General features: G+C 41.2%; 2 protein-coding genes and 1 long non-coding RNA gene across 5 annotated transcripts in view; 2 read left to right on the forward strand and 1 right to left on the reverse strand.

The window, feature by feature from the left end:
- Nucleotides 1-9549, forward strand: part of knl1 (kinetochore scaffold 1) — a 96080-nt gene extending 86531 nt beyond the window's left edge. For all 3 annotated transcript variants that reach the window (XM_048538389.2, XM_059649308.1, XM_059649309.1), the window contains 4 exons: nucleotides 1862-1971; nucleotides 3878-3996; nucleotides 4880-5002; nucleotides 8844-9549. In XM_048538389.2, coding sequence (XP_048394346.2) covers nucleotides 1862-1971; nucleotides 3878-3996; nucleotides 4880-5002; nucleotides 8844-9000 — 509 coding nt within the window. In that variant the 3' untranslated portion in view covers nucleotides 9001-9549. The remainder of the gene's footprint in view (nucleotides 1-1861; nucleotides 1972-3877; nucleotides 3997-4879; nucleotides 5003-8843) is intronic.
- A 33470-nt stretch (nucleotides 9550-43019) lies between these two features.
- On the forward strand, nucleotides 43020-119811 carry rad51 (RAD51 recombinase). The gene is made up of 10 exons (XM_048537759.2): nucleotides 43020-43576; nucleotides 54129-54231; nucleotides 64863-65000; nucleotides 74783-74900; nucleotides 104845-104936; nucleotides 105502-105596; nucleotides 108035-108148; nucleotides 113196-113325; nucleotides 114802-114923; nucleotides 118899-119811. Exons 2-10 carry the CDS (start codon nucleotides 54151-54153, stop codon nucleotides 119020-119022), a joined length of 1014 nt encoding a protein of 337 aa, XP_048393716.1. The 5' UTR covers nucleotides 43020-43576; nucleotides 54129-54150; the 3' UTR covers nucleotides 119023-119811.
- Nucleotides 52780-65300, reverse strand: LOC125455601 (uncharacterized). The gene is made up of 3 exons (XR_007248277.1): nucleotides 65234-65300; nucleotides 62563-62622; nucleotides 52780-52882 (listed from the first exon to the last, which is right to left on the reverse strand). It is a non-coding gene; the product is annotated as an uncharacterized LOC125455601 (long non-coding RNA).
- Nucleotides 119812-144179: the final 24368 nt, after the last annotated feature.

Genomic DNA, 144179 nt, shown 5'->3' on the forward strand with positions numbered 1-144179 from the left:
AAATTAAGAATGTGTCACCATTCAGGACAAAGCAAACATGTGATTGGCACCACATCCACAAACATTCATTCCTTCCACCACCAATGCTCATTAGCAACAGTGAACGTCATCTACAAGATCCACTACAGAAATTCACCAAACTTCTTAGGCAGCACCTTCTGAACACATGACCACTACCATCAATTAGGACAAGGGAAGTAAATACATGGGAACGTCACTATGTGCAAGTTCCCCTCCATGCCACTCACCATCCAGACATATAATTTTAACCCAAGTCCTTCAGGGTTGCTGAGATTCTGGACCTCCATCCCAAATGGCATTGTGGGTCTACCTACACACCATTACAGACTGCAGTGGTTCAAGAAGGCAGCTCCCCACCACCATCTCACTGGCACCTAGGATAATAAATGCTGGCCCAGCCAGAGTACCTGTGTCCTATGAGTGAATATTTTTTTAAAAATAGCTCGACTGAAATAGGATCTTTTGGTTCTAAAACCTAACTGAAGTGATTTATATCTTCTTATTGTTAATGCACAGGTGGATTTTGCAAATAAGAAAAGCACAGGTTGAGGGATGACCTGATAATGTCTTAACAATGATAAAGGATTGTTACAGTCAGTATGGAATGTGTTTCTAGTTGTGGGGAAAGACAAAAACTAAGAGCCATAAATATATGGTCATCACTAACTCAGAAGAAACGTTTACCAAAGAGTGGCTTAAGGTGAAACTGACTCATTTAGACAATATGTAGTTGAAAAGATTAGAACAACGGAGTTGAGAAGATGGAAAAGCACATGCGACAGAAACAAACAGTAGCTTATGCTGATGAAGACAGACCAAGAGGAACGTAAACATGATGTTGACTCATTGCTAGTTCAGGGATGTATGTTTGATAGAATTTAACCCTGAAAAGAGAAATGGTGCACTTGGAAGAAGTAACAATACATGTGAGTACTCAATGAATAGCAGGACACTAGGAAGCTCTGAGCAACTGAGAGATCTTGGGGCGCTTGTTCACCATTCCCCAAAGGCAGCAGAACAGATTAATAGAGTGGTTAAGAAGGCATGCGGGATATTTGCCTTTATCAATCTTGGCATGAATTTATAAGAGCAGGGAGGATATGTTTGAACTGTACTGTACAAAACTTTGGTTAGGTCAAAACTGGAGTACTGTATTCAGTTCTGAATTTATTTGTGCTGAGGAAATTCACCAGAATGTTGCCTAGGTTGCGGCATTTCAGCTATGAAGAGAAGCTTCATAGGCTTGGGATGTTTTCTTGAGCGCAGAGAAGGTTGAAGGGTGATCTGATTTGAGGGTGTGGATAGGAAGCAAATGTTCCCCTTAGTTGAAGGGTCACTATGAAGGAGGGCATAATTTTAAGGTGACAGACAGTTAGATTAGAGGAGATGTGAGGAATTTGTTTTTCACCCCAGAGGGTGGTGGAATGTGGAATGCTCTGCCTAGGAGGGCAATAGAGGTGGGAAAAATCACAGCCTTTAAAAACATTGTGGATGACCAGTTAAAGTGTCGTTATATTCAAAGCTATGGACCAAGCGCTGGCATGTGGTGTTAATAGATCGGTGTAGAATTGATGTTTTAAAAGGCCTGTTCTGCGCTGTGTGAGCCTGACTATGATTCTATGATTAAACGCTTAAATTCTGCTTTGTAATAGTAACTACTGTTATCTGTGGCTTTCTGAAAGGAAATAATTAAGTAAGTTAATTCTGTTCTCATTCCTATTGATCTCAGTGTTGAAGCTAAATACTATTTCCGGTCAAATTTCTTTGAAACTGTCCTTCTGTATAAACATGCTGAATTGCTATCAAAAAACACGCAATTGAGTTTTGTCCTATTTTTCAGAGCGTGAGGCTCCGTTGCATTCAAAACTTGTTCATGAATTAATTATGACGTACTGGAAAAGTCAAGGCAGTTGGCAAGATGTATACACCAATGAATTGCAGCTCCCCATGGTATGAATCTGGCTGGATCATTCCTTTCAATCTTGTAATCAACCCTACCTTCAGACTTTTGTCTTTATTTTTTCTCTTTCCACTATTCCACAATTTCATTTTCCCTGACTTTGTAATAGCCTGTTATAAAATACATTTATAAATTTATTATATTATGTTTTAACATAACGTTGTTTTTGTTGTGCGATACTAATTCTGTTTGTCTCCCCACTGTTTCTACCAGAGTTTTCTGTTTTTAATTTCAGGTTTAGAGCATTTGTATAGATTTTCTTTGATAGCTTATTAGCTGCTTTTGGTACTACCATTAATATTATGTTGTTTATTCAGCAGCAAGAAGCTGTGGAATTATGTTTATTAGTTGTACTTGCCAAAGGGTGGTTATTTAGCAGAAACTGCATCATAATGTGTCTCTAAGTCAAGTAAATAAGTACTTTTTCCTGAAATAGATGGGAAAAGAACATGTAGGAATACAACTTAGTGGATAGTACTTTTGGGAAGTTGACAGGCATGATAGAATAATTATTCTATGAATAAATATTGTCCAAATAAAATATGAGATTCTTCAACTTTAATTTCTCGGTTAATCAATGATCTTGTTTTGAACTGTAATTTACATATCAAGTCTTGCTTGTTATGTTTTTTTAATCAAGGGAGCTGGGAGAAGAAAAGCTCTGAATGAGGCATTGTGTTAAAAAACCTTAACCAGCAATACACAGTCACAATTAGGTGCTGAAGTAGATAAGTGTGGACCTGGAGGAGCACTGTAGGCCAGGCAGCGTCAGAGCAGCAAGAAAGTTGACGTTTTGGGTCAGGACCCTTCTTCAGAAATGGGTCTTTTCTGAAGGGTCCTGACTTGAAACGTCAACTTTCCTGCTCCTCTGATGCTGTCTGGTTTGCTGTGCTCCTCCAGCCCCTAATTGTGATTGCTCCACAATGTGTTATCTCTGATTCCAGCATCAGCAGTTCTTACTATTTCTGAAGGTGCTGAAGAAGACCATTTGGCCATGTACTTGTTCTATTACGTACTGCCCATTGAACATATCCCTAGAAATCATTTGTATATCAAGTATTCTTCATGTCCTCTTGCATGCCTCAATTGAACCTGTCCACCACATTTCAAGGCTGTGCATTCCATTCTCTAGCTGACTACGTGATTTTTTTCTTTTCTTATCACCCTGTTTCTTTTGTATATCACTTCAAATCTATATCCTCTCCTTGTTCCTTTCACAAGTGAGAACAGTTTCCTTCTCTCTACTCTGTCCAGCCCCTCATGATTTTTAAACTTCAATGAGGTCTCCACTTAACCACCTCTTCACCAAGGAAAACAGTCACAATCTCCCCAATCTATCTACAAGATTGAAATTTCTCATTCTTAGAACCATTCTTGTAAATAGTTTCTATACTTTATCCAAAATGTTCTCCTCCTTCCTATAATATGGTGCTCAGAACTATGCACAATACTCCAGCTGAAGTCTAAACAAGTCTCTTGCACAAGTTCAACACCCCCCCCCCCCCCCCGTCCCCACTCCCTGCTCTTGTATTCCGTGCTCCAGTTAATGATGCTGAGAACACTATATGCTTTAACTGCTCTTTCCACCTGTCCTGCCTTCGATGATCTATGTGCTTATATACTCAGGTCCCTCTATTCGTGCACCCCTTTGGAACTGTTCTCCCCTGTTTCATATTGTCTTTCAGTATTCTTTTGTGAGAGCTGTCTGAATCACAGTTTAATACTTTATACTGGGCAAAAATTAGAATCTGCAGAGTAACTGTTGGAATATTGGATCACAGTACATAGCTTCAGACTTTTTCCAGCCTATAAGGGATGTTGCACTCTGGTAGACTGAAAGGCTTCCATGCTCCTATCTGATTTGATAACATTTTGATTCTCTGTTTGCTTCTCTAGCTCTTGCTTGATGTTTCGTTAGTGGTGAGTCGATGTCGGTTGCTTGGTGATGAACTGGAATATTTGCTGAACTGGGGATCAAAATTTGACATTCTGAAGACAGAGATTCAAAACATGGAGTAAGTGCAGTGGTGTCATACAGCTTGTAATTATGCAGTCAGAAGTGGATGTGTGAGAGTTCAGATTTTGAAGCTTCACCCACCCTTTCTAAAGTGATCAGGCATTGCACTTACACCTGCCATTCAAGAATTTAATGTGATTACTTCGCACACGCAGTCTTTGACTTTCTTTGTAGAGCAGGGTCAGTATTCCCAAATTGTGTGGTGACTTGTGCACATAAGTTTCTAAATTGTCACCCTCCATGATTGACTATTTAGAGCAGAAACAATATCTCAGAGATAAGTAATTGCGAGGAGAAGTACTTGAAAACTTAATGGGTAATTGACAACAAAAACCTAGTATGTCCATTCTTGTGTGTCTTGTATACAGGTAAAGTTGCCAGAGGACTATAGGGCTACTCTCTCATTAGAGAGAGCCAACTGGTGCTAGTTTAACCTGAGGGTCACCACACCTAAGGTGAGGGAAGAGATTGAGAAAGCAGGGCCTTTTGGTCATCTCAGCCAGTGCGGGATTGAGCTTGCTGTGGTTTAACACTGAATCACAAAGCAGCTGTCCAATCAACCTGTATAACGCTACCTAACTTTGCTCCATGTCATTTTAACTGCTGAAACCTACATTTATATTTTTATTGCCTGTAGCCTCACCTATTCCAATGCATCTAATACTTCCTTATGTAGCTGTCAAACTCGTTTTTAATGCTGTGCAAAGCATCTTGGAATGTTCATTGCACTAGCGAAGTGATTATAAATGAAATTTATTATGAACTCTTGTTTTCAATTTGCTTCCTTAAATACACCCTGACATGTGAGGTTACAGTTAATATGTTGGTCACAATTCAATATAAAGACAAGTTGACTATGTATGATTTGCTTTTCTTTGCAGTGTCAAGTGTCTTTTCTCAAGTTATGATGCGCTGTCAAAATTTGAACTTACATTTCATATCAAGCCAGGTTATCCATGGCACCCAATGCAGTTCACATTTAACTCCTGGTTTGGAAATATCAGGTGGGTATGCATGCTCAGTAGAAATTTTTGATTTTGTACGCCTTGCTTTGAAAGAATGTCACCATTCAAACCTCTCAGGGTGGTAATGCAGTTCTCACAGGTTGCATATGCTTTCCCAGGTTTGGAGAAAAATCATCAGTGGTGTTGGTGCACAAAACTCAAAACGTTCTTCATTTATCTTTGTATGTTGTAACAGTTTTACAGGTACTGACGTCTAGACAACAAATACAGTGGCAATTTTGGTAAAGCAAGTCAAAAAGGTTCAATAGCATTTTTTCTCCTTCAGCAATACATTGACTAGTCCTAATGCAAATTTTGACTGCTTATTTAACCAGCACACAACATAACTTGGTTCTGTCCACGCTTTAATATTAATAGCTGTGCATTTTCATGCTGGGGTAAATTCCAACACCCTTACACATTCTTGAATGTATATGAATGGCTCTGAGGGAATGGATATACACTGATGGAGATCCAGTCACTGACTACAGACCAAGGACCAAATCTGGACTGGAGCTTAGCGGGATAAAATCACTGCATTGTCAGGGTTGCTGTTCATAGTCATTATCAAATAACAGACTTTGCATGAAGATAGAGAGCCATGTTACTTCATAAGAATGCTTAGAAATTGGAATCTTGACTAATTCATCTTGGGTACTTCTTAAACATTTTTACCGTAGCTCTGCTACATACTGCTGATGGAATTTGAATTCAGTTAATACATTAATCTGGGATTTCAAGATATTCTCGGTAATTCCGACCATAAGGCTATCAAGTGATTTGTCAAAAGAATCTCTCTGATTCCATAATGTTCTATAGAGAGGGAAAACTGCCATCATTTCCTGGTCTGGCCAATGGGTGACTCTAGAGGAGCACCAATGAGTTTTACTTTTAACTAACCTTGCAAGATGTTCAGTTCAAGAGCAATTAAAGATGGGCAACAGAATGCTCATATATTGTTAATGAAACTCACATCCACTGAAAGAATACGAAAACAATAGTTAAACAAAAAAAAATTAGTGTAGTATTTGATTAAAATAACAAAATTTTAAAGTTGCTGAGTAGCTAATACAAAAATTAGCCCAGAAGTATTTGAAAATTGAGTCCAATGAGAGGAAGGAACTTTAATTTATGGTGAAGGAAAACAAGTGGCAAAGTGTAATGGCAGTCAAAATAGGATTCTAAAAGAGATTGTGGATGCAAAGGTTGTGAACTTAAAGTTTCCTAGATGTGAGAATGATTGCATTAGATTGCAAGGTGACAAATCTAAAGTCATTTCTTGAGAAATAAACAGCAAATGGAACTACCTACCAGTTAACCTGACATCAGTCATCAGGTTAAGTAAAGAAGTTGTAACAGCGCACTTTTTTTAAGAAAAGAAAAATTACTTGAATGACAATGGCTTGGGAAATTGTTTGTTTGCCTAATCCATAGAATCCTCACTGGAAACAGGTCATTCAGCCCAACAAGTCCACACCAACCCTCTCAACAGCATCCCAACCCAGACTCATCCCCATGCCCTTATCCCTGTAATTCCCATGGCTAATCCACTTAACACACACATCCCTGGACACTGGCCATGCTAAATTTACTTGCAATCCATATACCCCACACATATTTGGAACATGGGAGAAAACCAGAGCACCCGGCAAAACCCACGTAGACATGGGGAGAATGTGCAAACTCCACACAGACAGTTGCCCGAGAATGGAATTGAACCCGAATCCCTGGTGCTGTGAGACTGATGCTAGTCACTGAGCCATTATGCCACACTAGTCATGAGAATGACAAAATCTGCAAAGGGATATGGACAGACTGTGGATGAGCAAAAACTTGAGAGATAAAATATCATGTGAGAAAAGATTATGCATTTTAGCAGGAAAAATAAGAGGAATTGAATGTTTAAATGGAGAAGAACCTAATATGTAGGAGCAGAAGAAGGCCATCTGGAGTGCGCTTTACAATTGGTCACATAGTGGCTCAGTAGTTAGCGCTGTTGCCTCTCAGTGCCAGGAACCAGGGTTCGATTCCAACCATAAATGACTCTGTGGAATTTGCACATTTTTCTCCCGCCTCTTCACCACCACCACCACCACCACCTGCATGGGCTTCTGCTGGGTGCTCTGGTTTCTTCCACAGTCCAAAAGTGTGCAGGTTGGGTGAATTGGCCATGCTAAAACGCCCTGCGGCGTCCAGGGATGTGTAGGCTAGGTGGGTTAGCCATGGTAAATATGGGTCATTGGAATAGTGTATGGAACTGGGTCTGGGAGACTGATGAATGGACTCTCTAGCTTCAGTAACGTTGATCTCACCTAGTGCATGCCCTGTGCAATGTAACCAGTGTATTTCTGTCTAAATCTTTTCGACCTGTACAACTTCGTTTACTAACAAAGTTTTTCACCGTACTACGGTACATGTGACAATAAATAATCAATTAATCATAGCTCAGTCATTGAGTTTGTTCAAGAGAAACTAATAAGTTTCTAGATATTATTGATTATAATGAGTTTGATGACATCACGGGAAAATGAAATTGAGGTAGTTGATCAGCCAAGAGAAAGAATGGCAGAGTAAGCTGAATGGCTTATTATGCTTCCAAATGATGATTCTGTTTCTCCGCCTTGAGTCTAGAACAAGGAAGCATAGTTTCAGTAGAAGTGGGGTTGCTTATTGAACAACTTTAGATCAGACAGTTTTACACAATAAGATTGTAGATGCTCAGTTGTTGAATATATTTGTCTGAGATTGCTTAGAATTTTGGGCAGTAAAAGAATCCAATTATACGGGAATTGGCAGGAAGGGCGAGGAGAACGGATGTTGAAGATCAGCCATTCACTGTTGAACAGCAAATCTGTGTAGTCTGTTTCATCTATTCCTTTCTTCCCATGTCTAAACTTTTAAATATATAATATTCCATTGGTTAATTAATTTTGTGATTTTTAATGAAAATATATCTTGCATTTATGTACTATTATCATGTGCCGAGGTGCATAACAGCTGACCGAGTACGTTTTGAAATATAGTCATTATTATGTTGTTGCAAAAGTATGCACAACAGTCTCCTATATGATAACGAAGTGCGGGGCTGGATGAACACAGCAGGCCATGCAGCATCTTAGGAGCACAAAGATTGATGTTTCGTACCTAGACCCTTCATCAGAAAAGGGGGATGGAGAGAGGATTCTGAAATAAATAGGGAGAGAGGGGGAGGCGGGCTGAAGATAGAGGAGAAGATAGGTGCAGAGGAGAGTATGGGTGGGGAGGTAGGGAGGGGATAGGTCAGTTCGGGGTGGAAGGACAGGTCAAGGGGGCAGGATGAGGTTAGTAGGTAGGAAATGGAGGTGCGGCTTGAGGGGATGGGTGAGACTTCCTCTCACCCATCCCCTCAAGCTGCACCTCCATTTCCTACCTACTAACCTCATCCTGCCCCCTTGACCTGTCCTTCCTCCCCGAACTGACCTATCCCCTCCCTACCTCCCCACCCATACTCTCCTCTGCACCTATCTTCTCCTCTATCTTCAGCCCACCTCCCCCTCTCTCCCTATTTATTTCAGAATCCTCTCTCCATCCCCCTTTTCTGATGAAGGGTCTAGGTACGAAACATCAATCTTTGTGCTCCTAAGATGCTGCATGGCCTGCTGTGTTCATCCAGCCCCACACTTTGTTATCTTGGATTCTCCAGCATCTGCAGTTCCCATCGTCTCCTATATGATGATGACCAGGTCAACAGTTTCAAGTGAATAAAGTAATTTTATTAATTAAGAACTCCATTTTGTTGATAAGTATTGACCGTAATAGTTCACTTACTTCATGCTGCTAATATTTTTGTTTTAAATTATAGTAGTGAACGTATCAATGAAGTCCTACTGGCAGTAAAACCAGGACCCAAGTACCTGACCAAGCTTGTGAAGAGTCTCTTCTTGACACTGCTCATCGAACCTGGAGCTAAGAAATTCCGGCTACAGCATTCATCTCCAATACTAGGAAAGAAAGTGTGATCATTTAACCATCTTTCCCAATCAAATCAGAAGAGACCACTATCAGTCCTGTATGTACAATGGAACTTATGATGAGTTTTGTACAGAAAGTGGTTTGAATGCAACTTAGGTTGAAGACCTGTAAGAAGCCTGTATAAATTTCAGTTTGGCAATCTGAAGTGGCCACGTGCTATATAATATCTGCCATTTTGCTCTGAAAAACTAAGGATGGCTTCACTGACCTGTAAGATAATTGCTTTTCTGGGTTAAGTGTTAATTATAGTGGGTATCTTTTTCTTGCTACACTGTATAAGTGACATTTTATAATTCTGTTAAACATACTGATATACAGTAGGTGGTGTCCTACATTTTCAGTACAGAGTACAAGGAGACTGAACTTGTAACACAACTACCAGAATAGGTGATAATTGCTCCATTTTGCAGAATTGATTCTTTCACCTGGACGAGTGTAAAATACGTACTATTGCTGTGCCATTAAGAGTGTGAAGTATTGGTGCCATAATTTCTGTATCTTTTATCGTAATTAAAAATTTGTATATCAGCTACTAATCCTGATACTTGTACTTTTAAATTCACCAGATAGCTCAATGTAACGTGATAGACATTGAGATAATTGACTAATTAGACTGTACGTTAGTGTTGCAGTGATGAATATTGCCAGCGCATGGTCAGAAATACCTTCTTCAAATATTATCATGTCATGTTTTATACCATTCTAAATCTGCAGAGTCTCTGTTTAATATCTCCACTGAAGTGACCATATATACAATGCTGTACTGAAGTATCTGCAGTTATTACTTTTGCATGTCCTTGGCCCAACTGAACCAAACTAACAATGGTATAATATTATGTGAAACTTTCAAGTTGAGGAAGAATAAAATGGTGACCAAATCAACTTTTCAGGAGAGAATTCGAATCATGTCATTGGTTCCATGTTATAAGATAACTTCTGGATCTGTTCTTTTCATATCTGCTTTTTACTTTGATAGTTTACATGTCTGTCTTTTCATTTGTAGCTTCTATTTCTGTTGTAGTTTGCTGCTCATTTTTGGCTTAACTGTCATTTATGACAAAGCTTTGCATGGGCAGATTGTGTGTGCTAAATGCAAACTTTTTTGATAATCCAAGTACCACTATTTTTGACAGAAGAAAAAACTGACTCACATGGCCTCCCTCTTCTCTATAATAAAAGCTTTGCAGATTGACCTTTTAGAATACTTCTAACTTCTAAGATGGATATGGAAAAAATTATTTTACTCTTCCTTCCCAATTTTTGTCAATACAAAACTAGGGATCATGATTCCTAATTAAATCAATAAATAACAACCTTTATTCAGAGATATGCACAAATCACTAATATGTGGGGTGTTTGGGGTGAAGACTGTATAACTCGGCATTTTAAAAAGGAGCTAGGTAGGTACCCAAGGGAAGAGAAACAGCATGCCGAAACTGAGTTGAAGCTTGCAGAGGTGAAACACCAGCACAGGCTTGTAGGGCCGAATAGTTCCTCTCTGTTGTACGTATAGAAATATGAATGATAACACTTGATGCTTTCTATCTTCCTGCATCTCTAATCCCTCGATACATAACTAGCTATTTGTTTGCAACTAAAAATTCAACTATTTACAAATCTCCACTTCAAAGCTGTTTCAGTCTAATCAGTATTTCTGCTGATGATCCCTGGGGTTCTGTCATGGTTGGTAATCTCAATCTCAATTTATTGCTTTTATTTTAGTTATTCTTTCTTTTTACGTATGTTGCTTTGTCAAGAGAAAGAAAGCTGGATCAGCACCATGGTAGTCATGCATTTTAGGAAGGGAAACTTGTATTCAGCGCTGTGACACACCTTGGGTTGCTCCACTGTGTTTCATATGCAATGAATTATGTTGGAAGTGAAATCTTGCTGTTAAGTAGCAGCCGAATGCAGCAACCAAGTTCTCTTTCTCGAACAGAAAGAGATAAAACATTCTGTGTAGTTTTCCCAATCTACTATACCCAATTTTCCCATCCACGCTTTTGTGGTTTCCTTTGTTTAGATTTAAGATCCTAGTCTCAGTTTGAATTGCATCATATTGTAGTCATTCTCCCCTAAAGGCAATAGGACTTTTTTTCTCATTGCTTAATATTACATCTGAAATAGCCTGTTCTTAAAAAATCATCCTGTGTGTATACATTCCATGAATTGTTCTCCATGGCATTTGAGCTAATTGGTTTACCCAGCCTATGTTTTCAGTTAAGATCCCCATGTTCAAAGTATTACCCTTGCTATAGATGGTGGTTATAAATGGTCTTTTTCAAGCTGCAGGCAATGACTAGTAGTCATCTGTGGAATTGAGCTGTTCATGGTTTATATAAATAAATGACTTGGATGGGGGGGCGAAAAAGTACAACATTTCCAACTTTGCTAATGACAAAATTAAGTGGGATTGTGTAGTGTGAGGAGGATTTGGAGGAGCTGGAGAAGTTTGGTTCACACTTCACTATGATAACAAACAGAGGTCATGGCCTAGTGGGCTTAGGGCTAGACTGTTAATCTGGAGACCCAGATAATGTTCTGCTGACCTGGGTTTGAATCCCACCTTGGCAGATGGTGGAATTTGAATTTAATAAATATCTGGAATTAAGAATCTAATGATGACCATGAATCCATTGTCAATTGTTGGGAGAAAACCATCTGGTTCACTAATGTCCTTTTAGGGAAAGAAACTGCCATCATTTCCTGTCTGGTCTACGTGTGACTCCAGACCCACAGCAATGTGGTTGGCAATTTAAAGATGGGTAATAAATGCTGCCTAGCCAGTGACGACCATATTCTATGAATGAGTTAAGGACAGTACAATTTAGATGGTCCTGTATTAGGAATTATCGACGTACAAAAAAATCAGGGTGTCCTTGTCCACCAATCAATGAAAATCAATGGGCAGGTGCAGCAAGCAATTAAGATGGCAAATGGTACATTTGCAAGCGGATTTGAGTTGAATAAGAGGCATGTATTATGGAGTTATGCAGGGCCTTGGTGTGACTGCAACTGGAGTATTGTGTGCAATTTCCCAATGTTCCTTTATTAGTTTTGGTCTCCCTGCCTAAAAGAGGGTATACTTACTGTAGAGTAAGTGTAGCAAAAGTTCTGTGTGCTAGCACGAGAGTTGGTAGGACTGCTGTATGAAGAGCGATAGGGCCCAAATTCACTGAAGTTAAGAAGGAGGAGATTGATTGAAATGTTTCAAACAAAAAACTAACTGGGCCAAACAGACTAGACTAGAAAGGATGTTTCCCCTGCATCCGAGAGTCACAGTTCACAGATACAGTGTTGGCCATTTCATAGAATCCCTACAATGGAGAGCAGGCCATTTGGCCCCTCATGTCCACACTGACTCTCCAAAGAGAGCATCCAACCCAGACCACCCCCTACCCTATCCCTGCATTTCCCACCCTAAACACTGGACAGTTTAGTATAGCCAATCTCCTAACCTGCACATCTTTGGACTGTGGGAGGAAACCCATGCAATATGGGAAGAATGTGCAACCTCCACACAGCCAATTGCTTGAAGCTGGAATTGAGCCCGTCCCTGGTACAACAAGGCAGCAGTGCTAACCCCTGTGCCACCCCAGGATAAGTGGGGAAGCATTTCCCTGAGGGGCTCATCCTCTGGAATTTGCTACCACAAGGTTGTGGGGCCAGGCAACTGAGTATATTCAAGAGAGATTTGATTTTTTTTATTTATTTTAAAGGGTACAGAAAGAAAGTGGGACCATGGTATGAGAAAGAAGATAACCATGATCACATTGAATGGTGCAGTAAGCTCAAAGAGCTGATTGGGCTACAACTGCTCCTATTTTCTATGTTTCTGTGCACCTGTAACTTCCTGATATTAACCTGAAATGTAAATGTATAATAGTGCACCAGCAAATAAGAGGGAGTAGTTTACAGGCCTTCTAACAGTAGTAATCCTGTCGGGCTGAGTATTAATCAGGAAATAATGAGGGCCTTTAACAATGGAATTGCAATGATCATGGGAGATTTTAATGTTCATATAGACTGGATGAATCAAATTGTTGAAGACAGGCTTGATAATAAGTAGAGTTTATTAGACTTTTTCTTGGAACAGCACATTCTAAAACTAATTAATATAGCGTACGTTAGACTAAGTCCTATAAGGAGTTAACTGTTGTTAGAGGAAAAAAGTGACTACACTTATGACTACAGATTCTGAGAAAGTAGCATGGAGAGAATTGATGTAAGGGAGTGCTCATACAACTGTAAATGTTATAATAAAAATTATTTTAAAAAATGAGCAGTCTGTAAGAATTATTGAAAGTACAATATCCCAAAACCCATAGAAATACCATAGCAAGCAGTGAACTCTACTGGGGCGTTTCTGGAAAGTAACAGGCTTTAACCTGACTGAGGCATGGTCGAAATGATACAAGATATTTGCTTGATTTAGTGCTGTAACAAGACTGCAGCAAAGCCAGACTACAAGCTGGTCTGTACACTTATAATGCAATGGGTCACTGTGCACATACTATTTCAGTTACCTTGGTGATCAATTATGGTAAAACCACATCATCTGTTCATGATGATTTGGAGGCACATTTCAATCTTAGCATGAACACCTTCATGGAATACACATTTTTAAAATTCACTTGTGGGACTTGGGCACCCCTGCTGGCCAGTATTTATTGCCTGCCTTGACTTGGCCTTGAGAAGATGATGGTGAGCTGTCTTTTTGAACTGCTGTGGTCCAGGTGCTGTAGTTTGATACACAATGCCTTTAGGGAGGGAATTCCAAGATTTTGACCCAGCGAAGTGAAGAAATGGTGATCTATTTCCAAGTCAGGATGGTGAGTGGCATGAAAGGGTACTTGCAGGTGGTGGTGTTCCCATATATCTGCTGCCCTTGTCCTTTCTAGCTGGAAATGGTTGTGGTTTTGGAAGGTGCTGTTAAGGATCTTTGGTGAATTTCTGCATTGCATCTTGTAGATATACTACTGAATATTGGTGGTCAAGGGAGTTATAGAACATAGAACAGTACAGCAGAGTACAGGCCCTTCGACCCACAATGTTGTGCCAAACTTTTACCCTAAACCTAAGGTCCATCTAACCTCCACCCCAACCTTATAATAATCATCCATATACCTATCTAATAGCCGATTATATGCCCCAATGAGGCTGACACCACTACCCTCTCTGGCAATGCAGCCCATGCCCCTACCACACTGAGTAAAGAACCCACCTCTGATGTCTCCCCTATATCTACCTCCACTCAGTTTAAAACTATGCCCCCTCATAACAGCTACCTCCACCCTAGGAAAAAGTTTCTGGCTGTCCACTCTATCTATACCTCTGTTCATTTTGTACACCTCGATCAGGTCACCTCTCATTCTTTGTCGTTCTAAAGAGAAAATCCCTAGCGTTCTCAACCTTTCGTCATAAGACCTTCCCTCCATTCCTCGCAAATCTCCTTTGCACTTTTTCCAAGGCCTCCACATCTTTCCTGTAATGAGGCGACCAGAACTGGATACAATACTCCAGATGTGGGCAAACCAGGCTTTTGTGTAGCTGGAACGTAACTTCACGGCTCTTGAACTCGATCCCTCTATTAATGAAAGCTAACACACCATACGCCTTCTTAACAACTCTATCCACCTGGGTGGCAGCTTTCAGGGAACTGTGGACATGAGCTCCAAGATCCTTCTGTTCTTCCACACTGTCAAGAATCTTTCCCTTAACCCTGTATTCTGCTTTCAAATTTGTCCTTCCAAAATGAATCACCTCACACTTTTCAGGGTTAAACTCCATCTGCCACTTCTCAGCCCAGCTCTGCATCCTGTCAATGTCCCTTTGTAACCTAGAACAGCCCTCTGCACTATCCACAACCCAATCCACCTTCATATTGTCCCCAAACTTACTAATCCACCCCTCAACTCCATCCAAATCATTTCCAAAAATCACAAATAGAAGAGGACCCAGAACAGATCCTTGTGGTACACCACTCTTAACTAAGCATCATGTTGAATATTTTCTGTCCACTTCCACCCTTTATCTTCTCAGGGTCAGCCAATTTTGAATCCAATCTGCCTCATTTCCCCCTGTCTTATACCTGCATGAGCCTACCATCCTTCTACGCCCTCATCCAGGTCATTTATAAAAATGACAAACAGCAGTGGACCCAACACCAATCCTTGCGGTACACCACTAGTAACTGGTCTCCAGGATGAACATTTCCCATCAACTACCACCCTCTGTCTTCTTTCAGCAAGCCAATTTCCGATCCAAACTGCTATGCCTCCCACAATTCCATTCCTCCGCATTTTGTACAATAGCCTACTGTGGGGAACCTTATCGAACACCTTGCTGAAATCCATAGACACCACATCAACCGGTTTACTCTCATCTACCTGTTTGGTCACCTTCTCAAAGAACTCAATAAGATTTGTGAGGTACGACCTTCTCTTCACAAAACCATGCTGACTATCCCTAATCAATTTATTCTTTTCTAGATGATTATAAATCCTATCCCTTATAACCTTTTCCAACACTTTACCAACAACTGAGGTAAGGCTCACTGGTCTATAATTACCAGGGTTGTCTCTACTCCCCTTCTGGAACAGGGGAACCATATTTGCTATCCTCCAGTCATCTGGCACTATTCCTGTAGACAATGACGAGTTAAAGATCAATGCCAAAGGCTCGGCAATCTCCTCCCTGGCTTCCCAGAGGATCCAAGGATAAATCCCATCTGGCCCAGGGGACTTATCTATCTTTACCCTCTGAAGGATTTCTAATACCTCTTCCTTGTGAACCTCAATCCCACCTCGTCTAGTAGCCTGTATCTCAGTATTCTCCTCAACGACATTGTCGTTTTCTAGAGTGAATACTGTTGAAAAATATTCAATAAGCGCTTCCCCTATCTCATCTGACTCCACACACAACTGACCACGACTATCCTTGATTGGCCCTAATCTTACTTTCTTCATTCTTTTATTCCTTAAATACCTATAGAAAGCCTTAGGGTTTACCCTGATCCTATCCGCCAACAACTTCTCATGTCTCCTCCTGGCTCTTCTGAGCTCTCTCTTTAGGTCTTTCCTGGCTACCTCGTAGCCCTCAAGTGCCCTAACTGAGCCTTCACATCTCATCCTAACGTAAGCCTTCTTCTTCCTCTTGACCAGAGATTCCACCTCCTTCGTAAACCACGGCTCCCGCACTCTACAGCTTCCTCCCTACCTGACAGGTACACACTTATCTAGGACATACAGGAGCTTTTCCTTGAATAAGCTCCACACTTCTAATGTGCCCATCCCCTGCAGTTTCCTTCCCCATCCTATGCTCCCTAAATCTTGCCTCATCTCCTCGTAATTGCCTTTCCCCCAGCTATAACTCTTGCCCAGTGTTATACACCTATCCCTTTCCATCACTAAAGTAAACATAGTAGAATTGTGATCACTATCACCAAAGTGCTCACCTACTTCCAAATCTAAACACATGGCCAGGCTCATTACCCAGTACCAAATCTAATGTGGCTTCGCCCCTTGTTGGCCTATCTACATACTGTGTCAGGAAGCCCTCCTGCACACACTGGGCAAAAACTGACCCATCTATAGTACTCGAACTATAGTTTTCCCAGCCAATATTTGGAAAGTTGAAGTCCCCCATGACAACTACCCTGTCTCTATCACTCCTATCGAGAATCATCTTTGCTATCCTTTCCTCTACATCTCTGGAACTATTTGGAGGCCTATTGAAAACTCCCAACAGGGTGACCTCTCCTTTCCTGTTTCTAACCTCAGCCCATACTACCTCAGTTGACGAGTCCCCAAACATCCTTCATGCAACTGTAATACTGTCCTTGACCAACAATGCCACATCTCCGCCCCTTTCACCATCTTCTCTGTTCTTACTGAAACATCTAAATCCCGGAACCTGCAACAACCATTCCTGTCCCTGCTCTATCCATGTCTCCGAAATGGCCACAACATCAAAGTCCCAGGTACTAACCCATGCTGCAAGTTCACCCACCTTATTCCAGACGATCCTGGCATTGAACTGGACACACTTCAAACGAGCTTCTTGCTTGCCGGTGCCATCTTGCTTCCCTGAAACTTGATTTCGGACCACCCTACTCTCAACCTTTTCTATAGTCAAAGTACAATTTTGGTGCCCATGCCCCTGCTGAATTAGTTTAAACCCACCCAAGTAGCCTTAGCAAATTCCGCTCCCCCCCCTCCAGGATATTGGCACACCTCTGGCTCAGGTGAAGACCATCTTGCTTGTAGAGGTCCCACCTACCCCAGAAAGAGTCCCAATTATCCAAGAATCCAAAACCCTCCCTCCTGCACCATCCCTGTAGCCACATGTTCAACTCCTCTCTCTCCCTATTCCTCGCCTCACTAGCACGTGGCATGGGCAACAAACCAGAGACAACAACTCTGTTCGCCCTGTTGTTTAAGCTCTTCATGTTGGATGTTAACCAAAATGTGAATGAGATCTAGTATTGGTGTGTAACTCCTTTGACCAATAGAGAGAGCCCATGAGCTGCTGCAAAAGTTGTGTTCACTGGGACTATAAAATACCATCACACTGCACTCAATTAGGAGGATGTGGCATGGAACGATCAGATGCATATTCACATGCCTGATTCCCTATTTACTATTCTACGCACTGCCTATAATGCACATAGTGAGATTCAATATCAGTCACAATGGCATCAATTCATCCATGACAATGAAGTAGATGATATTAGGACATTTCCAATGCTCCTGAAATATAGTTAGTTCTGTAAGTAATTGCTAGATCGTTGACCTCTTTTCCACAATGATGCCCAAGCAAATTTATCTGAGAAAATTTTCTTCCCTCATTACTTCAATACCAACTGGTGTTTTTTTGCGTGATTCCAGATTTTTTCACATTGTAATTTCCATGTTTCAGACTTGCAGCATGTATGGAACTTTGCTTATAGTTCTGCACATGGTTGATTCATCTTCAATACTGTCCAGTGCCCCTCCAGTTGATCATAAATATAATCGTTTGAATTGACTTGTGGAAGGCAACCGCTATCTTGGCACAACAGCACACAGACATAGAGTTTTCACAAGATGGAAAGACGCCATTTACCTGTCAACAAACATTCACTTATTCTAATCCCATTTTCCAGCAATTGGCCTATAGCCTTAATATGCTAAGATGTTTTCATATGTTTCCAGATGTGTGAAAAAATGTTTTCCTCAAATTCCCTCTAAATGTCTTGCTCCACATCTTAAAACTGCATCCTTTGGGTCTTGACCCCTTTAAAGGGAAAAGTTTCTCCTCACCTTCCTTGGCTATGTCCCTCAGAATTTTGTACATTCTAATTATGTCCCTCCTCAGCCTTTTCTGCTCCAAGGAAAAAAATACCGGTCTATCTAGATTCTCATCATGGCTGAATCACTCCAACCCAGTTAACATTCTGATTAATGTCTACTGCGCCCTATCGGATGCAATCACATCTTTCCTTTGGTGTGGTGACCATAACTGCATACAGTTCTCTGGCTGCAGCCTAACTAATGTTATGTAATGTCCCTGCTCCTGTGCTCAATGCCTTGACTAACAAAGACAGGCATCCACAGGCCTTCATAGCCACCCTATCTACCTTCTCAGCAGTTTTCAAAGCATCACATATCCATTATCTCTAACAGTCAGAGAGTAGTAAGGGTATGGAATGCTTTGCCTGCAACGGTAGTAGATTTGCCAACTTTAGGTACATTTAAGTTGTCATTGGACAAGCATATGGACGTACATGGAATAGTGTAGGTTAGATGGGCTTCAGATTGGTATGACAGATCGGCACAACATCGAGGGCCGAAGGGCCTGTACTGTGCTGTAATATTCTATGTTCTAACAGTCTTTAAATGATTTATAGTGGGAAAACACAATAATCGATGCCTGACTTTAATTCCGATGTTTGGAAGGGCTTGATGTTTGATTTTTGTTGACAGCACCCATGAAGTAGGTGAACTAGAAGAAAGCACTCAGTCCTACAGGTCTGGCTTTGAGATTTGCCATCAAGGCCAACTGGAGTTAAATTTTTGAAAATAAAAACTGTTTATCCTTTCTGTTTGAGTTGCAGTTTTGGCACCTGTACTTAGATTTCCGATAAATTGTGTTCAACAATTCTGTCTATCTTAAGATATAATTAGCAGATTTGGCCGCCTTCCACTGATCTTGGAACCTGTCTGCAGACATGTAATTTCAAACTGACACGAGGCAGATGCCTGATCTTCCTCAGCTACCAAAGCACTCCTAGTCTTCTGTAGCTGAATTAAGGCATGGATTTCAGCCAATGTCAGAGTTTCACTGCTTGAATAAGATGTGATGCCCTGCAACACCAGATGTGATCTGTTTGGCACAAACTCAGTTGAGCCTTTTGCATGGTAGATGTGAAGCCAGCCTGAAGTCTTAACTTCCTGTTTGATACCATACCAATTGGCCATATTCTTCAGTCAGACCTTGCACAAATTCAGAGGTCCATCCATTTCCTCCTTTTTTTTTGAAACTTTTAACCCAGTGTCCACTAGGCTGTACTCCTGAGATGCTGCTTGGCCTGCTGTGTTCATCCAGCCTCACATTTTATTATCTTGGGATTCTCCAGCATCTGCAGTTCCCATTATCTCTCCACTAGGCTGTAGGTCTATTTATTCATCAATTTGGCAAGAAGTACATTTTAATTGCTGGCACCAAAAGAGCCTTGTGCTGAAATTCAAAATGTGAATCTGGTGGCAGCAATGTGAATGACTTATTGCTTCTCCATTTTAACTATCCTCATTATACATGAAAATAAATCAATACCATTCACAGAGACAGGCAGCTCATTTATACAACAATATGGTATGGCACTCCTGCCATAGCAATGTAACACGCCAGTCCTGTGTGCAGATTTTGAGTCAATTTCAAATACAAAGCAAAAGTTAAATTTATCTCCTAGCCTGTTATTAAATAATGTGAATAATTTTCCATTCCTCCTCATTTTCTAACACCTGAGAATATATGATGGAGGTAATAATGAATTTAAGCAATAACATTGGTCACAGGCACACTGTCATGTTCAGTGGCAGAAACCTTTTGAACTGATTGAACCATAATGCGTTAGTATTGATGGATTGTTATTTTGATCTTTAATTTTATAGGATACAGTGGTGCAGTAGTTTTACTTCTGGGCTAAAATGCAGGGAATTTAGTTGGCAGTTGAGAATTCAAATTTTAAAAGTCTTCAAATAAACAGCTGACCTTGTCAGCAAAATAAATATATCAGTTACTTTTTTGGTTTGTGCCATGTTATTTTCCAGTCTACAATCAGGAATTTAGTTATGTGTAAAACCTACAATTTACAAAATAGAGACTGCAGTTTATGAGTGGTGTACCAGCCATAATACAGTTAAACATGTAATTACAATGAATAGTTTTGTGACTAAGTGAACTTAATTAAATAAATGTGCTAAATTGGGCAGCTCATCCTTGGAACATGATGTTGGTTGGAAAATCACTAAAAACTGCATGGGGATAGATGATACATAGAAACATATGAAAATAAAATACAAAAGACATGAAGGGAAATTTTAACTCCATGAATAGGTGGTTTGGGAGCAGGTGGGAGGTTAGAAGTTTGATTTCTCAATGTACTGACTTCTAGTTTTAATGAAGGTGGATTGGTGGGTATGTTAAAAACTGGGGTATCTTTAATTGGAATTCTTCTAGTGTTTCATGTCTAGCATAACACCAACTGTACCTGCTGTTGCAGTAGTTGTTTCTTTTCCTGAAATATAAACAATTTCCAACAAAAAAAATCATTTCAGAGAAGGTTCATGTGGATGCAGGTGTTTCTATTAAATACAAAAAACAAAAAGATGCTGATAAAGGCCATTGAGACTCTTACGTTTCCAGCGAGTTTTGTGAAGATTTGTAGCTCAGGTTGAGGTTCTGGATGTGAGTTTGCTCGCTAAGCTGGAAGGTTAGTTTTCAGACGTTTCGTCACTATTCTAGGTAACATCATCAGTGAGCCTCCGACAAAGCACTAGTGTTATGTCCCGCTTTCTCTTTATCTGTTTAGGTTTCCTTGGGTTGGTGATGTCATTTCCTGTTCTTTTTCTCAAAGGGTAGTAGATTGGCTCCAAATCAATGTGTTTGTTGATGGAGTTCCGGTTGGAACGCCATGCTTCTAGGAATTCTCGTGCGTGTCTCTGTTTGGCTTGTCCTAGGATGGATGTGTTGTCCCAATCAAAGTGGTGTCCTTCCTCATCTGTATGTAAGGATACGAGTGACAGTGGGTCATGTCGTTTTGTGGCTAGTTGATGTTCATGTATCCTGGTGGCTAGCTTTCTGCCTGTTTGTCCAATGTAGTGTTTGCCACAGATCTTGCAAGGTATTTTGTAGATGACGTTCGTTTTGCTTGTGTCTGTATAGGGTCTTTTAAGTTCATTAGCTGCTGTTTTAGTGTGTTGGTGGGTTTGTGGGCTATCCTGATGCCAAGAGGTCCGAGTAGTCTGGCAGTCATTTCGGAAATGTCTTTGATGTAGGGGACAGTGGTTATGGTTTCTGGGCCCGTTTTGTCTGTTTGTTTGGGTTTGTTGCTGAGAAATCAGCGGACTGTGTTCATTGGGTACCCGTACTTTTGGAATACGCTGTATAGGTGATTTTCTTCTGCTCTTCATAGTTCCTCTGTGCTGCAGTGTGTGGTGGCTCATTGGAATAATGTTGTAATGCAGCTTCGTTTGTGGGTGTTGGGATGGTTGCTCCTGTAGTTCAGTATTTGGTCTGTATGTGTTGTTTTCCTGTAGACGCTGGTTTGAAGTTCCCCATTGATTGTTCGCTCGACTGTGACATCTAGGAATGGCAGTTTGTTGTTGTTTTCCTCCTCTTTTGTGAATCTTATGCCAGTAAGGGTATTATTACGTTTCTTAAATGTGACATAAAAAAACTATCTGACACAATTATCTATTATCAATGCAGTGTTTAGGAAATTAAAAGTTTTGACCCAGAATGAAATGAAAATTAACCCTCAGATGAAGGAGGACAAGAGACAGTGGTTATCCTGACATCGCGAAGAGTTGTTCCAACTCCATTAGCTAGGAGGATTCAAGTTGGTGACAGACATAGTGTAAACAGCTTCTAGAAATTAAGAAGGTCAGCAAATGTTCAGAATTAGATGTCTGCTCCCTCTAGATGAAAATAAACCAGGAAAAAGGAAGCAGAGCCAGGGAACAGTTCCCTAACACTATGCCTGGAGAACAGGACACTGCCGTGACAACTTTAATGAGATCACAACACTCTGTGTCGATTCCCTGTTCATCCTCTGGTAACAGTGATGCATCCTCAGTTTTAATTGACTATGTAACATTTTTGTCAAACTAATTTACATATAAACTGTTGTTTCTTAACTAATTTAATAGGCTATCTAGAAAATTCCTTATGAATGGCTGGCGGTCTATATTAGGTAACTGGATCCCAAACCCCAAAATCTTAGGTTTGTATCAGGAATGGGATCCATGGAGTCTAGGTTTAATTGGCTTTAATTTTGAGAAACAACAGATTGGATTGTAGTTGAACACGTGCAATACTAAAGAAAAACCAAACACTACAGTGGTATTTGCATATCTTGGGTAAAGTCTGATGGAGCGTTTGACTGCGAAATCTGGGGTCCAGAATGTGACTTGAGATGATGAATCTATCATTGATAGATTAAGGACGCTCAGAAGGTTAAGTTACAACCATTCCTGTGCAAGTCAACGTGTAATGCAAGGTGTGTGCTTTAAAGCTGAATAAAAAGGTATAAGTTATCAAGGGACCAAGGTAAAAACTCACAAAGGGAAACTGTGACAGCTCCCACATTCAGTTACAACAAAAGCTTGAAGCTTGTGATGAAACATGTTCTAAAAAGCAGAGAGGCAATGATGGGACAAAATACTGAGTAATGAAATAATATTTCCAGTTTGAGGGGAGACGAAAGGATACAAGGGATACCCTGAGATACTTCTTAATATGGCAACAAACTGTTGCCTCCTATACTCCTTGCATAACTAAAATCTAGACAGAAATTGCTCAATGAGCAGTGAGAGCTACAATCTCCAGTAACAGAACCAAGGGCTTTGATATATACTGGAACAGTAAATGAGATAGTAACTTTCCTTGTAATTTTTATGCTTTATTGTACAATTGAAAGCAAGCCTTTCCTTGCCCTATGAATGTTTTGTCCTGCCTATTTTCAGACTGGCTGGGTTAACTCTTTCTGCTGACAGATTTTAAAAAATAAATTACCATCAGCATGGCCACATGCGTGGTTTGGACATTTAACATACAGGTATGTTAAACAATTGGGTTTTGCACAACAGCCGTGGTGAATTTTGTTTCGATTTTATTTAAAATAAGTTTCAAGACCAAACATGAATGCTGATGCCACAGCAAGGATTCCTACTGTCTACAAATTCAAGAACCTAGCTACAGCTATTATGCTTGGACTAAAGACATTGTCTTTCATGGTCTAGGCTGTAACAAAATAGTCGTTTGTTATGGTGTACAGTAAAGTCTTTGAGAATGGGCAAATTCTAAATTTACTGCAATCAGATGTATCACCAATATAAAAAACACGATTTAAAATCACCAATTGGCCAAATTTACATGCCACTTAAGGAAACAAAGTCATTGGAAACAGCCTAGATGCTTTTAATTTGTATTACTAAGTAAGTTGTATTTAGTAAGAAATAAATTGACCACTAACAAAGCCATCAGTCCAACAACACCACTGAAGCTGTAAAGAAATTTTCAAAAAAAGCATATGGGGCATTGTCACATTTGAATTTAGGTAAATTTTAAAATAATGAAAATCAAGTATGCCCTTGCACTTCTGAGAGAATTTTTTTTCAAAGAAACAATAGATACAATTTGGTAACCATTACTGAAAACAAAAGATGCTGGAAATCACAGTGGGTCAGGCAGCATGTATGGAGAGAGAGCAAGCTAATGTTTAGAGATAATGGGAACTGCAGATGCTGGAGAATTCCAAGATAATAAAATGTGAGGCTGGATGAACACAGCAGGCCAAGCAGCATCTCAGGAGCACAAAAGCTCCAAGATAATAAAATGTGAGGCTGGATGAACACAGCAGGCCAAGCAGCATCTCAGGAGCACAAAAGCTCAAGATAATAAAATGTGAGGCTGGATGAACACAGCAGGCCAAGCAGCATCTCAGGAGCACAAAAGCTTCAAGATAATAAAATGTGAGGCTGGATGAACACAGCAGGCCAAGCAGCATCTCAGGAGCACAAACGCTCCAAGATAATAAAATGTGAGGCTGGATGAACACAGCAGGCCAAGCAGCATCTCAGGAGCACAAATTGCTTGGCCTGCTGTGTTCATCCAGCCTCACATTTTATTAAGCTAATGTTTAGAGTCTAGATATTTTTCATAAGCGCCGATGTGAAGTGTGGAGGGGGCAGCATTTATGTAATAGTGGGGGGGGGGGGGTAGTGCTAGGGGAGAAAGGTGTTGATACTGCTGATTAAGTGATCAAAATGTGAGTATGGCAGACAATGGTGTGTTTAACTGCCAAACATGAAAGAACAGACAGTCCCACTGGAGTGGGGAAAGGGGAGTGAGAACATGGTGGCATACAATGCAACAAGCTAAAAGGAAGGAATGGGAATAGGTTCACAATCTCAAGGTGTTGAATTCAATATTAAATCCAGAAGGTTGTAAAGTGTGCAGTCTGACAATTAGATCTTGTTCCTCCAGTTTGCACTATGATTCACTGGAGCACTTTAGCATGTCGAAGACAGATAGGTGGGCATTCAAGTATGTGTTAAAATGACTACTATGCAAAGGTTAGGCTTATGCTTGCACATGGTCTGGGGGTGTTGTGCATAGCAATCAGCCCATCTGCACTTGGTTTCTCCAGTGTAGGATAAGCCATATTGTGTGCAGGAACAGAGCTTAGTGCTATCTGTTGCTAGGGTAACTCACAGAATCCCTATAGTGTGGAAACAGGCCCTTTGGCCCAACAAGTTCACACCCACCCTCAGCGCATTTCCCAATGCTACCCACGTAGACCCATCCCCTTATAACCCACCTAATCTACACATCCCTGAACACGACAGGCAATTTAGCATGGCCAATCCACCTAGCCTGCACATCTCTGAATTGTGGGAGGAAACCAAAGTGTGCTGCCACAGAAACCCAAGAATCAGTCTGAAAAGCAAATTAATTGATAACATTCATCAATAGTTTAACCCATTGACATAAATTTGTAGATTCGATATTCAAAGAGCTCAAATTTTATATTCACTAAATCTCAAGCAATTTTAAACATGTAGTTATTTGATTCAGTGTATTGGGGTTTTAGGGGATGTATGGTACTTTATAATTGAAGAGCTCATTGCTCATCCATGCAATGCATATAGGGATAGGGTTATCAAACAGCACTTCTCTAGTTTTTTCCCAGATCTCCAATTCCTTGCTGAATGAGTGGAACTAGACACATGCAAGATGCTGACGCATTCTTGAAACTTTGCAGTGATGTTTAGGATTGCAGTCTTAGTTAGTTGTCCCTACATCCAGCATTTGCTCCATGTGGATATACAGCATTGGACAGCCTTCCTGAAGGTGCTAAATACAATGTTTAGTTTTTTAGGTCGCTATGTTTGTGCTGCTTAGATAAGCATTGAAGCTCATTTCAACTTTCAAATGCTAAATGGACTGTAATCAGCACACCAGACCTAATCGGACAGGTGTAGAACCTAATTTAATATCTAAAACATTTCAAAAGGGTTTGGGGTGGGCAATGTCATTCCTCTTAGTTCTTTCAGATCTTCAGTTTGTACTTCTTAGCCAAAATGTACCAAGCTGGACAGGTGTAGAACCTTATTTAATATTTAGATTAGATTCCCTACAGTGCGGAAACAGGCCCTTTGGCCCAACAAGTCCACACCACCCCTTGAAGCATCCCACCCAGCCCCATCCCCCTATAACCCACACACCCCTGAACACTACGGGCAATTTAGCATGGCTGATCCACCTAATCTGCACATCTTTGGACTGTGGGAGGAAACCCACGCAGACACGGGGAGAATGTGCAAACTCCACACAGACAGTCGCCCGAGGCAGGAATCGAACCCCGGTCCCTGGCGCTGTGAGGCTGCAGTGCTAACCACTGTGCCAGTGTGCTGCCACTGAAGCATTTAAACAGGGTTTAGGGTGGGCAATGTCATTGTTAGTTTTTTTTCAGGTCTCTGTGAGATGTTAATGAGTTAACATCCCATGAACTTTTATGCTCCTTATCTCGTCATATAGGGGTATACACCCAAATAGGATTGGGTGTGAAACATCTGTAAACACAAAAAACATTAAGGTCTGTAATCTTTATGGCTCTGCCCATGCTGCCGCCTACCCCTGTTTCTGCTGAAATGGCCAGGTCAGTGACCTTTGATCAAGCCAGGCAGTTGTCACCACTTGAAATCGCATCCTGCCGCTATCATACACTTGGTGCCGATCAAAGCTGTATCCTCTTCTCGTTATAGCAGCATGACCACATACTCGTGATGTTTCAGACGTACTAATTGTTTTATGTATCTGCCAATTCCAAGGGTATAAAAGTGGGGACTGTCCCCTGTTTGGGGAGAATCGCTCATGATACTCAGCACTCTGTGCTGGGCTGTGTACAGCAATCCTCCGCAGCTTGTAATTACTTAATAATAAAAAGCTAATAATAAAGAGATTTTGTAACCAGGTCAGTGTCTTGCTCTTGCATCAAGTCTGTGAGGGTCTCTGAAAAACAAAGCTAACATTTGGCCCAGCGAGTAGGTTTCCAACATGTACAGAGGTCTAACATGGAGGACTGAACAAGTGATCGTTTGAGTGTCAGTGGCATGAGCCAGGCCCACAAGGTATGATTCACCTTGGTCTCTCTCACTAACCTACCAATTCTGTGGCCCCTTTGTGGCTCTGTACTGACGGAACCCTGAGACAACTCATGGTCTTGTACACTGATTGAACCTATGCCTGGAGGTTAGAGTCACCAAGGCTATGATGAACTAATTCTGCGAGATTAGAGTACCCCGGTGACTGGGTTTCAAGTCCCCAGGTCAGTACAGATTGACAAACTAATTCTGGGAGGTTAGAGTCCCTCGGTGTCCAGGGGTGGGTCCCTAGGTCGGTATAGATTGCAGTTCGAGTCCTCCAGATTTTAGATGAGTTCTAAATATGTGAAGGTTATTTAACAATGGGTCAAACTTTGAATAGGTCAGGGGATAGAATCCATTATATAAAATGCATTGCGAAAACCCAAAGGACGAGGAGCGACTCAAGATGTTCATCAGGGAGCCTGAACAAAAAATTGGGAAAAAAGAATTGGCCATGAGAGGGAACGTGGGACGTTGATCAATATATTAAAGCCGGACAGGCCATTTGGAAATGTAATGCGGGAAGCAAATGGAAAGGTTTAATGTCATCCTGGAGAAAAAGAGCTGAGGAGCCGACTGAGAAAGCAAAACTGACCAGTTGGGTGGATAACATGTAGAAGAGGGATTAGCGCCTGTGATAATGAATGGAAACCAAAAACCTTTGAGGTTTTAAAGCTGCAGTTTCAGTGAGGATCATGAAATGAATGAAAGGGAAAGGGTTAAACAAGAAAAGCTGGAACGGGAAAGACGAAACAGAGAACAGGGATTAGAGTGACAGGCTGAATTGATGAAAAAGAGGAAATCGGAGATACTTCCTGACATATCTGACTTGCCGATGTTGTTCCAAACAACACAGACGAGCAAGAGGAGGAGTACTGGAGAAGGCACTCCGCTGCCCCACAGTGACCACTACCCCCTCCTCAACTCTACCTGTTTGGACTTTGTAGCTCTGGGATTAACTCCTTGTTCTTCAATTCCTCCTGCGATTTATTCTTTAGTCACTGTGGCCTCTAATGTTACTCTCCACCAGCCTCTTACCGTCTATACCTCACATGCTGTTGTAGCTCTCCTCACCTCCACCCAGACTCAACACCTTGCCCAGGCACGTTTAAGTCGCTACAAAGTAGCATTCCTTCACAATCCCCTTTTGACGTTCTCTTTCTGATCTACCATTAACCCAGCCACGTTTTTGAGCGCCCCCCGGCTGAGGTCTAAGAACCCCCACATGACTGCTTACTAAGGAACCAATTTCTAACCTCTCCCCGCCCAGACCTTACTGACGTCCTGCTCCCTTCTCCAGACCTTATCTTGTTTATTGAGGCAGTTCCTCCATGTTGCCCTTGGGTACGCCCCTCTCCGGATACCCGACTGTCGACGCCGCCTACACATTAGAATCAATGGTGTTTGACCCCACAGGTGTCTGCTCATAAAGCAGAACTTTTTGCACTCACCTGTGCTTGCATTCTATCCTCAGGAAGTCAGTGAATATTTACAATGACTCTCGGTATGCCATTGGCGTCTCCCACAACTTCGGCCAGCTATGGTCTCAATGTGGGTTTTAAACGTCCTCGGGCAGGCCCATCCAGAATTCTTTGTATGTCCAAAACCTTCTCCAGGCAATCCTTCTTCCTAAACAATTGCCTATTATCAAATGCGCTGCCCATCCCTCCGATGACTCTGTCGTTACTCACGACAATGCTCAGGCTGCCAAACAGGCAGCTGCAGATCACACTTTTATTGTGACCTCTAAGAACAAGCAGGCGATAAATCTCTCGCCTGCTTCGAACACGACGGGCATGCCAGATATTGTCACTGTTCAGCGCTGCCAGGGGGACACCCCTGCCTCTGAAAATGACACTTGGAAGGCGCATGGATGTTCGCATTCTGCGTTGTCAGGCCTTTGGGTTACTCCGATTGGTCAAGTGGGTGTACCTGATGCTTTGTTGCCTTTGCTCATTGATTGTCTTCATTCTGATACCCACCCTGGCAAAGAGGGAATGAGTGGTATCATGCTCTGCACCTGGTGGCACCCCCAACTGGCTGAGGCAGCCCAGTCTCATGTTTGAAATTCCAGCAAAACAATGTTGGTCAGGGGGTGAGATGCTCACCAGAAAGAACTCCTTTGCCAGGTGGACCATTTAGAACATAGAACAGTACAGCGCAGAACAGGCCCTTCAGTCCACGATGTTGTGCCGACCATTGATCCTCATGTATGCACCCTCAAATTTCTATGACCATATGCATGTCCAGCAGTCTCTTAAATGTCCCCAATGACCTTGCTTCCACAACTGCCGCTGGTAACGCATTCCATGCTCTCACAACTCTCTGTGTAAAGAACCCGCCTCTGACATCCCCTCTATACTTTCCTCCAACCAGCTTAAAACTATGACCCCTCGTGTTAGCCATTTCTGCCCTGGGAAATAGTCTCTGGCTATCAACTCTATCTATGCCTCTCATTATCTTGTATACCTCAATTAGGTCCCCTCTCCTCCTCCTTTTCTCCAATGAAAAAGTTCCGAGCTCAGTCAACCTCTCTTCACAAGATAAGCCCTCCAGTCCAGGCAGCAGCCTGGTAAACCTCCTCTGAACCCTCTCCAAAGCATCCACATCTTTCCTATAATAGGGCAACCAGAACTGGACGCAGTATTCCAAGTGCGGTCTAACCAAAGTTTTATAGAGCTGCAACAAGATCTCATGACTCTTAAACTCAATCCCCCTGTTAATGAAAGCCAAAACACCATATGCTTTCTTAACAACTCTGTCCACTTGGGTGGCCATTTTAAGGGATCTATGTATCTGCACACCAAGATCCCTCTGTTCCTCCACACTGCCAAGAATCCTATCCTTAATCCTGTACTCGGCTTTCAAATTCGACCTTCCAAAATGCATCACCTCGCATTTATCCAGGTTGAACTCCATCTGCCACCTCTCAGCCCATCTCTGCATCCTGTCAATGTCCCGCTGCAGCCTACAACAGCCCTCTATACTATCAACGACACCTCCGACCTTTGTGTCATCTGCAAACTTGCTGACCCATCCTTCAATCCCCTCATCCAAGTCATTAATAAAAATTACAAACAGTAGAGGCCCAAGGACAGAGTCCTGTGGAACATCACTCACCACTGACTTCCAGGCAGAATATTTTCTTTCTACTACCACTTGCTGTCTTCTGTTGGCCAGCCAATTCTGTATCCAGACAGCTAAGTTCCCCTATCCCATTCCTCCTGACCTTCTGAATGAGCCTACCATGGGGAACCTTATCAAATGCCTTGAAGTCCATATCCACCACATCCACAGCTCGACCCTCGTCAACTTTTCTAGTCACATCCTGAAAGAACTCGATAAGGTTTGTGAGGCATGACCTGCCCCTCTCAAAGCCGTGTTGACTGCATTTAATCAAGCCATGCTCTTCCAGATGGTCATAAATCCTACCCCTCAGAATCCTTTCTAACACCTTGCAGACGACAGACATGAGACTTACTGGTTTGTAATTGCCGGGGATTTCCCTATTTCCTTTCTTGAAGAGAGGAATTACATTCGCCTCTCTCTAGTCCTCAGGTACGACTCCAGTGGAGAGCGAGGATGCAAAGATCTTCGCAAGTGGCGACGCAATTGAATTTCTCGTTTCCCAAAGCAGCCGAGGACAAATCTGGTCCGGGCCTGGCGACTTGTCAATTTTAATGTTTGACAAAATTTTCAGCACATCTGCTTCCTCTAACTCTATCCATTCCAGCATGCACACCTGCTCTTCAAAGGTTTCATTCACTACAAAGTTCGTTTCTTTCGTAAAGACAGAAGCAAAAAACTCATTTAGGGCTTCCCCTTACTCCTCAGACTCCACACACAAGTTCCCTATGCTATCCCTGATCGGCCCTACTCTTTCTTTGACCATTCTCTTATTCCTCACATGTGTAAAATGCCTTTGTGTTCTCCCTAATCCATTCTGCCAAGCCTTTCTCGTGCCCCCTCCTGGCTCTCCTCAGACCATTTTTGAGCTCCTTCCTCGCCTGCCTGTAATCCTGGAGAGCTGAGCTCGACCCTAGCTTCCTCCACCTTATGTAAGCTACCTTCTTCCTTTTGACGGGAAGCTCCACCGCTCTCGTCATCCAAGGTTCCTTTATCTTACCCCTTCTTGCCTGTCTCAGAGGGACATATTTATTCATCACTCACAACAACTGTTCCTTAAACAGTCTCCACAGTTTGAATGCATTCAGCTAGATTTTGTTGAATTATCGCGTGTATGATGCTAAAAGTATTGTCTTGTGATTGTTGATGTATTCAGTAAATGGATAATAGCAAAGCCTCGACGGTGGTAACATTGTTATTAACTGAAGTAACACCAAGGTTTCGAGTGCCTCGACAAATTAGTTCAGATAACGGCCCCCACTTTGTAGGAAAGATTAATAAGGAATTGTGTGATGCCTTACACATCCAGCAACAATTCCACTGTGCCTACCGCTCCCAGGCAGCAGGGACAGTGGAAAGAGCTAACGGAACTCTCAAAGCTAAATTGACTAAGCTAACATTTGAAATCAGCCTTAACTGGTTAAAGGTTTTGCCCCTAGCTCTGTACCACATGAGAATAACACCCCATTCCACTACCGGACTCTCGGCGGCAGAGACAGTTTATGGCTGACCGTGTCGGACACCCTGATATGCCAATACCAGCCCGCCCACCCACCCAAATAGACTTGAATGTTTTGGGTGAGGAAATGCAAAAGTACTTCCAGCAGTTAACGTCGTCTCTAAAGTTTCTCCATTCACAGGTAAAGTGTGCCTTTGGACCACCTTCGCGGATATCAGGCCAGGGTCTTGAGGATCAGAGTTGCTCTTCGTGGCCGCAGATAGGAGATTTCATGCTCATACAAGATTGGGATCATCCCAAGCTTGGACCAAGGTGGAAAAGGCCATTTCAAGTGCTTTTCCAGACTCCTCCAACGCTTAAAGCCAAACGGCAGAATCGCTGGATCCACCTAAGTGACTGTAAACAATGCGTTCCCGCACCAACTTGAAAGTAGACATTGGACTATATATTGTTCCGACTGTGCGTGGGTTGGAGGACAATTTGTTTTATAAGAGACATATCCAACGGCAAGGTAATCGAACAGCGTGTTATCCGCTATGACAGTCTGTACAGGCTTTATTTGTAGCAACACCAGGATAGAACCCTCACCAACTCTATGAAGTAGATTATTCTGGTGAGCCTTGCCAAGGGGAGGGAGGAACTTGGAGGGGTGTGCAGGGTTGATGTCTGGAATTGATAGTTAACGGCCCCTCCAAACTGTACAGGTACTAAACCTAAGTCTGGGAAGGAGCAGGCCAACTGTATGGATACAAACAGCTATCCGCTTTGTTTTAATGGTGCTGGAAGTTGTTGTGTTGTATATGCCTTAGCAAATGTCACTAACCATCCCCATGATACTTCCTGGCCTTCTGGGCAGTTCTTGGAGCTTATACCTACTGTATGGGTTGGTTATCCTATTGATTGTCGTAAATGTTTGCTGCATGTTCATGGTATGCCTGAACTCTTGTTGCAGAATTATTACCGACAGACTAGTAGCTCCCTTCCCGACCCCGACATAGGTTATCATGGAATGATAAAAGGACGGAATGAGATGTTAATGGGTTAACATCCCATGAATTTTTATGCTCCTTATCTCATCATACAGGGGTAAATGAACACTGTCTCAATTTCCTACCCAAATAGGATTGGGTGTGAAACATCTGTAAACACAAAAAACATTAAGCTCTGTAATCTTTATGGCTCTACCCACACTGTTGTCTACCCTTGTTTCTGCTGAAATGGCCAGGTCAGTGATCTTTGATCAAGTCAGGCAGTTGTCACCACTTGAAATTGCATCCTGTCTTTATCATACACTTTGTGATGATCAAAGCTGTATCTTGTTCTCGCTATAGCAGCGTGACCACATACTCGTGATGTTTCAGATGTAGTAATTGTTTTTTGTATCTACCAATTCCAAGGGTATAAAAGCGGAGACTGTCCCCTGTTCGGGGAGAATCGCTCTTGATACTCAGCAGTCTGTGCTGGGCTGCGCACAGCAATCCTCCGCAGCTTTTACTTGCTTAATAATAAAGGATTGTGTTTTTGTAACGAGGTCAGCGTCTTGCTCTTGCATCAAGTCCATGAAGATCTCTGAAAAACGAACCTAACATCTGGTCTGTGCCACTTCACACGGATCAACTGTAAATTCCTCAATACAGATGCAAATTTCATAATTAACACCTTTATCTGAGGTCATGGGGGGGCACGATATCGTTCTTAATTTCTTTCGGGTCTCCAGCTCGTTCGACGCAAGACAAACCATACACATGTGCTCGATTTCTATTATTTTAAAAAAGGGTTTTGAGTGGGCAATGGCATTGTTAGTTTTTCAGATCTTCAGTGTTTGCTTCTGATATGAAACATATGCAAAAATGCTCATTCTTATTTGAAAATTCAAGTAGTGTTTAGGATTAAAAACACCATGCTTAGCTTTTAAATTGCAAGTCTGTTGCTTTGACATGGATGTAACTGTGTTTGCGTTCTATGTCTCATTCCATTCAAACTATCTCAGAAGGGTTTACACTTAGGGTGGGGAGCATTATTGCTCTTAATTTTTTCAGGTTTCAGGTCCTTGCTGTTGAAGTGAAAATACTATGGACAGTCTTTAACAGGTGCCAATTTCATAATTAAAAGAAATTTCAATGGGTTCTTTTGGGGTGGCCAAATGGCTTATGTTTTAGGTTTTCAGATCCCTGAATCCTGAAGCTCTAGTTCAGTGACTTAAACTCAAGTACCTTCGTACAGCAATGTATCAGTAAGCTGCTATTGTGTGAACATGTTGTGTATGAATGAGGTAGTATTCTAGTGTTGGCATTTTGTGCTTATGAGGCTGTCATTTTAGTATTCTGCTTCCAACGTGCTGTAGAATTTTTGTTTGAAGAGGTTGTCTGTGCTGTGTTGTGGTGCTTGTTTCTGTTCAATTTTTAGGGCATGTATTAAAAACATCATAATACAATCAATGGACTACATAGAGGTTTCATCATGGATATGGTTGATGACAGCTGGCTTCTTAAAAGGGTCTGCATTTCAAGATCGCAACTATTGATTGGGATTTTTCAGGTTCTCCAAGGCAGATTGTTTGAATACAGTGGTATGAGGCAGAATTTCTACTGTATTTGACTTGGGTGATCTTGGATAAAGAGTTTGGAGTTCTTTAGGAACTGCTTAACTCTGGTTGGCATACAAGTTGTCCTGTTTTGGTGTCAACCTGAGAACCTACTTCTGTTTTAGGTATAACTGCCACATCAGAAAAAGCCAACATGCTGAAGATCACAGTCAATTTGTAAATCTGTACTAAAGAGCGAGTGGGTCTCATCCACATTGCAAATGATCAAGACACTGACACGTACTTCATAGAGAAACTGACTTTATGATGATCAAAGTGGTACTTGTGGGAAGGGGTAAAAATTGAAGTTTAAGAAATTTTGAGTTGCAACAATTGAAGGTTGTGGGGGGTAGCAGACTTAATAATAAGTATTCACAGGATAGGTATAGAGAAGGGTTAGCTGAAGAATCTTTAAAGTCTATGCATGATCTGTTGTTGTAATTGTACATAGCCAGCCAAGGTCCCCAGAGTATATTAGGATAATTTCAATGTGGAACCAAAGCGAAAAGGGAGAGAAATCCAACAATTCAATGTAAAGGACAAATGAAGCAAAGAAAACTGGGAAACCAAGATGGGAAATAAAGCAAGAGCAATGAATCTGTGAATTAGAGATTGTACCTATTGTGTCACAAATTACCATGATTATAAAACTGGTAATATATATTCCATTTGGAAACCTACCCTTTGCTTCCAAGCAGAGACAACTATGATAGCTCATTTCGTGGTCCCCATATCTATACACAATTCCACAGAACTGAGACTAAATACCTCCACGTAGGATTTCTCTTAAGGGTGCCTTTCTGTTTGGTCACCTAATTTTCCTCATAATCATAAAACTTCAAATCAATTCTACATAAGACCAGTACCTCAGAAATACAGCACAAAATTCAGAAGTTAGGAAAAAGTGACTGGGATGACTTGGTACATAATGTTATTTAAACCCCTTGAATAAGGATGTTAGCCTGTAGTAATTGCCTAAAGCTCAATATTAACAATTTTAATAGTCTCAGCATAAGATATACAATATATTATCAAGAAATAAGGGAACTAAACTTGTAATTTAGAAATAGATAGGTTAGTTCACAATTTGTTATAAGAAGTAAAGATCTTTCCTTCTCAAAAGGAGGGCTTTTAGAAATTGAGCTCCCTACAAAACTGAATTTTTTTTTCGTATTTTGTGTGGGGATAAGAGGTCATGTAACTGCTTTTACACAGTCACTTCCTTTCAATAAACAAAGAGTTTCTAATAAACAACAACAGGTAACGATAAAAACCAAGTCCACAATGTTCCATTGGCTGACACCACTGAATTATCTGAAACCAACCGTTCTGAGGAAGGGTCACTGGGCTTGAAATGTTAACTCTGAGTTCTCTCCACAGATGCTGCCAGACCAGCTGAGCTTTTCCAGCAACTTCTGTTTTTGTATCTGAAACCGCATGTACCCTATTAATAATGCAGTGTTAAGAAAAATAAAAGTTCGTTTCTAGAAAGAACGAAAATGAAGGCGAAGGTGAGCAGTCATCCCATGTCCACTGGCTAGAAGGATTCAGATGTGTCACTGACATGGCAAAACCTGCATCGGGTAAACCAACAAGGGCTCAAAGTCAGAGTGCAGTCTTCAGAAAACCAAAAAGGAGAAACAGGAAGACCTTGGGGAGTTCCCTAACATGTTAGCTGGATAACAGACTACTGCCTTTACAAACAAAACCCGCAAGAACTGCAGATGCTGTAAATCAAGAGCAAAACAGAAGTTGCTGGAAAAGCTCAGCAGCATCTGTGAAGAACATTCACAGCTAACATTTCAGGTCTGGTGACCCTTCCTCAATTCTGAGGAGACAAAACATTAACTCTGATTTTTCTTCACAAATGCTATCAGACCACCTGAGCTTTTCCAGCAACTTGTTTTTGTTAGTGCCTCCACAACTTCAATGACATTGTTGCACATTATGCCAACTGCCTGTTCATATGAGGGTATCAGTGAACAATTCTCAATTACCATTAGCTGCATACTTTTTTATCTCTTAACTGTTGCTTAACAAATGAAATAAACTTTCTGAAAATTCCATACAAATTGTCAACTTCTTGTATTAGGTAACTGTGGTCCTGAAGCTCCAAAATCTAATGGGGACTCTTAGGAGGCAGATCAGTCACTTACATGTTTAAAGGAGGTTGGAAGGCTCGATCCACGAGTGGAGCGAATTTATGTCATTGCTTGTGGCTTACAAGCAGCAGTGAGCGTTTCCTATTTGCTCGCAATCAGATTCCCATGACCAGCTGATCCTCACTCCCTGCAATGTCCAACAGGACATTCTTCATGTTATCCAATTTAATCTCAAGCAAAGGCCCTGCAATATCCAAGTAACCCGATATGAGTGACCTGCTGTATTCCCAACCAACAAGTAGTTAGCCAGTAAATCTGACTAACTGTTTCGCGAGAGAAATGTTGAGAAACTGTAAAATACATCCCATGTCTTATTTCTGCAGAATGTCCAAGATTCCTGTCTGGAAATTTTCCCTCACCCTATTCTCTTCCTGGTCCTTTCTAAATATCAGAGGCACATTCTGCTCATATGAATGTCACACACAGCTGTCATGCCTATCCATCATAATTCACATGTTTAACATTAAAACAAAGCCAGTGATTCCTTGGAGAGGTAAAAGAACATACAAATGGAGGGAAGTTAAGAGGGATGGGGGAAAACAGTGGAAAATGCCTCTCCAAATACCCTAAGTGGTCAAAATTAATTCAGGAGTTCACTCTGGATTGGTTTATATTTCCATGAATTTACCTCTTGTATGAGGTAATCTCTATTCCAGCCAGAAACTAGTCAGTTTTTGTTTAAGGGAATTTAACCATTCAACTATCATTGGCAATACACAATACAGTCAATATTCTCTGGAAAGTGAAGTACCTCCAACCTTTACATAACTTTAAGGATGATTCCTGCCTAAATATAAACCTTTACGTAACTTTAAGCATGATTCCTTCCTCACCTATTCAATGAAATAATTAGTCTACAAAACACAATCAGTCCATTCACGGTTTTGATCAAAACCTATAAAACACCCCTAAGTATATTATTTTCTAAAGTTGTTCAGCCTGTTTCTGCAATCAGTAAAATTAATCTTGTGACTTGCATAATGAAACCTTTATAAAGCCTCAACGCACTTAATATATCAGATCAATGCTGGACATGATATTCCAACTACTTGTATCAGGGCAAAACAGTGGTTGAAGGGCTCCGTATAGTTAAAATAGCTGCAGTGACGGCTGGAAAGCCGTCTTATTGCAGAGACGTACAGACAACGCAGATCATTTGTTGCTAAAGGTGCTGCTGAAGAAGGTGCATCACAAAAGGATGGATGGTTGGTCCTATTTGAGGATAAAGGAAACCATTCAACGAAAGCACATATAATTGTGGCATGTCTGGGGAGGGAATTGGGAGGATGTATTGCTGAATTAATGCAATAGTTTATTTCCCTGTATGTAAATGATCAGGTTTGCTGGTGTCAGAGTAAGATGGACATGCTTTTCAGCTGGGTTCTGGTTTCTCAGGGAGCACATTAAAAATGGCACAGTTAGGAATTCTGGCCAATCTGGGAGTTATCAGTTCAAACATTGTGAAGAGAGTCTTTTCCTAAATGCTTTATCTTGTACCTAAGCTGTACAGCACACTTTTCTTCACAATGAAGCTCAATTCAGACTCTTAAGGTCACAAGCGATAACAAGAGCTGGATGAATACAGCAGGCCAAGCAGCGTCAGAGGAGCAGGAATGCTGACGTTTCGGGCCTAGACCCTTCTTCAGAAATGGAGGAGGGGAAGCGGTTCTGAAATATAGGGAGGGGGAGGTGAATGGAAGATGGAGAAGACAGGTGGAGAGGAAACAGACAGGTCAAAGAGGTAGGGATGGAGCCAGTAAAGGTGAGGTAGGGAGGGGCTAGGTCAGTCCAGGGAGGACGGACGGATCAAGGGCGCGGGATGAGGCTAGTAGGTAGGAGATGGGGTGGGGCTTGTGGTAGGAGGAGGGGATAGGTGGGAGGAAGGACAGGCTAGGGAGGCGGGGACAAGCTGGGCTGGTTTTGGGATGCAGTAGGGGAAGGGGAGATTTTGAAGCTTGTGAAGTTCACATTGATAGCATTGGGCTGCAGGGTTCCCACGCGGAATATGAGTTGCTGTTCCTGCAACCTTTGGGTGGCATCATTGTGGCACTGCAGGAGGCTCAGGATGGATGTGTCGTCTGAGGAATGGGAGGGGAGTTGAAATAGTTCGCAACTGGGAAGTGCAGCTGTTTATTGTGAACTGAGCGTAGGTGTTCTGCAAAGCGGTCCCCAAACCTCCGCTTGGTTTCCCCGATGTGGAGGAGGCCACATAATGCAGTATACCACATTAGCAGATGTGCAAGTGAACCTCTGCTTGATGGGGAAAGTCTTCTTGGGGCCTGGGCTAGGGGTGAAGGAGGTGGTGTGGGGGCAGGTGTAGCACTTCCTGTGGTTGCAGGGAAAAGTGCCGGGTGTGGTGGGGCTGGAGGGGACTGTGGAGCGGACAAGGGAGTTACGGAGAGAGTGGTCCCCTCAGATAAGGGTGGGGAGGCAAAAATGTCTTTGGTGATGGGGTCGGATTGCAGATGGTGGAAGTGTCGGAGGATGTAGCGTTGGATCCGGAGGTTGGTGGGGTGGTATGTGAGGACAAGGGGGTTTCTGTTTTGGTTGTTATTGCGGGGAGGGGGCGCAAGGGATGAGTTGCAGGAAATGCGGGAGACATGATTGAGGGCGTTCCCGACCAATGAAGGGGAGAAGTTGTGGTCCTTGAAAAACGAGGACATCTGAGATGTTCCGGAGTGGAATGTCTCATCCTGTGAACAAATGTGGCGGAGGCAAGGGATTGGGAATAGGGGATGGCATTTTTGGAGTAAGGTTGTGGGAGGAGGTGTATTCTAGGTAGCTGTGGGAGTCAGTGGGCTTGAAATGGATATTGGTTTCCAGGTGGTCGCCAGAGATGCAAACAGAGAGGTCCAGGAAGGACAGAGAGGTATCAGAGATGGTGCAGATGAACTTAAGGTTGGGTGGAAGGTGTTGGTGAAGTGGATGAACTGTTTGAGCTCCTCGTGGGAGCACGAGGCGGTGCCGAAACAGTCATCAATGTAACGGAGGAAGAGGTGGGGTTTACGGCCAGTGTAGCTATGGAAGAGGGATTGATCCATGTAACCTACAAAGAGGCAGGCACAGCTTGGGCCCATGCGGGTACCCCTGGCCACCCCCTTTGCCTGTAGGAAATGGGAAAAATTGAAAGCGAAGTTGTTGAGGGTGAGGACGAGTTTGGCTAAGTGGATGAGGGTGTCGGTGGAGTGCCACAACGTTGCCACCTGAAGGTCGCAGGAATAGCATCTCATATTTTGCTTGACACGCCTACAGCCCAATGATATCAATGTAGACTTCACAAGCTTCAAAATCTCCCCTCCCCCTACTGCATGGCAAAACCAGCCCATCTCATACCCTCCTCTATAACCTGTCCTTCCACTTATCCCCTCCTCCCACCTCAAGCCCCACCCCCATCTGCTACCTGTTAGCCTCACCCCACCCCCTTGATCTGTTCGTCCTCCCTGGACCGCCTATCCCCTCCCTAACTCCCCACCTGTACTCACCTTTACTGGCTCTATCCCCATCTCTTTGACCTATCTGTCTCCTCTGCACCTATCTTCTCCTCCATCCATCTTCTTTCCGCCTCCCACTCTTTCCCTATTTATTTCAGAACCTCCTTCCCCTCCCCCATTTCTGAAGGAGGGTCTAGGCCCGAAACGTAAGCTTTCCTGTTCCTGTGATGCTGCTTGGCCTGCTGTGCTCATCCAGCTCTTGTTACGTCAGATTCTCCAGCATCTGCAGTTCCTACTATCTAGCGAGTTTTGAGAAGATTTGTAGGTCAGGTTGAGGTTCTGGATGTGAGTTTGCTCACTGAGCTGGAAGGTTAGTTTTCAGACGTTTCGTCACCATTCTAGGTAACATCATCAGTGAGCCTCCGATGAAGCTTCATCGGAGGGTCACTGACGATGTTACCTGGAATGAAACAAACAACAAAGAAACAAAGAAACCTACAGCACAGGAACAGGCCCTTCGGCCCTCCAAGCCTGCACCGATCAAGATCCTCTGTCTAACCTGTCATCTATTTTCTAACGGTCTGTGTCCATTTGCTGCCTGCCCCCTAACCTTCCAGCTCAGCGAGCAAACCCACATCCAGTTCATCCAGCCTCACATTTTATTATCTTCCAGTTCCTACTATCTCTTAAGGACACAAGGCAGGATTTTACAGTTTATGATCCCTGCCCCTTCTCTGATTTATAGGGAATTTGTCCAGGGGAAAAACAGTTGCTCTGCTGCTACTGAAAACATTGGCTAGAAGAGGAATTTCTGCCCTTCAGGGAAAGGAAGTCCAAGCTTCGACATCTGCTGATCAATCAAATAGCTGGTAGTACTTCTGGTCCCAGCAGTGTTAGGCAGAAGCAATGTTCATTACTGCATAAACTAAATACTAACTTCAATCCAAAGTTCTAACATGTGCAATAAACTCTTGCCTAGCACTTCATCTAAGGACTTAAAACAAAAAACCTCAATACATTACAGTTAGTGGTTTTCAGTCACTCAGATACCAAGAACTGCAGATGCTGGAGTCAGAGTCAATTCAGCATGGAGCTGAAGAAACACAGCAGTTTATGGAGCATCAGAGGGCAGGAAATTTGACGTTTCAATTTTACACCCTTCATCAAGACTGAGAAAGGAGCTGGGAAATAAATACAGGGAGGAGGGGTGGAGCTGGGGGAAGGTGAATACACATGGGGGTAGTAGGTAATAGGAAGGGAGGGGCGGATAGGTGGGAAAGATGATGAACAGGTTGTGTCAGGTCAAGATGGCAGGGTTGGAAGTGGTATGAGGTCAGGGTGGGGAGATTTTGAAACTGTTCAGGCCATCGGGGTGTAGGCTAATCCTCCAGTTTGCGCGTGGGGTCATTGTTACACTGGAGGAGGTCCAAGGTGGACATGTCATCAATGGAGTGGGAGGGGAAGTCAAAATGATTGGCAACCAGAAGGTGTTGTGATTATAGCATACAGAACGCAGATGCTCCACAAATTGGTCACCAAGTCTGTACTTGGTCTCACCGATGTAGAGGAGGCCACATTGGGAGAAATGGATACAGCAGACCAGGTTGGAGATGTACAAGTGAACCCCCGTCGGATTTGGAAAGTTTGTCTTGGGCCTTGGATGGAGGTAAAGGGGAGGTGTAGGAGCATACGTAGCACCTGCAGTTGCAGGGAAAGGGGCCAGGTGTGGTGGAATTGTGGATTGGATGAGGGAGACGCAGAGTAAGAGGGCTCTATGAAAGGCAGATGGGGCTGGGGAGAGAAATATCTCTTTGGCGGTGAAGTTGGTCACAGTGGCAGAAGTAGCAGAGAATGATGTGCTGGATGTGGAGGTTGGTAGGGTGGTATATGAGGGCCAAGGGGACTCTGGCCTTACTTTTGTTTGGAGGGAAGTGTTTGAGGATAGTGTGGGAAATGTAAGCGATGTGGTTGGGGGCATTGTGGATCAAGAGGAGAGGGGAAAAGTTGCGGTCCTTGAAGTAGGAGAACATCTGGGATGTCTGGGAGTGGAACAATCCATCTTGGGAGCAGTTGGAGGCGGTGGAATTGGGAGTAGGGGATCACATTCTTCCAGGAGGGTGGGCAAGAGGAGGTGTAGTCAAGGTAGCTACAGGAGTTGGTGTTTCTGAAATAGATGTCGGTGCTGAGACGGTTACTGGAGATAGAGGGGTGCAGGAAGTTGGGGGGGGGGGGAAGGTATTGGAGATGATCCAAGTGAATTTCAGGTGGAGGTGAAAGGTGTTGGTAAAGTTAATTAACTGTTCAAGCTCCTCATGAGAGCACGAAGCAGTGCCGATACAGACATCAATGTAGCAGAGGAAGAGGTGAGGGATGGTGACAGTGTAACAGCGGAAGAGGGACTGTTCCATGTATCGTACAAAGAGGCAGGCATATCTCGGATCCATACGGGTGCCCATAGCCACCCTTTCATTTTGTAGGAAGTGGGAGGAGTTAAAGGAAAAGTTGTTGAGGATAAGCACAAGTTCCGTTAAGCGGATGGCTGATTCACGGAGCATCTGTGCTCTGTTCGCTGTAATCAACAACATCTTAACAGGTACTATTTTAACTCCCCCACCCACTCCCACTACCTTGCTAACATGTTCATCCTGGGCCTCCTCCAGTGCCACAGTGATGCCACACGCAAACTGGAGGAACATCATCTCATATTGTGCCTCCGGAGCCTATACAGCCGGATGGTTGGGATGGAGGGGAAGGTGGAGGGGGGAGGGAGAGACAGTTTCTTGAGAGTCACTCTGCATCAATCTAAGATTCAAAACATTCATCTTCACATGGCAAGAGGAAGAACAATCCTCTGAATAGGTTTACCGCTACTCATGGATGTAAGAAATTCTCAGCATTCTCTGAAGAGGTCAAGTTTTGCTCCTTCTCTAGAAGGTACATCCGCATACCCAAGAAGAAAATTTTGTATATACTTAAATTCCTCTCCATCCAAGTCCATAATACAATGGTAGTCCCAGGCTATAGTTGGAAAGTTAAAGTCCCCTACCATTAGAACCCTACCATCCTTACAGATATCTGGGACCTGCTTACAGATTTGCTTCTCAATTTCCCACTAACCACTTGGGGGGAGGGCGTGCTATAGTACCTAATAAGATAATTATCCCTTTTCTTATTTCGCAGTTCTACCCAAATGACTTCACTGGATGCTCTCCCAAGAATATCCTCGAATGAAATTAACGAGGCCTGAGTCATAACAATTGAAAACAGAAATTACTGGAAAAGCTCAGCAGCGCTGCCAGCATCTGTGGAGAGATAGCAGTTAACGTTTTGGGTCCAGTGACTCTTCCTCAGAGTCACAACGGCACAGTCTACAGCACAGGAAAAAGGTCCACTGCATCAGCGCTAGTTTAAAAAAAACCTTGACTATTCTAACTGGATAACAAAGAAAAATCAGTCTTACAGATGGCACAAATGTGAGGCTGGAAGGTCAACGTCTTGGCACACCAAGGGTGGCACCATCATCACATAAATGGATTATATGGTCTACTCTATCCACATCACCAAAAGCAGGTTTGATACGGGTCTGGCAGTCTTATTCAGTCAACATCACCAACGCAGACCATCTCATCCATTCATCTCGGTAGCTCTTGACGGCCAACGGCTTTGCCCAAAATGGCCGGTGTCCTCGGCCTAGGCGCGCTCTTCTCTCAGACAGCGACAACAGACGCGCACGCTCCATTTTACTCCGCGAACGTTTGCGGCTTGCGTGGCTGCGTCACTGAGAAGTGGCGCGCGTTTTGGAAGAGTTGAGCCGAGTGGAGACGCAGAGGGAGCGAGCGGACCGTGCCCGCTTTAACGGACAGCCACAGTAGCCGCCTCTGCCTTTCAGGTAAAAGCAGCGAATTCCTTAAGAGAGGCGGGGTCGCGGTCTCCGACGGAGGGTATAAGCCCGGGAGCCTGTTGACACTTCCCTTACTCCCCACTTCACCCCCCACTAAAGCTTGTTGTCCTTTGGCCACCGTCTGCCTGCCATTGTTAACGGCGACAGGCTGGTGCGAGAGGATCTGGGCAAGGGACAGGGTCGATCCAGAGGCCTTCAATCCGTCAGCAAGGCCTTGAGTTCGAAAGTTGGCTACATTGTAATGCCTGCTGCAGTGGAATGGCTGTGCCTTCCTTATTACTAACAAAGCTTAGATGCTAGTTTTTTGTGATTAATGCTCTAGGACTCTAATTCACACTATGCTGCAGCTTTCCACAATCTTGCCCCATTTGAATAATATTTAGCTCTTGTATTATTCCTGCCAAAGTGCATAACCTCACATTTTCCCGAATTATATTTCAACTGCCAAGTTTTTCCTTACTTTCTTAATCAATTTGTATCCTTCTGTAGACTACTTGTTCATTTGCACTTCTTGCCTTCCCACCTGTTTGTGCCATCCTCAAACTTAGTGATCGTATGTTTGTTTCCATCATCCAAAATCATTAACGTATATTGTAAATCATTGTGGCTACGGCACTGATCATTTTGGCACTCCACTAGCAACCTTTAGCTGATAATATCCCCTTTCCTGATAATATCCCCTTTATCTCAACTGTGTTGTTGATGATTTAGCACATTCTTCACCATGCTAGTACCTTATCAAATGTCTTTATGAGAAACATATATTGTATCCACTGCATCCTCTTTATCTACACTCCTTAGTACCATCAGCAAAGAAATTTGTAAGGCAAGCTGATGCTGCTTGATTATAGTGTGAGTTTCTAAATGCTCTGCTGTTACATTCTTTTCCCATAATATATGTTAATAACTTGTCTGTAGTTAGTTGTGTTTTCTGTGATTGCGGCTGTAGCATCGGAAAAATGCCCTTCAGCGCACTGAATCACATCAGCAACCTAACTATTCTAATTGCACTTTCCAACACCTGATATGCATTAGCATCACAAGTGTACAGTTAAATACTTGTTGAATATTATGAGGATTTCTGCCATGACCAACCTTACAGGCAGTGAGGTCCAGATTCTCACCACCCTCTGGTTTAAAAAAATACTTTGCTCACATCTCCTCTGAATTGCCTTCCCCTTACTTTGAATCTGTGCCCCCAGTCTTTGATCCCTGCAAGAGGAAAAGTATTTTTCCTGATTACCCTGTCAATGCCTTTCATAATTTTATTTATCTGAATTATGTTTGTCTCCTCAGTCTGCTCTGCTCTAAGGGAAACAACTCAAGTTTATCTGAAACAAAAAGAGAAACTACAGAACAATTCTGAGGAAGGATCACTCGTTAACTCTGATTGGGCAGCATGGTGGCTCAGTGGTTAGCACTGCAGCCTCACAGCGCCAGGGACCAAGATTTGATTCCAGCCTCGGGGGACTGTCTGTGTGGAGTTTGCACATTCTCCCCGTGTCTGCATGGGTTTTCTCTGGGTGCTCTGGTTTCCTCCCACAGTCCAAAGATGTGCAGGCTAGGTGGATCGGCCATGTTAAGTTGCCCGTAGTGTTCAGGGGTGTGTGGGTTATCAGGGGATGGGTCTTGGTGGGATGCTTCAAGGGGTGGTGTGGACTTGTTAGGCCAAAGGGCCAGTTTCCACACAGTAAGAAATCTAATCTGAAAAAAATTTCTCTTCGCAGATGTTGCCAGACCTGCTGAGGTTTTCCAGTAATTTCTGTTTTTGTTTCTGATGTACAGCATCAGCAGTTCTTTCAGTTTTTACCCATTTTATCTGATCTCTTTTCATAATTAGAATTCTCCAGCCCAGGCAACATCCTGGTAAATCTCCACTGAACCTTCCCCAGTGTATTTACATCCCTTCTATAATGTCAATTCTAGAACGATACACAATACTCCTAGCTGTTAGAGGGAACAAAGAAATAGCAACAGAGTGAAATATTTTGTGTTAGTCTTTATAGTGGAATGTACTTCAAGCATCTCATAAACTCAGAAGAATACAGGGAAGGAATTAAGTACCATTGCCATCATTAGAGAAGTAGTATTAGCACACTAATGAGGCTAAGAATCCTCAAAGAAGTAACTACAGAGATACTGAATGTATTGGTTGTAATTTTCCAAAAATCCTTGGATTCAGGAGAAGTAGTGGAGGAATCGAAAACTGCCAATGTGACATGACTATTCAAAAAAAAGAGGGGGCTGCAAAAAGCAGGTATCTTTAGGCTGATTAGCCTGACATCTGTTGAGATCAATTACTATGGAAGCAACATCAGCACATTTGGAAAATCAAGCAGAGTCAGCATGACTTTTTGTGAAAGGGAAATCGTATCTGAGTACTTTATTGGAGTTTTTTGAGGAAGTCTCACCCCGAGTGGGTAGTGAACCAGTAGATGTGTTGTATTAGGGCTTCCTGAAGGTGGTTGACAAGGCACCTCACCAAAGGGTGAGCCATCAGATTAAAACCCATGGTGTTTAACGAAGTATATTGACATGGATAGGCTAAAAGTCATGCAGTAGCAAATGGGAATAGGGATTGTTTTGAGTTTGGCAACCCATGACCAGTGGAGTTCCACAGGATCAGTGCTGGGATTGCAGTTGTTCACAATATATCTGAAGGACTTGGAGGAAGGAGTGAATGTGCTGGATTGTAGCCAGATTTGCAGATGATACAAAAATCAGTGGAAAGGCAAGTTGCGCAGAGGTTTACAGTTTACAGGGAACTAGTGATAGTTCAAATAAGTGAGCAAAAAGTTGGCAAATGGAGTATAACCTGGGAAAATTTGAAGTTGCTTATTTTGAAATGGAGAACAACAGAGTAAAATATCATTTAAATGGAGAAAAACTATAGAAGGATTAAGCACAAAGGGACTTGAGGTACCTGGAACCAAACACACTGTAGGTAATTGGGAAGGCTAATAGAATGATGGCTCAATGTAAAGGAGTTTGGAGAATAAGACTAGGGACTAAGAGTAGGAGAATAAGAGTACTGAAACTGTATAATGTGCTGGTGAGACCACATCTGTCAACTGTGTGCAATTTTGGTCCCCTAATCCGACGAAAGATATTATTTCATTGGAGTCAGTTCAAGCAATGTTCCCTGAAAGTGGATAATCCCCAGTATGGAGGGATTGTTTTATGAGCAAAGGCGAAACAGATTGAGACTCTAGTCACTGGAGCCTAGAAGAATGAAAGGTGATCTCTTTGAAACATATAGGATTCTTAGGGGGCTTAACAGGGTATTTACTAGCAGGATGCTTCCCCACATGGGAGAATGGGGAAAGACCATAAGACCAGAAAGCATAGTGTCAGAATGAAGGGGCCCCAATTTGAAACTGGGGCGGGGAGGAATTTCTTCTTCCAGAGGATTATGAATCTTTGGAATTTCTTGCCACAGAGAGTTGTGAGAGCAGAGTCCTTGTTTATATTTAAGGCTGAGAAAGATTGTTTCATGATCCGTAATGGAATTGAGGGTTACGAGATAAGGACAGGAAGGTGAATATGAGGAGTCAGTCAGCAGTGATCTCTAGTTTATTTTTAGATTTTCAGTTGAATTCTCCCACCCACCCCACTAATTAGCCTAAAGCCTTTTCCACCAGCCTGATTACACGATTTGCCAGGACACTTGTCTCAGCATGTTTCCAATGAGGTCTGTCTGAACGGAACAGCTCTCTTTCCCCAGTACTAGTGTCATTGCCCCAGAATTGGAACCCATTTCTTTCACACCAACCTTTGAGCCATGCATTTTCCTCAAATTTTTTACCCCGTGCAAATTTGCATGTTGCTCTTGTAATCATCCTGAGATTATTATCTTTGTAGTTCTGCTTTTTTAAATTTAGCCCAAGCTGCTTGTGATCCCTCAGTCGTGCCTCTTTCCCACTTCTCGGTCGGTCTTGCTACATACGTAGACCTCAACTTGGAACCTTTATCATCCCAGTCCAAGTTCTTCTCCCCAGAGAGATGTGCTTAACCTTGCCACCAGGTAGGCAGCAGAGTTTTCAGGACTTTGTCTTTGCTGCAGAAGGCCCGAAACATCAAGCTTTCCTGCTCCTGTGATGCTGCTTGGCCTGCTGTGTTCATCCAGCTCTACACCTTGATTTCTCTGATTTATCAGGATACTGTCTGGTTTGGAGGTATTAGCTGTCAGGAGAGATTGGATGAATTTGATTCGTTTTCTCATGAACTTTGGAGACTGAGGAGTGCCCTGCTTCAAGTTTACAGAATCGAAAAGGATGGATAGTCGGAGTCTTTCTCAGGATGGAATTGTCAGTTGTTAAGAGACATAGATGTGGAGGTGCTGGTCTTAGACTGGGACGGACAAAGTCAGAAGTCACACAACACCAGGTAGTCCAACGGGTTATTTGAAATCACAAGACAATAACAATAGGTGCAGGAGTAGGCTTTTCGGCCCTTTGAGCCAGCACCACAATTCATTATGATCATGGCTGATCATCTACAATCAGTAGCTTTTGGAGTGCTGCACTTTCATCAGGTGAAATCTGCCTTCATCTGACAAAGGAGCAGCTCTGCAAAAACTGGAGATTTGAAATAAAGCTGTTCGATTATAACCTGGTGTTGTGTGACTTCTGACTAGGAGACATAGATTTAAGGTAAAAAGGGGAAAGTTTAAAGGAAATGAGCGGCAATTTTTTTTAACATAAAGGCTGATATGTGCTTTGAATATTTTACTGGAGGAAGTGGTAGAAGCAGATAGAGTTAGCAACGTTTGAAGCATTTTGACTGATACACGAGTAGTCAGGGAATAGAGGGATATGGCCCACATAGAGGCAAATGATTTTTAGTTTAGAAAAGCGTCATATGTCTGCTCAGTCTTGCAAGACCTAAGGACCTGTTCCTGTGCTGTACCGAACTTTGTACTTTTCTTCATCTGTTGTTAATTTCCTCCAATATTACCTTTCCTGACTTGGGTATAGCTGACCTCCCACACTACCATCCAAATCTCAAGTATCTGTACCTTGACTCAGACCATCCATCCCGTACTCAGCCTTCCTGACTTATCTGACAATAACACACTTTAAATTTCTTATTTGTTTTTGAATCTCTCCACAGCCTTGCCCCTTCCTATCTCTCTAACTACCTCCATCCTGTTGAGTTTTTGAATATTCTCCTCCTCACTTCTGGTCTCTTTGTGCATTTCTGGTCTTAAATATTTCATAATTGGTGACTTGAAGTGTCTTCAGTTGCCTGAACCAAAGCTCTGGAGCTTTCCTTGTGAAATTAGTTTGCCTCCCAAACCACTATTAAGATGAGTTGTCATCACCTATCTTTTTGTGGCTGTGTTTATTGATTTACGCTTTTGTTGAGAACTTTGGGACTTTCCGTGGGCTCTTATCAATTCCAAAGCACCCTCATCCTCCTCAGAATTGAAGACTCTCAACTCTTTCATTGTCTCTGTTACTATTTCACTGAATCTCCCCATAGTTCACAAATTGCAGCCTTAACCACTGTTTACCCAGTGAAAAATGTTGTTTGAAAAATTGTTCCTGTTTTCCTTCCGAATGTGAGAAACCTATGGCTAATGGTAGGGAGTGCTCCTGTGATGCAAATTAGTATCCTAAGCTATGAAAAAGGAGCGTGTGAGAGACTTTACATAACATGTTTGGGCCCTATGAACTCTTCCACAGGCCAAATGTTTGACACCCCTAATTTAAAGCATTCCACATAATTTATTTGTGCCATTGAAGGGGGAAAAGAAATGTGTAGTTATCTAGCATGTTTCACAGCCTCAGGATGTTATTGCATTCATAGCCATTGAAGTCCTTTCTGAAACTTTGTGTTATTGTAGTCAATTTGTGTACAGTGTGATCCCAGAGCCAGCAATGAATTAGAATATTAAATCTATTTCAAGAATATTGTTTACTACAATAACTTGGCTACATAATACCTTTGTTATAAGGTAAGCATAGTATTAAAGCAAAATACGGCATCCAGTCACATCAGTGATTGGCAAAAGCTTGGTTAAAGAGGTAGGTTTTTCAGAAGACATAGATGAAGAGGTTTCGGGGGTGATTTCCAGATCTTAGAGTTTCGAGGATAAGGGCACTCTTGTGTATTTTGAATGATATCATTGGAAGTTTAATTCCACCTAAGATCGATAATAGATCTCTTCAGACGGCAAAGGCATCGAGCTGGCAACATCTGCCATGCCCACTTCAGATTCTGAGGTATCTTCAGTGCTCGATGGAAAGGGAGAACCCATGGGTTCTGGAACGGTTGGAAAAGCAAGTGAGGTGGCGAGCACATTTTGCTCTGTACTGTTTGCAAGTTTGCAGCTTTCATATGGTCTGCATCTACCTGAACTTTATATGTCACTGGACCTGACCTCACATCAACCATGCCTCTTACCCATGCAGAGCCATTTCCATGGTTCTTATGCCAAACTCCTCCCCACCTGGTCCAGGAAGATCAGATTTAACCTGATGCCAAGTCTTCTCTCCATTAGCAACTCTGCTGGAGCTAACCTTGCATTTACATTAGGGGTGGTCCTATAATTAAATAGGAGCTGGGACAGTTTGCTGTCTAATGAAGCTGCAGACTGTTTCTTCACTCCCATGCATGTTATGGCTTGGCTACGTGACCACTTCCAAGGCTGGCCCTTTTGTTTCGTAAGAGTTGATGCAAAGGTGCCAGGATGGAGACCAGGTTACGTATGGATTTTCTGTAATGACTCATCAGACCAAGGAAAGACGTAAACTCTGGTGCAGCTGTGGAAACTGAGGCCTCACTTTATCTTCCAATGGGTGTAACCTGGTCTGTTTGAGTTAGTAGCCCAAGCAGATCACTTGGGGTGCATGGAATACACATTTTTACCTTTTTTTAAGATATACGCCTGCCTGGGAGAAACATCCAGGTTCTCCAAGTGTTCCATTTGGTCATCCCTGTGGTTAGCACATCATCTGGATAAATGGCATCTTTAGGTAGATCTTGTACAATGTTCTCCATCATCCACTGAAAAATTACACAGGGTGATGATAACCCCAGTAGCAGTATCATATATTGGTACAAACCATTGAGAGTATTAATCGTATAATGGGAATCCTTATCTAACTGCAATTGTAAGTATGCATGGCTCATGTCCAGCTTCATGAAGGATAGTACCCTCTGCCCCTCCCGTCAGCTTTGCGTGTAAATCCTATATGCAAGGGATTGGGTCTTTATCCAGCTGAGAACAATGGTTAGCCATTTGTTTACAATGTCCACAAAGGTGAACCGACCTTTCGGGCTTCACTGTCTGTATGACTGATGTTGCCTTTTTAGCCCACCGTACAAGTTAGTTGATTCCTTTGCTTTGCAATGTTCTGATTTCTGCCTGTGCTTTTCTCGTAAGGCAAATGGCACTGAGCCTTGCAGAATCGTGGAATAGCTTCCTGGTCAACATGAAACGTGATCTTGGCCACTTTGATAGTTCCTAGACCTTCCTGAAACACCTCTGGGAATTTCATTAGGACTTCACTCTCGCGGCCATTTTCTTAATGAAAAGCATTGAGCCAATCTAGATGAATCTTTCTCAATCAATTTTGCCCTAGTATGGGTCCAGGATTTTTTACTACAGTCAGTGGTAACTGAACCAGCTGCTTCTCAGAAGAGACCAAACTGAAGTTGTACACTTAATCTATAAGGGTTTCTCAATATAGGTTCTTAGTCTAGCAGAGGTCTTGTGCAGACTTAAGGGTTGGAGCATGGGTGAATTTTGTTGAAGATCATTTCTGCTATTGCTGAAACGGCAATGTTGGTGTCGAGCTAGAATTCGATGGCCATTGCGCCAGACATTTATTTTAATTAGTTCTGATTTGGATGTTGCTAAGCAGTTTAACTGTTCTAAACCAGATGTAGGTGGACTTTCCAGGATGTGCACTCTCTTGAATACCGACCTACGAGTTCTCTTATTCAGTTTAGATCTAGTGAGACTCTTCCATTGTGTCGAGTCTGTATACCCTCAACAGCTGCAATGGCTTGCCACCTGAAGAAAATTATGGCTGTTTGGCCAAGGTTTGGCTTTGTTTTAGGGTTTTGCTGTGAGCTCACCTAGGGTGTCTCTGTTCAGGATATATCCCGAGTGAGGCTATACAATTGCCTTCGCTCAAATAATGTTCCACAAACTCAGATGGACTGGCAAGGGTGTCCACTTCCACTGGAATATCCTGCAAGTCATAAGTTCCACTTGTTGCATTTTCTAACAACTAAAAAAGAAAGCTGTGGGTCCACAAGGTTTCAAGAGAATTACTCATTGCTTTTCTTCTGCCCCAATATCATTTGCCTGGCAGAAAGTAATGCGTTCTTTCCACATACTGGACCCACTCTTTGGAGGAAAGGATCAAGCCAGTCAAGTTTCCCAAGTGATGGCATGATGCCAGAAATACATACCACAGCTCAAAGATGATTGTTGTGAGCGAAATTTCTTCAGGACTGTGATTTTCTGTCATCACCACTGAAATAACTCCACAGAGGTCAATATCCTGTCACCAAGTCACACTTTATTTACATATGGAAAGTCCTTGACACTGATCCAGCTTCCTCAGAGCCAGCTCTCAGAATGAATAGAAGCTTTGCTATCTGTCAGCCAGGGCTCCCCGATTGGACCAGATTAATAGGCCCAGTTAGGGAAATCATGTTATATGAGGTCCACCTGGCTGATCACACTACAATCACTACACTAACATACTCATAATCCAAAATTAGTTTGGTCCTTTCATGTAAAAGAATATCGTTTTCAAAAGTGGTGGAAAGAATTTGAATAATGCTGCAACCATCGTGAGCACAACCCACGGATGACTGTTCTACAAAGTTGTTGTGGAAATTTGTGTACATTACCGTATGTTATTATTTAAACAAAACCCAAGAAGTTGCAACAATTTTGGGCAGCTTTTATCTCAAAAACTTTGATAAAGTATTAAAATTATTCTGTGTTCTCATGAGTAAATCGAGAACTGGGTCCTGATTTTAAACTTTGAACTTAATCATATTAGGTCAAATTTTTAAGATGATATCTTTGAGAAGGGGCTTGGAAACTCAAATTAACGAAGTGCCATTATGAATTCATTGTTGAATGTATGTTAATAGTAGATATCTAGATATTGTTGTTCTTTAGTCTACCTCTGATTCCACTAGTTTCTTAATGATCAAGATTCCGCCAACTATTGAGCCTTTCTTCTTGAATGCAAACCTCTTCGTGATTTTCAATTATTTGACCATTCCAGTGTTCCTCAATGAAATCCCTGGAGAGTCTAAAAACTTGAAAAGACATTTGAATTTTCAATAAATAGCTGAAGGAATGACATTGATTTCATATTTTAAGATGTTTACAGTCAAATAAATAATTTAAAACACTACCTTCATAGCTTGTAATTTGAACCACATAGTGGAATGTTCCCCCGTTATTTATAGTATAACTAAAAACAACATTCTTCATAGGCATTCATTCCCCTGTCTTTTATGTAGGTATTCTGTTTTGCCGGAATCAATCCGAAGTGATTCTTATCCCCGAAGTTTTATTTCTGTTACTTTCTCAACTTGGAACCGAATTTCCTTGAGGTTTTCTTTCCTTGCACACATTTCTAGCTGGAGCTAGAATATTTGTAGCACATCTTTTGGCCTCATTTGAACTCCACATAAATCTGTTCTCTTCAATCTGAGCAGATCCAAGCAGATCCACTGTGATAGTCAAGAAGGTCCTGTAACCCAATCTTTACAAAGGCTGTCTCTACTCTCTATCCCATATCAACCTTGTATTTAAGTGTAAATGCTAATTAACTGTCATGGAGAGCCTAACTCTGTATCACGTTTGAACTAAGTGAACAATTTGTTTATAACTCAACATTCTCAACACGTTTCTGGGACTTTTGAGACTCCATTTCCACTGTTAACACACAGGCTGTAGCCATTGTCTCAAATATAAATACCTTGTTCCTTCTTCCTTCTTTAAAGCCTTCCTTTGATCTCTAACAATCAAATTGTTCAGGCTCACTATCAGGCAGACCTTAATTTGCGTGATACTCCTCATTTTACCTTAAATTTAAAGACAAAGTCCCAGGCAAAACAATCTTATAAATCTCAATTTTAGCAGAGTCAGTGTTCTGTGAACCTCTGTTAAACTTATCTTGAATTTATTTATATAACTCTTAAAAGAGTGCACATAGCACATATTTAAAGTTTGATACTGTCTAGTTAGTGAGGCCTTTTAAGGAATATTGAATGATTTACATATTTATTGTCCTGTTCATAATTATGTTGTCAATATAGTCAAATTCTTAATGAAGTCCAAGGAATGTGATTTGTCTTCAAGATGCCTGATATGTCTACAATGTTAATTCATTTTACTGGCTTTTTTAAAATCTCTGAGCCTGCCTTTTTTTGCAGCAGCCTGTTCTGTGTTTGAGAATTGATTTGGTTTGGTACAAGCAGTTATGGCAGAACTGCTGAAATATTGGTGCTGTCTTCATAAAACTTCTTTAGTTATAACTTTTTGTTTACATTTCAGTTTCTCTACTTGATGTTCCAAAATGGCAATGCAAATGAGAACTGAAGAGAATGCTGGAGGCGAAGAGGAAAATTTTGGACCACAAGCTATATCTCGTTTGGAGGTGAGTGTTACGTAAAAGCTTGATCTTTGATAGCGCCTGGATAGATAGATCTTTGACCAATCTAGGAGATCGTTCCGAGGATGTGTGTCAATTCTGAATTGAACATTATCACCCTTCTTGTGCTAACATAAACCACAAAGCTGGAACATCCTTTTCAAAGTGCAGAGCTGAAAAAATAGTTGGAGACCAATACATCAGGACACTTCTGACATCATTGCTAGTATTGTCAAAAGGAAAATAAGTAAACATTGAAAGTACAAATTATAAGTAAAAATAGGCTGTTCGGTTCCCATCGCTTGTTTCGTCATTCAATAAGGTCATGGCTGGTCTGTTTGTTTAGCAAGTTCCACATTCCCATCTACACCTGATTATTTTAAACTTTTCTTTGGCAAGTGAGTCAATCAACCTCCACCTAATTGGCTGTACCTCTATTGCTTTCTGATTAAACACTTCTGGACCAATTGGAAGTTGAACCCAAGTCTCCTCATTCAGAAGTAGGAACGTGCCACAAGAGTCCTATGCTTCTCTCATCTAAGTAATTGATTTAAATGGTTCACCACTCGTTATTTATTCTTTTCCATTTTAGTTACCTGTAGAGGGTCTTGTTATCTGTCTTTGTTTTTAGCTAGCTTCCTATCATGTTCAGATTCATTTTCTCTTGAATGATCAATTCATCATTCTCTTCAATTCTTTATATTGTGACCAGTCACTTGACCTAATGCTCATCTCTGCGCAATTGTATGCTTTTTCCCTAAAGTTTGATGCTTTCCTTAACTAATTTAGTTTGTAATGGCTGATGGGCGCTCCCTGGGCAAATTTTTCCATGATCAGAATGCACTTATTCTGAGTATTCTGAAAGATTTCCTTAAATGTCTGCCACTGCTGCTGTCGTGATATATGTCCTAGCCTCGTAACCAGTTCGCTGCGGCTAGCTCAACTTCCATGCCCTTATTTAAGTTTAAAATGCTAGACTTAGACCCAAACATCTCCCTTTTAGTCTGATGTAAAGTTCATTCATATTGTGATCATTACTGCCTTGGGGTTGCCTTTACTCTGAGTGATTAATTAATCTTACCTCATTACGCAATGCCATATGTAATCTATTTTACTGTCTGATAGATCCATCTGGAACCAATCTCAAAGTATTCTGCAAACATCTCAGCCAGGCTACTATTGCCAACTTGATTTTTCCAATTTATTGCCCATGATTATTGCCATTCCTTTATATTTCTTCTTTTATATTTTGTCCTACATGTGGTTACTGTTAGGGGGGTTTGTAGATTACTCCTGTTAGTGATGACTTTCCCCTGTTGTTATTCATTTGCACCCAAGTAGATTCTATGTCTGACCTTCTGAATGAGAGTCATCTCTCACCACTGCATCGATGCCGTGTCTGATGCCACCCCTCTAATATTATCCAGCTCCCATTTCTTCTTGCCTGTTTCATATGCCATAACGTTCAGGATACAATCCACGTCATTATGCAGCCACATTTCCATAATGGCTATCAGATCTTATTTACTCCAGTGTGTGCCTTCAATATGTTTATTTTATGAATGCTATTCACATTCCAGTACAAAACCTTTATTTTGTTGACTTGTGAACTTCGTTGCATCTATTTGTACCAACATAGAGACAACAGCTGAATCATTTCAGCTTTTCTACCTCTATTCCCATCACAGTAAAGTTAAAACCTTCAAAGACCCTCAAAATTGACCCCAATGGTTCCTGACTAGAATTTTTGAATAACCAAGCCTAAACAAAATATTTAATAATTTGTTAACAATACAGTAACTCTGGCAGAACAAAATTAAACAACAAAGCAATCTAACTAATGTCTATAATTCAAATTATCATGACTGTGTTCTCTCCTAGGCTCTGGTGCCAATTCACGGGTACTGAGTTTATTAATGGTAAAACATCTGTCTGTTTAAACATACTGCTCTCTCCATGTTCTAAGATTCTATAGAGTCCTTTGATCAAGAGCCAACCTGCAATTAACTCCCAGGCCTGGCCTCTCAAACAAGCAGCTTGTTCGTTCCATTTATTAAGACCAAGGTACTGCACACACTCTAAAGATATCTTCACAGGTCACAGCTCCAAGCCAAAATTTATATATAAAAAAAGGAAACATCTGCATGGGTTCTGACACTAGTCTTTACTGGTGGTGTATTTAATTTTTCTCTGTCCTTCTCTGACCTTCTTTTCCCATATTACCACTTTGCTCTCCTGCCTCAACTCTATCCGTTGATTTGCTGCATCCACCCAAGTTGGAATCCTCGTTGCCGCTTGTTTAGTTTAACGTTCTTTCCACTTGCCAACTAATGCAGCAAGTTAGAACACCAGTCTCAGCATAGTTCAGGTATAGATTATCCAAATGGTATAGGTCTCAGTTTCCAAGTACTGATGCCAGGTCCCTTGGACATATAGCACAGTCCTTCTGTCTGACCTGTCCGCGCTGACCAGATATCCTAAACTGATCTAGTCTCATTTGCCAGCATTTGGCCCATAATCTCTCTCAGCCTTTCCCATTCATGTACCCATCCAGTCCCTTTAAATGCTGTAATTATACCCACCTCACCACTTTCTCTGGCAGCTCGTTCCATTGACACTCCACTCTCTTTGTGCAAATGTTGCCCCTTGGGTCCCTTTTAAATCTTTCCTCTCTCACCTTAAACGTATGCCCTCTAGTTTTGGACTCCTCTGCCCTGAGAAAAAGACCTTGACTATTCACCCCATCCATGCTCCTCATGATTTTATAAACCTCTGTAACCTCACCACTTAGCAAAACTTACTTCTCCTTTACGGGCTTTTGAGCCAAGCATTAATTTCTCTAAACTTATTTCCCTACGCCATTTGGCTGAGGTACAAATCCAGAGATTATCAATTGAAGTTCTGCTTTTCACTTTAGCACTTAATTTACAGCAGAAGTTTCTTAGTTCTTCCTTTGTCATTGCTACCGTTGTGGAATTTCACCAATGGATCTTTTCCTTCTCCAGCCTACAGCAAATAACTTGAACTCTGACATAAGGCAGACACCACAGCTGTCTGGACTTTCATTCTTAGTGTCACACAGCAGTGTCAATCTACCTCCTTATACTGTTTCCTACTACCACTTTGTTCCTTTTTGCTCGTTTTCACATGAATGGCATCTCGTACAACAGTGCTGTCGTCAATTAGCTTTTAGTCCTCTATCCTTTAGTCCTCACTCTCAGCCAAGCAAACTTAAAAATCCACAAATCTGTTAAGACATTTAGAAAAGCTGAGAGTCTTCCAGTCCTGTCTTCAGAGTCCTCGTACTACCTCATTTGCAATTACACCCTCTTGTATTGTTCGCTGGCCAAATCAGGCAATTTTTTTCCTGAGATGTATGATTGCCATTTGAAATAGCATCCAGCTAAGCCGAGTTGGTGTGGGAATTGAATCCACGCTGTTACTCTGCATTCAAAGCCAACTGAACTAACCAACTTCTCTCTCCACACCCCCACTCCCCAAATGTACAAAAACATCCCTGTCGGCAGTTATTTGCAAAACAATTCATGACTTTCTTGTCTAGTGTTCTGCAGACACTGCAATTGCAAAACCCACTGTACCTCAAACCTGAGCCTCAAGTTTTGAAACTAAAGTGCAGGGCCTCAATTTATCATCTGTCTCCTCTCTTAAAGTTGCCCTCAAGTTAAGGGAATCAATCAGCACAGTTTTCTACAAGCTGTGGAGTTACCAGAAAGCTGCTTGATAAATTGAAAATTGCCATCTATGCGCACTCCACTCTCAGTATTTTGTCAGGGTTTACTTCCTTAGCTACTTCTCTCCCAAGTCACCCAAAGACAGTGAAGCTATTTACCATAGCCGTAAGTCTGATTAGTTGGCACTGGGATGTAACCACACTCCAGGTCTGCATATCATGCATCTGGGGCAGGCCTCCTCTGAGTTAATACTATTTTAACCAGGATTTGAGAGGTACCTTAATTTTGTATGTTGGACTAAAGGATGGAAGACTAAAAGCTAATTGACTATGGCACTGTTGTACGAGATGCCATTCATGTGAAAAAGAGCAAAAAGGAACAAAGTGGTAGTAGGAAACAGTATAAGGAGGTAGATTGACACTGTTGTGTGACACTAAGAGTGAAAGTCCAGACAGCTGTGGTGTCTGCCTTATGTCAGAGTTCAAGTTATTTGCTGTAGGCTGGAGAAAGAAAAGATCCATTGGTAAAATTCCACAACGGTAGCAATGACAAAGGAAGAACTAAGAAACTTCTGCTGTAAAGGGGCACTACATGATACTTGCTGAAGAAGAGCACATGTCCTGGTAGGCGTGGTGGCTAATGCACTTTGCTGTCTTTCGTGGTATACTAATGGGCAGAGTTGAGGGCTGTGATAGGGTTAGGATTATGAAAAGTGTCAAGCAGACTAACCACTGCACACGACTAATGCCGCTTAACATCAACTGGAGACATACAGGAGATGTCTGAAGGAACTCAAATTTGACATTTTTCTTGTAGTTCTTTAATTTGTTGAGTCTAATTTGCTCATGGACCTGGTCTAGTCCTTCAGTCCTTAAAAATTTTGGTCAAGTGTAATGATGGTACATAAAATCATCTTGCCATATCCACTTAAAATATGTAGCATGCTTTCCAGCAATTTCATTTAAACTTGCAATTTGCCTTTTCAAGTTTTGAAGAGAGCATCTTGGGCTGTGTTTATGCCAGATTGAAATGCTTGTCATGAGAATTTGAGAAATTCATACTCAGATTATTTCACCCTTATTACATGCGGCCCCCACCTTTGTGGCATATCTATCGATGCCAAAATAATATATTGTTCCTTTACTTTTTTTTTGTATCTTCTATCCTATTTACTATTTTAGAGTTATGCTGTTGGTCAATATTCACCGAGTATTTGTTGTCTCATCTCTTAACTGTCTCCTCAAATCCCATTTTTCTTTCCTCCATCTTTAGCTCCAATCCCAAGTACAAAGAGTGATAGAATCAATTGTTTTGGATTGAAACCACGCTTACAAGCATTTTTGCTACCTCTTCCTCCCTGTTCTAGCTTTGTAAACCGTCATTTGCAATTTCTCTTCCATTTTCCCCTTGATAACACCACAGATCTGTCTTCATATCAGACAAACTATTCAGTCTAGTTTTCAGTTTCTAAATTTTAATGAAAATACTAACTGAAGAATTGGACCAGACCTGTTCTAGACCTACCTTTAATTTTGATAATTCAGCTTTGCGAGCTTAGTACAGTAACCTTCCTGATATCCAGCATACGCGGGCATGAACGGCACATCATTGTGCAAGTTGTGGCTAGGACTGCACAAATATACTCATCAAAAAGTGATGGGATGGGTGGTGATCAAATGAACAGTTCCCAGAGCAAGGAAACCTACTTCCGTTAAATACTGAGGTAACAAGGTGTATAGTTGGACGTACACAGCAGGCCGAGCAGGAAAGATGATGTTTTGGGTCTAGACCCTTCTTCAGAAAATTCTCCAGCATCGGCAGTTCCTACTATCTCCATTAAATGCTGGTTGTGTGTTAATTCTTGACAACTGTGAAACCTTTCTTAACTGTTTTTGTTACTAGCTCCCTTTGCTAAAACATTGCCCCTGTCATTTTGAATGGAGCTGTTGTTAAACCCCTATCATTTTTAATAAACCTACCTTTTGCTTGGCAGTAGCAGCTGTCGCTTTAACTTGCATTAGTTTAGGATTTTAAATTATATAATCTCTTAACATTCTGCCTGCTTCCTGGCTTTCTGTCAGTACTGACCGAATTCAAATAACAATTGTGAATGTCAAATACTTTTCAATATAAAAGGTCAGACAAGAGGTAAGGAATGGGGCACCAAATCAGAGGAAACATTTGGTGACTTCATAAAGCCTTTGGTCTGACAAGTGGGATTTATGCAAATGCGAAGGAGTGTTGAATGGAAAAGCTAATAAATTATTCTCAATCTCATAAACCCTAATTTTGTGCAACAGTTTTTTGTGAATGTTAATAAGTTTAGTTTCACAATCAAAATGTATTACACCAACATTTCTGTCAGAGTTAGTGTTTTTTGAATGCCTGTCTTCACAGGGAAATTTGCCCAATACCAGAGGTTTTCTAATGTGACATTTTACTGAAGGGTAATGAATTGCTTATTAGACAAATCAACTTTAATACCTATTCTATTGGCATATTAGCCTTCCCTTTAATTGCTTTTGTAAAAAAGCTTTTGGTAGTACTGCTGAAAAGCTGAATACTGCTGAAAACTCAAACTTAAAAAAAAAGTTTCCAAATCTATTTCATGGGTAAAAAATCGGGAAAATATCTTCGCAATACAGGCAGTAGATTTGCAAAATTAAAGGAGTGGTTTAACAACTTACTTACATGAAACTTCAACTACCTCTTTAAAACCCTTAACATATGACCATTCATTCATGTACAAGACTGACAAAAACTGACAGTTTCACACGCAGTTTTCCACCCATAGTATAAACAGGAACAAACAAATTTTGTCATTCAGGCAGCAGTGTTTCTCACTGTTCCTTTGACTTTTTTTTAAAGTGATGGTGACTTAATGTTGTCTGCAGAGTGATGGGTGATGTTAGGTTTAATAGCTGATTGGCTTAAGATAAAATTCCTAAAAACTTTTCACTTGGAGACTGGTGAGAGATACTTGTTTGCAGGCTTCTCGATCTGTGATTGCACTGTATTACTAAATTGCAGCTGGACCAATCGAAAGGCAGTTGTCAGGCAGTTTTTCTTAACTCAAAGACTACTGGTATCACCCTTTTTCAAAAGTTTTCATTTCGCTGCTTCACAAAGTAACCTTGTCTTGTGAACCTAAAATTATACACCGAACAATCCCACTTGATCCTCAAGTTGTAGAGGAAAAAAAATTTCCAGTATCTTTTAGTGATGTAACAGTGACCAATATCCATTTTTCGGTTTATAATTCAAAAGGCAAGATGTGTAGTCTCTTCTAAAGTCTCCTATAAACACATCCTGATGCTTGATTTCTAAATTTGCGCCATACCTATGGTGATGAGACAGTTTTGCTGATTCAAAAAAATGTAATCTGCAAGCTTCATATGGCAAGCTCTTCCTTTGAAGGATCTTCTCAGTTCAACTTCATTCTTAGCTGTGCCATAATCTGAGTACAGAATCTCATTAATTTAGCATATTCCACAGCACTGCGATCTCTTGGGCATCACTTGTTAAACGCAGCCTCAAAAACATCATGCACCATCATGATGAAGAAAATGTTGTTTAATCCTCCACTCCTCCCTTATTCCTTACAGTTAAATTTGTAGAAAAGGATTCACAATATACCTAAACATGATGTGCACATAGATCAATCTTTCAAATTGCTCAAATTTCCCCAAAATCAACTCTGAGTTCCAGAAGTGCCCCTCAGTGTTCTTCAGGAAGTCAGAGAGGTACCAAGGTGATGTAAACTGATCCACTGTCCAGCATAACGAACGCAAGAACATAAAATTCATCTGGCTGGAGGTTTTATATTCTGTTGAATGTTCTATGCAAGTTTAATTCTGTTGATGAACAAATCTGTTCTAAAATTGCTTTCTGTAACAATTTAGGAAGGTGCGCTTGTTTTGTTCTGTTAAGTGTTATTTAAAAAATAATCATTATGGTTAAGCCACCCATGGTACTGTGGACTTAGCTGTGGCTGCCCATCCCAGAAGAAGCTTTGCTCTTGACATTGCTTTTGACCAGTGGTTATGGAGTGAATAGCACTTGGGACTAGCCACCAAGTATCTTTTTATCTGTATCATGGTCAACCTTTCTGCCTGCTTTTCCTAAAATGAAACATGTAACCCCCAGCAGCTGCCCAAATGCAAAATCCATAGAATGGACTCCTCCAGCTGATGACACTTTCAGCTTCTACACTTATTCAGGAAATGGAAGCAGTGTGCAGTTTCACATGACAAATGCACTGCAATGGATAGAACTAAGCTGCTTTGCCATACTTGTTCTTCTTTCATACCAAAGTTATGAACCTGCAAATGGGATGTTAAAGAATTGTACCTGGACACCGGAGTCTCAAATTTCAGAATCATGCTATTGTTCTGTATCCCTTATTAACTTGGCTTACCAGTCAATCAGTAGTTTCCCTTTATACTGTTTTCTTTTTACGTCTCTCCCTGACTGTGGCACTTTCTTTCGAGCTCTCTAATTCAGCCTTACTCCAAAGGCCTCACTACTTATCCTTTTCGCCTGCTTCCTGAGCTTCTGAACTTCTGAGCTCCTTCTGGTCCTTGCTTTCTCTCGACTGTCTGTTTCTCTACCGACTGAGGAACTATTGGACGGTTTCATACTTTACCTAGGCAGTATTTCGGTTCAGTGACTTGTTGGTACGTTGAAGTATGTTACACTTCCATTTCTGAAAATGACAGTTTAGAGATCAATTAGTAAAATGCTTGCATTGAAATAATACAGTTCTGAAAACATTTTTATGCTTCTGTTTGTTGTTATAATCCAGAAAAAAAGACACCGAATCTGAATATAGCAAGGTCCCATAAATAATGTGATACTATATAGTGAGATAACAAGGTGTAGAGCTAGATGAACACAGCAGGCCAGGCAGCATCAGAGGAGCAGGAAAGCTGACGCTCCGGGTCTGGACCCTTCTTCAGAATTGGTTTTTTTTTAGTTTTGTTCATGAGAAATAACGACTGGCAGAATCTCAGAGAAAGCTCCTTGTTATTAGACTAATTTCATGGGATCCAATATCTGAGAGGATAGATGGAAACATGTTTTCCAGCAAAATATTCCTGAAACATGAAACTGAAGTGTGTAAACCAGATTATCCTCAAGATTTTGAATAAATGTTTGCAAATGCAGCTTCCTGTACTGGGAGGTAAGAATACTACCATCCAGTGGCAGCAGACACCAAAGCAGATGACACAAAACAAATGGAATAAATTATTCTACAGAGAGAGAGAGAGATAGTAGGAACTGCTGATGCTAGAGAAACTGAGATAACAAGGTGGAGAACTGGATGAACACAGCAGGCTAAACAGCATCAGAGGGGCAGGAAAGCTGACATTTCAGAATTTCTGAAGAAGGACCCAGACCCGAAATGTCAGCTTTCCTGCTCCTCTGATGCTGCTTGGCCTGCTGTGTTCATCCAGCTTCTACGCCTTGTTATCTTGAATACCTGTACTGCCTAGGTTTAAAGTAAAATGGCTTTCTGTATCCATTTTTTCTGAGATCCCATATTGTTCAAGTCCTGCCATGAAAAAGGCAATTCAGTCCATTTAGTTCATATCATCATCTTGTGTATGGCAATCCAGTCAGATCCATTCCTCCACTTGATCATTTTAGCTCTGCACGTGTTATTTTCCTCACATGTTTGTCTGATTTTCTTTTGAAATCATTGGTTGTCTCAACTTGCATTATCCTCATAATAAATAGGATATATAATAATAAAAATCAAAATTATAAAAGACCTAACTTTGAAGAATGGAATTATTTGTTGACAGTTTAAGTAATGATTTTGAATAATTTGCATGAAAACAAACTTTATCTAATGTTGTGGGGAATTTTCTCAGCTGTTGATTCTCTTGATTTGGGTTAAAACAGAAGTGTCAGCAAGTTCAAACTAATTTATTATCTTGACCGTATTAGAAACAAAATTGGTTAGCAATAAAATTTGTTTCTTGAGGCAAAGGTATTAAACATATTCATGTTTTAGTTAGACCACTTGAGCAGTTTATTTAGAGCATAACTATGTTTCTTCATTAAAATAATTATTTGAAACTAATGATTTAAAGTTTAAGAACATGCCTCTTTATTCTTGACATTTTTAGGCCTTTTTTCCTCCATGTTAATTTGATCAAACTCAAAATTGTTGGGAGCTGCAAATGGGTTGTTAAAAAGCTGCATCTGGCTATAGAGTCACAAATTTCAGACTCTGCTGTTGTCTTTGTATGGTTACTTAATGGAAACAACTCTTCTTTGACTTGTATAAACTTGTCCTAATCTTGTGCAGTCCTTTAAAAATCTCCCCTTAATCATCATTCTCAAAGGAAACAGCCCAGCTTCTCCTCACTAACCTTGGAGCTAAAATCCTAAAGCTCTGGAACATCCTAGTTAGGATACTCTGCACCTTCTCAAGAACCTTTACATCCTTCTTAATCTATCATGAGCAGAATTGGACCCAAAAATTTAACTGAGGCCCAATCAGAACTTGATAAAAAGTTTAGCATTCCTGATCCATTTTATACTCCTATCTCCATTTATGAAACCAAGATCCCATTTACTTTGTTAACTACTTTCTCAAGCTGTCCGGACACCTTCTAAAGAAATGCATGTGAGCCTCCAGGTCTTTCTATCCTTGCACACCTCTTACAACTGTGCTACAAGTTTGTAATGCCTCTTCTCTGGCTCAGTAAATTCCCTTCTAAGCTCCTTGCCTCTTCCCTCCATATTTCTAAAACCCATTAAAGATCTTATGAAATTGTATTTTTGGTGTTCTTGGTTCCAGTTTACCTCTAATTCCTTAACTGCAAGTAGCTGATTTATTGTGCGCATATATTTTAGCAATAACATGCATTGATCAGATTTTAAAAAGAGATTGTTGTTTATATGAAATTGAACTGCCTCTCCTTTTATTCTCAGCAATGTGGAATCAGTGCTAATGATGTAAAAAAGTTGGAAGAAGCAGGTTTCCACACAGTGGAGGCAGTGGCCTATGCTCCAAAGAAGGAACTACTAAATATCAAGGGCATCAGTGAAGCTAAAGCAGAGAAAATACTGGTAGGAATGGAATTTGATTTTCTCTCTTTCGGCTTTTTAAAAAAGGTGACACCTGAAGGATTTGCTGCCAAGGTGCCGCCTCAAACAGCTACAAAGTAAGGAGAATCCAGAATTTCATATGTGAACTATTTATGTAAGCTTTACAGCTTACACACTATACACTGATGTCAGCATAACTTGCGTATAGCTTTAATATCAGTAATAAATGTATACAATTAGAATAGCTACTTAACCATAAGCTTTTTGTAGTCATAATTCTTCCTTTTTGTTCTTGCATATTCCTTTGGCACTCCTTTCCCTATGTTAAAAAGAAATTTGAAAACTTTTCAAAGGTTTGGAGGTAGAAAAAAAACAACCAATACCTATTATAAAATATAAACCATAAAAGTATAAACATGGTACAAATCATCTTGAAGTTGAGTTCTTACATTATGTTTAAGAATATTGTATCAACATTTGGTCAAGATCCCCCTATTTCTCTGAGCCTCCTAGCATCCTGCCATTCATCGAATACTCCCTTATCTTGTTTCTTCGTCTTAGTGCACCAACCATGCGTTTATCAGGGTTATCAGGTTAAATTATTGACAGTCAATAGTAGCAGTGTGTAGTAAGTATAAGATGCACTGCAGAAATTCTGTTATAAAAAGGATATTATTAAGCTAGAGAGGATTCAGAAGAGGTTGACCGGGATGCTGCCAAGTATGGAAAGTTTGAGTTTTAAAGTCTGGATGGTCTGAGGCCTTCCTTTAGTGGAACGTAGGAGCTTGAGAGGTGATCTTATAGAGGATTGTAAAATCATGACCAGTATAGATCGGGTTAATGGTAGATGTCTTTTCCCTAGAATGGCGGATTTCAAGACAAGGGAGCATATTTAAATATGGACGGAAGAGGAGAGAGATTTAAAAAAGACATGAGGGACAAATTTTTTTATGCAGATGCTGGTGTACATGTGGAATGAACTTCCTGACAAAATAGTGGATGTGGGCACAGTTACACCGTTTAAAAGACACTTGGAAAAGTACACGAATAGGAAAGGTTTGTAGTGATATGGGCTAGGAGCAGGCGGGTGGGACTTGTTCAATTTGGACTAGACAGATCAAAGGGTGTGTTTTGTGCTGTATGACTCTACGACCCTGACTCTATGACGTCCTTAGACAGCACTGTCCATATCAATGACCACATCCAACTCGAAGGACAAGGGCAGCACATACATGGGAGCGGCAGCACATGCATGGGAGCAACAGCACGTGCAACTTTCCCTCTAAGCAGTTTGTTACCGTAACTTTGAAATATATTGCCATTCCTTCAGTGTCGCTGGGATAAAATTCTGGAATTCCTTTGCTAACATTATTTTGGGTCAAACCACAGCAAGGGGGCTGCAGTGGTTCAAGAAGGCAGCTCACCACTACCTTCTCAAGGGCAGCGAGGGACAGGCAATAAATGCTGACCAGGCAGCGATGTCCACATCCCATGAATAATTTTAAAAAAAAACTTTGAGGGGGCAGAAACAGAGAAACGAGAGAATGATGCATATTCAGAGTGAGGGCAAAGCGATGGATTGCTTTCTTCCATCTTGTGGTTTCATGGATGTTTGCACAAAGCAAACTGTTGGTGGTAGTAAATTGCAGTTATTGGTGGTTGCATAAATTGTGGGGATTGTAATACACCATTTCATGAACTGACTTCAATATAACATGTTTTAAATATGAATTCTCCATTTTTTTCAAAAATGGTGGATTCTGCATGAGGCTTTATTGGATGTATTTCAAAGTCAGGGTTACTACACAATCATGAGGATTAAATAGTTCAAGTAAAAACAGCTCAACCAATAATGGAATGAACATGGTATTCAGTAACTCCATATGCGAATTATGTGAGGCTTGCTAAATTTAACAAATGTTTGTGGTTTTAATGGCCTGTTTTACATGTTAGAAGCAATCCAGAACTGCATGGGACTTGTACTTTGTAGAGATGCTCATTCCTTATCAGTGTGTGTTTCCCAAATGGTAAGCAGATCATTTGTTTGTACTTTCATTATTACAGCTTCACCCTATTTGAATTAATTGCAATTCAGTTTTATTTGAATGCATAGTTTAGAATTTTAGGTATTTGTCAAGTGTGCAGGGCTGCTGATGAGCACCATAAAGTATTCTAATTTGTTCATGACTTGTTGTGAAATTGGTTCTGATCATACTGTTATCTAATTAATGTTTACTCTATATCTCTGCTTTCCCAACCTTTCTGAAAAACGTTGATGCCCTCTACAATATACTTTAATAAGCTTTCTATTGTCTTGGTGAGACAGTTTTATTTTTGGGACTAGAAGTTAAATGAGGCTTTGCCTACATCCTGTGAAGTCTTTTTAAAAAAAAATTAATTTGGGCAATGCAGGTTGACATGCTATTTTGGCATTCTTCTGAAGGGCTTTATAACCAATGTGATTTCATTGGGTACCAATGCTTGTGCATTTTCGGCAGGAATCATTGCATAGACGTGGGAGGATAACATTTTTTTACATATTCACCAAATTTTTTATTTACGTCAGAGAGATTTAAAACAGGTTGCTCTTTTTATGCTGAGAGATAGTGGGAACTGCAGATGCTGGAGAATCTGAGATAATAAGGTGTAGAGCTGGATGAACATAGCAGGCCAAGCAGCATTAGAGGAGCAGGAAAGCTGACGTTTCAGGCCTAGAGTTTGATTTCTGATTCAGGAGTGAAAACCAAGATGATTTGTTTAACTTCCCCTTGTCCAGTCTTTGCGTTACTCATGCCGCTTACAGCACTCGACCTGTTACCAGCTGGGACAATAAAAGTTTGAAATGAATGTTGTACCCATATGTCGGATATTCATTGTGTGGTCTGGAACTGGTAATGGAATTCATTAAAAAGAACATTAAAATGATATGAAAATGTGTTGAGAGCTTGCTTTGAATTTTTTTCAGATTACAGCTGTGCAGTAATTAAAAATAAATTATATTTTTGCCGGGGGCACTAATTAAGGGCACATAATTATAGGATTTTATAATTCTACATTGAATTATAAAGTTATCAAAATTTTAACTTAAAATGACCATAAAACCTAAAAATACTAATTACTGAAGTTGAAGTTATCATTAAGCTGTGTGGGTTCTTCTGCCGAGCCAATTGAAATTAGTTTGAAGTGCAAAAGCTGCGCTACCCATACAGTAGAACCATGCAAGCATCTGTTGAGAAAGTCCAGCCCTTTTTTTTAGAATGTCTACCAGCAGGTCATAGAATCTTCACTTTGGATTAGATCAAAACGATGGAAAGTGTGAAATGATTCTGATATTATGTTGGTTTGCTGAGGAAGAAGGGAAGCTGGGTCTAATACTTTCTTTTCTCCCACAAATCATGCTATTTCTATAAACATCATTGCTCCAAAAACCATAAGATACAGGAGCAGAATTAGGCAACTTTGCCTATCGAGTCTGCTCCACCATTCAATCATGTCCTCTCATCTCCTGCCTTCTACCCATAATGTTTGAACCCTTTACTGATCAAGAACCAATATATCTCTGTCTTATATACACTCAATGACTTGTCCTCCACAGCTCTCTGCAGCAGAGTTCTACAGATTAACCCTCCTGTCGAAGAAATTCCACCTTATCTCAGTTCGCAAGTGTCACCCCTTCCCTTTGAGGCTGTGCCTTCGGCTATTAGTCTGTCCTACTAGTGGAAACATCTTCTCCACCTCCACTCTATGTAGGCTCCTTGGTATTCTTTAAATTTTGATGAGATCTCCTCCCCTCATGCTTCGAAACTCCATTGAGTATGGATCTAGAGTTCTCGAGCATTCCTCATGTAACAAGCCTTTCGTCCCTGGGATCGTGCTTGTAAACCTCCTAGACCCCTCTAATGCCAACAAATCCTTCCTTAGATATGGGGTCCAAAACTGTTCTCAATATTCCAAATGCAAAATCCTTCAGCAGAATGTTTGTGTTGTTGTATTCTATCCCTCTAGAAATGAATGCTAACATTGCATTTGTCTTCCTAACTGCCAACTCAATCCCCATTTAACTTGAAGAGGACCCTGAGCTAGGACTCCCAAGTCCCTGATAAGATAATAAAGTGTGAAGCTGGATGAACACAGCAGGCCAAGCAGCATCTCAGGAACACAAAAGCTGACGTTTTGGTCCTAGACCCTTCTTTTGTGCTCCTGAGATGCTGCTTGGCCTGCTGTGTTCATCCAGATTCACACTTTGTTATCTTGGATTCTCCAGCATCTGCAGTTCCCATTATCTCCCAAGTCCCTTTGTGTGTTTAGAAAATAATCTATGCCTCTATTCTTCCTAACAAAGTGCATATCCTCACACTTCACCACACGCTATTGCATCTGCCACTCTTTGCCTACTTTCCTTACCTGCCCAAGTCTTCCTGCAGCCTCACTGCTTCCTCAGCACTACTTTTTCCTTGTGTCATCTGCAAACCTAGCAACAACCACGCTCATTTCTTTGTCCACATCATAAAAGCATAATGTGAATAGTTGTGATCTCTACACCAGTCTCTGCGAAACTCAAATCACCGACTGCCATCCTGAAAAAGACCCCTTTATCCCTACTCTTTGTCTTCTGTCAATTAGCCAATCCGCTATCCAGACCAAATCTTGTCCCCAACACCATGCCTCTTATTTTGTTTAACAGCCTCCTGTGCAGCACTTGTTTAATAGCTTCTGGAAATCTTAAAAAGATCATGCTCACTGGCTCTCCTTTAGCTAACTTGGTCATTACCTCAGAGAATTCTACAAGATTTGACAGGTACTTCTCCTATTTTAGTATGCACTTCCAAGCACTCCGCAGTCTCACCTTTAGAAATGCGCTGTAAAATCTTATCAACAACGGAGGTCGGGCTAGCCAGCTTACAGTTTTCTGTCTTCTGCCTCCCTCCCTTCTTAAACAGGGGTGTTACGTTAACCATTTTCCAATCTGCTGTGACCCTCCAATCACCACCAATGTATCTACAATTGTTTCAGTGTGTTTCTACTTCAGAACTCTGGGATGTAGTCTATCTGGTCTGGGTAATTTATCCACCTTCCGGCTTTTCAGCTTCATCAGCACCTTCTTATTGATGGCCGCAATAACTCACCTCTGACCACAACTCTGTTGAAATTCTGGTCTGCTACTGATGTCTTCCACAATGAAAACTGATGCAAAGTACTGGTTCAGTTTCTCCACTATTTCTTTGTTCTTTATTACTACTCCTACAGCCTTGTTTTCCAGTGGTTCAATGTCCACTTTTGTATCTGTCTTACCTTTCAGATATCTGAAAAAAATGCTTGCAATCTTCTTTTATATTACAAGCTAGCTTAGTCTCGTATTGCATATCTCCTAACTTTTTGTTGCTTATTAGTTCCCTCTGTTGGTTTTTCAAAACTTCCCATAATCTTCATCACATTGTATGCTTTTCCTTTTGAAGTTCCCCATCATTATTGTAATAATGTCTTTCTTACATGCCTTTTCCAATCTTTTGATTTATTTTCTTCCCCACATCCTGACTACTGCTAGGAGGCCTGTACACAATTCTCATCAGCATGTTTTTTCTTAAATCTTGTGGTTCCTCAAATCTACCCACACAGATTCTGAACCTTCTGACTTTAGCACTTCTTGCTATCAATTGATTTATTCATTTTTTTATTCCCTTGTGGATAAGGGCATTGCTAGTTAATGCCAGCATTCATTGTCCAGAGGGCAGTTAAGAAAACATCGCTATGGGTCTGAAGTCACAGGTCAGCAAGGACAACCTTTCCTTCCCTAAAGGACATTAATGAACCAGATGTGTTTTCCTGACAATCAACAATCGATTCATGGTTATTAGATTTATTTTTATTGAATTCAAATTCCACCATTTTCCATGGTGGAATTTGAACCCAGGTTCCCAGAACGTTATTTAGGATCTCTAAAGTAAGAGTCCAGAGATAAGACCCACTAGGCTGTTGCCTCCCATCATTTCTTTGTCTCCTCTCTCATTTGTTAACCCTGTCCCCCTCTGCCCATCTTTCTATCCTTTTGATAGGACTTGTATGCTTGGGTGTTTAGACCCCAACCTTGATCCCCTTAGAGCCATGTCTGTGTGATATCTATAACATCTTACCTGCCAATTTCAATCTGCACTACAAGCTCAGTTACATTGCTTCATATACTGCACAAATTAAAGTACGGCAAATAGATCTCTCTGCTCCCAATCCAAGTTCCTGTAACCTGGTTACCAGACAGGCAACACAGTCTTCTGAACTCTTGATCCTGGCTGCAGAGAACAGTGTCAATTCCTCTGACTATACTATCCCTGATTACAATTACATTTCTCTCTCTTCTCTCCGCCACACAGCCCCACCCCCCATGATTGGCTTGCTGGACTATGATGTTACGGTCAGTTTGCTCATCCTCCCTACAGCCCCTGCTCTTAACCACACAGAGAAAATTCTAAAACCTGTTGGACAAGGTCAAGGGCAGAGACACCTTCAGCACTACTTCCTGCATCCCTCTACCTGCCCCATTTGTAGTTACACTGTCCTTTTCCTGATCACTGACTGAATCTAATGGGTGTGACTGCCTCCAGAGACACAGTGTCCAGGTAACACACTCTCTTCTTGATGTGTTTCAATATTCAAAGCTCAGACTCATCAACTCGATGCTGGAGTTCCTCCAGCACCAAACACTTGCTGCAGATGTGGTCGCTATGAACCATAATGGGGTCCGCCAGCTCCCACATCTTGTAGTTACAACACATTATCTGGTCTGGCATCTTTAATTTAATTGCTTAATTCTTAATTTAATTTTTAAAAATTTCATATTGGTCTTTTAGTTATGTAGCCTGTAAATATTTCCCCTATTTACCTTCACTCTGAAAGTAAGCTGTCATAGTCCAGTTAGTGGCTATCATCAATCAGTGAACTTATGGTTTACCTGTGATATCACTGCTTTGTGTTTGGCCCATGATCCTCGGTTTCATTTCATCTGTTTAAACAAAATTTACAAACTGAGCCAGAGAAAAAGTAAGCAGAAAGCACCTCTTTCCCCTTTACACTAATTTCCATGTTGCCACCAAATTAACCAAGCTATGTATCACTTGGGTTGTGTCTCATTCTGGATGTGACTCTCCTCCCTAACCATGCAAGCTTACTGATGGTGCATTTTCAATGGGACCTTCGAACGTGCTGTTGCCTTCCAAATCTTTCTCTGCATTCCATGATTAAATCCCTCCAACCAGAAGCAAAATGGCTTTTCTTAAAAGTCAGTGTCACAAATTACATTCTGTGAGACCATGACAAAGGTAACCTTCTTCCTCATTCCTTACAACCTGTCTGCAGCCTAGATGTGATTTGAGACTTCGCTATGTATCTTAACTCAAATCCTGTTCACCTGTCATTCCTGTGCATTCTATTCTGCATTAGTTACACGCCAAGCATCCTTTTGATTTTAAAGCTATTTCATTGTTTTCCAATTCTTCCTGGTCTCCCACTCTATCCCTGTAATTTGTCTAGCTGGGGAGCTGGATACCTACCTCACTTTTCACCTATAAGGTAATTTGTAAAGCCTATATCTCTTTCCCCAGGCTTTTGGCCTTCTTACTTAATATCTATTTATGTGTCTTAGCATCATATGTTGTTTTGTGAGCTCCTGTGAAGTGCCATGGGATATTTCAGAATGTTAAACATAGAAATATAAGTTAAGGTTTGCACTTCATTTTCTCAAGTCAAGCCCTGTCAATATTTTCATGCCTACATTTATGGAAGTTTCCTAGGTAAACATTTATAATGTCCATCTTAAGCATGTTTTATAATAGTCACCATTTTATATTAACATTTCACATCCCCTTCTGTTGAACAAGGTAAATTGCTCAATGTCTTTTGGAAAAAAAATTTATCCATATGATTTCCTCAATTAAAATTCCAATGACTGGAATAAAGTTTTTATGCTTGCAATCTGAGAAGATAAAGAAGGCCATTTGAACAATCAAGTCTACCATGGCTGTTAAATTTGAACCATCCACCTGTATACTGTTCCCTACCCTTTCCTCAGAATCATTTGCATTCTTTGTGGTCCTTGCCCAACCTTGCAAGTTAGTTTCAATCTCCTTTCAAAGGACTAGCCTGTTCTTGTCCAAGTTGCCCTCCATAAATTTTACTAAATCCTAGACTTCACTTCCACAGTGACTTGAGTGCAAGGATTTCTTTATGCTGTAGAAACTTATGTCCCCTCTCTCCAGTGTTAAAAAAAAGCCCTCTGTCTAACACTATCTACAATGATTATCCCAGAACTGCTATTAACATAAAAGGCACATATCTTCAGTTTTGTGTATTTTACATGGCAGTACGCAAGATGATGACATCCAACTGGCCTGAACCCATTTACTTAATGAACCAGAAAATGCATAATTCTATTGCAGTAATATCCCTTCCTTAAAATAGACACTGAAATTTGCTTGTCTATTTTAGGGGGAACACAAAGGCACAGCTTAGATGACTTACAAGATTGTTTTGAATGAAGGCAAGCCAGTCACTTCTTACTGGTACTTTATAGAATAGTTTATACTTTTTTAATAATCCTCACAAACTAAGCAGATCCATAGCTTCTCTCCTTTCTTGGAATTGGTTGATTACTAATGCATAAATACGTTGAATATATAACCAGTTTTTAAACTTGGAATAATCGTATAACACAAAAGAAGGCAATTCAGTTCATGTATTTGTGCCATCTATTTGAAATTGCCAAACAAACCAGTCCAGCTTCCCATTTCCGGTAGACCTGTGAATTTTGTTCCATGGAATTATTTTTCGGCATCCTTTTTGTTAGTTATTACCAATTCTGCTTCCATCATTCTTTCAGGCAGAGCATTCCCAATGAGAACAACCAGCTGCATTTTAAAAAAAATCTAATTTCCCCTGTCACTGTCTTGCTGATTAAATTAGTATCATCTGATTAACACACCTCGTCTTGGTAGAAATAGTTTCTTGCTTATGTACTCTATCAAAATTCCTCATCATTTTGAATATCCTTATTAAATCTCCCATTAACTTTCACTGATCACAGTGCTGTCACAGAGCAATCACAGTTGCTGCAGTTAATTCGTTGTTCATCTTATAACTGTTTCTGAAACCTTTCTGAATGTAAATGGACTATTTAGTTTGCTAACAAAATACAAATGTGATATAAATTTTAAAGTAATTCTGAGAATCATTAATAATTCTGTCATTGTTTTCTTCCTACAAAGTAAGCTTGTTCCTCTTTACTGTTGAATTCAGTTTCTGTGATATTTGTCTTTGATCAAAAACGCAATATGAACACAAGTAAACAATTCTGAGAAGTAGAAATATTTTGAAAATCAGAAGCAGAGTTAAATCTCTAATTAGCAACAATCAAAGACCATGTTGTGTTCCAAACAGGCGGCTCTTGAAAATAAATACATTTTGTTTGAGAGTGATAATACATTGTTCTTACACTAGCATGTTTTGTAAATGCACAATAACATAAATGAAGTGGGCTAAGTGCACCAAAAGACAGGCAATTATTTCCAGAATGAATATTTCATTGGATTTTAGACTTCGGCGCCAATATTGAACTCCTGAAAACTTGAAGAGAGAATCCTGGATTTAATAATCCTAAATTGTCAAGTAACATGTAATGATGTTGGCAGAGTTTGTGGGCCTTTGTATTTATAAAGGAAATGCATTGTTTTTATTAACATTTTGTTGTAAGCTTTGAGGTTAAATTTGGATGTCTTTGCCACCAGCTGCTACCCTGTCACGTCTTTGTTTTCTTCTAGGCTGAAGCAGCTAAACTTGTGCCAATGGGCTTTACTACAGCTACAGAGTTCCACCAGAGGCGCTCAGAAATCATTCAGGTCACAACGGGATCAAAAGAACTTGATAAACTTCTCCAAGGTAAAATTATAATTTTTTTCAAAAGCTTCCATATGTTGTGATGGTAAAGGGAAAGACCTGTCTCCCTGACAAGCGCACCTCATCGGAAAACTTGTACTAATGTATCACAGATAATAAAGTGTGGAGCTGGATGAACACAGCAGGCCAAGCAGCATCTCAGGAGCACAAAAGCTGACGTTTCGGGCCTAGACCCTTCATCAGAGAGCCTCTCTGATGAAGGGTCTAGGCCCGAAACGTCAGCTTTTGTGCTCCTGAGATGCTGCTTGGCCCGCTGTTTTCATCCAGCTCCACACTTTATTATATTGGATTCTCCAGCATCTGCAGTTCCCATTATCACTAATGTATCACATTCCTGTTAAGTGGATATTTGAAATGGAGGCTGACAAGTTGTTTAAGAGGTACTCCCTTTAAAGGTGTATCAATATTATTACACAACAATAATTTACTCTTTAATAAAGCATCCCTACCTGACTATATCTTTTGCCATTTTGCTCAGATCAAACTGTTGCAACTCCTCCTGGGAACTCCACCTCCTTCTCTGTGTTCCAGAGTTCTGACTCTCACTTAAAGTCTTAGTTTTGTACATTACACCCAAATGTCACTCCAGGCTTCTCGCGTATTTCTTCCCCTGTCTCTGCAGTGATGACTTCTCACCTCTCTCCAATTTTAGCCTCCTTCTCAACTTTCAATGTTTCCTTCCCTAACTTTACTATCTTCCTTCCACCCCACTCCCATCTCTCCTTCTGTATAAACTTTCCTTTCTACCTCTGCAACCAGCTATTCAGCTTGTAAGCGCTCATTATCCACATTGTTATGTTAATAACAAGGTAATCTTTAATCGTTCCCTTATTGCTTTCAATCCACATTTCTGTTCACATACTATTATCAGTGAGTGCCCAAAGATTCAATTCAGCCCCTTTCTACTTTTTCATCTAAAAGCTGCCCCTTAGCATCACTATCTGAAGCCTTGGTATAATTTTCAAATGTATGTTGACAACACCCAGTTCTATCTTACCAATACCTGCCTCAACTCCTTCACTGTTGATACATTATCAGGCAGCTTATCTCGCATCCTATTTGGATGAGTAGATATATCCTTCATTTAAATATTGTGTGACCTGCTGCCATTACTTTCAATCACCACTCCAGAATCTGTTTCTCAGGAATCAGCTCTAGTCTGTCCCTGGCAACAATCAAGAAAATGAACCGGTCTGTGTGCACCCTTAGTGTTTCACTTGATCCTTCCAACTTCATATTCATGTCGTCTAAGATTCTCAGTTTCCACCTTTATATGATTGCCTGTTGATTTAAAACATGGAAGCAAACTTAACATCAGCGTTTACTAAACTGTCTTAAAGTATTTACTGTCAAGCGAATGGTCAAAGGACCTCATGCAGGTAGTAATGATTATCACTAGAAGTCAAACGCGTGTTGATGTTCTAACTTTAATAGAATTACTAACTATTATAGGAGTAGTCCATCTGCCCATGCATCAAAAGTTGTTTTGGAGGTGAGAACAAACTTGTGTGAAGGCACAGAACTACGTCAGAGATGACCAGTTTGGATTTCAAGGAGGAAGAGGAACAAGAAGCAACTGGCATGTTGAGATCAATGAATTATAATTGGTCAGGAGTTTGGACAGGAATTATGTGCTTGTTTTGTAGATTTTGAGAAAACATTTCATGGGTTGACTGGATCAAGTGCTGAAAGACGTTGGAGTAGACTGGGGAGGTAGATGACTTGCAATAAATCTGCACATGGGTCAGACGGCAAAAATGTCACAGAACCTTTTCTAATTGGAAAAGGAGGTTAGTGCCTTCAAATTAGAAATAGTGTTCATTGCCTATGCAAAGGCAATGATAAATTGAAGAGGCAGAATCTGGTGTTACGATTAGCGGGTGACTCACATCAGGTAGAGTTACGGATGATAGGCATGTGTAGCAACCACAGAAGAAAGACTACAAAAGCTAATAGAGTAATGACACCATGGGGGTGAAAGCAAATGTTGACAAAACCATCGCATCTAAAAATCACCAAGAAATGAGAAGAAAAAGTACTGGAAGGAATGATACGATTTGCAGGAAGAAGACACAACAAAGAAATAAGAACAAGGAGGGCAATGGGAAAGATCATATTTGGTCAGAAGTTGTAGTTGTGAACCAGAAAGATGAAAAAGTGACTTGTGAAGAGCTTGATTTGTGAAAGGGGGAGACCAACTTGCTAAAGACCTTTGAAATGTTGGTTTGGAGGAGCACTGAAATAATCTGCTGGGCATAAAATATATCAAATGCTGTAGGTGGGGGGAGTGAATGAACAAAAAAAATTATTGAACGTAATTAGGAAAATGCAGATCACTGACTAGGATATATTATGAGAGACATAATGAAGGATAGACTTCAAATAAAATAGAGGAAGGAAGATAATATTGAAGTTGGATGGCTTAGAAATTGAACAAAGTTACTGGCAAATGAAAGAAGTGGCACTAGGTGGAGATCCATGGAAAGACTATGAGCCAAGGACCTGCCTTTAGGTAGAACGTAAATGAAGACAATTATCATACTTCGACTTCACTCATCTCAGCTCATCTGTCTTTGTAACTACTTCAATGCACTGATTTTCTATACTGTTGCCTCCGTGAACTCGAGGTCATCCAAAACATGGCCTGTGTCCTAACTGAAGCAAGTCCTATTCGCCTACTATGTCTACATGTTGACTTGCTTTGACAGATATGTGGTGATCCATTTTGGACCTTAAAAGGAAACCACGTATTTTCTAAATGGTGAAAAATCTTGAAGTACTGGAGCCCAAAAAAGATCCAGGTATATACACGAAAACTATAACATACAAAGGCACAGATGATAAGCAGGCTATTCTAATGCTGATCTTTATTTCCAAAAGACTGAATATTTTCTAATCAACCTGTTCAGGTATGTTACTATACATCTTTGGAGCAGATACAAGTTGAACTTGGGCCTCCCCGACCAGAATTGGGACTCTGCCACCTTTCCACAAGAACCCTCAAACCACTCTTCAACCAAAAAGTGCCTGGTTAGACACTCTGATCGCTATTACTAATCCTTGCTGTATCCCTCTGGAAAGATATAGGGCCTTGATGGGAATTTCGTGAAATAATTGCTGGGCTCTGAGTTAAACAACAGGGAGTTAACAAACAACAAATAAACAGAATAATTAAAGAGTGTTGGAAATATTAAGAATTGCATAAAAGGTCATTGACCTGAAACATTAACTCTCTTTCTTGCCATAAATGGTGCTTGAACTGCTGAATGTTTCAGTCATTTTTCTTTTGATTCAAATTTCCAGGATCAACAGTATTTTGTTTTTTCTTACTTGTGTTGTACTTAAAACGTAAAACGTAAGTCACTTGATCAAATATTTCAGGATACTGTGGGGAATTAGGTAGAGGGAAACTATTTCTAACTCAAAAAAGTAAAAGAACTGCAGGTGCTGGAATTCAGAAACAAAAACAAGTTGTTAGAAAATCTCAACAGGTCTGACAGCATTTGTGGAGAAAAAATAAAGTTAACATCTGGGTGTGAGTTTGCTCACTGAGCTGGAAGGTTAGTTTTCAGACGTTTCATCACCTTTTTTTATTTGAAAAAATATACTTTATTCAGAAGATGTATAAATATGTTTTCTTTTTTGTACACCTACCCAATCATGCAAGCCGCTCCGGGTTACCCGGGGGTACATTCACCAACTAAAAGGTAAAAAACAAAGAAGAAGAAAAAACAAAGCAAGGAAAGTACACCGGCAGTTGTCTCCCCGCACAGTCCCATTTGGCCCCTGACCAGTTGGCGGAAGGCGCCAGCTGGGCCCAGGTACCAGATAGGGCCCTTTTTTCTATTCTGGATGAGGGGTTTCATACGGTGGTCTTCCCCACCGCCCCTTGGCGGCAGCTGCCCCAAGCTTTAGCGCGTCCCTCAGCACGTAGTCCTGGATCTTGGAGTGTGCCAGTCTGCAACATTCGGTCGGTGTCAGTTCTTTCAGCTGGCAGACCAGCAAGTTGCGGGCAGACCAAAGAGCGTCTTTCACCGCATTGATGGTCCTCCAGGCGCAGTTGATGTTGGTCTCGGTGTGCGTCCCGGGAAACAGCCCGTAGAACACGGAGTCCTGCGTCACGGAGCTGCTCGGGACAAACCTCGACAAATACCACTGCATCCCCCTCCAGACCTCCTGCGCATAGGCACACTCCAGAAGGAGGTGATCGACCGTCTCGTCCCCCCCCGCAGCCACCTCGAGGGCAGCGTGCGGTGGCGCAGAGATTCCGGGCATGCATAAAGGATCTTACTGGCAGAGCCCCTCTCACCGCCAGCCAAGCAATGTCCTTGTGCTTGTTTGAAAGTTCTGGCGATGAGGCATTCTGCCAAACGACTTTGGCAGTCTGTGTGGGGAACCACACGACGGGATCCACCCTCTCCTTTTCCCTGAAGGGTCTCGAGGATACTACGTGCTGACCGCTGATGACTGCCTTGTGGTCAAAGGTGTTTCCTTTCAAAAATTTCTCCACGAAGGACAGGTGGTACGGAACGGTCCAACTACTCGGAGTGTTCCGTGGCAACGAGGCCATGCCCATCCTTCGCAACACCAGGGACAGGTAGAACCTCAGTAAGTAGTGACACTTGGTGTTTGCATACTGAGGATCTACGCACAGCTTGATGCAGCCGCACACAAAGGTAGCCGTCAGGGCAAGGGTGGTGTTCAGTACGCCCTTTCCCCCATTTTCCAGGTCTTTGTACATGGTGTCCCTGCGGACCCAGTCCATCCTCGACCCCCAAATGAAGTGGAAGATGGCCCGGGTGACCGCAGCGGCGCAGGTCCAGGGAATAGGCCAGGCCTGTGCCACGTACAACAGTACCGAAAGCCCCTCGCACCTGACAACCAGGTTCTTACCCGCGATGGAGAGGGACCGGAGCGTCCACCTGCCCAGCTTCTGCTTCAGTTTGGTGATACACTCCTCCCAAGTCTTAGTGCACGCCCCAGCTCCACCAAACCAAACACCCAGCACCTTGAGGTAGTCTGTCCTGACGGTGAAGGGGATGAAGGAGCAGTCGCCCCAGTTCCCAAAGAACATGACCTCGCTCTTACCCCTATTGACTTTGGCACCCAAGGCCAGTCAAACCGGCCGCAGATGTCCAATAGTCTACTCACCGACCGACGACTGGTGCAGAAGACGGCGACATCGTCCATGTACAGGGAGGTCTTGACCTGAAGGCCTCCGCTGCCTGGGATAGTCACGCCCTTCAGGCTCACGTCCTTCCTGATGGATGCGGCAAAGGGCTCCACACAGCACACGAACAAGGCAGGAGAGAGCGGGCAGCCCTGCCTGACTCCAGATCTGACAGGAAAACTGTCCGATTCCCACCCGTTGATCGAGACTGCGCTAACGATGTTGGCGTAGAGCAGCCGGATCCAATTGCGGATGCCCTCCCCGAACCCCAATTTGGAGAGGACGTCCCTCATGTAAGCACGAGAGACCCTGTCGAAGGCCTTCTCCTGATCCAGGCTGACGAGGCAGGTGTCCACCCGCCTGTCCTGTACGTAGGCGATCGTATCCCTGATGAGCGCGAGGCTCTCAGCGATCTTCCTGCCCGGCACAGCACAGGTTTGGTCAGGGTGAATCACCGACTCCAGGACAGACCTGACCCGGTTGGCTATGACCTTGGCCAGGATTTTGTAGTCCACGTTCAATAGTGAAATGGGACGCTAATTCTTAATTTCTTCCCTCTCCCCCTTCCTCTTGTAAATGAGGGTGATGATGCCCTTGCTCATGGACTTGCACATTTCCCCTGCCCGAAGCGCACTATCATACACCTCCAGCAGGTCCTGGCTGACCAGGTCCCACAGAGCGGAATACAGCTCGACCGGTAAGCCGTCGCTCCCGGGAGTCCTATTCCTCTCCAAGGACTTGAGGGCTCTGGTCAGCTCATCCAGGGATATCAGCCGGTCCAATCACTCCCTCGTGCCGTCGTCTAAGACCTCCGTGATAGACGACAGGAACGACTCAGAGGCCGTGCTGTCTGTGGGCTTCGTGTCATACAGTCCGGCATAGAAGGATCTGCTGATCCTCAAAATGTCGAGCTGAGACGACGTCACCGAGCCATCGTCCTCCTTCAGCCGGCTAAGCACAGAGCTGTCTTTGTGCACCTTCTGAAAGAAGAAACGTGAGCACGTCTCGTCCTGCTCCACGGAGCGGACCCTGGACCGGAAGATTATCCTGGAGGCTCCGCGGCGAAGAGCGAGGCTTGCTGGCCCCTCACCTTGCGGAGGTCCTCCGTGACATCGACCCCCATCAACTGCAGAAGGAGCAGGTTCTGCACCCTTTTCTGGAGTCGCGACAGCTTTCCCCGCCCCTCCCTCGCCTTCCGAACACCCTTGAGGACAAAGAACCTCTTGATGTTCTCCTTCACCGTCTCCCACCAGTCGTCCGGAGATTCAAAGAGGGGTTTCACGGTTCTCCAACCGGCGTACTCCCTCTTAAGCTCCTTGACGTTCTCTGGGGTCAACAGAGTCGTGTTGAGCTTCCACGTCCCCTTGCCGGCCGGCTGGTCGTCCTGTAAGTGACAGTCGGCCAGCTGGAAGCAGTGGTCAGAGAAGAACACCAGCTCGACGCCGGTGGACCTGACCGAGAACGCCCGTGACACAAACAGGAAGTCTATCCTTGAGCGAATAGACCCGTCTGGCCGCGACCAGGTGTACCTCCGCTGCGCTCCGTCTGCAGGGGTGCTGAAGATTATCGAGCAGCTTGGCGTCCTTCACCGTGCCCATCAGGAATCTGGACGTGACGTCCAGTTGACTCCCCCCACCCGCTGTCCCCACGCCGGATCTTCCATCTGCATCGATGATGCAGTTGAAGTCTCCGCCTAGGATGACCGACCTGAACGTAGCCAGCAGGGGTGGAAGCTGCTGCAGGACGGCCAACCGCTCACTCCGTATCGCTGGGGCGTACACGTTGATCAGCCTCAGGGGAGCGTTCCTGTAGGTGACGTCAGCCACTAGGAGGCGCCCCCCCCCCACCACCTCCTGAACTTGAGAGATGGTGAAGTCGCGCCCCCGCAGCAGAATCCGAGCCAGGTCCGAGAAGCAAAAGTCGTTACCCCCCGACCAGGTCGAAGGCCCACAGGTCCAGGCGCCGGACCATTTCCCGTACCTGCTGAAGTGCGGTATCCCGCACTCCTGCAGAAACAGGAGGTCCGCCTTGATGGTGGTCAGGTAGACCAACGTGGATACACATCTTGCGGTGGACTTGACACTGTGCACATTAATGCTCGCAACTCCTACCCCTATTGTGGGCAGTGACCGCAGTACCCTCCCCAAGTTCAAGGTCCAGCCCCTCCACCTGTCCCTTCATGCCCATTTGCCCGGGCTAACTGCTGGACACTCTCCGGGCTCAGGAAACCGTCCGTGCTGCCTTCCGGGTGGCATCCCCCCGTTGGGGGTACGGAGGCAGGAGGGTCCGGCTCTGGGTCAGGCTGGGGACGCGCTGTTCCCTCCTTCCCGCCTGGAAGTTCCGGAGGGCCCTCCAGTGCCCCAGCAGCACGTGACTGGGTGTCGGAAGGAGCCTCAGGACGCCTCCCGCACCAGGAAGCGTGGTGCTGCTTTCCTTCTCCCTCGAGATCTTTAACTTTTGCTTTGGGCGTGCCCTATCCGAATCCCCCTCGTCAGAGGAGCTCTTATAGCCCCCCTGTAGCTGCCTCCTCCCGCCTGATGGTTGCGGTTCCTGGGCCCGACGACGCACCTTCCTCCTCGCTTTCCGGACCATCGTCCACTCCCCTGGGTTGCCTGTCGCCGCCTCCATCGACTCCGGGTTGTCGGGGGGGAGCGGAGCCTGCAGGGGCGCTTTGCTGGCCTCGGGCCCATCCTGCGGGGCCGGGCCCTCCTGCATGACCTGGCCCTCCTGCACATTCATGGGGTCCTTGCTGGGCGCTGGTGCCTTCCACTCCCCAGTGGGGGCAGGCCCTGCATTGCTCCTGCCGGCGACCTGGGCGTAGGTGGTCCCCCGCTGCAGGCATGCCCTATAGAGGTGGCCTGCTTCCCCGCAAAGGTTGCAGCTTTTCTCTTGTGGGCAATCCTTTGCAAGGTGTCCCTCCTCCCTGCAGTTCCTGCAGATGGTGGCTTTGCAGTCGGCCGCCACGTGACCTGACTTACCACAGGCTTGGCAGACTTTAGGTTGCCCTGCATAGGTCAGGTAGCCCTTGCTCCTGCCGATCGCGAAGCTGGATGGTGGGTGTACGACGTTCCCATCCGCTCCCATTCTCAGCGTCACCTTGACCTGCCTCTTACTGGTCCAGATGCCAAAGGGGTCCATGATGTCAGTTAGGACCCCTTCCACCTTCACATACCTTCCAAGGAAGGTCAGGACATCAACCGCTGGCACATGCGGGTTGTACATGTGTACAGTCACCATACGGCTCCTCTGCACTGGCATCACAAACAGCGGGACAGCGGTCAATACAGAGAGGGGGGCCCTCACCTCCTTTCTCCTTGAAAACCTTCAGGAAGCGCTCGCAAACCTTCAGGAAGCGCTCGCAAAGCTTGGCACTCCTGAAGGTCACATTGTAAAAACCTTCTCCGGGGAAATCCTGCAGGCAGTTAATGTCCACAGCAGCGAACCCGCAACAGTCCAACAGGACCCTCTTCACGAAGAAGGTGCGGTCCACAGGTGCACCTTCATCCACCTTCTTTACAGAAACATGGATGGTGTTCCGGACCCCCTGACCTGGGGCACGAGCACTTGCTGCAGCCATCGTTGCAGGTTGGCTGCATCACTGAACCAGCGTTAGGCCGAAGCCAGCATTAAGATCCACTGGTTGCAAGGGTGCACAGCCAACCTGACGTCTTCCTTTCACCTCCAACACAGCGCTCTCCTCCTCTCGGTCCACAAGAGAGTGGGTCTTTATTTTGTTCCAGATGTAAGCTGGTTCACTGAGCTGGAAGGTTTGTTCCCAGATGTTTTGTCACCATTCTAGGTAACATCAACAGTGAACCTCCGATGAAGCGCTGGTGTTATGTCCCGCTTTCTGTTTGTCTGGTTAGGTTTCCTTGATTTGGTGATGTCATTTCCTGTTCTTTTTCTCAGGGGATGGTAGATTGATTTGGAGCCAATGTGTTTGTTGATGGAGTTCCGGTTGGAATGCCATGCTTCTGGGAATTCTCGTGCGTGTCTCTGTTTGGCTTGTCCTAGGATGGATGTGTTGTCCCAATCAAAGTGGTGTCCTTCCTCATCTGTGTGTAAGGATACGAGTGATAGTGGGTCATGTCGTTTTGTGGCTAGTTGATGTTCATGTATTCTGGTGGCTAGCTTTCTGTCAGTTTGTCCAATGTAGTAAAAGTTCTTGCAAGGTATTTTGTAGATGACGTTCGTTTTGTTTGTTGTCTGTATAGGGCCTTCTAAGTTCATTAGCTGCTGTTTTAGTGTGTTGGTGGGTTTGTGGGCTACCCTGATGCCAAGAGGTCCGAGTAGTCTGGCAGTCATTTCGGAAATGTCTTTGATGTAGGGGAGAGTGGTTATGGTTTCTGAGCCCATTTTGTCTCTTTGTTTGGGTTTATTGCTGAGGAATCGGCAGACTGTGTTCATAGAGTACCCATTCTTTTTGAATACGCTGTATAGGTGATTTTCTTCTGCTGTTCGTAGTTCCTCTGTGCTGCAGTGTGTGGTGGCTCATTGGAATAATGTTCTAATGCAGCTTCGTTTGTGGGTGTTGGGATGGTTGTTCCTGTAGTTCAGTATTTGGTCCGTATGTGTTGTTTTCCTGTAGACGCTGGTTTGAAGTTCCCCATTGGCTGTTCGCTCTACTGTGACATCTAGGAATGGCCAACAAACTGCCATTCCTAGATGTCACAGTAGAGCAAACAGTCAATGGGGAACTTCAAACCAGTGTCTACAGGAAAACAACACATACGGACCAAATACTGAACTACAGGAACAACCATCCCAACACCCACAAACGAAGCTGCATTAGAACATTATTCCAATGAACCACCACACACTGCAGCACAGAGGAACTACGAAGAGCAGAAGAAAGTCACTTATACAGCGTATTCAAAAAGAATGTGTACCCTATGAACACAGTCCGCCGATTCCTCAGCAATAAACCCAAACAAACTGACAAGACGGGCTCAGAAACCATAACCACTCTCCCCTACATCAAAGACATTTCCGAAATGACTGCCAGACTACTCGGACTTCTTGGCATCAGGGTAGCCCACAAACCCACCAACACACTAAAACAGCAGCTAATGAACTTAGAAGACCCTATACAGACAACAAACAAAACGAACGTCATCTACAAAATGCCTTGCAAGAACTGTGACAAACACTACATTGGACAAACTGGCAGAAAGCTAGCCACCAGGATACATGAACATCAACTAGCCACAAAACGACATGATCCACTATCACTCGTATCCTTACACACAGATGAGGAAGGACACCACTTTGATTGGGACAACACATCCATCTTAGGACAAGCCAAACAGAGACACGCACGAGAATTCCTAGAAGCATGGCATTCCAACCAGAACTCCATCAACAAACACATTGGCTCCAAATCAATCTACCATCCCCTGAGAAAAAGAACAGGAAATGACATCACCAACGCAGGAAATGACATCAGCAACTCAAGGAAACTTAACCAGATAAATAGAAAGCGGGACATAACACCAGCGCTTCATCGGAGGCTCACTGATGTTACCTAGAATGGTGACGGAACATCTGAAAACTAACCTTCCAGCTCAGCGAGCAAACTCGCATCCGGAACCTCAACCTGAGCTACAAATCTTCTCAAAACCCGCTTTAAAGTTAACATTTCTGGTGAAGAGACCCTTCTTCAGAAGCTATTTCTGTTAGTTAGGTGTCTAGAGGTAGGTGCTTGTCTAGTAATTAGAGGTAGAACCTTTTGGACTTGAAATCAGCAAACACTGTTGCATGCTAAGGATCATAGAATTCCAAACTGTCTTCTGCTAGAGATATTTGATGCTAGATCAATTGTTAGTTTTAATTCTGAGTGGTACTTATTGACCAAAGAAAATATAATATGAGTAAAGATGGCAGAAAGAGTTCCTACGGCTAATGTTACAATTTAACCAGGAAGAATGCACTGATAACTGACCTACACTGTTCTGCAAGATGTCACTAACGCGTAAATACTAATTAAACCTTCAAGGTGACCCATTAGCCTGATGGATTGCCGAACCAGACAAAAATAATTCATAGATTTTTGTCATTAACAATAAAATATTTTTATTTATTGAAAATATGCTTTTCTTTTTAGAAACAAGTGACAAAAAACTACTAATTTACTACTCTGTGACTTAAACTATACTAGTTTAAAGTCCCAACTGCCTGGATTCATTCATTCATGGATAAGACAGACTAAAGACAGAAGGTTTGACATATGGTGGAAATTATAGACAGGGGAGACAAAATTCTGAAGATCATAAGGTGAAGAGTTATTTCTCTCTGCTGTTTTGGTTTTTAGCAATGGTGAAATGCTATTTTCTGGACATGACAGTCATTCGTTGATTCAGAGGACCAAAATCTTCTTGTGATAGAATTCTTTCTATTAAATTTCTTGGCCTGTTTTGTATTTTTGTTCACATAGAGAGAAGGGAGAGAGAATTTTTTTGTTTGCTGGCTTTGGATGTTTCTGGCTGTGCTGCTTTAATCTCAGGGCTGTCATCAGGCAGTTTTTTCCAAGCCCAAAGATGTATGATGCGGCTCAATTTCGATAATTTAACAATCTCAGAGCTCCAAAAGCAATATAATCTTGTCCAGATAGTGCTGTGTACCACTGGCGTTTCATATGTTACGATGCAGAGATGAACAGCCAAATCAAATCAGCATTCCTATCTCTGTATTTGAAACTTTATAAAATTAAAATACTCAATGACCCTTAAAATTGCTCCACTGGTTCCAAATCATACTTTTTAAACAATCAATACAGAACTGTGTGGGTGACCAATACAGACAATAAGTTTACAGCGTAAGGAAAAGAATTAGCGCTTTATTAATTATGCAGTTACTTTAGCAGAGGAAAGTTAAACAACCAGATATTCTAATTAATGTCTGTGATTTAAACCCAATCTTCTGTTAATCAAGCCCCCATTCGCACAAAGGCAACCAGATACATTTGAGGGATAAATCTGAAGAAAAATATCAATGTACTGGCCAGTTCACTTGAGCTGTCTTCACAATCGGTAATATCACAGGATATGGAATTGTATCTTGTGAGTTTCTGAAGATACTGGTCAATGCAAACAGCTTTCAGGAGGCTCAGGAATATTTCTTTAATCCTTATAACTGAGATTCTATTCTGCAAACTTTCAATAAGTTGATAATGACAAGATAACCACGGAGCAATCAAACCTCCGTCCTGTAGCTTTGACAACCGCAACCTTCCGACAAAAGCACAGTTCAACACGTTATGATCCCTTTAAGCAATACGGTAGATTCTGGAAGTCTTTTGATACAGTAGGGTATGGTGTCTGCCTCTGCAGATTTCAAGTCAAACTGCAGCACTTGAAGGCCGTGGGAGATGCGTCATAAAGTGGCCAAATGGGTATTGACTTATGAATCCTTCTAACACTCATGAACTGCAAGGTCAGAAGAGGAAGAGAGATTTTTTCACTGGAGGCTCTTAATGTGATTGTCTATAATTTCTGGCTACAAAATACATGTAAACATGTATATTGGCTCACTTGGCTAAACAATGATCACATTGTTACCAACAGCAAGGTTTGATCCCTGTTCAAGTTGGGGTATATTCAGAACCTGCCTACGTGGCTTCTGCTGGTCTAAATTGTTGCATTGTGTGTTATATATGACTTCAGGTAAAGAACTCAGATGAAGAAGAACAGTTTCTGTTGGATGTTTAACTCTGGGGATTTGTTGAGTCAGGGAATTTTGATAAAATCAAGTTTGAATTTAACAGTTAACTGTAACAGTAATTTATAATTTCTTCCAGTTTCAGTCAGTGACAATTGAGTGCTCCCTTGCTAAGAGACAGGTTAGCTTTAGTTAACTAATAGGTCAGTAGCGCAGGTTTTCTAACTGGCAATATGTGACTTTAGATCACTAAAACAAATATAAGAGGTTTAGCAAATGCGCGAAGTAGGTGTCGGCAAGGACGAGTACTTAATTCTGAGAATTTTGGCATGGAGCCATTTGGCACGCTGAGGGAGAGATGCTCTCAAAGAGTTACCCAAGAAAGGGAATCGAAGATGGTACATGAGAGTTGATGTCTGATAGGATTAATTAGGAGAGTAGATCGCCTTTTGATGAGATTGAGTATTTTTCTCCCTCTAAACAGATATAGTAGTTCAATCTAGTACTGTCAAGATATTAAACAGTTTTTAAAATTGATAGCATTAATAGAAGGCAGGTGCAGTATATCAGAAGGAGCTTCAGGTCTTGCACATTTTCAGCATTTTTAATGTTCTTGTAGCTTTTGTGGTTGAGTACAGGGACCATGGCACTGTGATGCAAGGAATAATTCAAAATGAGAGTAAAAATGAATACAGTTGTAATTGGTGACAGTATAGTTAAGGCGATAATCGTGGCTTTCTGCTGTTGAATGTGACTGTCCTGAAAGCTGTGTTGCGTACCCAGTGCTAGGCTTAAAGTTGTCTCCTTAGAACTGAACTGGAATCCTGTTGTCACAGTCCATGTAGGTACCAAGATACAGGTAAGACTGAGGAGTTTCTGCTGAGAGAGTATGAGCAACTAGGGGCTCAATTTTAAAATAAAGCAGAACTACAAAGATAAGCATTTCTGGATTACTATCTAACCACAAAAATTGTTAAAGAGTACATAAGATTAGAGACTTGAATGTGGAACTTAAAGACTGATGTGGGAGAAATAAGTTTTGATTCATGAAACACTTGCATTAGTAAGGTCTTGGGATGTCCTTTACTTGAACTGTATGGCAAATTGTATATCTAGGACCATAGAAAGGATGCTAAACTAAATAGTTAGGGGTAAGTGTTCATGAAATTTGAATATTGAAGAGGTAAGACGTGGAATGTTGCCATGTGACAATTACTGGTTATAATAGCTAGAGTGAGGGGGGAAGGGACAGAATGAACAAATGTAAGATTGTGCTAGCAAATAAAGTTAGAGTTGGGGAAGTGGTAAAAAGAATAAAATGCAAATCTCTTTATAAGAATACACTATATGAGCATTTGTTGCATGATGGATGAATTGATTGGGGAAATTGAAATACATGAGTATGAAATGTTAAGTATTTACAGTGACATGATTGTAAAGTAAACTACTGCTGGGATCTGAATCTTTAAGGTTACTTGACATTTCCCAAGTACAAGAAGATAAGAAATGGAGGTGGTGTCAGTATGTTAATAAAGGATGGGATCAGTACGGTAGTAAATGATCTTGGCTCAGAGCATCATAATTGCAATAGTATAATCCAGAAGCTCCTCTTTTGTTGTAAATTGTTTTAGGATATCCTGAAGTAATGAAGAACACTGAACAAATACAAATGTTTTCCCCTTCATTAGTGCCCTCCACACACTGCTTGCAAAATTTTGATGGGGCAGTGCAATATCTACACTGTTGAGTATCACTTGTACTGTTTGCCATTGATGAACTACAGATGTCACTAAAAATGACATACATGAAGTGTGTTTATAAGCCTTTATTGTTTAGCTTTCATATTGCGAGTGTTTTATGTTGTGCCTTTTAAGACTTGCACGTGTTCACATTCAGAAGACTTGAAAATTAAAACATTCTTATTGGTATGTACATCTGGGTTTCATTGCACACATACACTGCTAATTAGTAACTTATGTAAGGCAGTTCCTTTGGAATCAAGTAAAATCTAACAGCTTGTTGTAGTTGATAGCAATGTGTTTTAGTGTAGTACTTTAAAGCAAAATGAATTTGGGTACCAGTTGTAAAGTCTTGAATGGAGGTGTAAGTATGATTGTAATATTTTTAATTATTTGTTCATAGGTTATGGGCTGGCAGGGCCAATATTTATTGCCCAACCGTCATGGCCATTGAAGTGTTGGTGATGAACTGCTGCCTTGAACTGTTGAAGCCCATTAGATGTAGGTACATCCACCATGATGTTAGGAAGGATTTTAACTCAATGACTGAAGGAATGATTGCATAGTTCCCTATATTTTGGCATGTGGTCTGTCTTTATTCGCAGTTGCTATCCTTGCCCTCCTAGATGTTAGAAATTGTGGGTTTGGAAGGTGTCAAAGGAGCCTTGGTGAGTTGTTGTAGTGCAGCTTTTATACAGTGTACACAGAGTGAGTGAATGTTTAAAGTGGTAGCTGATTCAGCTAAGTGGATTGCTTTCTCCTGGATGGTCTCAAACTTCTTGAATTTTGGAGCTGCAGTCGTGCAGGCAAGTGAGAGTATTCCATCATACCCCTCTGACTTTTGTGTTGTAGGTGGTGGACAGGCTTTGGTGAGTCAGGAGTGAGCAACTTGTTGCAGATGTCCCAACCTCTGACTTGCTCTTAGAATGCTTCAATATCTGAGAAGTTTAAAATGGTGCTGAACATTGTGCAGTAATCAGTGAACAACTCTATTTCTGACCTAATGATAGAGGGAATGTTTATTGAAGCAGCTCAAGGTGGTGGACCTAAGTTCCACTGAGGCACTCCTGCTATGTCTTTGGACTCAGATAACTGACCTCCAACAACCATAGCTATATTGCTTTGTGCTAAGTATGACTCTAACCAGGTGAGAGATTTTCCCTTGATTGCTGTTGAGTTCAGTTGTGCTGCTGTTTCTTGATGCCCTATTCTGTCAGTTGCTGCTATGATGTCAAGGGCAGTCACTCTCACCCCATTGTCTGGAATCTATTCATCCTTCCTGACTCATTCACAACATCATATTAGGTATTTCCAGTAAATGCTTCTCTACCGAAGGAATCTACTGAAATGTTAATTCTGTGAAGCATATTCTTAACTGTGGATGTGAAGCTAATAAGCAAACATTTGTGGTGAGATTGGGCCTCTTGGTCAGTGTCCCTGCCATCTGACCAAGAGGCCCAATTTAAAGTCCCACCTGCACAGGAAGTGAGCAGTAGCAAGTCTGAACAGATTGATTAGAGAGCACTTTTTATCTGGGTCCATCTTGATGCCTTGTTTAAAGATGGGATTCCATCTTGTAGTAATCCACAATTCATAGCTTTAACATGGGGAGTTTTAGTTGTGTGCTGTTGTTCAAGTTATTTTGTAGATGTGTTTGGCTCAATCGTAAAGATGGTCGAATTATTTTCCTGCACTTTTGCGTTGCCAATGGAATGGGAAAAGAACTCTTTGAAAAATGAAGGATTGCTACATGTTTTCGAAAGCAAGTGTCCTGACACTTGTTAGAGGAACCATTTACACAGCTGCTGGTTCAATCTGTAGTACATCTGAAGCCACAGATGTATGCAAATTCAGTTGACATCAGTTACCTGATTGCTGTGTCAACTAGTGACCATTACCAATCACAGACACCTCTACCTGCCAAAATATGATTGGTTCTCAGGTAGCTAGCATGGGACTGTGAACACGATAGTGAGAAGCCATCAGACCTCCAGTAGCTTAGGAAACCCTTTCTGTTCTCTGAAGTAAATGCTACTTGAAGCCTATAGAAAAGTAATTTATTCTTCCTTCAATAGTTGCTGTAAGCTGTAATTTTTAATAAGTCAAGGACTTTTAATAAACGTGAACCAGTCAGCTATCCTGTGCCTTCTGCAAACCAGAAAAAGGATCTGGAGACTGAAGACCGAGAAAGCAGCATTCTGATCAGCACAAGAATCATCTTGGCAGATCCTATGAAAGAGAGCCAGTGAACTGCATTCCTAATACTCCCCCCTGTCCACGTTTATTTATTTTTTGTGTGTGTGTCAAGAACAATTTGAGATGTTGGAATTTTAAATAGAGTTGCTACCAACTTTCCTGATTGTTTACATGTAGCTGGAGTCTATTATAAGAAGTATTAATTCTTGACAAACACAGAAAGCTGGTTTGTGCTTTCTGTCAACCTAGGCCCAAAAGACTAGTAAATTAGGGAATTTGGCATTCTCTTTAAAATCTTTAACTTCTGTCATACTCTGGGAATAGTGGGGCTTGATTGATATCCAGAGCACTACTCCACTGAGACATATTATACTCCATCATGTTTTTGTTTAATCTGCAACAAAGGTTGTAAGAAATCCTGTTTCAAACGACAAACCTCCAATAACCTTGACACATTTATATGCTAACAGGAAGACCTTTTAATAGCACGAAAGAAAGCATAACAAAATCAGCTGAGCTTCTGAAAGCACCCAGTTTTCATATATGGCTGAACAAGTTGAGATTATTGAAGACAGAATACTTTAATGCTAGTAGATGCTTCACAACTGAATTTAGAGTGTCATGAAAAAATTACTTGTAGAATTGACATATCCCTTAACTTTGCTAAAAATGCATGCATTTTATAGCTTGCCATGGACTTGTAATTTGTGAAGCAGCTTTGAAATGAGTCACTTAATTTTCCCCTTTTCTGTGTCTTTCCTTTGCCTCATATTTGTATCTCTACATCAGAGAGAAAAGTGTTCTTTCTTGTGTGGATAATTTGCAATATAGATTTGACGTGCTGCATTGGTTAAATGTTTTGAGAAATGAGTTAGAAGCCTAATTGAAAAATTTATTCTCAAATTTCTTAAAATTAATGTGGTCATTCTCTCTCTTTTGAGAGAATTTTTAAAAAAAATCTTGTGTACGAACTTTGTTTCTTGAAATTAACGCCCTTGGGTTTTATCATCGAAGTGGGAGATTTTAAAGTTTGTGAGTGGAGACTCCGAGTATGCTAGTCATTTTCTCAGGCATCTGTGGGACTTTTTGGGTTACTAGGTTGGGGTCTTGGCAGGAGGAAAGTATGTTCTAAATTCCATGCTTAGTTTGTCTTCAGAAACAGACATCCAATTTTCAGCATCTTGCAATTTGAGAATGAAGATTTTTTGAAAAGTCTCTGCAGTTTAAGCCAAACCTAATTATAAAGGGAGATTTATTGTGCAGTATGGAAACCAATATTTCTTTTCAAAACATCATGTTGGCACTAGCTTGCTAGGAGACTTGTGTCTTTTTGTTTTAGACATTTTTGGTCTTTTACTACATGGTTACCAAGAGCATTGAAGTTATATTCATATAAAGGCACATCCAATGTACTAAATGTTACAGTTCATCAGGCTCCAAGTTTGAGCACCAGCATGTGCTGAGTTAGTTGCTCTCATTCAGAAAGTAAGTTGGAAGCCTACAGTCACCTTCAGCCTTATTTGGCTGGATAAAATTGAACCTGATTGCTTTTAATTAACTTTGTCCGAGAACCATATCTCTATGGTCAGATAAGCTGCAGAGCCTTAGCACAACATAATTCATAGTTCGATCACTAGTATTGGTTTTTATGTGGGCTACTGCAACTAAGTTCTCCCTCTTACACTCCAAGTATAATCAATCTTCCAAACTTTGCTTCTAGGTAGGCAACCAAACTGTAGTATAATTAGTATGACTGACCAAAGGTGTGTGATACTTGCAGTTGTGGATAAGCACAAGTAGTGTAGGTTGAGTGGGCAAAATGACCTGAGCTCCACAGTATCAGAGGCCATTCAAATAGGGGAAATTATAAGGGGTATAGGGTAAAGATAGGAAATATCAAAGAGGAATAGGTACTATTGTCTGCAACCAAAATTTGGTTTTCTGTGTTGTGCCAAGGTTTGGAAGACCTAGTTAATGTTCCAGTAGTCCACAGAGGAATGTTTTAGAAACCAACATCGGGCGAACACAAAAATCTTCTGAAGAAGTCATATTGGACTCAGAATCTTCGTTCTGTTTCTCTTTCCACAGATGCTGCTAGACCTGTTGAGTTTTTCCAGCAATTTGTTTCTATTTCAAATCTCCAGCATCCAAGGTATTTTGGATTGGAAGCTGTGAGGGTGACATGGGGGATCAAATCTTCTTGACTTGAAAATTATCATGAAGTTGGACCTTTTTCATGCTGCAGCATGCCTTTTGGCATGAATTTTACAGGGAGAGACCTGTTATTAGGCTGTCTGTGTTGATTGTACAGTCATTGTGTCAGCGTGAAAGTGCTGCTGAGGGCAAAACATGAGCAACTAGGATGCCCTAGACGGACCATCTTTATCAGTGGAGTAGCAGCTGCTGCATCAATTCCAATATTTCAGTTCCTGGGAAGCCCTCATTCAATGATGAATCTCTGACATAAAAATAGATAAACTTTGCTGTTTTCTGCTAATAAACATTAACACAACATTGGTGGTCAATGCACCCTCAGCAACCTTAGTTGGTTTTCTGGTGCAGACCCATGAGCTGCTAGCATTAGCCCAAGCTCACCACGGAAATGGTGAGACAATATTGACAAATGATCTTAATGCTTTTTTTAAAAATTTTCTGCTCCTCCCCAAAGCCCTCACCACTTTGAAAGTGTTGAGAAATCTTTCCAAGAGATTGTCAAGAAATATCGATAGGCTGGGTAAGTGGGTAAAAGGATGACAGATGGGGTATAATGTGGGAACTGTATGATTATCCCTTTTGGTAGTAAGGGTGCAAATTATTTTTGAAAAGATGTAAAATTTCTGATTTATTGTTTGGAGCAAACAGTGGCAAGTATATGACATGTTGGTTTTAATTGCAAAGGAGTTGGATTACAAATGTAAGGAAATCTTGCTACAGTTGTACTGGCTTTTGCTTAGAGTGCTGGAATACTGCAATACCTGGTGTCTGCTGCATGTGGTTTGACTTCACGCTTCAAGGAAGGATATCTTTGTCTTGGCAGCATTACAGCAAAGGTTCACTAAGTCAGTTCCTGGGGTGACAGGGCTTTCCTATAATGAAAGGGAGTCTCTGTAATCTCCAATGTTTAGAAGAAAGAGACGGGATCTCCTGAAACATACTAGATTCTAGACAAATGTAACAGGGTAGACATTGAGGATTTGTTTTTTCTGGCTGGGAAAACTGATATGGAGCACAATTTCAGGATAAAAGGTTGATTATTTAGGACTGAGATGTTGTGAATCTTAGGAATTCTCTTCACAAGAGTTGACAGTGCTCCAGTGTTGAGGATATTCAAGGCTAAGAGATTTTTGATCTCAAGGAACAAAAGATAGAGGGATCAGGCAGGAAAGTGGTAGAAGATCAGCCATCTATATAGTGAATGTTAGAGCAGGTTTGTCCTAGTTTATGTTCTTGCACAAGAACTTACTGTCTTACGTTCACAAAAAATTATTAGCCAAAATGCCACAAAGTCATTGGTGCTGTGGAGCAATGCCACTATAAGAGATCAATATTTTTGGGAAGACTGGGAAAGTATACTTATATCATTCATCACATATAATCAATATCTAACTACCTGGTAACTTTGCAAAGGGGCTTTTTTTTTACTCTCTTATTTTAAAATGTTGTACAGTACCATTTGAACCTTTTTAAGTGGTGAGAGTGCAAAAAAAAATTGCTCCTCTGACACCAGCTTCCAAACCCATGCCACCCAGAAAGACACAACAGTAGATGCATAGGAATGTAACTACCTGCAAATGCCCCTCCAGGTCACACACCATCTTGAGTTGGAGGTATGACATTGGTCCTTCACTGTCATGGTTTCAAAGTCCTGGAACTATCTGTGTCAGTAATGTGGGTATCCTATGCCCCAGTGACTGCAGGGTTCAAGAAGGCTTCGCACTGTCTTCTTTCCAGGGCAGTCATGGATTGGTAGTAACTGCTGATCTTGTCGGTGATATCCACATGCCATGTATGAATAAAAACAATCGTTTCTGGACTAATATGTTGAGGAGCCAACTACGGAACAGGATATCTTAGACTGGGTATTACACAATAGTTGACAGTGTAGTAGAGAGACCCCTTGGGGATGAGTGACCATAATATCGTAGAATTTTTCATCAAAATGGAAAATGAAGTAGTTGGTTCTGAGATTGGGGGCCTTAATCGTAATACCGAAACTATAATTGTATGAGGAATGAGTTGGCTCTGACAGATTGGGAAATGTTACTGAAAGGAATAACAGTGGATATCCAATAGCAAATGTTCAGAGTGAATGGATGAACTACAAAACTTGTTTATTCCTATTTGGCATGAGTGCAAAGAGAACAGTGATCAAACCATGGCTAATGAGGGAAGTCAGAGGTGATGGTTTTTCATGCAAAAAAGAAGCATACAAATTGGCAAAATAAAAAGCAATAGACATGAGGATTGGAACAGTTTAGAAGGCAGCAGGGAAAGATTAAGGTCTTAATGAAGATAGGGAAAATAGAGAATGAGAGTAAGCATTCAGGGAACATGAGAACTGACTGTTAAAGTTTCTACCGATATATAAAGTGATAAAGATTGGAAAATGTATGATGCGTAGGGAAAAAATGGCCAGCAAACTAAATTCATGCTCCTCTTCTGTCTTCACAAAGGAGGAACTGAAGCAAATCGGTATTAGTAGAGACACTGTTGGAGCCAGTGAATGTGGTTCATTTGGACTTTCAAAATGCTTTTGACAAAATCCCAATTAAGAGATTGCTGTCTAAAATTAAGTACATAAGATTGACGGTAATATATTGAGATGGATAGAAAATTTGTCAGCAGAAGGTAAACAAAGATGAGGAATAAATCAGTCTTTTTCGGAAAGGCAGGCAAACACTAGTGGGGTACTGCAGGGATTGACATTAGGACGACAGCTGTTCACAATAAATGTTCATGATTTAGGTGAGGGAGCTGAATGTAATAATATATCTCAAATTTGCAGAAGACACAAAGCTGAGTGAAAGGATGAGCTGTGAGGAAGATGTTGCAGTGTGATTTGGTGAGGCTGAGTGAATGGGCATATGCATGGCAGATGCAGAATAATGTGTATAAATTGGCTGTAAATTGAAAGAAGGGAATGTTCAACAAGACCTGGACGTCTTCACGCAGCAGTCGCTGAAAGTAAACACACAAGTGCAGCGGGCAGTAAAAAGGCAAAGTAATGTTGGGCTTCATCGTGAGAGGATTCAAACGCTGAACAAAGATGTCTTGCTGTAACTATACAGTGCATTGTTGATGCTATTCTTGGAATATTGTGCATGGTTTAGTCTCATATCTGATGAAGGATGTTCTTAGGAAGGTTGTCCTTAGAAAGGATTGCTACAAAGGTTTACCAAATCGATTCCTGGAATGATGGGACTGATGTACGAGGAGATATTGAGTCAGTTAGGATTGTATTCACTGGAATTCAGAAGAATAGGGGGTTATCACATATAAACCTAGAATTCTAACATGGCAAGACAGGTTAGATGCACAAAAGATGTTCCTGATGGTAGGGAGTCCAGATAGGAAAGTGATAATTTATGCAGCAATCACTGAAAGTAAACAGGCAAGTGCAGCAGCCAGTAAATAGGCAAACTTATGTTGGGCTTCATAGTGAAAGGATTAGTGTACAAGAATAGAGGGTCATAATTTAAGGATAAGGGGAAAATCTTTTAAGACTGAGATGAGAAATTTCTCCACCCAGAGATTGGTGAGCCTGTGGAATTCACTACCACAGAGCGTGATTGAGGGGGAGAGATAGGCCTTGTGGTTCAAAGGATCAAGGGAAAATGGGAGAAAGGGAGGGATTAAGGTATTGTAGTTGATGATTAATCATGATCATATTAAATGATGGAGCAACCTTGAGGGGTTGAATGGCCTACTTTTGCTCCTATTGTTTTGATGGGTCTGGCAATCAAGGATAGGCAAAAACTCCTGAACTTCCCAGTGACATCCAGACCCATGAATTAATAAAATGAATGAACAAGAATGATAATAAAGTTGAACACCTTTTTCTTTATACAGGTAGAAACATAAAAGAAATTCAATATTTTATTTATTTTTGTGTTTTTAAGATGGCACTGGAGAGTGACTCTCCAATACTTTTCACTGTACATTCTAACAAAATACACATGCCAGTGAATAAATCAAATCAGATTGAATTACATTTAAGCAATGTATGATCTCCTGAAAGTCTTTAGAGAATTTTTTTGGTGCTTTTTTTTGCTGTAATAGCTGTTTTCATCTTTCTATTTGTGCTGGTAAACCAATGACAATCCACTTAGCAGAAAAGGATGACTTGCGTCATGCTTGCCTTCTATTGTATCTCGATCCTATGCCTTAATTCAGCCATGTATGTATTCTGTGCATGATATATGATGCATAGGTTTGAAATAAATTTGGCCAATCTGTTTATACTTTTTAAACGTGTGAAAATATAGAAACTTCATTATAATCTAACTACTCTGGTTCTGACTTATGCTGTTTTCTCAAGGACAATTTTTGTTCTTAGTATAGTCCTTTTCCAGGCAGTATCGAATCTAACCGCCTTTACAGCTATTTCTTTTTTTTAAAAAAACTGATCCTTTTAATTAGATTTTTCCTCCAATTCTAAACTCAATAATTGTAGAAATGAAGAATCTCAAATGCTGTTTGAATGGATTGTTAATTATCTGGACCATTAAACTTTGATGCTTTATTATATAGCACAGAAATCCTGGAAAAATGCATTTTTTAAAAAAGTCATCTCTGACATCCAGATGAACCCCATCAAAGTTCATTAAACCAAACACAAGTTCTTGAGCATTTCCTTTTTGCCATTTCTTTAATCTATTTCCCATTCAAATGGTTCTTCTTTGAAGTTTATTTGTGTTCATTCAGTCATTCTGAAAAAGATAATTCTTGCTTTTCACACTGTGGTTGTATTGAGCTCACCTCTAAGCCATCTAAAATGATTGAAGTAACTGTTAGATCACATTAGTGTAATCTCTACTAGTTACATCTTTAAATGACAAATATTTAAAAAGCACAAGGATGATCTGCAAAATTTTTCATTCCAGTCCAGCATAAAAATAAATCTGGGAACGTGGCCTAGATCCAAGCAGGGGGCATATAAGTTAGTCGTAAAAGCGGCAGACATGAGGGTTGAGCAGTTTAGAATTCAATAAAGGAGGACAAAGTGACAGGCTAAGAAAGGGAAAATAAAGAGCAAAAGTAAGCTTGCAGGGGACACGTACTGTAAAAGCTCCTATAGGTATGTGAAAAGAAAAAGATTAACAAAGACAAATTTAGGCCCATTATAGGGGAACAAAGAGATGGCAGACTAAATAAATACATACTTCATAAATGAGAACACAAATAACATAATATCTCTAAAATGTTTGGTAACACAGGGTCTAGTGAGAGGGTGGGACTGAAGGAAATTGGTGTTCGCCTGGCAATGATGTTAGGGGAAATTAATGGGATCAAAGGCCAATAAATCCCTAGGGTCAGAGAAATCTATATCCTGGAGTACTTAAAGTGGCCCAAGAAATAATACATGCATTAGTATTCATCTTTCAAGATTCTACAGATTCAGGAATGGTTCTTTTGGATTGGATGGTAGCTAGTGTCACCCTCGCTATTTGAGAAAGGAAGTCGAGAGAAAGCAGGAAATTATAGACCAGTTAGCCCTGAGTTGATTGTGTGCAAATGCTAGGATCCATTATAAAATATTTAATAACAGAGCACCATGAAAGCAGTGATAGGATCAGACAAAGTCAGCATGTATTTACCAAAAGGAAATTATGCTTGACAAATCCACTGAAATTTTTTGAGCATCTCATGTTGAGCCAGTGGATGTGGTTTATTTGGACTTTTGATAAAGTTTTGATAAGGCCTAGTCGTATAGTTGCTGGATTGTTAATGAAACCATTGTTGATAGTCAGGAAAACTCATCTGGTTTCCTAATGCCCTTTAGGGACTGAACTGTTATTGTTACCTGGTCTGGACTGCATGTGACTCCAGGCCTGTAGCAATGTTGTTGACTCTTGAATTTGAATTTGAATTTAAATTAGCTTTATTGTCACATGCGCTCAAATGTGTACAGTGAAAAGTTGACAAGTTGCCACTAATGGTGCCATTTAAGGTTGTTTGGGGGGGAGAAAAGTTAGAAAAATGAAGAGATAAAAATAATAAGTACTCTGATGAAAATGCATGAGGGAGGATCTCATAGAAACCTATAAAATTCTAATAGAACTAGAAATAGAGAGGAGAAATTTCTTCAGTGATAAGCCTATGGAATTCTTTGAAAAAAGATTGAATGTTCTCAAGAAGGAACTATTTACAAGTTTTAGAGCTAAAGGGATTAAAAGGCATGTGGAGAAAGTGGGAACAGGGTACTGAATTGGATGATTAGTCATGATCACATTGAATGGCTTACTCCTGCTCCTATTTTCTGTGTTTCTTGGGCATTCAAGCCTGATCCACCTCCCCAGCATAGCTTCACTAGTTCATTGCTCACCTGGAAACTGAGATGTTGCCATGAACATCTCCAGACTCTCTGCAGTCTGGTATTGTGTACATCTAGAGTATGTTATAATTCAGCTTCCTGCTCAGGCTGTACTCTCAGTTTCTTCTCTATTTTCATTGGCTCATGGAGTCACTATTATTTTTCTCTTTTTTTGCATGTTCTTTTCTCACACTGCATATTCTCAAATCTGCTAGTTTCATTAGCAATCATTAGTGCTCCTATGAACTTTCTTAGTTTATTCATCAGACAGCAAATATGCTTCCAAATATGATTTAAAAACCAAGGCACAGCACAGAAAATTAACCTTCTTTCCTGTGCATTTAGTAATATGGAGTTCATTACCTCCGCTTTCTTTCACAAAGCTTGGCATCACGTTCTTGGCTCTTGATTTCTTTTCCTTTCATCCTTAGCCTTATAGTAGGCCTTTTGTTTACCCTTTCTAATTTAAAAAAACAATTACTAGTCTTGCTTTCTGCAGTGGTAGCAGTGTGGAAATATGACACTTACGCTGCTATGTTTTTATACGCCTTGTATTCTTAACTCATGTCCTCAAATTGCCAGTTTATCAGTGCTTTACTACCAAGTTCTGACGAAGGGTCACTCGACTTTAAATGTTAACTCTTTCTCTCCCCAGATGCTTTCAGACCTGCTGAGCTTTTCCAGCAGTTTCTGTTTTCCTTCCTTTACTACTCTTGCACTGTTCATCACTGTTCTAAGCAAAAGTTATGGACTGAGTCTCTAATCCAATTGGATTATTGGGTTTATGCCCAGAATTTTAAGAGGGCATGATATTTTTTGAAAAGATCTTGGTCACATTCATTGAAATCATTGACCCGTTGTCAGCCTTGCAATGCACAAAAATTAAATTCTTCTCTACACCTATAATTTTCCACTTCCTATTGATCATTCTTTACACTCTCTTAACTAAATTTTAAATCCATAGGTACCAAATAATGACAAAAAGGTTAATGAAATATTAGGCACTATCTTATCCTGCTGGAATATAATGGAGAATGTAATGATTTAGGTGAGCAGTGATTCATCAGGACTCCCGATGTAGTGCATTCAGTGTATGTTGAAAGATATATTGGCCTCGGAACAGTTAAAATGCAAATTCACTATGAAAGGGGGTTTAATTGGTTAAACTTGACAAGCTGAATAAACTTAATTGATATTCACTTTTCGTTATAGAAAGTTGAGTGATTACTTTGTTTCGATCAACACAGATTTGTTCACGCACATACACTGAAGCAATTTTCTTTAGTGGGGACATTCACTACAAGGGTTTATTATGAAATTAGAGCTGAACCATTCAGGACTGAAATCAGGAAGCATATGCTGCTATACTTTTTTGGACTATGTGAATTCTGTCTCTGAAAGCGCTGTATATTGTGTCATCTGATATTTTCTGTAGATAGATTGACTGATTTTTATTATGTAAAAGCTTGCACTTTAACTATTCGGGATGTTGACATTTCTGGAAGCGATTTAACTCAATGATAATGGAATGGCAACCTTACACCCAAGTCAAGAGGATGTCTTACTTAAAGAAAAACACCGTATTTAATTGTGTGGCTTATACTTGTTCTTTTAGATGGTAGGTTTTTTATGCTTTGAAGAAGTCTTAGTAAGTTGTTGGGGAAAAAAAAATTCCTGCAGCAAGGGCACACCAGTGATGGTAGGGCCTGGCTGTTTATTTTTAAACTTGACCCCGAAATGTAGTTTCCCCACAAGAGTCGGCATCTTTCTGGTTTCCACCCCATTGTAACTGTATATGACCATATGGGAACAGGAGTAGGCTGTTCTGCTTGTTGAATTTTGCCCACCATTAAATTACATTATGAATAATAATCTACGTCATTGCCACTCCCCCTGAATTATCTCCATGTGCCTTGATGTTGTTAGTCCTCAAATCTAGTGATTTTTGTGTTGAACATACTTGATGGATGAGCTATCACAATACTCTGAGAATAGAGAATTCCCAAGATTCACCATCATTTGAATGAGGAAATTCCCTTTTCTCTCGGTCTGAAATGTCTTATCCCTTATCCTGAGGTTGTTGATTGGTTTTGGACTCCCCAGCCAGGAGAAGCATCTTAACTACATTCACCCTGTAAAGAATGCCCTGTGATAATTTTGTATGTTTCAATGAGGCCAACCCTCATTCTTCTAAACACTGTGGAACACAGATCCAGTCTCCCCATAACACAATCCTGCCATCACTGTTATTAATCTAGTCAGCCTAATTACAATCCCTCTATGGCACATACGTGCTTGCTCAGATCAGGGGACTCTAAGCTATACAAAATATTCCAAGTGAGCAAGAAATCTCTACTCCTATACGCAAATCCCCTTGAGATGAAGACCAATATGGCTTTTACCTTCCTATTTGTTTGCTGCACTTGTATCCTAACTTCAAGTGATTCTCAAAATAGTACATTCAGGCCCCTTTAGATACTTTGATTTCCTTTCATGGTTTTAAAAAAAAGTTTTTTTTTATTATTTTTCTCTATTAAAATGAATAAGTTAGCTATGTCCAAGCCCGTTTGCTTAGAATGCCCCAGATTTCTTGATTATATCCTTATATGTTGCTTCCCACTTAATATGGTGACATCAGTAAATTTGAAAATACTTCAATTAGTTGCCACATCCAAATTGTTGCAATTGATCGTGAGTAGCTGAGCACCTAGCCTTGATTCTTGAGGCACCTTATTGGTACAAGTATGGCACTGTGGCTCATTGGTTAGCATTGCTGCCTTACAGTATCAGGGATTCAGGTTTGATTCCAGCCCCTGGCAACTGTCTGTGTGGAGTTTACACATTCTCCCCATGTCTGCATGCGTTTCCTGCAGCTGCTCTGATTTTCCCCAAACAAGTGGATGAAGGTAGAGCAGCGGATGTGGTTTACATGGATTTAAGTAAGGCATTTGATAAGGTTTCCCATGGTAGGCTCATGCAGAGGTAAGGAGGCATAGGGTAGAGGGGAATGTGGCAGATTGGATTCCGAATTGGCTGACCCTGAGAAGACAAAGGGTGGTAGTGGACGGAAAATATTCAACATGGTGCTCAGTTATGAGTGGTGTACCACAAGGATCTGTTCTGGGTCCCCTTCTATTTGTGATTTTTGGAAATGATTTGGAGGAAGGAGTTGAAGGGTTATTAGTAAGGTTGTGGATGATACAAAAGTGGATTGAGTTGTGGATGGTGCGGAGGGCAGTTCCAGGTTACAAAGGGACATTGATAGGTTGGAGAGCTGGGCTGAGAAGAGGCAGATGGCAGTGTGAGGGGATTCATTTTGGAAGGACAAATTTGAAAGCAGAATACAGGGTTAAGGGAAAGATTCTTGGCTGTGTAGAGGAGCAGAGGGATCTTGGGGTTTATGTTCACCGTTCCCTGAAAGCTGCCACCCAGGTGGATAGAGTTAAGAAGGTGTATGGTGTGTTAGCTTTCATGAATAGAAGGACTGAGTTCGAGAGCCGTGAAGTTATGCTCCACCTATTCAAAAGCCTGGTACGGATGATAGTGTAAGGTAGGGGTGGAGGTGAGATGGACCTTAGGATTAGGGTAAAAGTTCGGCACAACATTATGGGCCGAAGGGCCTGTACTGTTCTATGTTCATGTCCAAAGATGTGTGGGTTAAATGGATTGGCCATGCCAAGTTGCCCATAACGTTCAGGGTTGTGCAGGCTAGGGGGATTAGCCATGGAAAATTCAGGGATAGGGTAGGAGCATGGGTCTGGTTGGGATGTTCTTTGGAGGGTTGCTGTGGACTCTGGGCCAGATGGCCTGCTTCCACATTGTAGGATTTCTAAGTCTGCTATCCTGAGAATGTTCCATTTATTCCTATTCCATACTTTCTGTCGCTTAACTAGTTCTCAATCTATATTAGCATATTCCCCTCAACCCCATGCTCTAATTTTATTTACTAACTTCATGAAAATCTAAATATACCACATTCCCTGGATCATCTTTGTGTGATATGTAACATCCTCAAGCAAACTCAAGTTTGTCAAAGACTATTTCCCTATTTATATGTTTTAATAAAATTTTGCCAGATTTTAAGTTGACTGGTTCAGGCCTATCAGGGTTGGGTGGTGTCAAGAGGTGGTTGGAGAACATGAATAGAAAAGGGAGAAAGAGATGACAATCTAACATCATTTAGTACTTCATTGAAAAGTACGTTGAAGTTGAGTTTGATGAAAAGAAAAGATGCATGACATGCTCAAAAAATATCCAGTTTTAGGATTGCTTCAGGTTTTGTGTAGCTAGCATTAAGGCTATGTAATTAAAAACAAAATACTGCTGATGCTGGACATCTGAAATCAACAATGTGCTGGAGAAACTCTGCAGGTCTGGCAGCCTCTGCAGAAGTGGGGGGGAAAAGAAGTTTTGACTTCAGTGTGACATTTCTTCAGAAATTATACCAGGCTTGAAACATAAACTCTTGCCCCTCTCCCCACATACTGCTAGGCCTGCTGAGTTTCTCTACCACATTATGCTCTCGTTTAAAAGTATATACCTGCTTTACCTCAATCAGAAACTATGTGCTTTTGTTCTTTCTCATAAAGATCTGTTCTGCTGTGATACTATGATTTGCTCTTGTTATTTCAGGTGGAATTGAGACTGGTTCAATCACTGAGATGTTTGGAGAGTTTCGAACTGGGAAGACCCAGCTGTGTCACACATTAGCAGTGACATGTCAGGTAGTTTATTTTTCCCAAGTATTTTATTCTCATTTGATCACATTGGATCAATCACTGAGTTTCTAAATTATTCTCTCTATTGAGGTTACCACCTCCTTCGTGGACTCCTCCAGCATTTCCAGTTAGTTTTATGTTTTCATGAACACTTGACTAATATCTATCCTCTCCTTTCTGCCAGTGGTACCTTGAGCTTGGATATCTACTGTATCAGCTTATTTTGCTCTGGGAAAGTAATATTATGCCCTTTGGCAATTTCTTCGGAACTGCTCATAATTATGCAACCTTATTGGAAGAATTCTGCTAGTACCATAATGGAACATCTAGAGATAACACTATTTAAATAGTTGGATGAAAAATATGCAGATACCATGTGCTGCTTCCATTCCCACTACTTATGGGGTCACTGTTACCTCATGGCAGTGACAGCTGTTCAGCATCAAACACCATTGTAGTGCAACAAAGTGGCTTAGTAGTTCATTTGAAGACACTTACAAGAAGTGGTAAAAGGAAAATATTTTCTGTTTTGTTGAAACTTATTAGTGCTTCTTCTTTCATTTACTTACAGTTACCTATCGACCGTGGTGGTGGAGAGGGAAAAGCTATGTATATTGACACTGAAGGTACTTTTCGCCCAGAACGCCTTCTTGCTGTAGCTGAAAGGTTTGCATTGCCTCGTAATTATTTCAATGGATTTTCAAACAGTCATTGGACTCGATTTTAAAAGTTATTTGTCTCCAATTATACTATGTTTTCCCTTATATATCATATTACATAAGAGTAATTTCAGGACTGTTTGACCTCATTACTTATTGTCTCTACTGTACTTTAGACTATGGAGTTCATCATCTCAACACTATTTGCTATTTGTAGTCAGGATAATCAAAAATTGTCTCTGATGGATCCGCAGGCGAGCACTAAAAACAAAATTTAGAGGACTGAAGAATCTGAATTGAATGGAGTTAAAAAATTGGGATTATGAAGAGATTCAAAAACATTGGTTTGAATCCATGTGTTGGAGGTCAAAGGTCCAAGGGCAGTTGACAGCACATGATCAGTACATATTTTTTACAGGAAATGATATGAATGGGATATTTTTCGGTGAAATGTAGATTGAGAGGGGATTAAGAAGGTTTTGTAGATATCAGTTTTCAAGTATTGAATGATAAAAATTACACTTGTGTTAAATTTTAAGCAATTTTGTTTTAAGTAGACTTGATGGATCACATGATAGTTGAACCTCAGCTGCATTGGGGGAAATATAATAATGAGGGTTTTGAATCAGAATTCGGGGATCTGTTTTTCTTGAAATATAGTAATGCTTAAAACAACAGAGCAAGTCAGAATATATATATACGCTAGCGATTGACTAAAGATGTGACCTTCTGATTCTCTAAGGAGTTTTGATATGTAATATCTTTCATGCAGCTCTAAATTAATTTATTGATGACAGTTAAGAGGTTCATTAATGAGTAAATTGACTGAAATCTATGTACTGTTGTTTTTCAGTAATCCTCACGTTACATGTGCCTTTCAATTGTATTCAGGAAATTTTATTGCAGTTGTTGAGTCTTTGTTCATTTAGGGGAGATCCTGAAATTACATGACAGATTTGTGGACATGAGGTCAATGACAGCAAAAAGCAAAATTTATGACACTGGTGTCTGAAAAGGATTTCTAGTTGTCTTTTGCTCCCCACTTCAACATCATTCTCCTCCTCCTCCTTCTCTCAGCTCCTCCCACACGTGCACTTTTATTCTTAAATTTCCTCTTGCTGTGCATGGTCTGTTTCTTGCATTCCATAGAGATTGCTAAGATTCTGCTCAACCTAAAGGATTTCTTCTTGCTTATGGGCTTACTGTCCCTCGTATCTCTTCTCTCACCTCTCAATGCCTTAAATAATTCAGCCTGCAATACGTTCATTGAATTTTGGCTACAATATGGAAAAAGTGTTGAATTGTAATTGTTTTTCTCTAAGCAGCGTGAAACAAATAGATTTCAATCTTCCTGATCTGATTATTGTTTTTAATGTTTTCTGTTGTCACAAATTGATGCTGAAATAATCAAGTAACAATGTTAACTCTGCAATAAAAGACTTTTTGACTTCATTAAGAACTCTGCTTTGGTCAGCCTAGTATTAATGAAAACCAGAAGCAAAATTTCTGGCATTTTCCTATTTCCTTCCCCTTTTACTTCTACCCCATTCTACAAAACAGCCTCTTTCTGTGCTGCAACAATCTTGTAATTCAATTTCTAATTTACTGTGTTTCCTATGTATTTTTAAAAATAAATATGTAAATTGGCTTTTCAAACCTGTATTCAAATGAAGCAATAAACTATACTAATGTAATTCAATCCGATTTAAATCAGGTATTCTATCCCTATTTAGAATTCTATCATTGGTTTCCGTGTCCACATTATTGTAGAAGTTATTTAAGTAAACTTTCCCAGTGTTATGACACCATTCTTGTCAATGGCAGTACGGCAGTGCTTCCTTGGGAAATGAAGGTTATAATCATAGTCTGAGAACATTATAATGTTATAAATGTGGACAATACAATTTATAACAGAAAAGAAGTTCATGTAGTTCTCTGCCAATTAAATGCTAATGTGTGCTTTAGGGAGCAGAAATTCTATGTTGTTAAAATAGGAAGGAGAAAGCCCGTTGAAAAAGTGCCGTATAAATGCATTCAGATGGTTCACAAGAGTTTGTATTGTTTTGAAGGAGAAAGGCTAGAGAACTCAACGAAATTGAGTTTAGAAAAAAGCCATTGGATCTATCTACTAAATAATTGGTGTGAATATTATAAAGCTACTTGTAATAATCTGCATAATGTGATTTTTGTAATGAAGATAAACTAAATCTAAAAATATTGTACACTTGCTCTTCTAATAGCTTTAATACGAGGTAACTGGTAAAATATTTGGCAATTCTTTTGGAATCTTCAGAGGAAGTTGTAAATCACAATTGCTGGCCATAAACCCCACATATGAAAGTGTGCCAGATTTTGTAATTTGCAAATTTAACAATTTAGTGATGCATATTTTGAGATAATGTCATACTTTTTGTGATTCTAAGCAGCTTTGCGTATATCTTCTAGATACAATCTTTCAGGAAGTGATGTGCTAGATAATGTTGCATATGCTCGAGCTTTCAACACTGATCATCAGACCCAGTTGTTATATCAAGCATCTGCCATGATGACAGAATCCAGGTACTGATTTGTTTAGTATTTATCGTAAGATTTTCAAAATTTAAACTACTGCATTAGAACTCACTTGATAATTTGTTTTTGTGAGTCCATAGTAATCTTGACTTACTAACTCTATTGAAGTAGCTGTTGTGCAAGTTCATGTGGAAAGTCACATTTTACCAGGAAAAGGGGGGATTATTAAAATATTTGGGACATGGATCAGACATATGTTTAAATCTCTTACAAATAAATTATTCACATCCTTTGTGTTTATTTAGCTCAAAGCCAAATTGCCCTCCCCAGATTAAATTTATGCATATGATTACATAGGATACATAATACAATAGCAGACCATTCAGTCCAATGTACCATATGGGTCTTTATACTCTTACTTAACCTCCTCCCATCTTTCCTGATTTAAATCCGCTATCACAACTGTTCCTTCTCCCTCAAATACTTGTCTATTTGCCCCTTAAATAATCTATAATATTTTCTTTAAACATGCACTGCAGGTAACAAGTTACAGATTCTTCCCACATTTGGGTAAAGCAATTTCTGAATTCCCTATTGGATTCTTGGTTGCTTATTTTATAATGAAGACCTCTATTTTGATCTATCTCGCAGATGTAACATTTTCTATGTCCGTTCTCTCAAAATCTTTCATGATTTTAAAGACCTACTAGGTCACTCCTCAACCTTTTCTCAAGAACAGATACACAGCTTGCTAATTTTTTTATGTACATGCAGATCTGCTATTGTCCTTGTAAACTTTCTCTGCACCTTCTCTAGTGTCTCTGTCTTTTTCGTATGGTAAGCAGAACTATATGCAGTGCTTGTGTGAACTAAGATTTGATGTGGTTCAGCATATCTTCCCTGTTTTCCAATTCTGTCCCTATTAGAAACAACACTTACTGCTCGGTTTGTCTATTTTAGCCTTGCTAATGTGTGGCCCAGCTTCTAGTGATTGATGTATTTCTATTCAGAGATCCATTTGTTCCTTTAGCATACTTAGATGCTTCCTACCAAAATATACTACTGTGCATAGTTCTGTGTTGAACATAATTTGCCAATTATTGTCCTATTCTGTAAGTTTAATATGATCCCATAATTTTTGCACTCCTTAATATTCACTATTCTTTACGTTGGTGTCACCCACAAACGTAGGATTCATAATTTTAATGTAAATTTTGAACACGGTCCTTGTGGAATGCCCTTTTCCAACACCTGCTAGTCTGGATAACTAGCCCTTATTCTCACTCTCTGCTTTATGCTTTTGAAGCCAGCTAACCTTCCATTCTGCCACTGTTCTCTGCACCCACATTAGTCTGTAACATGACCTCTTGTCAATGGCTTTTACAAGTCCATTTGATTAACCTCATCTGTATTACTGTTGATACCTATGACAGTAAGAATTAGAAATAGGAGCAGGCTGTTTGGCCCCTCAAACCTACTCCACCATTCAATAAGATCATGGCTAGTCCAGTATTCCTGTCAATCACTTTCCTGCTCTTACCCCTATACCGCTTAATTTCCCTGCTAATGAAGTATTTATTTCAGCCTTAAATATACACAAGCAGACTGCCTACACAGCTTTCTGTGGCAAGGACTTGTAAAGACACTCAAACCTCTAAGAGTCGAAATTCTTCCCCATCTCAGTCTTAAATCAGTACCCCTTAATTCTGAGCAGAGATAATGGGAACTGCAGATGCTGGAGAATCTGAGATAACAAAGTGTGGAGCTGGATGAACACAGCAGGCCAAGCAGCATCTTAGGAGCACAAAAGCTGACGTTTCGGGCCCAAACCCTTCATTAGAAAAGGGTTCTTTTCTGATGAAGGGTCTAGGCCCGAAACGTCAGCTTTTGTGCTCCTAAGATGCTGCTTGGCCTGCTGTGTTCATCCAGCTCCACACTTTGTTACCCCTTAATTCTGAGACTGTGCCCAGTGGTCCTAGACTGTCCCATAAGAGGAAAACTCATTAGAGCATGTATCTGTCAAGCGCCTTAAGAATCCTATAGGTTTCAATGAGATCATCTTTTATCTTCTAAACTCCAATAAATAGAGTCCCAACCTGATTTAGCCTTGTTATAAGTTAATCCCTCCTTACCAGCAATTATCCTGTTGAAACTTCTCTGAACTCACTCCAATGAAATATCTTTCTTTAAACAAGCGGACTAAAACTGCTCTCAGTACTCCAGATGTGGTCTCACAAGCACCTTGTGCAGTTGCAGAAAGACTTCCCTACTTCTATTTCATAAGAAATGTCTTTGAAATAATGGCCAACATCCCATTAGCCTTCCTGAATACCTGCTCCAACTGTGTGGTAGGTTTGTGTTTTGTCCAAAAAAATCTTTCCCAATAACTTTGTGTTGCAATTCATTGTAGTTTTTCAGTAATTAAATGATTGATTCTTTTCCCACATGATACTCCAGTTGCCAACGTTTTGCCCGCTTAGTTAACCTGTCAATTTCTCTCTTTAAGATATTTGCATTCCTCTTGCAAACTGCCTTTCCACCTGTTTTGTGTCATTCACAAATTTTGATACGGTATATTCACTTCTTTCCTTCAAGCCATTAGTATATATTGTAAACAGATGAGGTCCGAGCCTCTGATCCCTGTGGAACCCCAATAGTTACAGGTTGCCAACCCCAAAACCCTTATCCTCACTCATTGTTCCCTACCTATTAGCCAATTCCCTATTCGTACCAGTATGCTCCGTTAAATACCATGAGCCCTTATGTCTTTACATTTTGTGAAGCATCCTGAAAGTTAAAATACAATGCATCCACTGGTTCCTCTCTAACCACTCTGGATGAGACTTCTTTGTAAAGGTCTAATAAATTTGTCAGACACAATTTCCCTTTCATGAAGACATGCTGACTGCTTGATGAGATTTTGATTTTTCAAATGTTCTGCTATTATTTCTTCCAATACTATTCCAACAATAAATGTTGGGCTAATTGGCCTATAGTTACCTGTTTTTTGTCTTTGAGTAGGGGCGTCTTAATGGCTGTTTTACAAACCTCTGGTACTTCTCCACAATCCAAGGATTTTTAGGAAGTTACAACCAATGCATCAATAATCTCTACTACTTTTAGGATCCAAAGGTCCAAGCCATCAGGGTTGGGGGGGCTCATCCGCCTTCAGCTCCGTTAGTTTGTTTAATACTACGTCTCTAGTGATGATGTGGAGTTGAGGGTGTTGGACTCAGGTATGCAAAGTCAGAAGTCACCTGACACCAGGTTATAGTCCTTTTTTTTGAAATCACAAGGTTTTGGAGTATTGCTCCTTCGTCAGGTGAAGTGGAGGGAAGTGTACAGGCATGGAATTTGTATGTGTAGAGGTAGTGGCAAGATAATTTCAGGTAATTGACTGTCAAAAGATAAGTACAAATAGTGTGATCAAAGTGTCAAACAGTGTGATTAAAGTATCGACAGCTCAATAGCAAGTGAAGGGATGACCTATGATCCGATTAATTAAAGCAGAGAGATAATTACAAAAAAATCAAAAATAAGATGGTACTCGAGACAAACCAAATGGCTGGAATAACCTGATAGGTATAACCATCGCATGACGAGGATCTAACCAAAGCGCCAATTAATCCAAAACTGTACAAAATAATCAAGGTAGAGAGATAATAACAAGTTATCAAGGTAATGGAAAGCAGAACAGTGAGAACGATTTTACACAGAACAGTATGGTGGGTTTAGATGTAGCACAACATGAACCCAAGATCATGATTGAGGCCATGCTCATGGAAATAGAACTTGGCTATCTTTGTCTGTTTAGCAATTCTGTGTTGTAATTCAAAGGACACCTTGGAGGATGCTTACCTGAAGATCAGAAGCTGAACATCCATGATTGCTGAAGTGTTGTCTGATTGGTGACATGTCTTGCAGCGGTTGCACTGACAGGGTTGTGTGGTGTTCTCCTGAAGGTTGGGTAGTTTGCTGCCAACAATGGTCTATTTGAGTTTAGGCGGCTGTATGAAGGAAAGACATGCAGGTGTAGGGATAACCTTGGCGAGATGTTCATTGTCCTTGAGAAGTTGGATGTTGCAAAGACTTACCATGGATGACTCTTCAGAATCAGTCTCATTCTTGGACTCCCGCATCTCCATCAAGGATGGACATCTCAGTATTTCGCTCCACTGAAAGCCTACAGATAACCTCTCGATGCTTCAGTTCTCCAGCTTCCACCCTGAACATGTTAAAGAAGCCATCCCATATGGCCAAGCCGTGTGTATACACAGGATCTGCTCAGATGAGGAGGACTGTGATGGACACTGCAGACGCTGGAAGACACTCTCATAAGAACAGGATATGATGCCAAACATGTCAGTTACTAAGTCTGACGTGCCACAGCAGAAAAACCTCCTCAGAAAACAGACACGGAACGTTACCGATCGAGTACCCTTCATCATCCGATAATTTCCTGGAACAGAGAAATTATGCCATGTTCTTCGCAGCCTTCAACAGATCATTGAGGATGGTGAACATCTCTCAAAGGCCATCCCAACGCCTGCACTTCTCACCTTCAAACAGCTGCCTAACCTCAAGCAGACCATGGTTCTCAGCAAACTACTTAGCCTTCAGGACAACAGCAACCACAGCACTAAACAACCATGCCATGGCAACCTCTGCAAGGTTTGAGCATGATGGGCTGAGTGGTTCTATGAAATTTTATATCATTACCTAGAAAGAAGGTGCTTGTTGAGTTGCATGCTGAGATACCTGTTGCAGTAAGTACAATGTTAAATGGTACAGATAAGGCACATCCAAGAAAATGTCTTGCAGTGAATAAGAGGGATAGGATCAGGAAACAAAATTTCAAATTAATTCAATACCCAGCTTTTTTATTCAAGGAATGATAAATTTAAAGCCCAATTTTGTGACACGGTAGTGGAGGGATAAATCAGTGCAATCAATATGCAATTGAATGAAAGAATGCTGAAATGAATTTTGATGGAGACAAATAGCTCTTCCTCGAGTGCTTCTGACCCCACACTGTTAAGAACTCTGCAATGGTTTGAATGTGATGATTTTTTAAAGTCACATTTCCAATTTGTAGATATGCATTGTTAATTGTGGACAGTGCAACAGCATTGTACAGAACAGACTACTCTGGACGAGGTGAATTGTCAGCTAGGCAGATGCATCTTGCGCGTTTTCTTCGAATGTTGCTGCGACTTGCAGATGAGGTAAGTCATCTACAATATGTGTTGGCATTTTTAATATTAGTTTGGAATTCAGAATTCTATTTGTAGACCAAGATTAGTAGGAATTAGGCCAGTCATTTTGTGGGATGCATGATAGAGGAGCTTTGTAAGAAATACCTGAAGTAAAGATGGGGAGAGAAAAGCACAGAACAATATGGGAGTCACTTAATGAGATTGCGAACAGTTTTTGTTGTGATAACTTGTGGGGATTGGATATTCTCAATAAGTGGGATCCAAATACTGAAAAAATGAAAAATTATCCAGCATTCAAATGTTTGCCATCTGCTTTCTTGGTGCACCAGAATAGCTAGAGACAGACTTCCAATAGTGTTATCTAGAACCATAAACACTTATAACACAGCTGGGTTAGTCGTTCAATCTTGTATGCCAAGAGCTCTTTCATAAGTCAGTGCAACTAATCCTACAGGCCCGTGGTCTAACTGTACCCTTGTATATTCCAATGTTTTGCTTACTTTTCCACTTCCGTGTAATATAATATCTTCCTCACTATTCCTTGTGGCAAAGAATTACATGTTCCAACAGCACTCTATAAGATGTTCTTAAACTCTGTTTACTTTGATAGTTGATTTTCATCACTGACTTCCTGTCCAATGCATGTAATTTTTGCCTTTTGTTAATCATCCTTTTTTTTGTTGTAATAGAGGACTATTATTAGAGTGTATACAAGGAAGTTTGTTGGTAAATTGCAAAATGCTTGTTATGATTTGTATTCAAACAGCATATGTTGGAACTGCTCAGCAGATCAGGCAACACCTATGTGGAGCTGAAACATTAACTTTGTTTCTTTCAATGTTCTTTCCAAACTGGTTCTAGTATTTCAACCTAAAACACTAACTGTTTCTCTCTACTCAGATGTTGCTGACCTGCTCAGAGTTTCTGGCGTTTTCTATTTTTGTGTCAGATTTTTCACATCAACATTTTGCATTTGTATTCATTTTTTCTATTTATTTTGTTTGTATATATTTGATCAAAAACCCTGTCACTTAACACCTTTGAACATATGTATTTGATCGTAGAGTTTTGCAAATACAGCTTTATGTTACATGCTTTGAAGAGATTGGCACAACACCGAAAAGTGTGTTTCCACTGAAAATTGAATAGCCCTGTTTTCCAGCACTTCAGGTGCATTCACACAGTTGGCCAGTTATGCAATATGTTTGCAGTGTCTGAACCAATTGTCACTTTGGTTCATACTATTGGTGCTTACTAATACATATCTGTTCCACAGGGTTTTGCAACTTTGTGCTATTAGCTCTGCTGGTAAAGCCCTTGTTTACTTTGGCTTTCTGAAATGTTAATTTCTCTTTTGTGTGTGTAGAAAGTGAGCTCAAAAGGAACATGGAAACCGAAGATGAAGAAATGAGATTTATGTAGCATGTAATGAAATTGGAGGAGTGTCTAACACATCCTAACACCTTGCACTTATTTTTCTCCTAGTTTGGGGTAGCCGTAGTAATAACTAACCAGGTTGTGGCACAGGTTGATGGGGCAGCAATGTTTGCTGCTGATCCAAAAAAGCCAATTGGTGGGAACATTATTGCTCATGCATCAACAACAAGGTAAGATGGAATTAAAAGAAGGTAATCATACTTTACAAAAAGGTATATTCTCTTTTGTGTATCTTGGGTAGATGGACAGACAAATGTGATTAATCAAAGTTGACTGACAGAATTTGGCTGTTTGCCTATTTTAACTGTTGAAGCTACACAAATTTATAGATAGTAGAGTTGAACCATCTGATTTCAAGTTTGCTTTATATGGCTTGCAACTGGAGTGCAATTTACAAAACCCAAGTGGTTTGAGACTGTTACCTTGACCTTCAAGTTATTAGTTCCAATTATTTTAGAATAGTTTGACAATTTTTTTCCAACTGTTTTCACTCCATAGTTGTAAGCTTAATTGTTTTACTGGCATATAGTTTAATGGATATCAGACACTTTGATACTGTATCAGTTTGAACATTTTTCATGCTGGAGGCTGTCATTGAGCTTATTCAAGGCCGAGAGTTTTTTTTAAACTTATAGGGTGTTTGAGTGTTCTGGGAATAGGCAGAATAATGGAATTGTGGCTGTGAGCAAATCAATCTTGTTGAATGGAGAAACAGTTTGAGGGACCACTTGATCTTCTGTTCTTGTGTTCATACATGAGCCTTGATTCTACATATGGGTAGTTAATTCATCAAAAGGATAATGCACATCAGTCACTTGATAATTGATGGATGTTAATTGGGCTGAAAACTTGAGTGATTCTTCTCTAAAAGTGTTCTATCAAACTCCAGAACCTGTCTCCAGAGAACAGGGAATGCCAATAACTTTGGGGGTGGCACGGTGGCTCAGTGGTTAGCACTACAGCCTCACAGCGCCAGGGACCCGGTTCGATTCCAGCCTCGAGCGACTGTCTGTGTGGAGTTTGCACGTTCTCCCTTTGTCGGCGTGAGTTTCCTCCGGGTGCTCCGGTTTCCTCCCACAGTCCAAAGATGTGCAGGCTAGGTGGATCGGCCATGCTAAATTGCCTGTAGTGTTCAGGGGTGTTTGGTTTATAGGGGAATGGGTCTGGCTTCAAGGGGCAGTGTGGACTTGTTGGGCCAAAGGGCCTGTTTCCATACTGTAGGGAATCTAATCTGATCTAATCTAAAAGCAAATTATATATCTTATGTTTTAATATAGTCAGAATTATAGATGTAGACCTGACAGATCATGCACAGGTTTACTTTGATTGAGCTGACCTACATTGCTATGGCTGAATATGGCTAGTCTAAGGCACACATCCAGATGACAAGTGTGGTATTGAACTCATGCAAATTTTCCTGCACATGAATGTGAAGTACTTCATGACTAGTGGAAACAAAATTTTATTTACCGAAATAGATGATCTACTAAGATTTGTTGGCCTCCCTAATGTTATCTGCTATTCCTGTAACTAGTGAAGAAACAGCACATGAATCACACTGTTTGCAGTCTGCTGCTTTTATTGTTTTGAAATGCTTATTGTCCACCTTTTTGAGAAACTTAGCATTTGATTGGTTGTACATGCCAATTTTTTGAACATGACTTGTGCTTCTTTCTCTCCTCCATACTTCATGCTGCTTCAGATGAAATAGAAAAACACCATCCTTCATGAATGTTAAATGGTTTCTACCTCAGATAAACAATTGGAATTGTGACAGATGCATTTCATCATATCACTTCTTTATTGCTTGTGTACGTTTTGTTGCAGGAATTTGGCTGAAATGTATTTTATGGAAAGTCCTCTTGTATGTTTTAAAATAATTATTTTGGGAAATGCAATATAGTGACCACATTAGACTAATTTAATCTTTGCTCCAGCTATATTCATTGCCAATCTGAAAGTAATTACCAGTAAGCGTATCGTGCAAAGATATCATTGAACTGTCGTATTTTTGCTGGTGAAGTGAGACTCCCAATGAAAATTCAGCTGTGTTTAGAGAAGCAATGTGTCATGAACTATGAAGAAGAATCAACTTATTGCTACTTCACAATACCTTGTAATTTGAACCTGCTGTGTGATACTGTTTTAAATGCCTTGTTTTCGTGAATATAGTACTGTATTTGTTGTGGAATACAAATAAGGATCATATGACACCCAATTATAATCTGTTTATCAAGGCTATTACTTTAAAATCATCTTTCCCTTCTGTTTTTAAGTCCTTGATTTCACTGAGGCTTTCCTAAGTGCCATTTGTTACCCTTGATGTAACACCACCACTGGTGACTCAAGTTTCTTGCTCATACCAATTAACCACCATCTCTTTCCCATTGACGATATCAATCCAATGGTGCAGGATTGTTTTCATGTATGTACTCATGATATCCAGTCCTGCTGTCCCATTCTTTTCCCTTAACTACATCCATGATGTCAGACTAATATCTAAATTATTTGATGAATCATAACTTCCTCCAGCTAAATGTCAGGGAATAAGAATAAATTGACTTTGTCATATGTAATGAAGTGTCTGCTGAAGGCCTGATATTACACTGGAGGAAACATGAAATTTCAATCATTGCTGCTTTGTTACTGGTGTCACTTTTATTTCCTGACTCCCATCAGATTAACCCAGACCTTGTAAAACTTTGGATGTCAGTTGAAATTTTGAACTGAGCTTCAAGTCCTATATCCACTTAATTACAAATTTCCAACTCTGCAATAAATGTTTCCTTCCACCCATCAAAACCTGCCCACCAATCACATGCTTAGCCATATTCTCTGGACACACTCTCCTTTTTTAATATTTCCCTGCTGGCTCTTACCCTCATATTCTTTGAGACTCCAGAAGCTCTTACAGGCTGTTGTCTGGAATATAGCCTGTACGATTCAGCTCACTCTTAGCCTATGTTGCTTCCCATTCTGTCAAGCAACAATTCAAGTTCCTCTCCATCAAATATTTTGTGGTTTCCCCCCTGCCAATTTGTACAACTTCCTTTAGCTTTATTACTCCAAACGAACTTGTTGATCCTCTAACTTTGCCCTTTTTCTAGAAAACCAAACAGAAATTGCTGGAAAAGTTCAGATCTGACAGCATCTGTGAAGGATAAAACAGAGCTAACGTTTTGGGTCCGGGGAACCTTCCTCAGAACCTGAAATGTTAACTCTGTTTTTTTCTTTCACAGATGCTGCCAGACCTGCTGATCTTTTCCAGCAATTTCTGTTTTGTTTCCAATTTACAGCATCCGCAGTTGTTTTTTTGCCCTTTTTCTAGTCTCCTTTGCCACACTTTTGGTGAAAAGGTCATCCGTTGCCATGGACTATACTCTGAAAGGCATCTTCTGAAACTCCTTCAACTTATCTATCCTTCCATCTTTTAAGCCAGGCTTTTGGTTAACCTTTCGTGTCCATTACCTATGCATTCCTAATATTTTTCTGCTCCACCATCAAATTTTGAGCCTCTTCTATACCAATGGCAGTGTACATGGCTTTTCTTTTAATTCACTTAAGATACTGTAACCTGACAACATTAGGAGAATTCATTTTGACTGCTCCACCATCCAATTTGAGAACTTCTACTATTGTTCTTTTGAATCAGATTCTTCTTCCCTTACGTACATAACCATTCGTTTTGTTTCTGGAATAAGCTTTTTAGTGTTCATCAATATTTCAGGAGTGGTTGAATGCTGAAGTGTTGACTGATCAGGCGGCACAAATGTTGACTCTGTCCTCCAGCAACATCCAGTTGTGAATCTCCAGTAGAGATTTCTTGATGGTGATGAGCAGCAGTTTTGGCTGATCATTTCCCCAAATCTACAGTGAGGCCAGTTATAGCTGTTACTCTGAGAGTGAATGCAACAGCTGTCAGGAACTGAACAATTATGGCTTGGCTGCTGACAGAATTAACTAATTGAGCCATGAGGAAAGGCTTTTAAGCTGCTTTCCTGAAGTACTAGGATCTACGTGTTCTTTTTAGTTGAGAACAAAGGATGGCAATAAGGCATTTCCAATTTACTTAAGTAACAAAAACTTAGTTATGACATCTGACTGATAATTGCACATTACCTATCTTACCTTCCTTTCTTTTTCAGGTTGTATCTGAGGAAAGGACGAGGTGAAACCCGGATCTGTAAAATTTATGACTCACCCTGCTTACCGGAGGCAGAGGCTATGTTTGCGATCAATTCTGATGGGGTTGGGGATGCTAAAGACTAAATGTGATTGGCCCTTCCAAGTCCTATGGTGGAAGCAAGTAACTGCACACAAATGTCTTCAGGACAATCAGTAATGTTATATGTAGGTTTCGCATTATCCTGATTGTCATAAGCAATTTGAACTTGGACAGTTTTCGCCTTCAGAGAATAAAGCCATACTTAATTGCTATCTGATTTTTTTTGGACAGATCTACAATTAAAATTGGGGCCATAGGGAGGATGATTTATTATGACCCCATGTTCATAATGTTTTGCTGAGATAAAAGTGGGCAAAGAACACAACATTGAACCAAGATTCATTACGTGTTTGAGTTAAATTATTTCCAGATTCACATGCTGCAGTTCCAGTGACAGCAATGTGAAACTATGCTGTCTGGATCACCTCTGTTGAGGTCATTGTAACAAACTGGAAACTGCTGAACACAAGTTGGCACTAGACGTCAGGCCCCTTTTGAGTTCCTCGTCTTTTCAGATGGAAAGTAAGTTTTTGGAGATGAACCGTATAACAACTTTAGCAAATAGCTCACGTGCCAAACTGATAGAGCGTTGCTGAACCTATCTGTGCTATAAAAGGTTTGTTAGAAAGTATATTCCTTGATTGGTTTGTGTTTTTGGTTTGTTTTAAGTTACAAGGTCTGAAGAGGGTATAGAGATGTGTACACCTGGTGGATAAATGTTTTAAATTGAGTAACAGTTTGGCAGAAGAATTTATCCTGCTTTAGTTTCTTTGTGCATCCTAGACATGGTGCCTGTTTTGCTTTTCTAAGCAAGGCTAATAAAGTCATCCTTAGTAATGATGGAAAACTTAAATTTAATAAAAATAAACTATTTTCACAATTATATTAGTTAAATCTGTTTTTTTTAATAAAGATTGTTAATGATGAGTGTGAGCTAAATCAACATTTATATTATCAGATGTACCCTTCATATATGTTTCATGTAGAGAAGAGGTCTTGTTTGGGATTGGCATGCTCAGTTGGACAGCCAGCAATGCTGATATAGAACTTGATGCCTGAAAACAGGTTCATTTGATCTATGCTATGCTTATGTTTGCCATGACGGTCCTCCTAGCCATCCCCATTTAACATTAGCAGCACATATCTCTATTCCTTTCTCCCTTATGTTCATATCTGACTTCTCATTAAATGTATTTATGCGTTTAACCTGAGTACAATAGCCAAATACCAATGAATGAGTGCTGTGTTGGTGGACTCTTGGGAAGATATTAAGCCAAGGCCTTCTCTGCGCCCTCAACTACATTAATAGATACCGCGGGACAATTCTGAAGTGCTCATGAATATAAAAATAGGATGATTGAGCAAATGAACACATGGCTTGAAAATTTGCTGGAGCAGATTTTAGACTTTGCGGCAATATAACTGGTTCTGAAGCAGATAGGACCTGTGCAAAGAGGACAATTTCTATCTTAGCAGTGCTGGGACTAATATTCTGGTAGGTTGTGCTGTTGCAGAGGGTATAAGCCATACTATCAGGGGATTAGTAATCAAAGATGGAAGAAAATTTTAAATTAATGAGCAAAGGAGAAACATATCTGAGAATCAATCAAGAACAATCAACTGGAGTGTTAAAAAGGCAGAATTAAAACCACTGTTTGAAAGCACACTATTGTCAATGAGCTGGGTAAATTGATGCCACTAGTACAAGTAAAAAGGTATTGACATTAGAGATGATCAAGTCTGGGAAGTGAATATTAAATGTGTTTGATATTTAAGGTATAAAGGGAAAAGGTGGTGTGTGAATGCAATTGATGAAGGACAGGATCAGTATATTAGTGAGAGAACAGGATGCAGAATTTGAGTGGGAATAAAAATACAAGGTGTACTGCAAGGACCTTAACTCAGTCAGGGGCCAAGGGATCTATTAAATGTCTTTGAGAGGACAAAGTAAGCTTTGTTTTAAAGTCTTCCTGAGAGTCCAATAACATACTAAAGTTTGGAAGGAACTCGTGGTTGCATTGTGATCATTCAAAATTATGTCAATTCTGCAGTGGTGTTTGCAGTTTGGAAGCTTGCAAATGTAATTCCATCATTTCAGAAAGGAGGGGCAACTGTCAACCGGTTAGCCTGATGTTATGTTGAAAATAGTTGTTTGAGTAGGCAGAATCAAAATAGACCTGTGAAGGGGGAGTTATGTTTTTTGTTATTAGCAGAGTCCGTAATAGGAAACCAGTGTAAATGGCATGTTTGGATTTACAAAAGCTTTTTTGATACAATTGTACGTGAGGTTAGTATGCAAAGTTAAAATGCTTTGGATTGGAATAATATGTTATCATGGACTGAATACTGGTTAGCGTGCATGAGTAGGAATGATGGCATGATGAATGGTCCTGTACTTGGATGTTAGCTGTTCATATTCTGTGTCAATTGTGAGGCCAATTACATGATATCCAAGTCTGTAGATCATACAAAACCGTTAGGAATGTGGTGAGTTGTGAAGAGGATGCAAAAGGCTTCAAAGGCATTTAGCCAGGCTAAGCAAAATCATGGTAGTTGGAATATGGATAAATGTGAGGTTAACCCCTTTGGAAGGAGGAACAAAGGTGCAGAATATTTCTTAAATGGTGAGTGATTGAAAAGTTTTGATGTCAAAATTGTGTTCTTGTTTATTCGTCATTATAGCAAAAAATTGGGAAGTTGCACAGAATATTAGGCTTTATCTCAAGAGGATTTGAGTACCAGAGCAAAGAAATCTTGCCTCAGTATTAAAGAACACTGATGAGACCTCACCCGGAATATTGTGTGTTCTACTCTCATTTCCTAAACTTGTCAAAGAGTGAATACAGTGCGGGTTCACAAGTCTGATTCCTAGGATGGTGGGACTGGCCTGATTGAATGTCACAAAATACAATGAAAAGCTTTGTTTATGAGCAGTACAGGCAGATCGCAGCAAGAACAGGATGTACAGATAAAAATGACTTAGAGGCATGCAGGTTACATTATTTGAGGCTAGAGTCCATTCAACAATCTGATAACGGCTGGAAAGAAGCTGTTCTTGAACCTGCTTGTATGTGTGTTCAGGCTTCTGTATCTTGTGCCTGACACGAGGTTGTAGGAGGTCATTACTGAGATGCCATGGGTCTTTGATTTTGGCAGCCTTTCCAAGGCAGTGAGCCGTGTAAATAGAGTCAGTGGATGAAAGGTTGGCCTCCATGATGATGTGGACTGTGCACACCACCTTCTGTAGTTTCTTATGGTCCTGGGCAGAACAGCTGCCAAACCAAACTGTTGTGTATCTGGACTGTATGCTTTCAATGGTCCTGTGAGGAGAGATTGAGGATACTATGCCTGTATTGTCTGGAGTTTAGAAGAATGAGAGATGATCTTGTAGAAACTTACAAATTCTTAAAAGGGATACTTAGTAGATGCTGTAAGGATGTCACCCCTCATTGTGGAGTCTAGAATCACGGACAGTTTTAGAATAAAAAACAAGCTATTAGGAGTGCGATGAGGATCATCTTTGGAATCTCCGACCCCAGAGGGCTGTAAAAATTCCCAATTAAATAATTTCAAGGCAGAGATTTGATAAATTACAAATTACTTAAGACATCAAGGATTATGGAGATGGCGTGAGAATATGGCATTGAGTTAGGCGATCAGCTATGGTGTAGAATGGCAGAATTGGATCAAATGCCTACAAGGCTGTTCCTGATTTTATGTTCCTGAGTATGGGAATATTTCTGCCCCCCCCCCCCCCCCAGTGAATTGCCCAGTATTTTATTCTTCAGTCAACATCAGTGCAGGATCATTCACATTGCTTTATGTGGGAGTTTTCTGTGCATAAATTAGCCATCACATTTCTTATTTTACCTTTAGCTGTCTTTAAGTGGCTATGGCGCCAGAAAGCTATATCACAATCTCAAAGTTGTAACAGCACGGAAGGCGATCAGTTCTGCGCTGGCTCTCAGTTTATTGTACTGGTTGGACCGAAGGGTCTGCTCCTGTGTTGTATAACTTTGTGACTAAGTGCCATTCTCCTGCCTTTTTCCTCATTCCCTGAACATTAGTTCCCTCTAAGTAATCATCTAATGTCCTCTTGATTTCCTTAATTGAACCTGCTTCCACTACATGAGGTGCATTCCAGACTTTTAAGTATCTGTGTGATAAGGTTTCTTTTCTCCCATCACATTTACTTTTTTTGGGTTACATTATATCTGCCATTTTGTTCTCAATCATTTTGTTAGCAGGAACAGCTTCTCCTTATTTACTCTGTCCAAACCCCTCATGATTTTGGAAACTCATCAAATCTGTTCTTAGCCTTCTCATTTCCAAAGGTTCCAACTTCTCCAATCTGTCTGAACTGAAATTTCACCCCTAGGCATTCTGTTCTATAAAGAAAAGAAACCCAGACGTTTAGCCTTTTTAAACAAGAATAACTTGTCGCAAAATTGACTTTATGAATAACCAGTTGCAGAGATTGTGAATAATGAATACTAGACACCTGATTTGTTGATGAAAACAAAATACTTACTTAATAAACAATACAGTATCTTTAGCTGACAAATTTAAATCACAAGGTAATCTAATTAATGTTTATGATTTAAACTCAATAGTCTTTGATTCTAGCCTCCACTCTCATGAATGCAGATTGTCAAGTAGATACAGTCAATGGATAAATCAAAAGAAAAATGGAATGTAACTGGGCAATTCACTTCAGCTAGTTCCATGACACATAATCTCACTGGACTGTAACTTGTTTGAAGTTTGACAACGCCAATGCATGCAGATGGAATCCAGTAGGCTCATTCTAGGCTGAGATTCTATTCCTTTGAACTTTCAATAAGTTGACAATGAAAGGACAACGAGAAAACAATCAAACCTGTATCCTGTTGCTGTGGTAGCCAAAATCCTTCCTAATTAAACACAATTTAAAAACCAGTTCAAACTCTGGTTTCTCCTTGTTGACTGTCTCCCTATAAGGCCTTGGTTACCATTCAATGCCTCTTCAGAGTTGAAGCATCTATAAAGCTTTCTTTTTTTAACAAAAATCAACCTGCGATTAACTTTGAATCCTGGTCTCAAACAAATATGAGGGAGTGTTTTTTAAAGAACTGCTGCTCACAGTCCAAAATTCACCTTTACCTTTCAGTTCATAGTTCATAGCTTTGAACCAAAAATGATAAAACAGAAATTTGAAATATCAATGGGGGTTCTAACGCCATCCAATGTGTTTGAGACGAATATCTGAGATCCAATGGAATGAGGGAACAGATGATGGATATATTCATTGAGTTAATTGGATGTGAATTGATGTTATAAATATGGTGAGCACTTAATCAGTCTCTTTTGGAGTATAATGTTGAGGTTGTACAGGACTTTGGGACGCCTCAGTTATGGGTGCCTTGTTATAGGCAAGATATTACATGACTGTTACACTGAGAGCTCCAGATGGTTGAGTTCAACTGTAAAGTTTCTGGATACGGTTATGCACTATTGTTTTCTGAAAATAAGCCTTATGAAGAACAAATGTACAATGTAGATCTGGGTTGCTTCTTTATCGAAGAGGAATCAAGGAATGGCCTTAGTATTTTTATTATCATGCAGAAGCAAGATAAGAATGAAAGTTTCTTTCAGAATTAGAGCATGTTGATTTGAACATGGATGATGGTTTGGAGAGGTTGTTAATTTCCATGGATAAAATTTAATTAAAAGATGATCCATTGACTGCTTATGAGGTGTGGTCTGATTTTTACAAATTCAGACCGACGACAGTGTACATAATGGAATTCAGTGGGTAGCGTGCAAGACTGTAGAAGTTTCATTCAGAAATCTCCCAATTGTGCTACCATTTAAGCTGTTGGACTGTGCTAAAGTATCAAGAATGGACAGACTTCTAATTTTGAAGGGAGCTGAATTTTTGAATAAACATATGCTACTAGATCAGAAGTCAGATATAAAATAGATTCTTAGGAAAGCATTACTTCCCAGTAGCATTCATAGCACAGAGACAGCAATCAATGGTATGTCAGAAAATGGAGGCCACAATATTAACAAATTGGTTAGACAGGAGGAGGACTGTAACCAAGAGAAAGGATGACAGAAATATTATTGATAATTTTGAGAAGCAAAGAGAATTTTGAACTTACACTAAGTGTTGCACTCCAGGAATGATTAAGGTATGGTCCATCAAAGTTTTGGATGTGATTCAAAGTGTCTGTATGCAGTGAACTGTCCCAAATGCTATAAGAATATTTTAAATCAAACATAAAATGAAGGATTTGGAGATAAAGATGAAGATATGAATCAAAGAGAAGGCATTGTATTGGTGTTGGTGACAGTGTTTCAATCATGCACTGTTACATTTCTACTGTGTGTGTGATACATTAGCTAAAATGCTCTGAGACTTTAACTAAAAGAGCTGGAACACAGGTGAAGAATTTGAGAGTTCTGCCAGTTTCAGTTATTAGGCCAAGGTAAAAGCAGTTTTTGTTTTCAAGAAAGCTATAAATTAATAACTTTTTAAAGCTTTTCCAGGCATACTGTAATTAGTAGGAGGTCAGTTGATTCTGTACAGTATCTATTAGATGAACGAGCATAGCAATGCCATAAGATGGTAAAGAGGACATGAGGTGAATGGAGTACCATAGATTGGCATAGAGAGTATGGTTGAGACATTTTGAACCTTTCAGTATGTTCAATCATCTAGACTGGGGTTCACAACATCTCAGAAGAAGCTGTAATTGAGTGCTTGGAAGAATAGGGCGCTCATCAATGCCTGTTCTCAAAGGAGATGGCTAGGCTGGGGATGCAGGACATGGGTTCACAACCCACTGTAGCCCCCATACCCTTATCTGACATGAACAAAAGTTAGGATAGCTGGAATTGGGTCTCATCCACCATCTTTAAAGGTCCATGGAGTCTCCTTGACATGCCCTAAATCCAAATCTAGTAGTGTTGAGTTCCGTGCTGTTGGCTAAGATTTGAACAGTTTAACAATAAAATGTGTCCATTCACATGCATGACAAAAACTGGACTTTGTTATCCCTAGGTGAATATAGGCTTGGCTTAGTTGGTAGCTTTCTCTTGCCAGACTCAGAAGGTTACAGGTTCGAACCCCATCCTAGGGTGACATTATCTTGGCTGACACTTCAATGTATTATTAAGGGTGTGCCTCTTCCAGTAATGAGGTTGAAGAATTTGAAGGACCACATGCAACTATTGAAGAAGAAAAGAAGTTCTCACATGTTGTGGCCAAAACTCCACCCTAAACCAATGCCACTGAAAATAGATTAATGGGTCATTTATCTCATTTGCTGTTTGTGCAATTTTGCTTAGCAATGCTTAACTGAATAACCAACAAAATTATTGAATGCAAAATTCTTTGTGATATATGTATTGAGGAACATTGTGAGATGTTATTTCATTGTAAATTCCTTTTTCTTTTCAGAATCATTGTTAATTCACTTTTGTGAACTGTGTTGATACCCGTCGGTGCACATGGCAATAACTGAAGATAATAAAATGTGAGGCTGGATGAACACAGCAGGCCAAGCAGCATCTCAGGAGCACAAAAGCTGACGTTTCGGGCCTAGACCCTTCATCAGAGAGGGGGATGGGGTGAGGGTTCTGGAATAAATAGGGAGAGAGGGGGAGGCGGACCGAAGATGGAGAGAAAAGAAGATAGGTGGGGAGGTAGGGAGGGGATAGGTCAGTCCAGGGAAGACGGACAGGTCAAGGAGGTGGGATGAGGTTAGTAGGTAGATGGGGGTGCAGCTTGGGGTGGGGGGAAGGGATGGGTGAGAGGAAGAACAGGTTAGGGAGGCAGAGATAGGTTGGACTGGTTTTGGGATGCAGTGGGTGGAGGGGAAGAGCTGGGCTGGTTGAGTGGTGCAGTGGGGGGAGGGGACGAACTGGGCTGGTTTAGGGATGCAGTTGGGGAAGGGGAGATTTTGAAACTGGTGAAGTTCACATTGATACCATTAGGCTGCAGGGTTCCCAGGCGGAATATGAGTTGCTGTTCCTGCAACCTTCGGGTGGCATCATTGTGGCACTGCAGGAGGCCCATGATGGACATGTCATCTAAAGAATGGGAGGGGGAGTTGAAATGGTTTGTGACTGGGAGGTGCAGTTGTTTGTTGCGAACTGAGCGGAGGTGTTCTGCAAAGCGGTCTCCAAGCCTCCGCTTGGTTTCCCCAATGTAGAAGAAGCCACACCGGGTACAGTGGATGCAGTATACCACATTGGCAGAGGTGCAGGTGAACCTCTGCTTAATGTGGAATGTCATCTTGGGGCCTGGGATAGGGGTGAGGGAGGAGGTGTGGGGGCAAGTGTAGCATTTCCTGCGGTTGCAGGGGAAGGTGCCGGGTGTGGTGGGGTTGGAGGGCAATGTGGAGCGAACAAGGGAGTCACGGAGAGAGTGGTCTCTCCGGAAAGCAGACAGGACTGGGGATGGAAAATGTCTGCTTTCCAGAGAGACCACTCTCTCCGTGACTCCCTTGTTCGCTCCACATTGCCCTCCAACCCCACCACACCCGGCACCTTCCCCTGCAACCGCAGGAAATGCTACACTTGCCCCCACACCTCCTCCCTCACCCCTATCCCAGGCCCCAAGATGACATTCCACATTAAGCAGAGGTTCACCTGCACCTCTGCCAATGTGGTATACTGCATCCACTGTACCCGGTGTGGCTTCCTCTACATTGGGGAAACCAAGCGGAGGCTTGGAGACCGCTTTGCAGAACACCTCCGCTCAGTTCGCAACAAACAACTGCACCTCCCAGTCACAAACCATTTCAACTCCCCCTCCCATTCTTTAGATGACATGTCCATCATGGGCCTCCTGCAGTGCCACAATGATGCCACCCGAAGGTTGCAGGAACAGCAACTTATATTCCGCCTGGGAACCCTGCAGCCTAATGGTATCAATGTGGACTTCACCAGTTTCAAAATCTCCCCTTCCCCAACTGCATCCCAAAACCAGCCCAGTTCGTCCCCTCCCCCCACTGCACCACACAACCAGCCCAGCTCTTCCCCTCCACCCACTGCATCCCAAAACCAGTCCAACCTGTGTCTGCCTCCCTAACCTGTTCTTCCTCTTACCCATCCCTTCCTCCCACCCCAAGCCGCACCCCCATCTACCTACTAACCTCATCCCACCTCCTTGACCTGTCCGTCTTCCCTGGACTGACCTATCCCCTCCCTACCTCCCCACCTATACTCTCTCCACCTATCTTCTTTTCTCCATCTTCGGTCCGCCTCCCTCTCTCTCCCTATTTATTCCAGAACCCTCACCCCATCCTCCTCTCTGATGAAGGGTCTAGGCCTGAAACGTCAGCTTTTGTGCTCCTGAGATGCTGCTTGGCCTGCTGTGCTCATCCAGCCTCACATTTTATTATCTTGGCCATCTTCAGGTTTGAGGTGCCTTTTTCTGTAGAGATAAAACAGCTCCTCTTGTATTGGGAATCTGATGGCTTCTCCCAAACTTTCTTGACCCCAAGCTACTTGGGAACCAATTTCATAACAGTTGACAGGAAGAAGGCCTTTGTCGTCGACAACTGGTCACCAATTCCAGAGACCATTGTTGCCAGCAAAATCTCCATTTTCTCACAGTCTCCTGGCTCCACCCAATCTGCCACCAACCCTTCCACCATTTGAACCAATAGCTGTGCACATTGCACTTATGGTGAGTGCCTGGTTTTAGAGGAGCAGTCATCCTTCAAAAATGTAGCATCAAATTACTTCAACAATCCTTAGCTTTTAAAACAGTTCTTGCCCATTTCAGTCCACAGTCAAAAATGCAAACAATAGATGGATAAATCTCTTACACTAGAGGCATTGCCCATTAATAACATTGACTTGTACCTTTCAGAATATGGTAACTGGCTGCTGTGAGAAAGGACTTTGGTTTGCCTTCCCCTCAAAATGCTGCACTGCATTGTGAGTAAATGGTTTGAATGGGAATATGGGAATGCTGCATTAGGAGCCCTGATCGGAATCTCAAGTCAGAAATGCGGAGTACATTTCTTTCATGCTAGGTGTGGGATGTTAGATGGATACATTGCCAGCTGGGAGAAGGGGGATGGATCTAGTTGGGATGCTCTTCAGACAGTTGGTGTGGACTCAATAGGCTGAACGGCCTGCTTCAACACTGTAGGGATTCAATGATAACAGAGAAAAACAATGGAATGAAACTGTGTCTGTTACTTCAGATGCACGCAATTCTTTCAACTTCATCCTGCCTCAATCATTTGTATGATTGAGTGAAGTGAGTACTAAATGCACTGTTTTGTGGCTGCATGCCTACTATAAACAAACTTTTAACAAGTGATAAATTGGATCATTGACTACTTCTGTATAAACTTAAACTACATGCCTTTTCAATTCAAATATGCATACATTTATTCACAAATAGGATAGATAATCCAAAGACTGATGCTGGGTATCCCTTCAACTCAAAGGCATATAGCACCACTTTGTCTCACTAAAGTATCAAATCCAGTTGCACCAAAAAACACATGACATGGTGTAATTAATAAGGGACGAGCTCTACTTTGGATTTTTGAATTGCAAAAAAAAATCGGGCACAATGTCTGCAACACAGCAATGTCCAAACTTGCATTTTCCCAGTTTATATTCCAAAAAATATATGTAATCTTTATATGCTTCCACATTTGAAGAGATGAAGCACAATTACTAAATATGTTCCATCAGCAGGCCTACATGACATATACATAATGAAACACAAGAAAATTTCCTTAATTTGTCCTATTTCTTGTAATTTCTTCAAACTATTTGAGCGTCATTACATTCTTCATAACGTGTCTGTAACTACAATATCTTTTCCAACAATGTGAGCAATTCTTCTAATATGAGATCAAATTAACTAGCTCCATCAAAACAATCTTTAATTTTCTCTACAAAGGCCGAGTGATTACAGTAAATGTATATTAGTGTCTCCTTATGGTCATGATGGCAATAAAATTCAAAATCTTTAACAGCAAATACTGATCCTGGAGTCTGCTCCATTGTAGACCATTTCTTCCGGTGTTTGTTCAGGTTCTTAAAAAAGTACCCCAATGGTTTCTCTCTTCTCAATTCTTCATCTTGCAATAAGACCACATATTAATCACCATTTTAAAAGATTTAGTGAAGTCAGGAGTGGCCAACACTAGTCATTCATAAAGATTGCCTTCAACTTCTATGAAGTTGTGAGTCACTCCTTTCAACTGTTGCCTCTTTTCACAATAAATATGTTAGAGCTCCAGCTATGGTGCTGGAATTCGGCATGAATTTCCAATTAAAAACCACACACATCCAGAAATCTCCATTATTTCCTAATATGGAACAGAGAATTCTATCAAATCCTTCAGTTTTTCTGTACTTGGCAACTTTTCCCTTTGCCCTATGTTTTGTCCTCACTTGTGTGAACTCACACTGGGCAAGATTCATTACTAAACCAGCTAACAGTTAAAGCCATTATTTTGGAAATTTTGGTTAATTCATGCCGCAGAATCATACAACAATTTACCCTGTTCTCCTGTGCAGCTTTCTTGATCTATACAGAAAGCATAGTTCCAAAGGCCAACGGTTAATTCAACATTGCTCATGTCATAAACCAATAGTTTATAACTCTGCAATCAGCATCACTTGGTGTTTCTCAGTAACCCCACTCTGATATGATAGTCTCTGTCGCATTCACTGCAGATGAGGACTAATAGTGGGCTGAACATGTGTATGATTCGCTGGTCTTGGTTTTCTTTGGACCATCTTCTTGGCCAGCTGAACTTCTAATCTCTACTCCCTTCTTCCAATTCGCTACAGAGGTCATGCTCGTCAGCAACTGTCCCTCAGTTGTCAGTATCAACATCTACATTCTGTAATGCAACATTCCTGCTCATGTCATTTGTCTTACCGATGCTGATGGTGTTTACAGGTATTGTAGTCTATCCTTTTTCAGGTGAAGGTGTTCCTTGATATGGGATGCTATCATCAACATAGAACAGCTCCATGATGGGGTCTAAGTGCACTTTTGTCTTTCCTCTCAAGCAAGCAAGGTGGAACACCTTTCTATCCATTCTGGTATGTAAGTAGATACTTTTCTAGATGGCCTGAAGTCATGTGACGGTAGCAAAGAAAAGAAAATGCCAAATGTCAATGCCAGATCACAACCCTTTTAATAGACTTGTTGCCATTTTGTTCCTATCATACATGCCCCTAACATACTGTGTGTAGGACTTGTGGATATTTTGGCAACATTTGGCAGTCTGCTGAATTTTGCTTTGAATTCCTGTTCATATATCCAGTGTCTTATCACTGAGCATGCATTACCACAGACATTGGAGATGATGTTATTGAGCCTTTTTTTCGGTGTTGGTGTATGTTGTCCAGATTTCACTGTCAAGCAGGTATACGCTGAGGATATAGGCCCTGTTTGTAGATAATATTTTTTATGTATGTGGGTTGGTTTGCTTCTTTGTTCATGTGTGTTTTGTTGGTGAGGCAGTGTTAGTGACTGTCTTTCCAAAACTTGTGCAGAGCCCTTTGTTCCAGTGGAGGTTGACTGTCATCATTGATATGAGATGGTAGAATTTTCTCACTATTCCAGGTGGATTGTTGTAGCTGAGTCTAATTTCAGCTCCCATTTAATGTGATGACTAATTCCCATGATTTGTATTATGAAACATGTTTGTATCATTTCCATAATATATTCTCATAAATCACTGTTACTTTATGGCTGAAGTCTAACATGCTGCAACTGGGAAAAGATCAGATAATTTTCAGCAGGAAATTGAGATCCATCCGCTATATTGTATTGACATATTAAGTCATGTCAGAGTTTTTGCTTCAAATGAATTTGAATAGTTTGAACAAATATGGGAAGTGTGTTTAATGGGAGTGTTTTTTTTCTGACATTTCTATATTTTGGGCCAAAGTGGGCTTTTGAAAATTTGGATATGCCAATATTTGGTAAGCAGTGAAAACAGTTTAGTGTTAATTACAGGCAATGAAACAGAACATTAGTTTAGAATAGGGTGCTTCTTTGAGGAACAAATATGTGTATGAACAGAACTAAATTAATATTTATTCAAATAAAACTAAATATTTGCCATGATCTTCAACAAAATTATACTGGAATTCTGAAATGTATATGTCGGGTATTAACATTTCTTTTTGGCTGTTTAGTTCCATCTGAAACTGGACACTGGCCGTAGCAGGAATGTCAATTTGACCAAAGAAGGCAGCCTCTTATCTGTTTACTTTTCTAATACAACATTTTTTTGAAATTGAACTAAATTTTTTGGTTAAGATGTGATAGAAGATATTTATAATATATATCGAGAATATTCACACTTTGTTTTGAGCTTGAGAAAACAATGTCAATTCACAGTACAGGATACTACCAAATATTGAAACAAAAAGGTATAAGAGGAGAGGTAAAATGAAAGGAAGAGGGAATTGCTTGATACCATGTTTGGGTGTTAAGGCATTGTAATGAAAATGTAGTGTGGCTACAAGAATTGTGTATGACATTAGATTGGCACACTCCCAATCAAATTCCTATTGTTAGAAAACCCAGCCCAGCTAATAGTTTGATGTTAATTAATATTTATTTATTCGTATCACGCACTAACCATCAGGTTAGTTGCGTGGGCATGGAACTGGTGCAACTACAATTTCTTGTCATACAGATTAAAAAAAGATTGAGTGTCATTCAACCATCCCCTCAATCTTAACAAATGAGAATTCCATCAAAAAAATTCTTCTCTCATAGATATGATCATTATTGTGTATTTAGTTACGATTTTAGAGATTGTTTGAGTTAAGCATGGCACCAGAATAATTTACTCGGTTATGGCATGACAAAGTCCAGGCTTATGTTTATGATTCTCTTTTTGTTCCTTCTGTCTGTTCTACTATCAGAGGGGAGTGAAAAAAAAATGCTTAGGTGCATGATTACATTTTACAGTGTAGGAGATGAAATATTGCATTCCCTGAGGCTTAATTCAACCTCAAATTTGTGTATAAAAATGGGAGAACCAATTGTAAAGCTTGTAAAACAAGGCTTCTGTAAAGTCTTTTGTTCGCTCAATGTGGCGAAACGTGTGCTGTACCTGAAAGCATGTTTTTGTTTCCCACAGAAGTATTAGTTTGTTCTTTGTGGCTCCCATGTGTGGCAAGGGACCAGGGCATCTCCTAGGACCCTGCAGACTCACTTGATCAGTACGTGTGATGTTAGCTTACCCAGGAACCTTTGCAGGTATCAGGACTACATAGCATGAGACAGGGCCGAGAGGAGCAACTGCGACTTGATTTGAAGACAGCAACAGGTTAAAAACTAAGTTTTTTTACAACTTTAACAACCTCACTTCTATCTACTCGGTTCTTTAGAAAATTAGACACTGGTAACTTTAGCAGGCTTGTTGAATTCTTTGGTTTGTTCCCCTCTCTTCATGGATTGGCTCTCTCTGGTTGGTAGTGGTGGGTGTGTGGTGCCGAGCTGCTCAGGCCTCTACCGTTTTGAAGACCTGCCTCTAGGCTGGAGGGAGAGTAGGGTCAGGCCAAGGCCTGCCAGGGCCCAGTTTTTACACCCTCCTGGCAACCTACTCGAACTGGCCAGTCATGAGGTATCGCGACAGTTGGTTTTTATCACCTTGGAATGCTGTTAATTGCTTGATCACTGCGAACTCTCTTTGATGTGGCTCCCGTGGGGCTTGGAAGCCTGGTTTTTGGGCCCAGCACTGTTTTGTTTTATTGAGGCACATCTGCCCTTTGTATCTAATGGTGATCTGTCTTGTCAGGAAATGTTGAAATGCCCTTTTACACTTGTTTGTATGCTCTGGTGCCTCCCCCGAATCTCAGAATATCAGAATACCATGGCCCTTCAACCCATCGAGTCTACACCGCCCCTCCGCAGAGCATCCCACCTAGACCACCCCCTACCCAATCCCGGTAATCCTCTATCTAACTTACGTGGCCTGCACATCCTTGGACAATATAGGTAATTTAACATGGCAAATCCACCTAACCTGCACATCTTTGTACTATGGGAGGACACCCATAGACACAGGGACTATGTGCAAACTTCACATTGACAGTTACCTGAGGCTGGAGGCGAACCAAGGTAACTAACTTGATGTACTGCATAGCATATCAAGAAATGACTGAAAACAGCAGATACTGCAGAAGCTTATGGGTCCCAGCAACATTCCTGCAACAGAACTGAAGATATGCTCTAGAACTAGCCACATCCTTAGCCAAACTGGTATAGTACAGTGATAACACTGGCATCTATTCACAACATGTTACATAATAGACCTGCTAGCAAAATGAAGCCCATGGATTAGAGGGAATAGTAGCAACGTGGATGTGAAGTTGCCCAAGTGTAAAGGCTCAAGTGCTTAACAGTGAGTAGTAATGAATGGTTATTAGGCCGAATTGTACAATAGGTTAAAAAGCTTCCTCCTGAGTTGTAACATTCTGTGATTTGGGATTAAACAAATACTGTAGCACTGAACTGTCCTACTTAGGATGCCATGAGAAGTAGAGGAGTGTGATAAAGTACTGCTATAAAACTGAAGGCCTAACACATTTCTCAATGCCAGTTTGCATGTTGGTTGTCCTGATATAAGATTGGAGACAATAAACACAGCTGAATATTATTAATGTCAATGAACGCACTCGTGTTTTAGTTCAGATTGGTGTACAATTTTGTTTGGCATAAATTGATTCTTGAATTAAGTTATTAAATTCTTCCACGCAGCTGTTTACTGTCACTCTTTATTCTGCACATCTCTTTCCTCCCCTCTTCATAGGCAGCTGTTTCATGTGATCTTAATGGATGAAAAGTCTCCTGACTGGAAAATTGGAGAGCGTGATATTCCCAAGTTGACTCAAAATCGTCAGTAATTTACTCTGTCCAGACACGCAATTGTTTGTTCCTGTACTCGTTTACTAGTGTAATGCAGCTCATCTGCCACTGCTGTGCTACATTCCCTCACCTTCCATCTTTTGCCACTAAATGAATGGGTCAATTTGCTTTCAGATTTCTGTTTCATGGGGCATGACTAACTGCCCAATTTTGGTACCAGTACCGAATTTGAGTACAGGTTTTGTGGTGTCATTTGAGTGTATCTCCATGGCACACTTTCATGGCTTCTCTCTACTCTCAGCACAGAAGGATCTGTGCCATGTTACATCATCTGTTTAGTTGTGTAATGCTATATCTTTATACTACTGCATCTTAATAGTTGGCTAAACCACAGAACTACATAAATTTTTGAATTAAAGAAACAGATTGTTAGCTCAAGCCATATCAGTGCCAATTCAAGCTTTACTCTACAAGGGACATATAGGTCCCTTATCAATATCCATGTCTCCTTATCAAAGGTACACTGCTATAATGGTTGTGCTGCTGGATTAATAATCCAGTGAGTTTGAGAATTAGAATTTCAAATTCTACATTGTAGTTTAAAGTCTTGAATTCACTTTTAAAAGACACTGAAAATAAAAGCCAGCAACTGTAAAAGAGACCATGAAATTTCCAAACTGCAGCAAACTGCACCTGGAAATCTGCTGTCTGTTCCTAGACTGGTTTGTATGTGACTCCAGCACCTCACCATTAAAATTGGCTCTGTAAAGTGGCCAGTAAGGATCTCAGTTGTATCAAACTGCCACAAAAAAATCACCACTGCAGTCGTTCAAGATAATGTTCCAACACCACTTAGGCCTATACAGGTAATGCTACTGGTGTTATCCACGTCCTGTGAATAATCCTTGTGCTCTCACAAACTATAAATATACTGCAGGTTTGCAGTACACCTGCCGTGCCATATGGATCCTGTAAGTGAACACAATTCTTCGATGGAAGGGCAAAATGTGTCAGTGAAGGCTTGGAGCGCCAAAGATCTACTTCCTGTGCTATATTGTACTTTGTTATATGACTCTATATTCCCATATATATCCTAGTAATGTTTTTTCCAGTGATGACACAATCTATGCTTTGTCCAAGGTTAGGGGCTCAGAGATAGGAACCCGTCAATAACATTAGTGATGTACCAGGCTCATGGGAATCTCTTTAATTACAAACAGGCAACATTGACAGGCAGGTGATGAGCAGTTGGCCCATTAACTATAGTGCACACTATGATATCCAGACCCATCATGATATACACTGTTTGGCCACCCCCACCCCCAATTACATGTACTCTGACACAATTGCACCTTACACCACTTCCACTGCCTTTTAATCTGGAAAGGGTGAATTATGAGAGAGAATACTCTGGGCCAATAATGGAAAATGTAACCTGGTAGATCTCTCTCAGACTTCCATCATGTGATCAAAACCAGTTGTACAGTCCAATGAACCAATAGATACCAATAAAGAGACCGCTTCTATCTATCCTGCTGACTGGCAGTGGGAGTCAGTAACCACCACCCCCAACTTTCAGAATAATTTCATAAGTTTACAACTATAGGAAAAGGAGAACTACCTATAAACAGACAACTTCCTTCTTTATGATTTAAATTATGCCCTAATCCATTAAACCCAAGTAATCTCTTCATTATGATGCTATCCAGGCCTTTCATTATTTTACAGATGTTTGTTGAGTCTAAGGTATCAAGATTCTTAAGCATAACTGAGTTGCTAATGTTCTTTAAGATGAGAATCATCCTTGATGGTTTGCTGTGGATCCTTCTAAGGACCATATCTCACCCACCACTGGGGGGGAAATGAAAACTGGCCACAGTACTTTAGTCCAAACGCCAACTCTCCGACACCACCTCCTACCGTCCCCTTGATCATGACCCCACCCCGAGCACCAAACCATCATCTCCAACACCATTCATGACCTCATCACCTCAGGGGCCCTCCCGCCCACAGCCTCCAACCTTATTATTCCCCAACCACGCACAGCCCGTTTCTGTCTCCTTCCCAAGATCCACAGACCTGCCTGCCCTGGTCAACCCATTGTCTCAGCCTGTTCCTGCCCCACCGAACTCATCTCCACCTATCTGCACTCCATTTTCTCCCCTTTGGTCCACGAAACCCCTACCTACGTCCGTGACACCACCCACGCCCTCCACCTCCTCCAGAACTTCCAATGCCCTGGCCCCCAACACCTCATTTTCACCATGGACGTCTAGTCCCTATACACCTGTATTCCGCATGCAGATGGCCTCAAGGCCCTCTGCTTCTTCCTGTCCCGCAGGCCCAACCAGTCCCCCTCCACCGACACCCTCATCCGCCTAGCCGAACTCGTCCTCACCCTCAACAACTTCTCTTTCGATTCCTCCCACTTCTCACAGACAAAGGGGGTGGCCATGGGCACCTGCATGGGTCCCAGCTATGCCTGCCTCTTTGTAGGTTACGTGGAACAGTCCCTCTTCTGCACCTACACAGGCCCCAAACCCCACCTCTTCCTCCGTTACATTGATGACTGTCTCGGCGCCGCCTCTTGCTCCCCAGAGGAGCTCGAACAGTTCATCCACTTCACCAACACCTTCCACCCCAACCTTCAGTTCACCTGGGCCATCTCCAGCACATCCCTCACCTTCCTGGACCTCTCAGTCTCCATCTCAGGCAACCAGCTTGTAACTGATGTCCATTTCAAGCCCACCGACTCCCACAGCTACCTAGAATACACCTCCTCCCACCCAACCTCCTGCAAAAATTCCATCCCCTATTCCCAATTCCTCTGCCTCCACCGCATCTGCTCCCACAATGAGGCATTCCACTCCCGCACATCTCAGATGTCCAAATTCTTCAAGGACCGCAACTTTCCCCCCACAGTGGTCGAGAACGCTCTTGACTGTGTCTCCCACATTTCCCGCAACACATCCCTCACACCCTGCCCCCGCCACAACCGCCCAGAGAGGATCCCCCTTGTTCTCACACATCACTCCACCAACCTCCGGATACAACGCATCATCCTCCGACACTTCCGCCATCTACAATCCGACCCCACCACCCAAGACATTTTTCCATCCCCACCCTTGTCTGCTTTCCGGAGAGACCACTCTCTCTGTGACTCCCTTGTTCGCTCCACACTGCCCTCCAACCCACCACACCTGGCACCTTCCCCTGCAACCCGCAGGAAATGCTACACTTGCCCCCACACCTCCTCCCCCACCCCCATCCCAGGCCCCAAGCTGACTTTCCATATTAAGCAGAGGTTCACCTGCACATCTGCCAATGTGGTATACGGTATCCATTGTACCTGGTGTGGCTACCTCTACATTGGGGAAACCAAGCGGAGGCTTGGGGACCGCTTTGCAGAACACCTCTGCTCGGTTCGCAATAAACAACTGCACCTCCCAGTCGCAAACCATTTCAACTCCCCCTCCCATTCTTTAGATGACATGTCCATCATGGGCCTCCTGCAGTGCCACAATGATGCCACCCGAAGGTTGCAGGAACAGCAACTCCTATTCCGCCTGGGAGCCCTGCAGTCCAATGGTATCAATGTGGCATTCACAAGCTTCAAAATCTCCCCTTCCCCCACCGCATCCCAAAAGCAGCCCAGTTCGTCCTCTCCCCCCACTGCACCACACAACCAGCCCAGCTCTTCCCCTCCACCCACTGCATCCCAAAACCAGTCCAACCTGTCTCTGCCTCCCTAACCTGTTCTTCCTCTCACCCATCCCTTCCTCCCACCCCAAGCCACATCTCCATTTCCTACCTCCTAACCTCATCCCACCTCCTTGACCTGTCCGTCTTCCCCTTCCTACCTCCCCACCTATACTCTCCTCTCCACCTATCTTCTTTTCTCTCCATCTTCGGTCCACCTCCCCCTCTCTCCCTATTTATTCCAGAACCCTCACCCCATCCCCCTCTCTGATGAAGGGTCTAGGCCCGAAACGTCAGCTTTTGTGCTCCTGAGATGCTGCTTGGCCTGCTGTGTTCATCCAGCTCCACACTTTATTATCACAGTACTGTAGCTGCTGTCTGGCCAGTAAGCTATATTGTTGTCCTTTGAACAGAGAGGATCTGTTAATACAGTTCAGTAAGCTATTAGCTTTAACTCCTGTATCTCTACATTGTAATTTCTGCAAGATCTTTTTCTCTCAAGCTCTTTTATTAATATTCGTGCAAATGATATTTATGTTCTAATTGACCCCACCAACATGGCAACATTTAATTTATCTAAATTAAATGCTATTCGCCATATGCAGCCCACTCCTGTAGCACATCTAAGTTTTATTGAATTCGATTGCATTCCTTTCCTATCTTAATCTTTGCACAGATTTTGGTTTCATCTGAAAGCTTACTTTCCATACTCCCACTTCCACTTAAAATCTTTATTAAAGGCCAGGATGTCTAGTGGGTCCAGAACTTATCCCTCGGGAGACCTGTCATTCGCCTCCAACCTGAATCACAGTAGAACTTTGTGGCTTTGGATTGCAGCCAGTTCACAATTCAGTGTTTTATGTTTCTGTTAATGCCTGTCATCTCTGTGAGATGACCTAGTCTGAGAAATATTATCAAAGGCTTTCTGAAAGTCCAGATAAACAATCTTTTCCAATCCCCTCAATAAACCATATCTTCTCGTATGAACTCTGTCTGATTTGTTAAGTTGTTTTGTTGGGAGCTTTCCTAATTAAGAATACTTACCTCCTATTTTAATATAAATATTGGTATTCTACACACAATCCAAACCCCCCACCATCATTTGAAATTTATGCATTTTGTATGTGAGTATAAACTGATACACAGCAGTCATTCAGTAAGTTTGTAATAATCTGAAAGTCAGTTTGAATCTGCCTTATGTTAAATGTCTTACATCCATATGATGAACGAGGAGACCAGATACTCAGTTTTAGATTTGGTCATAAAGTGAGACAGTACAGATGTATAACTCCTAACCCTACATGTCATCACCATAAATGATACACTGCAGTGTCCTCCAGTCACAGAAGAAACCAATGGCACACAACATGATCCTGAGATTACAGTCCTTAGGCTCGAGAAACTTGGCTTTAAACTCTTTTCCAATTAAATTAAAATCAAAACTGGTTAACTAAAGAACCATTCCTTAAATGGTGACTGTGAGAAGTAAAACTGAAAATGTGGAATCAAATTTAAACTTCACCAGCTGCCTTAGCAGAATTTGAACCAAAATCCCAAACGTTTGCCTCGGCCTCTAAATTTATTAAAATGACGTTACTACAATCACCTCCCAATTTTTTTTAAAGAAAGCAGCCCTTTCAGGAATGTTGTAGCATACCTCTGGAGCAGGTGGGATTTGAACCCAGTTCTGCCTGACCCAGAGATCGAGGCAATTATTACTATGCCACAAGGCCCTCCAAATATTTTTGATACTTTCTATAAGAGAAATGGGAAGCAAATTAACTAATTCACAGGCCCTTAAAGGGGCACTGTAGTAACATTGGAACAATCACAAAAGTAGTTACAAGACCTTTGAAAAGGAAGATGGTGGGTACTTGTGGCAGTAATAGCAGATGTTTTGTTTAGCCATGTCAGAAGGTAATGAGCAGTCAAATAGACAAGGCACTTAGGATGCACTATAACAAAAAAAACGAAGCTTCAGAGAAACTGGATCTGGGTAATCCAAGATGGAGGTCGAGAAAAATTTGTGGCTGTAAGAGTTGCTTTTTTTTGAGGTATTTTTGTGTTGGAACTGATTTTCTCGAGTTTCAGAAGCAGTAATTACTATTCTATAAGCTGTTGCATTGCTTTGGAACTTTGGGAGAAAAAAAATCAAAACAACGGCACTTTGTCTCCCATCCTCCTTTATAAAGGCACTGACCACATGGTGGGAAGTGAATCAATGGAGAAAGAAACGTATACTACTGTCTGACCCAGCAGTGAACCTCCACAGCTACTGCTTCAGCTTTGTGATTTCAAGAACCTCTGGACATCTGAGAAAAATAAACAAATGGCGAAATCTACAGCTGACCTTGGAGAGACCTGTGTGGAGAGATCACAACAGGGGAGCAGCTAAGCGGCTAGTTTTTTTTGGTAAATCTGCAATAGTGAGTAGTGTGGATTCTTCTTGATTGTATTTTTTTTTAATTGAGCTATGTCTCTTGATTAAACTTTAAAAATATAAAACTTAGGTAGTAAGTTAACCTGGAGCAGTCTTTTTAGAGCAGTAAGACCGTGCCATTTTCTGGGTCTGTAGGTTCTTAAGGTGCAATAATGACCTTTAGTAGAGTGATGTGCTCTTCCTGTCAGAAGTGAGAGATTATGGAGAGTTGCCATGTTAATGATGATCATGTCTGTCAGAAGTGCGTTTGGTTGCAAATCCTGTCGGATCGCATGGATCAGTTGGAGTGGCAGTTAGAGGCAATGAGGAATTTACAGGAGCTAGGGGGTGTGATGGATGGCAGTTGTAGGAAGTGGGATAAACCAAAGATACAGTCAGGCAGATGGGTTCCAGGAATGTTCGGAGAGGGAGGCAGGTAGTGTAGGAGTCTCCTGTGGCTATCCCCATCTCAAACAAATATGCTATTTTGGCAGATGTAGGGGGTGGTGGACTGTCAGGGGAACGTAGCCCTGACAGCCAGGTTTCTGATACCAAGACTGGCTGAAATGTAATGAGGGGTATGCCGGGTTCCAAGTGATTAATTGTGATAGGGGACTTTCTACTCCGAAGCACAGAAAAATGTTTCTGTAGCCCATAGTGAGACATCAAAGTGGTGTGTTGCCTTCCTGGTGCCAGGATCAAGGATATCTCAGACAGGACGCAGAATATTCTCAACAACAAGAGGGACTAGAAGGAGTTTGTTGTACACATTTTAACTAACGACATAGGAAGAGATAAGAATGAGATTCTGAGGAGAAAATATAGCAAGTTAGGCAGGAATTTAAAAAGGATGTCTTTGAGGATAGTAATATCTGGATTACTCTTGGTGCCACAAGCTAGGAATAGGAGGATAGAGCAGATGAATGCATGCCTGAGGAGCTGGTGCAGGGGAGAAGAATTCACATTTTTAGATCGTTGGAATCTCTTCTGGCGTGGAAGTGACCTGTACAAAACGGACAGAGGACACCTGAATTGGAAAGGGACTAATGGTGGTGAGATTGGCTAAGCTGCTCAGGAGGATTTAAATGAGGGGTGAGATGGGGAAGCCCAGGGAAGCAGTGAGGAAAGACAGCAGCCTGAGACTGATACAGTTGGGAAAAGGAGTTAGTCAAACGGTCAAGGCAGGCAGGAACAAAGCAAAGAATGAGGTAAGACTGATAAATTAAACAGTATTTATTTCAGTGCAAGAGATCTAACAGGTAAGACAGATGAACTCAGGGAACACGGGACTAGAATATCATAGCAACTTTAGAGACGTGGTTCAGGAATGGACAGGACTGGCAGCTTAATATTCCAGGGTATAGATGCTACAGGGAGGATAGGGATTGAGTGAATCCCTAGAAGAGTATAAAGGCAGGAGGAGTATACTTAAAAAGAAATCAGGAGGGTAAAAAAGGGCAATTAAATAACTTTGGCAAAAGGGGTTAAGGAGAAATCCGAAAGGTTTCTACAAATACTTTAAGGACTAAAGGGTAAGTAGGGAGAGAATAGGGCCCCTTAAAGATCAGCAGAGTCACCTATGTGTGGAACTGCAGGAGATAGGGAGAGATACTAAATGAATATTTTGCATCAGTGTTTACTGTGGAGAAGGACATGGAAAATACAGAACGTGGTAAAATAAATAGCGACATCTTGAAAAACATTCATGTTATAAGAGGAGGAGGTACTGAACATCTTAAAACGCATAAAAGTGAATAAATCCATATAACTCTGTGGGAAGGGAGGGAAGTGATTGCTGGGCCCCTTGTTGAGATATTTGTAGCATCAATAGCCACAGGTGAGGTGCTGGAAGGCTGGAAGTTGGTTAACATTGTGCTACTATTTAAGAAAGGTAGTAAGGAAAAACCAGTGAAATATAGACCTGTGAGCCCGACGTTGGTGTTGGTGGGAAGTTGTTGGCGGGAATCCTGAGGGACAGGATTTACGTATATTTGGAAAGGCAAGGACTGATTAGGGATAGTCAACATGGCTTTATGCGTGGGAACTCATGTCTCGCTAACTTGATTGAGTTTTTTGAAGAAGTATTGAAGTGGACTGAAGAGGGCAGAGCAGTGAATGTGATCTATATGGATTTCAATAAGACGTTTGACATGTTCCTCATGATAGACTGGTTCACAAGTTTAGATCACATGGAGTACAGAGAGAACAAGTTATTTGGAGACAGAACTGGCTCAAAGGTAGAAGACAGAGGGTGGTGGTGGAGGATTGCTTTTCAGACTGAAGGCCTATGACCAACGGTGTGCCACAAGGATTGGTGCTGGGTCCACTGCTTTTTGTCATTTATATCAATGATTTAGATGTGAACGTAGGAGATATGGTTAGTAAGTCTGCAGATAACAGTGAAATTTGAGGTGTAGTGGACAGCAAAGAATGTTATCTCAGAGTACAACTGGATCTTAATCAGATGGGCCAATGTGTCGAGGAGTGGCAAGTGGAGTTTAATTTAGATAAATGTTAGGTGCTGCATTTTGGAAAGGGCAAATCAGGACAGAACTTATACACGTAATGGTAAGGTTCTGAACGAAGCGAGTGCAGGTTCGCAGTTAAATAGGATTGTGATGCCGGTGTTTGGTATGCTTGCCTTTATTGGTCAGTGCACTGAGTATAGGATTTGGCAAGTCATGTTGCAGCTGTACAGATCATTGGTTTGGCCACTTTTGGAGTATCGCATTAAATTCTGGTCTCCCTGCTATAGGAATGGTGTCGTGAAACTAGAAAGGGTTCTGAAAAGACTTGCAAGAATGTTGCCAGGGTTGGAAGGTTTCAGCCATAGGGAGAGGCTGAATAGACTGGGGCTATTTTCCTTGGAGTATCGAGGCTGAGTGGTGACCTTTATAGAGGTTTATGAAATCATGAGGGGCATGGATGTGGTAAACAGACACGGTCTTTTACCTGGGGTGGGATAGTCCAAAAACTAGAGGACATAGATTTAAGGTGAGAGGGGCAAGATATAAAAGGGATCTTAGGGGCAACATTTTCATGCAGAGAGTGGTGCGTGTATGGAATGAGCTGCCAGAGAAAGTGGTGGATCTTGGTACAAATACTACATTTAAAAGGCATCTGGATGGATACATGAATGGGAAAAGTTTAGAGGGATATGGCCAGATGCTGGCAAATGGGACTAGATTTATACAGGATGTCTAGTCAGCATTGAC

The sequence above is a fragment of the Stegostoma tigrinum genome, chromosome 10, assembly GCF_030684315.1.
Source record: "Stegostoma tigrinum isolate sSteTig4 chromosome 10, sSteTig4.hap1, whole genome shotgun sequence".
NCBI lineage: Eukaryota > Metazoa > Chordata > Chondrichthyes > Orectolobiformes > Stegostomatidae > Stegostoma > Stegostoma tigrinum.

Bases quoted from the DNA above. Each gene is read 5' to 3' on its own strand.
- rad51 (XM_048537759.2), top strand. From the start codon at position 54,151: ATGGCAATGCAAATGAGAACTGAAGAGAATGCTGGAGGCGAAGAGGAA. The intron at 74,901-104,844 runs GTAAAATTATAA...TTGTTATTTCAG, and splicing joins ACTTGATAAACTTCTCCAAG to GTGGAATTGAGACTGGTTCA. The intron at 114,924-118,898 runs GTAAGATGGAAT...TTTCTTTTTCAG, and splicing joins GCTCATGCATCAACAACAAG to GTTGTATCTGAGGAAAGGAC.